The following is a 144,179-nucleotide window of genomic DNA, read 5'->3' on the forward strand; positions in this document are numbered from 1 at the left end:
TCAAAATATCATTTTTTGTGTTCAGCAGAGCAAAGAAACTCATACAGGTTTGGAACAACTTGAGGGTGAGTGAATGATGACAGAATTTTCATTTTTGGCTGAACTATCCCTTTAAGACCATTGTAAATATCTGATGTAAAAAATTTTCATTCATAACTCATCAGTCATCTAATCTCCAGAACTCCCCCCAACAATACTTCCTATTTTTGCTTTTCAAAGGATCTGGAAAGTAACAGATGATGTAAGATCTAAAGTAAACACAAAACCTGTAAAACAGAAACAACCAATTTAAAACTGTATGTCATGCTCTTTCTCTCATGTAGCCTATGAAATATTATTCTGTCATGTCCTCCACTACTGGATCAGGTGTTTATATAGAGATGTCTGTGGGATTCCTCTTTTTCCAGTGGTCACTAACTGCTTCTTCCCATATTTGAATATTTTTCTGTATGATATCTGCATATTTTCAATGAATACCATATTAGCAGAAGCAACGTGTGAATTCTTAATAAAACAATATATATTACAAAGAGTGATTAATACAAAAATGTAATTTAATAGAAAAAACAATAAGTAAATTTACACTGATAGTAAAAAGACGTGTATTATGCAGTGAGAAAAGGACATCAAAAAATAACTACATCATAGGATGAGAGCTTAAATTATAATTAAGATTACATTAAAGGGATAGTTCACCCAAAAATGAAATTCTGTCATTAATTACCCTCATGTCATTCCAAACCCGTAAGACCTTCAATTACACAAATTAAGACATTTTTGATGAAATCCGAGAGTGAATAAAGTCGTTATTTTTGTTTGTTTTTGCACACAAAAAGTATTCTCAACGCTTCATAAAATTAAGGTTGAACCACTGGAGTCCAATGGACTATTTTACCAACGTTTTTACTACCTTTCTGGGCCTTGAAAGTGTTAATAAAACAGCTGTCTATGGAGGAGCCTGAAAGCTCTCGGATTTCATCAAAAATATCTTAATTTGTGTTCCGAAGATGAACAAATGTCTTACAAGTTTGGAATGACATGAGACATGAGGGACATGAGATTTTCATTTTTGGGTGAACTATCCCTTTAATAGCTTCCTTGACTACTGGATTCAGCACAAAAGTATTAAAGAGTTTACAAGCTTCATGATTACAAGTTTTCAGGCTTAGGGCATGGTCTTGCAAGGTCCCTGGTCACTTGTCTCTGGAGGCCCCCATATCCCCTAGGGATAGACATTTTATACTACATTAAAGGACGGGCAATTTAGAAGTTTCTGTAGGCTAACAACAGATGATTAAATAGTAATTAGGGTCCCTGTATAGGTCTTCAGCATCCACAAGGCCCATGACAATCTGAGATGGGTCACTGGCCCCACTTGCCTGTTCCACAACCCAGCCCTGCAAGATCTACAACAGCCTCTGAAATACACAAGGACTTATATAAAACTCAGTAAATAGAAGTGTTTTATTACATGCTGGCAGACCTGATACTTTTGTTAACCCTTGAATAACAATTGGGTTCATTTTACACTGAAACATTTTAAAATTTAGTGTGGGCCGACTAATCTTATTAGAAATTATTATAAACAAAATCTGATAATAAAAAAAAAAATGTTGAGAATTTTAAAGGTAAATAGGCTAATTTCCTATTGTTATAAATTAAATTGACCCTTTATCTGTACATGTAGATCTTGTAAAGATGCATCAAAATCAGTAAAGACAGTGTTTATATGGCCATTTATATAAAATTTAAGAGCTTAAATGCTTATTTTTATAAGAGCACAATGATTATGAAAATATGTGCTGGTAAACATCAATATCAAAATAGTCACACTTAAAATCCATAAATTAAAAACAAATTATATAATGATTTTTTAGAGTCCAGTTTTCTGACAAATTGATAAATAATATGTTTTTAATTCTAAACAAAACAAAACCTGACAATACATAATTACAGTTAAATAAAACATAACTGCTCTCTATTTTATTATACATTCATAACCAATTTCAACTGTTTCATTCTGTTTCAGAGACCTAGCGAGTCAAGCAATATTCTGAATTAAAGGTGTTTTTTCTCCAGCACTTGGCCTATATTTCCTATTCTGGAATAAAACTCAAAGTTTCAGTCCAATATAAAAACAAGAAAGAGACAAGAAGAAAAAAAAGCATCTTAACAACAAATCAGTTACCCAACCCTGTCCCCTTTTAGCCCACAACTGTCCAAATCTATGTACAACTTATTTTCATTTAAATAATTGGATTTCTATTGTCCTTCAATACAGTATAGTTAGTCATTATACAGTTTAGTTTTGAAACATGTGTTGTCCTGGATCATGTTGACAATCATCTTCTCATACATACGGTGTATGGATGACACGCTAATAATCCGACTGATCCTCTTTAGAATTTTTAGAAGAGGACGGCGGGCGCCTTTCGAACGTAGTTTGCGAAGACTGTGAGATAAAGCCTTGGCCAGGTCCTGACCTATATTCTGTATCTTCCACAAGTGGAGGAGCTGTAGAATATAACGTTGTGAGGGACAGGAGTGGACCAGGGCCCGTACATCCTCGTTGCTCACTTTCTCACCAGGTAAACTGTCCATCAAGAGCAACAGGTCTTCCAGAGTGAGGTTTTTTACACTGGCACAGCGAGATACCTTCCTCTCACAGTGGTTTACACCTAGGAGAAAGAAGAAAGTCATATACACCTATACATATACACCTATAGGTAACTAAATCAATGGGGTAATTTTCATTTTAAAGTTAACTACTCCTTTAATGGGTTTCAATTACCTGTAAACCACATTACCACTACGTAAGTCAAAAATAGCCTTTAGGATTGTTAATGCTAGTACTTTCTCACTTGTATTCATGCTAACGAGGCAGGGGACCACTAATGGTCAAAGTTTGATAGGCACTAAATTCACTAAATCCAGTTGCTGTTTTTTTTTTTTTAATCTCCTAATGTCTGTTGAATCTAAGCCAAACTGAGATGATGACCTTGGATGATGCTGAGAAGTTTGTCTTGGTCCTTATTTTGTTCTCTCCAAAGATGGAGCAGATGTACTGCCTGCTGCTGAGGACTGCAGCTTTTCTTCAGCCTTTCAACACTCTTCCAGTCAACTTTGCGTCCTGGAAGGCTCTCAGAAAGACGCTCCACAGGGATAGACGCCAAAGAAGGTGATGCAAGGAACTGAAATATTGCTTCCTCACATAGTGTGATTTCTGGAAGGTGATAAAAGAGAGGAGCAGGAATGTTATGGATATGGAAGCCTGATAAGCACACAAAATAAATCACAAGGTTTAGCAGAAACAAAACAAAAAAGATACCAGTGTCAATAAACCATATCAGTACTGCAGCAACTCTGTACACTTTTAGCTCATAGATTCTTTTGTTTTAATACAGAAATAACATGTTCCCCCATGGTGAGAGCAGCTTTGACTATTCATATCTTTAAACTATACTCTACCCATGTCTTATGGTGGAATAGATCTGCTATATCCTGCTGCTGTTGATTATTGCTGCTGCAGAACAAGTACAGAGACTTGCTACTACCGATACATCCACAAATATGCTGCTGTGAGCATGCAAGACATGCTGCTGCACATATAGCATGAAATACATGAAATTACCCCCAAAAAAACAGGAGGCCAGAGAAATGGACAATACAGGACAATATATGCATGCTGCGGAGTGTAAGAAAATAAGCTGCTGCATTGGTAGACATGCATATCTCTGCATATATATGGATGAACATAGACAGGATGGGATAGGACATATGAGATAGACATACACTGATCGGGCATACCATTATGACCACCTTCCTAATACTGGAAAAGTGGGCAGAGCCCAGCGGAGACAGAGGGGATGAACCGAGGGCGGGACTGAGCGGAGGGCGTGCACCTGAGACCCGCAGTGACGGATTGATTGACAGCTGTCTGACTCGCGAATAGCAAAGATGGAGAATGACTTGAATGACGCCAGTAGCTTTGCAGCAGAGTGGTCATTCTCCCCCACCTTCATCTGAAGTGGAGGAGGGTGGATTGTCTGTAGACACAGACCCAAAGGCTTATCAATGCGAGCCGCTGGCTCAAACTGCGTTAACTCCTCATGCCGACAATGCTAGCGAGGCAGCCGCGCAAGAGAGAATGAGACACCTGACCTAATCTATGAACAGTCAAATCCTTATACTGAATGCCACTAAAAATAGATCAGATACCTGCTATACTGTAGCAACAATGAGTTTCGGGGAATAATTAATTCAAATGGGGTGAATATTCATGAGTCTATGAATATGATTTGCTTGTTGTACACAAAAATATTAACTTATAACGGAACCTTTAATCATGTTAAAGTAACCTTTACCCAAATTGATTTCAGTTATCCATAATTTCTTTTCGTCCTGCGAGTTGAAAATTAGATTTCTTCATCAAATATCTATCTTACAAACTTTAAGAAACATTAATCTGCTGATCAGGACAAATAAGATTTCCTATGTTTGTACAATTTGTATTTAACGCGCGGCCCTCAGGGCAGAAGCCCTCAATAGGTTTGTATCGCTGTGTTATTATTTGTGTTTTTAATGCGCTGCCCTCAGGGGAGAAGTACTCAATAAGTCCGTATCGCTGTGTTATTATTAGTGTTTAACGCACTGCCGTCAGGGCAGAAGCACTCAATAGGTTTGTATCGCTGTGTTATTATTAGTGTTTAACGTGCTGCCCTCAGGGCAGAAGTACTCAATAGGTTCGTATCACTGTGTTATTATTAGTGTTTAACACGCTGCCCTCAGGGCAGAAGTACTCAATTGGTCCGTAACGCTGTGTTATTATTAGTGTTTAACGCACTGCCGTCAGGGCAGAAGTACTCAATAGGTTCGTATCACTGTGTTATTATTAGTGTTTAACACGCTGCCCTCAGGGCAGAAGTACTCAATAGGTCCGTATCATTGTGTTATTATTAGGGTTTAATGCACTGCCGTCAGGGCAGAAGCACTCAATAGGTTTGTATCGCTTCCACTTCAGCACATACAGCCGTCTCGTAGAGGGGGCTCTGGCGGAAGTGATGGTGTCTACCACAGCCTGTGGTAAGTCACCTAGAACCTCCCCGTCCCGTCCAGGGACCAGACATGGAGTTTTCAGAGGTCCGGACGCGGGTGCCACAGGGTGCCCCGTCTCTGAGTCAGGAGGTCCTTCCTCAGAGGAATGGGCCAAGGAGGTGCTGTCGCGAGGAGCACTAGTTCTGGGAACCAAGTCCTGCTGGAGGCGGTCGCCGGACACAGTTGCATCGCGACGGCCCGCTTAACTGGTGGGATTTTCTCGTAACCCTTGGCCTGCCCACCGTCAAGGGTAGTGAGGAGGGAGGAGCCACCAGGTCTGTTTCTGGCACTGAAAGGTGTCGTCCACGACCTGGTAAGCTCCTCATGCACCTCCGGGAAGAATGGTACTGGGGCGGGACACTGAGAACCAGCGCGACCCCCCCCCCAGAAACCAATCATCCAACCTAGAAGGTTCGGAACGTGGTGGAGGGTTCCACACAAGCCCGACCTTTCCGGCGGCCCGGGAAAGCATAGCCGTCAACTCAGGGTCCGACTCGACCGTTGCCACTCTCCCAGAGGGAGGCAGTACAGCCGAGTCTTCATCCTCTGAGGACTGGAACTCCCCCTCCGATGCAGCGATCGACATCTGCTCGTCCGTGGGCGCCCGGAAGGTCACCGCCGGCCGCCCATGGGAGGGGCCAACCGTTTCCTCCGAAAGCACCACCAGCTGCGGCGCTTGTGAGGGTTCAGGGGCCTGTGGAGGTACGCTCAGCGGGTTTGCCCTGAACGTGATCCTCAGGTCACCCCGGCCATCCGTCGAAGTAGGTCTATCTTGGGAGATAGTTCTAGATGGAGGTATGGGGAGGGGGACTCCACCTTCCCGAAAGTAGGCGAGTCTCGACCTAAGCACCGAGATAGTCATGTTCCCGCAGTGAGAACATGAACTATCCACAAAAGCTGCCTCAGCGTGCTGAATGCCCAGGCACATGAGACAACAATTGTGACCGTCAGCGGGCAAGAGGGAACGACCGCATCCAGAAACGCACAGCAGAGGGCGCCCTTCAAGCCTTTGCAGTCAGCTGAGCTGAAAATCTTGTCTCTAAAGACAATACTCCTGATTGCATTGGCCTCTGTTAAGAGGATAGGGGACCTGCAGGCATTTTCGGTCGACGAATCGTGCCTGGAATTCGGCCCAGGCGACTCTCAGGTAACCTTGAGACCCCGGCCCGGATATGTGCCCAAGGTTCCCACTACTCCTTTTTGGGACCACATGGTGAGCCTGCAAGCGCTGCCCTCGGAGGAGGCAGACCCAGCCCTGGCTTTTCTCTGTCCAGTTCGCGCCCTGCGCATCTATGTTGACAGAACGCAAAGCTTTAGGACCTCAGAGCAGCTCTTCGTCTGTTACGTAGGCCAAGGGAAAGGCTGTCTCCAAGCAGAGGATGGCCCACTGGATAGTGGATGCCATCGTCTTGGCATATGAATCCCAAGACGTGCCCTGCCCGCTCGGGGTTAGAGCCCACTCCACCAGGGGTGTAGCTTCTTCCTGGGTGCTGGCTCGTGGCGCCTCGCTGACAAATATTTGTAGAGCTGCGGGCTGGACGACACCAAAACGTTCGCTAGGTTTTATAGCCTACGTGTAGAACCGGTTGCTTCTCGTGTGCTCGCTTCCCATAGTCAGCAACACTGAAGTGCCCATTCTAGTGTCGGCTTGCTGCGCCATTCCCTTACCCAGTCGAGTTCCCCAGGAAATGGAAAACCCTGTTGAGTCCTCCGCAACCCGCGGCAGTCGGATGTGGCGGAGCGTCCGACGCCAGGTCTGGCACTTGTATGCATTGGTGGAACTTGTGTCAGGCTGGGTTCCGTATGTTGCGGCCCCTACGGCGATCCCATACGTGTATTCTCCACGGTACAGCTCCCTACGGCGAGCTTGTGTCTTTCTCTCGGCAGACAACAGGCAACAGGCCGGGGCAACCCCTGGGACTTCCGAATGTTGTACTGCCCAAGGCCAGTCCATACGTGTATTCTCCACATGGTAACTCCGGGCATGATGTGGCTTCCACAGCGTCCCTCCTGGCACGCTTTCCCAGCGTTATCCAATAGTCTGCTGAGTGGGTCTTGCGGAACAGCAGTGTGACTCTCCCTGCGTGAATTTCCCCGCTCGCTTCAGAACGGGGTCTGGGGGGCTCTCGCTGGGCGCTGGAAGTGGTAGTAACTGTGGCGTTTTCCAAAGGGATCCAAATTCGTTGGTACAACCGACGTACATCAAACGTGACTTACTGAAAGGGAACGTCTCGGTTACGTATGGTAACCCTCGTTCCCTGAAGGAGGGAACGGAGACGTACGTCCTGTCGCCACAGTTCCTTACCATCACTGCATGGCCGAGTCACTAGTTCGGCTCCGCAGTGAAAAACGCCAGTTCGTTGCTCTCGCTTCCTGTTTATACCCATGGCGCGGGGCGGAGCGCGAGATGCAAATCTCGCACGCCAATGGCCCATTGGCCCGTTCTCTAAATCTCGAAGCTGATAGGGGCTCTCTGAAGTGATCCCAATTCGTCTGTACAACCGACGTATGTCTCCGTTCCCTCCTTCAGGGAACGAGGGTTACCATACATAACCGAGACGTTTTTGTGTGTCCCCCTTTAAATGCAAATGAGCTGGTGCTCCGGTGTTCTCTCTGGCACTGAAAATGTCAGAAACTGTCAGCAAGGAACGACGAAAATGTAGCAGATTGAGTTAAGGACCTATCATCTAGAGTTTCATGACAGAACGTCTAGGTTACAGTATGTACCCCTTGTTCCCTGAAGGTGGGAACGGAGACATTACGTCAGTGACTGACTGAGACTGGTCTCGCCAGAGAGCCCAATCACCTTTATAAAACTAGCCAATGGTATGGAAATACCATGGGTCTGCGGAATTTGCATCGCGAACTCCGCGCCCACCTGCGTATATATAAGGAGCTGCACGTGCAATCTCGCATTATGTTACCTGCTGAGGAGCTGAGACTGTGCATCCTGGCTGTTTCAGCAGTAGTGGCACGGGTTAAGTAGTGGCACATTAATAAAATAAATAAAATTATTTATTTTATTAATGTTCATTTTGTATAACAAACAAAATATATATAGTTCTTTACAATGACAAGGCTACAGGTTACAAAACCAAGATCATGTAGTTGTCAGACAGATGTTAAAAACATTTTTTTTTACATGGATCATTGTCAAGGTATTTCAGATCAACACATGGAAATGACCACTAGATGGCGCCGTAGAGACGGGTGTCAGATTGATTCGAAGCTTCGAAACAATATGGCACATTTGCTTCAACTGCTTCAGTGCTTCACGAAGCCTCGGTCTGCCCATCACTAGAATTCCAGAGTTTCAGAGCCACTGCACTGAATGATCTACCACCCATTGTTGAAAGATGAAAACGAGGTACAGTAAGCAGTTTTAAGTCAGATGATCGGAGAGAGCGAGGAGGAGAATAATAGTGCAGAAGTTCAGATAATATTACATTTTAAATTTGTCCTGAACATCTTCTACTGCTCTCTAGATCAGTGGTTTTCAAACTGTCCTGGAGGCACCCCAGCCCTGCCCATTTTGTGTCTCCCTCATTTATCACACCTGATTCAACTCAGCTCGTTAGTAGAGACCGAAAGAACTACAGTGGGTGTGTCTGATTATGCTGATAATCGTCGGATCACTGCTCTTTTCACACTGCATGTGTCACACGTTTGTTTGTTGTTAGGTCTTTCAGTTGTGTTTTGATTCTGTCATGTGTTCCTTTGTTTTAGTTGCCAGCCACTAGTTTTTTCCTATGGTTACCCTCATTAGTTAATTTGTCCCAGCTGTGTCTTGTTAATCATCTCGTTTCTGGGTCTACACCTGGAGCGAGCGGCCAAGCACCCTAAAAAAATGAAAGTAATCCTGTCTACATTAGATGCGGCGAGAGGCGACGCGACACAACAAATTCCCAAAATTAAACTGATCGCGCGTTATATTTCTGACGCCCTTCAAGTAGCTCGGCGGGGGAAATTGATGAGGCGGACCGGGAAGAGGCGGGGGACTTGGTTAAGTTTTTTGCGCTTTATTTGGTAATATTTCAAATTAATATTAATAAAATAGTATCAGTAATACATTTTGGCGCCCCTATGGATGAGTGCCGCCCCTAGCATTTGCCTATTCCGCCTATGCCACGGGCCGGCCCTGTTGCAATGTATACAAGACTCGGTGTGCATTGAAGAGACAAGTGATTTTGCATTGCAATTCATACAAAACACATTGTGCATTGATGAGACAAGTGATTTTGCATTGCATTGCATATAAGAACTTTTTGTGCATTGAAGAGACAAGTGATTTTGCATTGCATCGCATTAAAAAATACCGAGTGCATTGAACAGATTAGTGCTTTTGCATTGCATTGCATATAAGAACTTTTTGTGCATTGAAGAGACAAGTGATTTTCCATTGCATTGCATTCAATAACTTTTTGTGCATTGAAGAGATAAGTGATTTTGCATTGCATCGCATTAAAAAACACTTGTGCATTGACGAGATTAGTGCTTCTGCATTGCATTGCACATAAGAACTTTTTGTGCATTGAAGAGACAAGTGATTTTGCATTGCATCGCATTAAAAAACTGATTGTGCATTGACGAGATTAGTACTTCTGCATTGCAATGTATACAAGACTCGGTGTGCATTGAAGAGACAAGTGATTTTGCATTGCAATTCATACAAAACACATTGTGCATTGCTGAGACAAGTGATTTTGCAGTGCATCGCATTAAAAAATACTGAGTGCATTGAACAGATTAGTGCTTTTGCATTGCATTGCATATAAGAACTTTTTGTGCATTGAAGAGACAAGTGATTTTGCATTGCATTGCATAAGAACTTGGTGTGCATTGAAGAGACAAGTGATTTTGCATTGCATTGCATTCAATAACTCGTTGTGCATTGAAGAGACAAGTGATTTTGTATTGCATTGCATTCAAACACTCGGTGTGCATTGAAGAGAATAGTGGGTTTGCACATTGTGCATTGAAGAGACAAGTGATTTTACATTGCATCGCAATAAAAAAAACTTGTGCTTTGACCAGATTAGTGCTTTTGCATTGCAATGCATACAAGACTTTTTTTGCATTGAAGAGACAAGTGATTTTGCATTGCATTGCATATAAGAACTTTTTGTGCATTGAAGAGACAAGTGATTTTGCATTGCATCGCATTAAAAAACACTTGTGCATTGACGAGATTAGTACTTTTGCATTGCAATGCATACAAGACTCGGTGTGTATTGAACAGATTAGTGCTTTTGCATTGCATTGCATTAAAAAAAACTTGTGCATTGAGGAGATTACTGCTTTTGCATCGCATATAAGAACTTTTTTGCATTGAAGAGACAAGTGATTTTGCATTGCATTCAAGAACTCGGTGTGCATTTAAGAGAATAGTGCTTTTGCATTGCAATGCATACTTAACTCATTGTGCATTGAAGAGACAAGTGATTTTGCATTGCATTGCATATAAGAACTTTTTGTGCATTGAAGAGACAAGTGATTTTGCATTGCATCGCATTAAAAAACACTTGTGAATTGACGAGATTAGTACTTTTGCATTGCAATGCAGACAAGACTTTTTTTGCATTGAAGAGATAAGTGATTTTGCATTGCATCGCATTAAAAAACACTGTGCATTGACGAGATTAGTGCTTCTGCATTGCATTGCATATAAGAACTTTTTGTGCATTGAAGAGACAAGTGATTTTGGAATTCAAATGCACACAAAACACATTGTGCATTGACGAGATTAGTGCTTTTGCATTGCAATGCAGACAAGACTTTTTTTGCATTGAAGAGACATGTGATTTTGCATTGCATTGCATTCAAGAACTCGTGCATTGAAGAGACAAGTGATTTTGTATTGCATTCAAGAACTCATTGTGCATTGATGAGACAAGTGATTTTGCATTGCATTGCATATAAGAACTTTTTGTGCATTGAAGAGACAAGTGATTTTGCATTGCATCGCATTAAAAAACACAGAGTGCATTGAAATGATGTGCTTTTGCGTTGCACTACATACAAGACTCGTTGTGCTTTGAAGAGATAAGTGCTTGTTGCATTGCATATAAGAACTTTTTGTGCATTGAAGAGACAAGTGATTTAGCCTTTCTTTGCATTCAAGAACTTGGTGTGCATTGAAATGATTAGTGCTTTTGCGTTGCACTACATACAACACTCGTTGTGCTTTGAAGAGATAAGTGCTGTTGCATTGCATTAGATATAAGAACTTTTTGTGCATTGAAGAGACAAGTGATTTTGCATTGCATTGCATACAAGACTCGTACATTGAAGAGACAAGTGATTTTGCATTGCATTGCATACAAGACTCGTACATTGAAGAGACAAGTGCTGTTGCATTGCATTGAAGAGATTAGTGCTCTTGCAGTGCATAAAATAACTGATAAGTGCTTTTGCATTAGCAAGTGCATGGAAACATCTGTCTATTCAAAAGGTCTATCTCCTCAATGCACCTCGGAATGAGTTGTCTTGCCAGGAGTATTCCTTAATGCGGGGAAGCAGATAATTATGCCCTGTTGAACATCTTTCTCACCGACGAATCCTCAAACATAAAATGTCTTATAATTCCCTTTGACTCCTCATGTTAAATCAGCCGGAACGTAGTACACTATGACCTATGGTCGACGAGTCCTCAAATATTAAATTACTATAAATACTCATTGACTCCTTACGTTACATCAAGCCATTTATAGTATATATATGACCAACTGAACAAATTTCTGGCCTCGATCATGAATTTACTATACATACTCATTGACAAAGGGTCAAAAATTTACATATGGACTATGGACTACTTATGGACTGATGAATATTCAGACAGAAATATGTTCAGTAGGTCAGTAGGTGGACTACGGTATGGCTGATTTAACATAAGGAGTCTTTGAAAATATATAGTTAATATAAATATAAACTTTAAAATATTTTTGGGAATAGAAGGGAAGTCAATGAGTATATATATTAAGTTAGTGTTTGACGTCTCTTAGGCCAAAAATATGTTCAGTAGGTCGAATATGAATTTCTGTGCAGCCATAACATGAAAAAAAAAAAAAGGGGGGGGGGGGGCGTTTGGCTTGCAATTGGAATCAGAAGGAAAGTCAATGAATGTGTATAGTAAGTTAGTGTTTAAGGACTGTTGGGACGAAAATATGTTCAGTAGGTAAAATGTGGACTTCTGTACAGCCATAATATGTAAAAAAATTATTTAAAACAATAAAAAACAATAAAAAAATATGTTCAATAGGTCAAATATCTTCTGTACAGCCATAGCATCCCATACGGAAATGTAATATATGTACATATATGAAATATACATATATTAAATATATCCACATAGAAAGTGAAAACATATATGTACATATATATCTGCCCATAAACCTATTAGAAAATGGAACAATTTCATATATTGACATATAAAACTAGCCCATATATTTTATGTATGTATAATACAGTATTTTATATATATATGTCACATATATAATTATCAATATACATGACATATATTTATTTGTATATATGTTCAATATACAAACTACACATATATGCATAGCATATTGCTTGCATACATGTTACATATATGTCCCTAATATATGTTTTTATATAGTCTTATTATATATTTTACATTTAAAATGAAATATATAAAATATATTTTTGATAAATGTATGGAATATATAAATGACATATAAATATATATATATATATAAACAGTGTGCACATATATTTTAAATATATATTATGTTCTTCCATCCATCCATCCATCCATCATCTTCCGCTTATCCGGGGCCGGGTCGCGGGGGCAACAGTCTAAGCAGAGACGCCCAGACTTCCCTCTCTCTAGCCACTTCCTCCAGCTCTTCCGGGGGAACCCCGAGGCGTTCCCAGCCCATGCGCTGCGTGCGTCTCGGTCTCCTTGGCTGCATTTCCCGATAACGTTGTCTCTTAGCGCGCTACGAAGACTCTAAAGGTATAACTTAACTAAAGGTATCCCATTTCTAGGCGTGTTCCCCGAACTATACCTTAGGAGGTTGCTTAAGGTATACCTTCTTAAGTGCGACGTTTGCAGGTGCTGTCCGTGGCGGCGGTGCTGAATTTGTTTATCAATGGCTCAAAAATCGATTACACAGGGGCTGTTTAACTGCGTTATGTGAGACAGCGGTGTTCATTATAATAGAAGCACTTCAGAAGTTGAAATTGCATTTATCAGGACTCGTGAGATCTTATAAATATAATCCAAATTGCAAACTTAATTCAACACCGTGGATCATTTATAAAATTTTGAAATGATTGTGTGAACCTGCAACCTCGTATGCCATTTATATTATCATAATATACCTATTTTGCCATAGCCTTCATTTACTCCACAAGCAGAGTTGATTTCCCGCATCACATTATTGGTGTAAATCACTAATTTCTGTTACTGGATGACCTACTCAATAAAGGCGCAACACGTGAAACATAATCAACAGCTACTATAGCGGAGAAGAAAGAAAGAAAGAGAAGAGTGGCGGCAGCTGATTTTCGGGGCGCTCCGTCAAGTTGGTCTTGACAAAGTCGGACCAACAAGATCTAAAAGCTGCTGAATTTGCTGTCGTGGCAGGCGAAATTCATTTTGATTTGCAGCTTTGGACATGGTAGGCAGGGGACTAAAGTTTTCACGGATGAAATAGTGCACATAGAAATGGCTCCGCGGACGGCGGCGTCTTTGATTTAGCACAACTATTCACTGTATCGCTGCCATAGTTGAACGACGTAGTGTTAAGAAGGTTTCGGGAAATCCATCCCTTGAACATCTTCTGGCGCACACCATAACATTAACCAAAATACAACGAATACTTGACGAACCTACTTTTAAAAGTTTAGATTATTTTATGTTAAATGAATAAATCACTGCATGTTTCATGATATTCTATATTTTAATTGTTATTGCATACTCTGAATTGTACCACAATGTCTTATTTCTGTTTTGTACTTTGTAATTGAACTAATAAAAAAAATAAAATTTTAAAATAAAAAAAATAAAAAATTCTGAACGAAAAACGAAAAATAAAAGCTGAATTCTTGTTTTTCGTTTTGTTTGATCTAAATATTTGGGGGGGGGGGGGGTAAGAAAAGAAAATGGAAAAAATAGGGTATTTAATTGTGGTAGCAGTACAATATTTCTCCTTTCAGGAAAGCCAAATCCAGTTATACCTGTCCTGTAAGTCTTAAATAGCCTACAAAGCCTAAAAAGCCTATAAAGTATTGCATTAAATTAAACTCAGTTTAGAGCTAATCTAGGATTAGGATTTGTTGATCTAGGCTTTATTTTAAATCGAGTTGTGTTGCACCACTTAATTCATTTTAAACCCATATTAACAAATCGGGGATTAGAATTTAACCTGCGATTAAAACCTCCTTTTACGATTAATTTTCGCCGCCATGATGGATTCTCCATTGACAGCAACAATACTGTACTAATATTCAATTTCCTTATTTATTGACCACCAGCAACTCTTTAACTGACATAGGTACAGCTCTGGGGTGCGTTTCCCGAAAGCATCGTTGGCCAACTATGGTCGCAAGTTCCGTCGTTATCAGCATAGTTCAACGATTTGGTGTTTCCCGAAACCATCGTTCCAACGAACGTTCGCAAACTGCATCGCAAACTTATGTGGTTGGAACGACAGCTCTTGACCTGTGGTTAGAAGTAGGCTATAGTTCCTTGTTAGTTTGTCGTGTCGACGTCATTGATTTCGCAGCAGCTGGGATGTGTTCTATTTAGAGCTATCGACCCTATAGCCTATTTCTTTCGAAGGTTTCACCATCTACTTTAAGTAATTTGGATGACTTAAAGTCGAGGTGCCTAGGTTTAACACAATTTGCTTTCTTCATTACAAATTATTTCAAACGATATAATAGCGTGACGATCGCATTTATTCTCCCTTCGAAGTGCCCTCCGAAAGGATTATTTATGCTGGTTGGGACGCAGTCTTGGTTTCGTTTGTGCGAAGAAACGAGTGTTCAAGTGGCTTTGTTAAATTCCCAAAGACAAATTGTCATATAACAATATTTTACAAAAAGGGGTTTTCCCTTAAATATTAAATTGTATCTGTACTGTAGCATTACACATAGGCCTACGCAACACATGCAGTGCTTAGCGCTAAGGAAACGTAGGCAGATTCAGATTTATTTTATTCTGACATTTAAACATTTAACAAATGATGACATAAATCAACATAAAGTCTGAAAAGGAATAGGCAGAAGCATTTATTTTTTGGGTGATTTCTGCCCAGGATTTTTTTTTTTATCAGCATTTGTTACACAATTTTTCAGCTTTGAAAATAGCTGTTTTTTTATTCTCCACCTCCTCCAAAAGAACTGTAACTTAATTTTTTGAAAATGGTGGTTTTCGCGTCATTTTCATATAGGTCATATGAACACATAGCTGTATGGCAAGGGGACTTAAATAGCTGATGATCTTAAGCAAAATATGCAACAGGTGTACACAATAGTATAACAATCACAGTGATCATTGATCAACAGTAAAACCCATAATTTATTTTCATTTTAATTGTGCTGATCTATCAATATTCAATAAGAAATTAATAAATATGAAATTGTGAAATTAATAGTTATAGATTTTTGGGATCAGAGAAGACAACATTGTGTTTATATATGTTTATATTTCATTGTGCAAAGAATGAATGTTGAGTTGTTAACGTAATTACTCCACATCGTCACTAAGAAAGCGCAGTCGAAAAGAGAAAAAAAAACAAATTTACAGCAGGTGGCGATATGTGCTCAGCACCAGTCCGCCATTAGATCGAAGAAGAACGTCATAACGACAGCTCCAACCAATGTGGTTCAAACCATGGTTTTGCGACACAGGTACCATGGTTTCGGGAAACAGTAGTGACTAGCTAGTTGATTTCTTTAAAGATGCATCGTACTATGGTAGTTAAACCAGCGAGTTGCATCGTTGTACGGGAAACGCACCCCTGGCCGATAAAGTAGCCTAAATAAACTTGTAATGAAAACATTGCGGCATCGCATGCGGATTTCATAAGACTGGAACCATATTTATAGTATCAATTAACGGAGTAGCCTATATTATGGCAGCGTAATTTATGATGATAAACCACTGTCATGATTGGCGGAGTGACTATCTCCGCTCTTGACAGCGCAGCCTTGGTCGCTTGATCGCTGACCATTCCGTTTGATCGAGTGGAGCGGTCATTTCTGGTGCTCACCTCATCATCCACGCTGCCGTTAAATGCTAAATATAGGCTACTCCTGAGCTGGCTCAATTTGTTTTATTTTTCATTTTTATTAGTAACACCATGAGACCTGACGACACACACTGTTTCTATCTCCGTTCAATCATCTGCATAGTTTAATTATAGGTGCACTTATTTTATTTAAACCTCCTCACATTTTTAATCTTTTAAATGAATCCATAATTGAGATTTTTAAATCTGAGTTTAAAGTTATGGAGCAACATGATTAAAGTTAATCCATTTTAAATATAAATTAAATCCATGCTCAAAATGATGGTTTAAATGTAAACCTGCTTATTTTTAAACAAGGTTTAAAGTTTGGCACCCTATAAGTCTTTAAAAAAAATAATTTAAATGGATAATATGTGTACATCCTGTGTACCTACTGTTTGTCTGATGAGTGTCCAATCTCTAACTGATTTCCCCACACAAATGTTAATGCTTTGATGTTAAAGCTAGAATGTCACTGTGTTTATTCACAAAAAGGCATGGTTTTTATTTTTATATATATTATAGCAATTTTAATTTTTATATAGGCTACATTTTCCATACCAACAAAGAAACAAAAAAAAGGACAAAATAAATAAGCTAGTTAAGTGGTGGTAGCCTAGTCTATGAATGGGACACCCCTCTAAGCTCACAGAAATGGTTAGACCCAAGTCTTCAGCAGCCAATGACACTGACCCGTTCAAACTGAATTTTAACGCGTATTTTACGTGTATTTTACGCGTATTTCACGTGTTAAATACGCGTGAAATACACGTAAAATACGTGTTAAATACGTGTTAAAATTCATGTGTTTTTGGCCCTGTTGGCTTTCGATAGCTTGCGGTCCGCGTTGAATCGACGCGTTAATTGTTACAAGCAAGTCGCATTATAGAGGAACTCACGGGAACCTGAGGCTTCCTGTTTGTGTTTTTCTCGTTTTATTGTTGCACCGTGTCTGAAAATTGCATTAGGCTAGCTATTATGGCTTTCCTGTAGCTCAAACAGTAGAGCATGGCGCTAGCAACGCCAAGGTCATGGGTTCGATTCCCAGGGAAAGCAAGAACTGACAAAATGTAAAATGTGTATCTTGAATGCAATGTAAGTCGCTTTGGATAAAAGCGTCTGCCAAATGCATAAATGTAAAATGTAAATGTAAATATTAGTCTAATATAAGCTATCCACATTCACCAGAAAGAACAATTGGCTACAAGTAATAGTCCTAGTTGCTGGATAGGCCTACGTTACTTGTCTATTATGGCACATAGGCCTATTAGACAAGTGGAATATAGTTAACGGTGTTATGAAAACTACACAGAATAAACGCCCTAGGTTAGCCTATTTATGACAACCTTTTACGGTAGTAGCTAGGCTATATGGGGGCAACATCAATTTAATCTCAATAAAAGTTAGCCTGGAATGAATGCATATGCCTGGCATAACCAATGGATTTTGGAGCACCAACTTGTAAAAGTGCTTAACTGTATCAGTATAACTACAATGCGTTAATTGATTCCCTGTCTTATTCTGCCCTCTTGTGGCGGATATTGGAATGAAAACAACGCTTAACGTATTATGTTGAAATAACGACTTAATATCTTGAAATAACAATTTATTATGTTGAAATAACGAGTTATTATGTTGAAATAACGACTTAATATCTTGAACTAACTAGTTATTATGTTGAAATAATGACTTAATATCTTGAAATAACGAGTTATTATGTTGAAATAACGACTTAATATCTTGAAAGAACGAGTTATGTTGAAATAACGTGTTATTATGTTGAAATAACGACTTAATATCTTGAAATAACGAGTTATGTTGAAATAACGACTTAATATCTTGAAATTACGAGTTATTATGTTGAAATAACGACTTAATATCTTGAAATAACGACTTTATATCTTGAAATAACGAGTTATTATGTTGAAATAACGAGATAAGTTTTCTTTTTTTTTTCTCCCACCACAAGGAATTTTTTTTTTTCACCATGCGGTTCTATGGAAGCCCATTTCCGCCACTTAAAAAAAAAAATTGGAGCATAAAAAGTAAAAATTATGACATAAATTATAATTATGACATAAAAAGTCGAAATTATGATTTACTAAGTCGAAATTATGACTTTAAAAGTCACAATAATGACATAAAAAGTCGAAATTATGATTTACTAAATCTAAATTATGACATACCAAGTCGAAATTATGACATACCAAGTCGAAATTATGACTTTAAAAGTGAAAAAGTGACCCGACACATGATGAGTTCATGAGTATGGAAGCCCATTTCTATTCCATACTGAACCGGATGGAAGCCCATTTCCGCCACTTAAATTTTTTTTTTTTCAAAATTATGACATAGTTAAGTCATAATTATGACATAAAAAGTTGATATTATGATTTACCAAGTCGAAATTATGACTTTAAAAATCGAAATTATGATTTACTAAATCGAAATTATGACTTTAAAAGTCATAATTATGAGATACAAAAAAAATCGAAATTATGACTTTAAAAGTTGAAATTATGACTTTCTGCTCATTGATAACTGCTCATTGACACATGATGAGTTCATGAGAGCATGAATGAGTGTTTAACTGTAGTTTGAGCTGCTAATGATGGAATGATTGTCTTATTATCTGAACGGCATTAATATCTCTGAGCAAACGCTCTTCAGAGGATTTGAAATGCAAGCTTTAGCGCAGAAACAACAGAACGAATGTGAGGTGGCAGCTGAACATATTCTGATGTGTTATTATGGAAATATGATCCATAACACACACCATCAGAATCTGCTGTAATGCATGTAATGCATGGCGCTAGCAACGCCAAGGTCATGGGTTCGATTCCCAGGGAAAGCAAGAACTGACAAAATGTAAAATGTGTATCTTGAATGCAATGTAAGTCGCTTTGGATAAAAGCGTCTGCCAAATGCATAAATGTAAAATGTAAATGTAAATATTAGTCTAATATAAGCTATCCACATTCACCAGAAAGAACAATTGGCTACAAGTAGGCTAATAGTCCTAGTTGCTGGATAGGCCTACGTTACTTGTCTATTATGGCACATAGGCCTATTAGACAAGTGGAATATAGTTAACGGTGTTATGAAAACTACACAGAATAAACGCCCTAGGTTAGCCTATTTATGACAACCTTTTACGGTAGTAGCTAGGCTATATGGGGGCAACATCAATTTAATCTCAATAAAAGTTAGCCTGGAATGAATGCATATGCCTGGCATAACCAATGGATTTTGGAGCACCAACTTGTAAAAGTGCTTAACTGTATCAGTATAACTACAATGCGTTAATTGATTCCCTGTCTTATTCTGCCCTCTTGTGGCGGATATTGGAATGAAAACAACGCTTAACGTATTATGTTGAAATAACGACTTAATATCTTGAAATAACGATTTATTATGTTGAAATAACGAGTTATTATGTTGAAATAACGACTTAATATCTTGAACTAACTAGTTATTATGTTGAAATAATGACTTAATATCTTGAAATAACGAGTTATTATGTTGAAATAACGACTTAATATCTTGAAAGAACGAGTTATGTTGAAATAACGTGTTATTATGTTGAAATAACGACTTAATATCTTGAAATAACGAGTTATGTTGAAATAACGACTTAATATCTTGAAATTACGAGTTATTATGTTGAAATAACGACTTAATATCTTGAAATAACGACTTTATATCTTGAAATAACGAGTTATTATCTTGAAATAACGAGTTATTATGTTGAAATAACGACTTAATATCTTGAAATAACGACTTTATATCTTGAAATAACGAGTTATTATGTTGAAATAACGAGATAAGTTTTCTTTTTTTTTTCTCCCACCACAAGGAATTTTTTTTTTTCACCATGCGGTTCTATGGAAGTCCATTTCCGCCACTTAAAAAAAAAAAATTGGAGCATAAAAAGTCAAAATTATGACATAAATTATAATTATGACATAAAAAGTCGAAATTATGATTTACTAAGTCGAAATTATGACTTTAAAAGTCACAATAATGACATAAAAAGTCGAAATTATGATTTACTAAATCTAAATTATGACATACCAAGTCGAGATTATGACATACCAAGTCGAAATTATGACTTTAAAAGTGAAAAAGTGACCCGACACATGATGAGTTCATGAGTATGGAAGCCCATTTCTATTCCATACTGAACCGGATGGAAGCCCATTTCCGCCACTTAAATTTTTTTTTTTTCAAAATTATGACATAGTTAAGTCATAATTATGACATAAAAAGTTGATATTATGATTTACCAAGTCGAAATTATGACTTTAAAAATCGAAATTATGATTTACTAAATCGAAATTATGACTTTAAAAGTCATAATTATGAGATACAAAAAAAATCGAAATTATGACTTTAAAAGTTGAAATTATGACTTTCTGCTCATTGATAACTGCTCATTGACACATGATGAGTTCATGAGAGCATGAATGAGTGTTTAACTGTAGTTTGAGCTGCTAATGATGGAATGATTGTCTTATTATCTGAACGGCATTAATATCTCTGAGCAAACGCTCTTCAGAGGATTTGAAATGCAAGCTTTAGCGCAGAAACAACAGAACGAATGTGAGGTGGCAGCTGAACATATTCTGATGTGTTATTATGGAAATATGATCCATAACACACACCATCAGAATCTGCTGTAATGCAGGAGTGTGTCCAGTGGGATCTGATCTGTACAGTCACCTGAGGGTGGCGCTGTTCCCAGCTCATATTTCATTAATAACGCAGCAGAATCTGCTGTAATTTCCCTACAGAATTAATTTTATTGACCTCCACGTGCTCGGTTTTGATATATTGTATATTAGCCTATATTAAATAATACATTTATTTATGTATTTAATCTGTTACAAATTATAATAAAGTAATATAATTGCATATCATTAAATCTCAGCTGCAAACATTATGTAATGTCATCTTTCTCTGTGCTTTTAAACAGATATAGAGTAAGACATGAACAATGCCTCCAATGATAAATATGTACAATTTAACATTTGACAAGAACCTAGAACTATTACTTAGAACAAGAACTATTGTGTTCTGTTCTATAGCACACCTGTACATATTAGTCTATTTTTGTTTATTATTATGTGTATCATTCATTTATCTTTATTCTTTATTGTCTTTATTGTTTATTGTCTTTATTGTTTATTGTACTGTCTGTGTACTGTGGTCTCTGTGCACTGGAAACTTCTGTCACCAAAACACATTCCTTGTGTGTGCAAACATGGCAATGAAGCTTTTGATTCTGGTTCTAAAGAGCTACTCTGAATTTGTCACATGCGCCATTTTTTGAAACATATAAGATAATTTTTTACAGGAGTATTACTGTTTAATGAAAACTGCTCCATCTCAACCTCATATTTCTGTTGCATCTGTTGGGCAGCAGAACTAACTGTTACAACACCATCCAACCAACGTGTGTGTGTGTGTGTGTGTGTGTGTGTGTGTGTCACTATAACCATGACATTGTGGTTTGAGCTGAAGTTGTAACAGATTAACCATATATAGCCTAATTCATTTATTATTTCATATAATATATAGGCCTAATATTATCAAAACCAAGCATCAATAAAATTAATTCTGTAGGGAAATTACAGCAGATTCTGCTGCGTTATTAATGAAATATGAGCTGGGAACAGCGCCACCCTCAGGTGACTGTACAGATCAGATCCCACTGGACGGGTCATTACTGGACACACTCCTGCATTACAGCAGATTCTGAGGGTGTGTGTTCTGGATCATATTTCCATAATAACACATCAGAATATGTTCATCTGCCACCTCACATCCGTTCTGTTGTTTCTGCGCTAAAGCTTGCGCTTCAAATCCTCTGAAGAGCGTTTGCTCAGAGATATTAATGCCGTTCACAAGACAATCATATAATCATTAGCAGCTCAAACTACAGTTAAACACTCATTCATGCTCTCATGAACTCATCATGTGTCGGGTCACGGCACATCAATGAGCAGAAAGTCATAATTTCGAGTTTTTAATCTCATAATTATGACTTTTAAAGTCATAATTTCGACTTGGTATGCCATCATTTCGATTTAGTAAATCATAATTTCGACATTTTATCTCATAATTATGACTTTTAAAGTCATAATTTCGATTTAGTAAATCATAATTTTGATTTTTAAAGTCATAATTACGATTTAGTAAATCATAATTTCGACTTTTTATGTCATAATTATGACTTAACTATGTCATAATTTTGACTTTTTATGCTCAAATTTTTTTTTTAAGTGGCGGAAATGGGCTTCCATCGAAATGGGCTTCCATAGCCATAGCATGTAAAAAAAAAAAAAAAAAAAAGTTCTAAACTTTTTGGGAACTTTTGGCTAGTAATGGGAATCAGAAGGGAATTCAATGTTGTGTATAGTAAGTTAGTGTTTAAGGACTCTTGGGCCAAACATGTATTCAGTAGATCAAATATGGACTTCTGTAAAGCCATAACATGCATAAAACAAATTAATAATAGTTTTTTTTATTTTTTTAAACCTTTTGTGAAACTTTTGGCTTGTGATTGGAATCAGGCAGGAAGTCAATGATTGTGTATAGTAAGTTAGCATTTAAGGACTCTTGGGCCAAAAACATGTTCAGTAGATAAAAAAAGGACTTCTGTACAGCCATAGCATGTAAAAAAAAAAAGTTCTAAACTTTTTGGGAACTTTTGGCTAGTAATGGGAATCAGAAGGGAAGTCAATGCGTGTGTACACTGTAAAACCTAACAGTTGGATGTACTAAATAAAAATGAGTTCACTGCACTCAAACATTACCGAATGTTGTGTGGACACAATGACTGAAACAGAACTCAAAATGAATGAGTTATAGAACATTTCTAGTTCCCAGCATGATAATTGGATAATAATTGTATTGTTAAGTGATTAAATAAGTGATAATATCAAATTGGTGGTGACACCTGATGATAATGAGCAGAATCACTGAAGGAAATAGAAACACAAGAACTACAAATGACTTCAGCCACAGCTTTAGATGAAATCAACTGAAGGATAAAAGAAGACATTAAATCTCTGAAGATCTCAGCAGAGGAGGATTAAACAACTCCACATACAGCATTACCAGCTTCACACATTACTAACCAAACTAACTTTATTTCTGTCATTTCTGATATATTGAAAATAATAGTTTTGTTTGAATTCACCATGATGGTGTTCAGTGTTTGCGTTTGTTGGGATCTTGACCCTTGACAAAACATGTCTTGCTCTGGCTGCTTTAACGAAGCACATTTGTTATGATAAGACAAGCCAAGAGGAAATGTGATCAGCTGGGGTTGGTTGTTTTTTGCTGTTGATATCATCGTTATTTAATGACTAAATCACTTCTCTCATTCAGAGTCTAATGCACTGGTTGTATGTTTTTTTTTGTATTATTCATAAAAGAACCTATGTGATTCTACAGCACAAGATCCAGGATGGTTGCAGAACTCAAACAATGTGCAGGATATAAATGAATAAAATTAATGCACAGAAGGTTTTCATCTACAACAGTATTTGGACACACAGACATAAAGAATCAGCGTATGAATCTCAACAATGGTGACAATCAAAAAATATATTCAGATAAACAGATCAACCTTGAACATAAAACAAGCTACAAAAAAATCACAACAAACACAGCAAAAGTAAAAGCAAATAGTAAGAATCAAAGAAAATTTGTCACAATTCAGATGCATTATTTATTCATGCCGCAATGCATGCTGGGATCCATGAGGGAGTTTTGATTGGTGGTACCCAGCATGCACTGCAGCATGAAGCTTTTCATTGATTGTCACCATTGTTGAGATTCATACGCAGATTCTTGATATCTGTGTGTGTCTAAGTAATGCCATAGATTAAAACTGCATTACAACTTTTGAGAACTGCATGATTTTGAAATTTTGCATATTAATCAATTACAACAACAGTGCTGGATCTCGTGCTGCTTGATCACGTAGGCACCATTATGAATAATACAAATATTAAGAACACAATACTGCTATAACCAGAGCATAAGACTCTTAATGAGATCAGTGACTTAAGCCACCACATGATGATTGTACCAACATCACCTAATCACATTTTCTCTAGGCATATCTTACCATAACAAATGTGCTTTCTAAACACAAAATTAAAGCAGCCAGAGGAAAAAATTTTAAATGAAATGTTTAAGGGTCAAGAGCCCAACTAAAGAAAAGACTCATCTCCATCATGGTGACATGATGAAAGAATGATCAATTAAACTATTATTTTCATTAAAACAGAAATGACAGAAATAAAGTCAGTCTGGTTAGTAATGTGTGAAGCTGGTAGTGCTGTTTGTGGAGTTGTTTAATCCACCTCTGCTGAGATATTCAGAGATTTAATGTCATATTTTATCTTCTGTTATTTCATCTAAAGCTGTGGCTTAAATCAATTGTAGTTCTTGTGTTTCTCTTTCCTTCTACGATTCTGCTCATTATCATCAGGTGTTCATAATTAATGCTCAATCATCACTTAATTAATCACTTAATTGCTCAACTGCAACATATATTAAGAATCATTTAAAAAAAAAATATATTAGTGTACTCAACTGAAATGAGCTTAGAGTACTCATAACTGTTGGTTTTTAAACTCAAATTATTTGAGGTAATAAGTTTCCTCAAATGTAATGAGTTTGCTTAACTCATTGGGTTTGACTTTGTGTGTGCTATTGTGAGCCAGCAGTAACTAGCAAGCTCTCGTAGTTAATTTAAAGTTTGTTATTTCTGTTGTTTTACTCATTATAGTGAAGTTTTAGCTGTACAAATTATTTGAATGCAGTGTAAAGTTTAATTGGATATTAAGAAATATCCTTAGTATAGTGGACTCAATTAAAATAAGTTCAGAGTACTCATAACTACAGTTTTTCTTTACTTCAATTAAGTTTGTTAAACTCAATTTAATTGAGGTAATCAGTTTCCTCAAAATAAATGAGTTAGCTTAACTTGTTGGGTTTTACAGTGTATAGTAAGTTAGTGTTTAAGGACTCTTGGGCCAAAAATGTGTTCAGTAGGTCAAATATGGACTTCTGTAAAAACATAACATGTAAAAATAATAATAATAAAAAAATAATAATAATTGAAAAACTTTTGTGGAACTTTTGGCTAGTAATGAGAATCCGAAGGAAAGTCAATGAGTGTGTATAGTAAGTTAGTATTTAAGGACTCTTGGGCCAAAAACATGTTCAGTAGATAAAAAATTGACTTCTGTACAGCCATAACATGTAAAAAAAAAAAAAAAAAAAAAAAAGTTCTAAACTTTTTGGGAACTTTTGACTAGTAATGGGAATCAGAAGGGAAGTCAATGAGTGTGTATAGTAAGTTAGTATTTAAGGACTCTTAGGCAAAACATATTTCAGTAAATCAAATATGGACTTCTGTACAGCCATAGCATGTAAAAATAATAATAAAAAAAAAAATAATAATTGAAAAACTTTTGTGGAACTTTTGGCTAGTAATGGGAATCAGAAGGGAAGTCAATGAGTGTTAATATTTTAGGTTAATATTTTAGGTTAAAAGTTAATATTTAAGGACTCTTGGGCCAAAAATATGTTTAGTAAATCAAATATGGACTTCTGTACAGCCATAGCATGTGTGAAGGAAATTTTACATTTCGATATGTTTTTGACTCTTAGATGTGTTTTTTGACTATTAGAAGTGTTCATTTTACTTAGAAATATAATCATATAATCATTATTAAAGATATGTAACCAAGCTTTTAGAAATGCATAAGTTAGAGCAAGCTTGCGGGAACATATTGTTCTGAGTGATAGAGTGCTCAGTTGCAAGGAAGCTGGGTAGTGCAAGAGGTCAAGATGACATATCGTACTTTAAGTGTGACAAGTATGTGCGTAGCTGCAATTAGACTTGGAATAGACAGAATGTGTGAAAATGATGTAGCTTAAAAACAGGAACTTCTGCAGAAGTGGATATTGTGCTGACACATTAGAATTTACAACAGACAAGGGGTCTTGAATAAAGATGTTTCCTTTTAAGGCAAACAAAGATTGGGTGTAACCGACCCAGGATGTGTGAGAGGTATATAATGATGTCGAGGAGAGCTAACTTTGCCCTTCTCATGACAGACATTCTCTGTATGTGAACTGCCTATTTCTTGCAAGAAATAAAATCATGTTTGATACTTTGACTTTTCAAAGGTTTGAATTTGTATTCCTCCCTCCTCATTTTTCGAATAGAATTATTTCCACAACACATGTAAATGAATTAAAAACAAAAAAAAAGTTCTAAACTTTTTTGGGAACTTTTGGCTAGTAATGGGAATCAGAAGGGAAGTCAAAAAGTGTGTATAGTAAATTAGTGTTTAAGGACTCTTGGGCCAAAAATATGTTCAGAAGGTCAAATATGGACTTCTGTACAGCCATAACATGTAATAAAAATTAATCCATCTTTCTTTCTTTCTTTCTTTCTTTTTCTTTCTAACTAATTAATCCATCTTTCTTTCTCTCTACCTAATCCATCTTTCTTTCTTTCTAATTTATCCATCTTTTTTCTTTATAACTTATCTATCTTTCTTTCTAACTAATCTATCTTTCTTACTAATCCATCTTTCTTTCTTTCTAATCCATCTTTCTTTCTAACTAATCTTTCTTTCTTTTTAATATATCTTTCTTTCTTTCTTTCTTTCTTTCTTTCTTTCTTTCTTTCTTTCTTTCTTTCTTTCTTTCTAACTAACTAATCCATCTTTCTTTCTTTCTTTCTATCTTTCTTTCTTCCTTTCTTTCTTTCTTTCTTTCTTTCTTTCTTTCTTTCTTTCTTTCTTTCTTTCTTTCTTTCTTTCTTTCTTTCTTTCTTTCTTTCTTTCTAATATGTCTTTCTTTCTTTCTTTCTTTCTTTCTTTCTTTCTTTCTTTCTTTCTTTCTTTCTTTCTTTCTTTCTTTCTAACTAATCCATCTTTCTTTCTTTCTTTCTTTCTTTCTTTCTTTCTTTCTTTCTTTCTTTCTTTCTTTCTTTCTAACTAATCCATCTTTCTTTCTAACTAATCTTTGTTTTATTTTAATATATCTTTCTTTCTTTCTTTCTTTCTTTCTTTCTTTCTTTCTTTCTTTCTTTCTTTCTTTCTTTCTTTCTTTCTTTCTTTCTTTCTTTCTTTTTCGGGTAGAATTATGGTTCTTATAACAGAAGTTATATTACACATTTTCACAAGCACCCTATGTTAAATCAGTGGTACGTTAAATACAACTTGACAAACTTTATAGGATTCAAAGTCAGGAGGCAAGATCTGAAGGAGGGAGATGTTTTTGGTATTTTCATGGGAAATAATCTTAAAGGGATAGTTCAACCAAAAATGAAAATTCTTTCTTCATTTACTCACCCTCAAGTTATTCCAAACCTGTATGAGTTTCTTTGCTCTGCTGAACACAAAATAAGATAACAGATGATATTTTGAAGAGTGTTTGTAACCAAGCAGATAGAGCAGCCATTCACTACCATAGTATTTTTTCCCTACTACACTGTAAAACCCAACAAGTTAAGCAAACTCATTTAATTTGAGGAAACTGATGACCTCAATTAAATTGAGTTTAAAAACCAACAGTTATGAGTACTCTAAGCTCATTTCAGTTGAGTTCACTAATATGCATTTTTTTAAATGATTCTTAATATATGTTGCAGTTGAGTAATTAAGTGATTAATTAAGTGATGATTGGGCATTAATTATGATCACCTGATGATAATGAGCAGAATCACAGAAGGAAAGAGAAACACAAGGGGCCCTATTTTAACGATCTGAAACGCAAGTGTCAAAGCGCAAAGCGCAAGTAACTTTGTGGGCGGGTCTCGGCGCTGTTGCTATTTTCCCGGCGGGATAATGTAAAATGGGTTGGTCTGAAGTAGCTTCATTATTCATAGGTGTGGTTTGGGCGTAACGTGAATAAACCAATCAGAGCGTCATCCAACATTCCCTGTAAAAGCAGGTGCGCAAGTTCCATTATGGATTGCTATTATTATGGCGTATTTACCAGGCGCACGCCAGGAGCGGTTCACAGCCGAGGAGACTGATGTGCTTGTAAGAGCAGTGAAAGACAGAGAAGTTGTGTTGTATGGGGATGGGAGAAACCCACCCAAAATAGCGTCGGTTAAACAGGCGTGGGAGGAAATAGCCACAATTGTTTCATCAGCTGGCATCCCCAGGACGTCGCACCAGTGCCGCAAGCGCTACAATGACATCAGAAGACGGGGAAAGTCCAAGCTTGCCAGCATCAATCGGGCACGCCGTGTAACGGGAGGTGGATCTGCCTCTACTCAGGACCTGACGCCAGCAGAGGACATCGCTGCATCCACCCTCACCGATTTTTTTTCCTGGTTCTTGACGGACAAACCAATTTGTTAGATGTCCTTATATACATATATGTCTTGCCAGAAGTTGCCACTATTGGGCAAACAGGTCTCCTTAATTATTAGACTGCAATTAGCCTGAATAATTTGTAAGCTAGATTTATGCCTATTTTTTCACATCTTCGTGGCACACCACAATGATTTCCGTCATCTCATGTGTTAATATTTTTTAGTGTAACAATTTATAATTTTCAAAAATAACTGTTGCATCTGTGTAGATTACATGAGCAAAGTGAATGCGCGTTGTGCACGCTATACATTATGGTCAAGCATGCGCCCTTAAAATAGCATAATGAACAACGCGCAACGCGCCACTGACTTTAGACTAGGTTTTTTCTGGTCAGTGGCGCAATTGTTTAATGGAACAGCAAAATAGCACCAGGGATTGTTTGCGCCGGAACACGCCTCCTTTTTTGCGCTGAACCGCCCAGGTAGCGCAAGTTCATTCACTAGTTTAGCGACGTGCTTCTGTGGAGGGAAAAGCGCGCTTTGCGCGGGTGCAAAATAGGAATGACACATGCGTCGGTGTACAAAGTCAATTGCGCTGGGTGCAAGATAGGGCCCATGAACTACAACTGACTTAAGCCACAGCTTTAGATGAAATAACAGAAGATAAAAGAAGACATTACATCTCTGAAGATCTCAGCAGAGGAGGATTAAACAACTCCACAAACAGCACTACCAGTTTCACACATTACTAACCAGACTGACTTTATTTCTGTCATTCCTGTTTTAATGAAAATAATAGTTTAATTAAAGTCACCATGATGGTGATGAGTGTTTGCCTTAGTTGCTTTTGCTTTAACATTAGTTTTTTACTCTGGGTGCTTTAAATTTGTGTTTAGAAAGCACATTTGTTATGGTAAGGAATGCCAAGAGAAAACGTGATTAGGTGATGTTGGCTGTACAATGATGTTGGTATAATCATCATGTAGTGACATAAGTCACTGATCTCACTCAGAGTCTTATGCTCTGGTTATAACGGTATTGTGTTGTTAATTTTTTTTATTGTTAATAATAATGGCTACATGATTAAACAGCACAAAATCCAGCACTGTTGTGGTAATTGAATAATATGTAAGATTTCAAAACCATGTAGTGCTCAAAAGGTTTTAATCTATGGCATTTCTTAGACACACACAGACATCAAGAATCTGCGTATGCATCTCAACAATGGTGAAAATCAATGAAGAGCTTAATGCTGCAGTGCATGCTGGGTACCACCGATCAAAACTCCCTCATGGGTCCCAGCATGCATTGCGGCATGAATAAATGATGCATCTGAATTGTGATACATTTTCTTTGACTCTTACTATTTGCTTTTACTTTTGCTGTGTTTGTGATGTTTTTGTAGCTTGTTTTACGTTCAAAGTTGATCTTTATCTGAATATTTTTTTTGATTGTCACCATTGTTGAGATTCATACTCTGATTCTTGATGTCTGTGTGTGTCTAAGTATAGTTGTAGATTAAAACCTTTTGTGCATTCATTTTATTTATTTCAATCCTGCATATTGTTCTGGATCACCACCATCCTGGATTTTGTGCTGTAAAATCACATAGGTTCTATTATGAATAATACAAAAATGTTATAATACAAAACCTCTATAACCAGAGCATTAGACTCTGAATGAGGTCAGTGATTTAGTGACTACATGACGATAATATCATCAGCAACCAACACCAGCTGATCACATTTTCTTTTGGCTTTTCTTACCATAACAAATGTGCTTTGTAAACACAGTCAAAGAAGCCAGAGCAAGACATGTTATATCAGGGCCGGCCCTGACCAATTTGCTGCCCTAGGCAAGATTTTACTTGGTGCCCCTTGAAAAAAAAAAATCAATGCATTAAAAAAATAAAACAGTACCAGTGTTTCCGCAACTTAGACTGAAAACATGTAGTGCTAAACCTTTTTACAGGTTTTTTTTTTTTATTGTTGTTTTATATGATGTCCAGTCCATTCTACCCCGTCATTATGTTCATGATATTATTATTTTTATTTATTTTTTAAAGGCTGATGATAGTTAAACTATACAAAAATAGCACCTATGGCACATTACAGCCTAAACACAAATAACAAGTAATTGCATCCAGCATTCATGCACAAACAATTGAGAACTAGCAAAAGTGTTTGTTTTCCAGTAGATGGCAGCAAACTTTCACTAATATGCACATTCATGTTTTCACCATGAATTAAACTTTGGAGAAATTTAGATATTTAATGTGAAATTTACATAAAATTTAGCTATTTTATATAAACCTGTATATAAATATCATTATTAATTTCGGCAAATACATTTTAAAATGTCCATATGTCCCCTTAAAACTGCACAACTGTAGAGTAAAAACATTAGGCTATTAAAAAAGTGATATTACATGCGTAAAAAAAAAACAGATATGATTTTTTTTTTTTTTTTTTTTACAAAATACACTGTCTGTGGCCTCTGGAGAACCCAGAACAGCTGCTTGCATATAGTTTAAGGTAAAACTGGAATTAATTAGCGTACATTAGTATTTTACTACTATGCAATTAAATAAACTGTTCATTCATTACATCACTTTTACACTGCAAAAAATGCTCTTCTTATTTAGTATTTTTTTTCTTGTGTCCAGTCCAAACATCAAAAAATTCTTAAATCAAGATGTATTTACTAGTAAAATGACATTAGATATTTTTTCCTTGTTTTCTGGGGGAAAAAATCAAAATGAAGTGAGTTTTAGCTTAAAACTAGCACAATTATCTGCCAAATGGGATGAGAAAAATTTTCTTATTTCTGTTTGGGACAGAAACAAGAAACAAGATTTCAATCAGAAACAAGATTATTTTTCTCACCCCATTGGCAGATAATTTAGCTTGTTTTAAGCATAAACTCACTTAAGAAAAAATATTATTTTACTTATCTAGTAAATGCATCTTGGTTTAAGAATTTTTAGATATTTAGACTAGAAACAAGACACAAATACTAAATAAGAAGAGCATTTTTGCAGCGTTTCCCTTATCTTGCCTGCATCAGAGGGTTTCTGTTTTTTAAGACACTACAATTCAGCCATCCGTCATAAATTATCAGGCAACTTTCACCGGGTCTACACCTGGAGCGAGCGGCCAAGCACCCTAAAAAAATGAAAGTAATCCTGTCTACATTAGATGCGGCGAGAGGCGACGCGACACAACAAATTCCCAACATTAAACTGATCGCGCGTTATATTTCTGACGCCCTTCAAGTAGCTCGGCGGGGGAGATTGATGAGGCGGACCGGGAAGAGGCGGGGGACTTGGTTAAGTTTTTTGCGCTTTATTTGGTAATATTTCAAATTAATATTAATAAAATAGTATCAGTAATACATTTTGGCGCCCCTATGGATGAGTGCCGCCCCTAGCATTTGCCTATTCCGCCTATGCCACGGGCCGGCCCTGTGTTATATCAAGGGTCAAGATCCCAACAAAAGCAAACACTGAACACCATCATGGTGAATTCAAACAAAACTATTATTTTCAATATAACAGAAATGACAAATAAAGTTAGTCTGGTTAGTAATGTGTGAAGCTGGTAATGCTGTTTGTGGAGTTGTTTAATCCTCCTCCACTGAGATCTTCAGAGATTTAATGTCTTATTTTATCTTCAGTTGATTTCATCTAAAGCTGTAGTCAGTTGTAGTTCTTGTGTTTCTATTTCCTTCAATGATTCTGCTCATTATCATCAGGTGTCATCACCAATACGCAATTATCACTTATTTAATCACTTAACAATACAATTATTATCCAATTATCATGCTGGGAACTAGAAATGTTCTATAACTCATTCATTTTGAGTTCTGTTTCAGTCATTGTGTCCACACAACATTCAGTAATGTTTGAGTGCAGTGAACTCATTTTTATTTAGTACATACAACTGTTAGGTTTTACAGTGTATGGTGGTCAATGGTTGCTCTATCTGCTTGGTTACAAACACTCTTCAAAATATCATTTTTTGTGTTCAGCAGAGCAAAGAAACTCATACAGGTTTGGAACAACTTGAGGGTGAGTGAATGATGACAGAATTTTCATTTTTGGCTGAACTATCCCTTTAAGACCATTGTAAATATCTGATGTAAAAAATTTTCATTCATAACTCATCAGTCATCTAATCTCCAGAACTCCCCCCAACAATACTTCCTATTTTTGCTTTTCAAAGGATCTGGAAAGTAACAGATGATGTAAGATCTAAAGTAAACACAAAACCTGTAAAACAGAAACAACCAATTTAAAACTGTATGTCATGCTCTTTCTCTCATGTAGCCTATGAAATATTATTCTGTCATGTCCTCCACTACTGGATCAGGTGTTTATATAGAGATGTCTGTGGGATTCCTCTTTTTCCAGTGGTCACTAACTGCTTCTTCCCATATTTGAATATTTTTCTGTATGATATCTGCATATTTTCAATGAATACCATATTAGCAGAAGCAACGTGTGAATTCTTAATAAAACAATATATATTACAAAGAGTGATTAATACAAAAATGTAATTTAATAGAAAAAACAATAAGTAAATTTACACTGATAGTAAAAAGACGTGTATTATGCAGTGAGAAAAGGACATCAAAAAATAACTACATCATAGGATGAGAGCTTAAATTATAATTAAGATTACATTAAAGGGATAGTTCACCCAAAAATGAAATTCTGTCATTAATTACCCTCATGTCATTCCAAACCCGTAAGACCTTCAATTACACAAATTAAGACATTTTTGATGAAATCCGAGAGTGAATAAAGTCGTTATTTTTGTTTGTTTTTGCACACAAAAAGTATTCTCAACGCTTCATAAAATTAAGGTTGAACCACTGGAGTCCAATGGACTATTTTAACAACGTTTTTACTACCTTTCTGGGCCTTGAAAGTGTTAATAAAACAGCTGTCTATGGAGGAGCCTGAAAGCTCTCGGATTTCATCAAAAATATCTTAATTTGTGTTCCGAAGATGAACAAATGTCTTACAAGTTTGGAATGACATGAGACATGAGGGACATGAGATTTTCATTTTTGGGTGAACTATCCCTTTAATAGCTTCCTTGACTACTGGATTCAGCACAAAAGTATTAAAGAGTTTACAAGCTTCATGATTACAAGTTTTCAGGCTTAGGGCATGGTCTTGCAAGGTCCCTGGTCACTTGTCTCTGGAGGCCCCCATATCCCCTAGGGATAGACATTTTATACTACATTAAAGGACGGGCAATTTAGAAGTTTCTGTAGGCTAACAACAGATGATTAAATAGTAATTAGGGTCCCTGTATAGGTCTTCAGCATCCACAAGGCCCATGACAATCTGAGATGGGTCACTGGCCCCACTTGCCTGTTCCACAACCCAGCCCTGCAAGATCTACAACAGCCTCTGAAATACACAAGGACTTATATAAAACTCAGTAAATAGAAGTGTTTTATTACATGCTGGCAGACCTGATACTTTTGTTAACCCTTGAATAACAATTGGGTTCATTTTACACTGAAACATTTTAAAATTTAGTGTGGGCCGACTAATCTTATTAGAAATTATTATAAACAAAATCTGATAATAAAAAAAAAAATGTTGAGAATTTTAAAGGTAAATAGGCTAATTTCCTATTGTTATAAATTAAATTGACCCTTTATCTGTACATGTAGATCTTGTAAAGATGCATCAAAATCAGTAAAGACAGTGTTTATATGGCCATTTATATAAAATTTAAGAGCTTAAATGCTTATTTTTATAAGAGCACAATGATTATGAAAATATGTGCTGGTAAACATCAATATCAAAATAGTCACACTTAAAATCCATAAATTAAAAACAAATTATATAATGATTTTTTAGAGTCCAGTTTTCTGACAAATTGATAAATAATATGTTTTTAATTCTAAACAAAACAAAACCTGACAATACATAATTACAGTTAAATAAAACATAACTGCTCTCTATTTTATTATACATTCATAACCAATTTCAACTGTTTCATTCTGTTTCAGAGACCTAGCGAGTCAAGCAATATTCTGAATTAAAGGTGTTTTTTCTCCAGCACTTGGCCTATATTTCCTATTCTGGAATAAAACTCAAAGTTTCAGTCCAATATAAAAACAAGAAAGAGACAAGAAGAAAAAAAAGCATCTTAACAACAAATCAGTTACCCAACCCTGTCCCCTTTTAGCCCACAACTGTCCAAATCTATGTACAACTTATTTTCATTTAAATAATTGGATTTCTATTGTCCTTCAATACAGTATAGTTAGTCATTATACAGTTTAGTTTTGAAACATGTGTTGTCCTGGATCATGTTGACAATCATCTTCTCATACATACGGTGTATGGATGACACGCTAATAATCCGACTGATCCTCTTTAGAATTTTTAGAAGAGGACGGCGGGCGCCTTTCGAACGTAGTTTGCGAAGACTGTGAGATAAAGCCTTGGCCAGGTCCTGACCTATATTCTGTATCTTCCACAAGTGGAGGAGCTGTAGAATATAACGTTGTGAGGGACAGGAGTGGACCAGGGCCCGTACATCCTCGTTGCTCACTTTCTCACCAGGTAAACTGTCCATCAAGAGCAACAGGTCTTCCAGAGTGAGGTTTTTTACACTGGCACAGCGAGATACCTTCCTCTCACAGTGGTTTACACCTAGGAGAAAGAAGAAAGTCATATACACCTATACATATACACCTATAGGTAACTAAATCAATGGGGTAATTTTCATTTTAAAGTTAACTACTCCTTTAATGGGTTTCAATTACCTGTAAACCACATTACCACTACGTAAGTCAAAAATAGCCTTTAGGATTGTTAATGCTAGTACTTTCTCACTTGTATTCATGCTAACGAGGCAGGGGACCACTAATGGTCAAAGTTTGATAGGCACTAAATTCACTAAATCCAGTTGCTGTTTTTTTTTTTTTAATCTCCTAATGTCTGTTGAATCTAAGCCAAACTGAGATGATGACCTTGGATGATGCTGAGAAGTTTGTCTTGGTCCTTATTTTGTTCTCTCCAAAGATGGAGCAGATGTACTGCCTGCTGCTGAGGACTGCAGCTTTTCTTCAGCCTTTCAACACTCTTCCAGTCAACTTTGCGTCCTGGAAGGCTCTCAGAAAGACGCTCCACAGGGATAGACGCCAAAGAAGGTGATGCAAGGAACTGAAATATTGCTTCCTCACATAGTGTGATTTCTGGAAGGTGATAAAAGAGAGGAGCAGGAATGTTATGGATATGGAAGCCTGATAAGCACACAAAATAAATCACAAGGTTTAGCAGAAACAAAACAAAAAAGATACCAGTGTCAATAAACCATATCAGTACTGCAGCAACTCTGTACACTTTTAGCTCATAGATTCTTTTGTTTTAATACAGAAATAACATGTTCCCCCATGGTGAGAGCAGCTTTGACTATTCATATCTTTAAACTATACTCTACCCATGTCTTATGGTGGAATAGATCTGCTATATCCTGCTGCTGTTGATTATTGCTGCTGCAGAACAAGTACAGAGACTTGCTACTACCGATACATCCACAAATATGCTGCTGTGAGCATGCAAGACATGCTGCTGCACATATAGCATGAAATACATGAAATTACCCCCAAAAAAACAGGAGGCCAGAGAAATGGACAATACAGGACAATATATGCATGCTGCGGAGTGTAAGAAAATAAGCTGCTGCATTGGTAGACATGCATATCTCTGCATATATATGGATGAACATAGACAGGATGGGATAGGACATATGAGATAGACATACACTGATCGGGCATACCATTATGACCACCTTCCTAATACTGGAAAAGTGGGCAGAGCCCAGCGGAGACAGAGGGGATGAACCGAGGGCGGGACTGAGCGGAGGGCGTGCACCTGAGACCCGCAGTGACGGATTGATTGACAGCTGTCTGACTCGCGAATAGCAAAGATGGAGAATGACTTGAATGACGCCAGTAGCTTTGCAGCAGAGTGGTCATTCTCCCCCACCTTCATCTGAAGTGGAGGAGGGTGGATTGTCTGTAGACACAGACCCAAAGGCTTATCAATGCGAGCCGCTGGCTCAAACTGCGTTAACTCCTCATGCCGACAATGCTAGCGAGGCAGCCGCGCAAGAGAGAATGAGACACCTGACCTAATCTATGAACAGTCAAATCCTTATACTGAATGCCACTAAAAATAGATCAGATACCTGCTATACTGTAGCAACAATGAGTTTCGGGGAATAATTAATTCAAATGGGGTGAATATTCATGAGTCTATGAATATGATTTGCTTGTTGTACACAAAAATATTAACTTATAACGGAACCTTTAATCATGTTAAAGTAACCTTTACCCAAATTGATTTCAGTTATCCATAATTTCTTTTCGTCCTGCGAGTTGAAAATTAGATTTCTTCATCAAATATCTATCTTACAAACTTTAAGAAACATTAATCTGCTGATCAGGACAAATAAGATTTCCTATGTTTGTACAATTTGTATTTAACGCGCGGCCCTCAGGGCAGAAGCCCTCAATAGGTTTGTATCGCTGTGTTATTATTTGTGTTTTTAATGCGCTGCCCTCAGGGGAGAAGTACTCAATAAGTCCGTATCGCTGTGTTATTATTAGTGTTTAACGCACTGCCGTCAGGGCAGAAGCACTCAATAGGTTTGTATCGCTGTGTTATTATTAGTGTTTAACGTGCTGCCCTCAGGGCAGAAGTACTCAATAGGTTCGTATCACTGTGTTATTATTAGTGTTTAACACGCTGCCCTCAGGGCAGAAGTACTCAATTGGTCCGTAACGCTGTGTTATTATTAGTGTTTAACGCACTGCCGTCAGGGCAGAAGTACTCAATAGGTTCGTATCACTGTGTTATTATTAGTGTTTAACACGCTGCCCTCAGGGCAGAAGTACTCAATAGGTCCGTATCATTGTGTTATTATTAGGGTTTAATGCACTGCCGTCAGGGCAGAAGCACTCAATAGGTTTGTATCGCTTCCACTTCAGCACATACAGCCGTCTCGTAGAGGGGGCTCTGGCGGAAGTGATGGTGTCTACCACAGCCTGTGGTAAGTCACCTAGAACCTCCCCGTCCCGTCCAGGGACCAGACATGGAGTTTTCAGAGGTCCGGACGCGGGTGCCACAGGGTGCCCCGTCTCTGAGTCAGGAGGTCCTTCCTCAGAGGAATGGGCCAAGGAGGTGCTGTCGCGAGGAGCACTAGTTCTGGGAACCAAGTCCTGCTGGAGGCGGTCGCCGGACACAGTTGCATCGCGACGGCCCGCTTAACTGGTGGGATTTTCTCGTAACCCTTGGCCTGCCCACCGTCAAGGGTAGTGAGGAGGGAGGAGCCACCAGGTCTGTTTCTGGCACTGAAAGGTGTCGTCCACGACCTGGTAAGCTCCTCATGCACCTCCGGGAAGAATGGTACTGGGGCGGGACACTGAGAACCAGCGCGACCGCCCCCCCAGAAACCAATCATCCAACCTAGAAGGTTCGGAACGTGGTGGAGGGTTCCACACAAGCCCGACCTTTCCGGCGGCCCGGGAAAGCATAGCCGTCAACTCAGGGTCCGACTCGACCGTTGCCACTCTCCCAGAGGGAGGCAGTACAGCCGAGTCTTCATCCTCTGAGGACTGGAACTCCCCCTCCGATGCAGCGATCGACATCTGCTCGTCCGTGGGCGCCCGGAAGGTCACCGCCGGCCGCCCATGGGAGGGGCCAACCGTTTCCTCCGAAAGCACCACCAGCTGCGGCGCTTGTGAGGGTTCAGGGGCCTGTGGAGGTACGCTCAGCGGGTTTGCCCTGAACGTGATCCTCAGGTCACCCCGGCCATCCGTCGAAGTAGGTCTATCTTGGGAGATAGTTCTAGATGGAGGTATGGGGAGGGGGACTCCACCTTCCCGAAAGTAGGCGAGTCTCGACCTAAGCACCGAGATAGTCATGTTCCCGCAGTGAGAACATGAACTATCCACAAAAGCTGCCTCAGCGTGCTGAATGCCCAGGCACATGAGACAACAATTGTGACCGTCAGCGGGCAAGAGGGAACGACCGCATCCAGAAACGCACAGCAGAGGGCGCCCTTCAAGCCTTTGCAGTCAGCTGAGCTGAAAATCTTGTCTCTAAAGACAATACTCCTGATTGCATTGGCCTCTGTTAAGAGGATAGGGGACCTGCAGGCATTTTCGGTCGACGAATCGTGCCTGGAATTCGGCCCAGGCGACTCTCAGGTAACCTTGAGACCCCGGCCCGGATATGTGCCCAAGGTTCCCACTACTCCTTTTTGGGACCACATGGTGAGCCTGCAAGCGCTGCCCTCGGAGGAGGCAGACCCAGCCCTGGCTTTTCTCTGTCCAGTTCGCGCCCTGCGCATCTATGTTGACAGAACGCAAAGCTTTAGGACCTCAGAGCAGCTCTTCGTCTGTTACGTAGGCCAAGGGAAAGGCTGTCTCCAAGCAGAGGATGGCCCACTGGATAGTGGATGCCATCGTCTTGGCATATGAATCCCAAGACGTGCCCTGCCCGCTCGGGGTTAGAGCCCACTCCACCAGGGGTGTAGCTTCTTCCTGGGTGCTGGCTCGTGGCGCCTCGCTGACAAATATTTGTAGAGCTGCGGGCTGGACGACACCAAAACGTTCGCTAGGTTTTATAGCCTACGTGTAGAACCGGTTGCTTCTCGTGTGCTCGCTTCCCATAGTCAGCAACACTGAAGTGCCCATTCTAGTGTCGGCTTGCTGCGCCATTCCCTTACCCAGTCGAGTTCCCCAGGAAATGGAAAACCCTGTTGAGTCCTCCGCAACCCGCGGCAGTCGGATGTGGCGGAGCGTCCGACGCCAGGTCTGGCACTTGTATGCATTGGTGGAACTTGTGTCAGGCTGGGTTCCGTATGTTGCGGCCCCTACGGCGATCCCATACGTGTATTCTCCACGGTACAGCTCCCTACGGCGAGCTTGTGTCTTTCTCTCGGCAGACAACAGGCAACAGGCCGGGGCAACCCCTGGGACTTCCGAATGTTGTACTGCCCAAGGCCAGTCCATACGTGTATTCTCCACATGGTAACTCCGGGCATGATGTGGCTTCCACAGCGTCCCTCCTGGCACGCTTTCCCAGCGTTATCCAATAGTCTGCTGAGTGGGTCTTGCGGAACAGCAGTGTGACTCTCCCTGCGTGAATTTCCCCGCTCGCTTCAGAACGGGGTCTGGGGGGCTCTCGCTGGGCGCTGGAAGTGGTAGTAACTGTGGCGTTTTCCAAAGGGATCCAAATTCGTTGGTACAACCGACGTACATCAAACGTGACTTACTGAAAGGGAACGTCTCGGTTACGTATGGTAACCCTCGTTCCCTGAAGGAGGGAACGGAGACGTACGTCCTGTCGCCACAGTTCCTTACCATCACTGCATGGCCGAGTCACTAGTTCGGCTCCGCAGTGAAAAACGCCAGTTCGTTGCTCTCGCTTCCTGTTTATACCCATGGCGCGGGGCGGAGCGCGAGATGCAAATCTCGCACGCCAATGGCCCATTGGCCCGTTCTCTAAATCTCGAAGCTGATAGGGGCTCTCTGAAGTGATCCCAATTCGTCTGTACAACCGACGTATGTCTCCGTTCCCTCCTTCAGGGAACGAGGGTTACCATACATAACCGAGACGTTTTTGTGTGTCCCCCTTTAAATGCAAATGAGCTGGTGCTCCGGTGTTCTCTCTGGCACTGAAAATGTCAGAAACTGTCAGCAAGGAACGACGAAAATGTAGCAGATTGAGTTAAGGACCTATCATCTAGAGTTTCATGACAGAACGTCTAGGTTACAGTATGTACCCCTTGTTCCCTGAAGGTGGGAACGGAGACATTACGTCAGTGACTGACTGAGACTGGTCTCGCCAGAGAGCCCAATCACCTTTATAAAACTAGCCAATGGTATGGAAATACCATGGGTCTGCGGAATTTGCATCGCGAACTCCGCGCCCACCTGCGTATATATAAGGAGCTGCACGTGCAATCTCGCATTATGTTACCTGCTGAGGAGCTGAGACTGTGCATCCTGGCTGTTTCAGCAGTAGTGGCACGGGTTAAGTAGTGGCACATTAATAAAATAAATAAAATTATTTATTTTATTAATGTTCATTTTGTATAACAAACAAAATATATATAGTTCTTTACAATGACAAGGCTACAGGTTACAAAACCAAGATCATGTAGTTGTCAGACAGATGTTAAAAACATTTTTTTTTACATGGATCATTGTCAAGGTATTTCAGATCAACACATGGAAATGACCACTAGATGGCGCCGTAGAGACGGGTGTCAGATTGATTCGAAGCTTCGAAACAATATGGCACATTTGCTTCAACTGCTTCAGTGCTTCACGAAGCCTCGGTCTGCCCATCACTAGAATTCCAGAGTTTCAGAGCCACTGCACTGAATGATCTACCACCCATTGTTGAAAGATGAAAACGAGGTACAGTAAGCAGTTTTAAGTCAGATGATCGGAGAGAGCGAGGAGGAGAATAATAGTGCAGAAGTTCAGATAATATTACATTTTAAATTTGTCCTGAACATCTTCTACTGCTCTCTAGATCAGTGGTTTTCAAACTGTCCTGGAGGCACCCCAGCCCTGCCCATTTTGTGTCTCCCTCATTTATCACACCTGATTCAACTCAGCTCGTTAGTAGAGACCGAAAGAACTACAGTGGGTGTGTCTGATTATGCTGATAATCGTCGGATCACTGCTCTTTTCACACTGCATGTGTCACACGTTTGTTTGTTGTTAGGTCTTTCAGTTGTGTTTTGATTCTGTCATGTGTTCCTTTGTTTTAGTTGCCAGCCACTAGTTTTTTCCTATGGTTACCCTCATTAGTTAATTTGTCCCAGCTGTGTCTTGTTAATCATCTCGTTTCTGTTCTCTACTTACGTTACACCCTCACCTGCAGCTGTGTCCCAAAGTGAAGGGTGCGCACTTCGAAGACCGTGCACTTCGAAGGCCAGACCAGGCCACGCCTTCGAAGTGCACGAAGTGCATGAAGGGCGAACCGAGGGACGGGGTTGCCAGGTCTGCACAACAAAACCCCTCCAATTGCTAATCAAAAGTAGCGGAATCACGGCCAAAATGGGCCAGAATATGCCAGAATATGCCAAAACGCGGGGGGCGCCCAGTACAAATATTGCTAAAGTATAGACAACTTACACCTGTGGACTATAGGCTACAAACAAAACAAACCACATCAACAGTAAATGCCTCCCAATTCCAGACTTGGCAACACTGAACCGAGCGTCGTTGAATGGGCTGTAGCAGGTGTGTGACTGACAGCGGACGTTCGTGAGGAGATTTTAAAAAGAGAAATGGAGCAGAATTTATTTATTTATTTTTCGCTTTTTATGAGTTTCATTGGATTTTGACATGCTTCAAAGCCTGCGATGATGGGAGACCGGACCATAAGCACGTAAATCTGTACGGTTAAATATTTAATCGTTAAGTTGCAATTATTGTTTATTTATTATGTTAAATGTAACTGTTACAATATATTTTAAACATTTATATATTTATGTCCAAGTCTTTATTTAAGTAGCCTACTTATTTTTATTCAACTCACATCATCTCAGATGCAATTGTAGCTATACTTTTTATGACATGCCAGCCGTCGACCGATTCCGCTCCGCAAACCTGCGGACAGTGGAAATATGCGCTCATCCCAGATGAAGATGATGTCCCGCTGGCACAGGCCTTACCAGGGTTTCTATTGGGCATTATCATCCCAGTCCAGCTCCACCAGCGTCTCCCGCTCAGCTCAATGAAAGTGTAGAAATGTGTTCTTCTGTTTCAGCTGTTAATTTAAATTTCTGTTGTTTCTGATGTTTATTGTAGGCCTATGAATAGTTGTAAAAAGTACTTTAAGTAATGTATAGACCAATTTATTTTCATTTCCACATTTTAATTTAGCCTACATGACAAGAAAATATATGCATGAACATATGAATTTCTACAAATTATAACTTGCATTACAAAAATAAACAGAATGTAGGCTACAGAACAACCACTTCTCTTTTAATTAGCCTACACATTTCAAGTTAACGAAAATTAACAATAGACAGCAATTACTTGGTTTAATTTACAAATAACTTGCATAAAATAAAATAATAATAATATAGAGAAATTGTTCTGTGCATCCCGGCCACGACTTTACATTCAGCCTTTGGAGGAGACTTTCGGTATAATGGACCGTCGTCAGTGATCGACATTCATTTATTCATTCATTCATATAAAATACTTTATTTTGCAGTAAAGTCAGCAGTTTCCGTTTATTTGCATTTTGACTTATAGTTTTGAGTGACAGATGTCGTATTTGATTTAGCCTATTTTTGTCTGTGACATATTTTAGGTGTTGACAGTATGCCTATAAGAAAAAATAAATAAATGATTGCTTGGCCAACATAGCCTTTTACTTCTGTTATCCCCAGTCTCTCTCTCTTTCTGTAGAGGACATTTAAAAGAGAGATTCTGGAAACGAAATCTAAATTTAGCTGGATCGGTCGGGAATAAAATAATTTATAGAGTGAGCACGGAGTGAATTTGAAGCGCGAGCGGGAGGGTGCGGTGCAGAATAGATCCTATTGCGGGAGCGGGACGAAAAAACAGCCCCGCGCAGATCTAATTTGTATTTAAAGAAAGTGCAGAAATAAGAAAGATAAAAGAAAAAAAGAGCAAAAAAGCGAGAGAAGAGAGAAGGACTGATTCCTCTTCTTGAGAGAATGGTTGAGAAATAAATAACACTTATGCAAGTTAAAAATGGGAAATTATCTTGCCAGGTTGCTCTACCACGAATGCACTAAACATTTTGTTTACTTCAAGTTCAAGCGGTTGCGCCAGGCTACACTTGAGTTACCGACCGCTACCGTCTTTCACTGGGGAATTTAAACCCGCGCTGCAAGAAATCTGATCGAGTGCCGCGGGAATACGGACCAGTCAAATCCTGTAATCACCAGTGTGCTATGAATTCTGGGATAGGGTAGGATGCGAAGTTGTGGTAAGGTTCCATCTGCTGTACCCTTCCTTTGCCTGAGAAACGGAGGGCGCATTTTGAGTCGTAATCGCACTTCAAATGCGGCCTTCAGAGGTGCAGCTTTCACATTGGGACACCCTTCGTAGTGCCGCTGTGACGCAATCGCACTTCAAATGCAGCCTTCAGAGGGTGCAGCCTTCACATTGGGACAGCCTTCGTAGTGCCGCTATGACGCAATCGCACTTCAAATGCGCCTTCGAAGTGCGCGCCCTTCACTTTGGGACACAGCTTTTGTCTAGTCACTGTTATGTTTCCTGGTTATGTTGAAGTGTGTTTCCCTGGCTTTTTGTTTGTTCCTGAGTGACATTTTTAAAGGGGTGGTAAAACACAATTTCACTTTTCTAACTTTAGCTAGTGTGTAATGTTGCTGTTTGAGCATAAACAACATCTGCAAAGTTACAACTTTCAAAGTTTTTAAGCAAAGGGAGATATTTGCTTTTAAAGAAATCAATTTCTAAGGACTACAGTAAACGGTATGATTTATTTTGTCGTTGATGTGTTTTCCTGTAATAGTTCGTATTGTTAATTGTGCGTTGTAGCAAAGAAGTAAACAAATGACAACGCTGTTTGGCTCTGCAAACCAGTTTGTTAAATGCTCATTCATACTTAACATTATCTGACAAACAACTAACGTTACAAACTTTTTTAAATCTCAACAGCGAACTTGGAATTAGTGTAAATTATTCTTTGATTTGAGCTTTTATGTATTGTTTATCTACATGCTTGTTTATCTACAGGCATGCTAAACATGGTTCTGTGTTTGATTTGGCTACTATTGTAAAGTCAATGTTTAGTGTTCGTTTTGGGTTAATAGTTCTTGCGACAGATATTTGGCTATAATCGTTCAAAAAATACAAAAGTAACAATGCCATTCAGTAGCGATCACTATATATCCGCAGTCTTTACTCAAAAAAATCCCTTTGAGGACTGAACAGGTTCTGCTCGATCATCTTCACTAAAATTGTCTGGGTCCGATTCGGTCTCAAATTGGTATGGTTTTATTGATGCCATTGTTTCTAATACTACCAAAGCACAGTCTACCGGTAAAGGTAAGGGGCGTGACGTTTCCAACAAACGTGCACTGGGCGGTTAGCGAATCACAACACACTGGGCCAGCTAACCAATCTGAGCTCATTGCGTATTTTTGAGGGACCGGCTTCATAGAACCCAGAAACCATCAGACCGTTTTTACAAGGAGGGACAGAGCAGTGTAGAATAAAGGTAAAATATGTGAAAAATAATGCAATTTTTTAAAAACGAAGCATGAACACATGTTACAGTGCACCCAACAAACACAATCAGGCCGTCAAAAGAATGTGTTTTACCACCCCTTTAATGTTTAAGTTTATATATGGATCTTCTGAGTCTTCAGCCTGTTCCTTTGCACACCCAACTGTTACAGATGACTAGACCTCGCTGCAGCAGTTCAGATGCTCTGTTTAGAGCCGAAGACTATTTCCCTCGAGGCTCACACCCATGTGTTCATCGACCTGGCGTGCCTCACCAACTTCCCAGACCTTTCGCTGTGCACCTTCTACTTAGCCAGCTTGATTGCAGAGTTTGTTGAGTGGTCGACCAGTCCCACTGCGACTTCACCAACGCCAGAGCCAGCGATTAACGACTGGCTCATTGACTTCTGGACTGAACCAGCTCCTATCTCCGTCCAGAGCCCAGTGACGTCCCCTGTCTTCATTCAGAGCCCAGTGATGTCCCCTGTCTCCGTCCAGAGCCAAGTGGCATCCCCTGTCTCCGTACAGCGTCCAGAGATGGCTCCAGCCCCTGACCAGCATCCAGAGATGGCTCCAGCCCCTGACCAGCATCCGGAAATGGCTCCAACCCCTGACCAGAGTCCAGAGAGAGCTCCAGCCTGTGACCAGAGTCCAGTGAGGGCTCCAGCCCATGACCAGAGTCCAGAGAGGGTTCCAGCCCCTGACCAGCGTCCAAAAGTGGCTCCAACCCCTGACCAGAGTTCAGAGAGGGTTCCAGCCTGTGACCAGAGCTCAGAGAGGGTTCCAGCTTGTGACCAGAATCGAGAGAGGGCTCCAGCCTGTGACCAGGTCCTAGAGAGGACTCCTTCTTCTTCCATCCCGAGTCCAGAGTGGACTCCGCCTCCTGTCTCCAGTCCAGAGTGGACTCTGCCTCCGTGGTTTCCTGAGCTTCCGGCCCCTCCGTGGTCCCCTGAGCTTCCGGCACCGGCGTGGTCCCCTGAGCTTCCGGCACCTCCGTGGTCCCCTGGGCTTCCGGCGCCTCCGTGGTCCCCTGAGCTTCCGCCGCCTCCGTGGTCCCCTGAGCTTCCGGCGCCTCAGTGGTCCCCTGAGCGGGTGCCCAGGGTGCCCGCCCCTACCATGCCTACCGGGAGGGGGGAGTTGTTTCACATGTCTGTCTGTTTGTGAGGTCTTTCAGTTGTGTTTTGATTCTGTCACGTGTTCTTTTGTTTTAGTTTCCCGCCACTAGTTTGTTCCTATGGTTACCCTCATTAGTTAATTTGTCCCAGCTGTGTCTTGTTAATCATCTCGTTTCTGTTCTCTACTTAAGTTAAACACTCACCTGCAGTCTTGGTCTAGTCACTGTTACGTTTCCTGATTATGTTGGAGTGTGTTTCCCTGCCTTTTTGTTTGTTCCTGAGTGCCATTATTAAAGTTTAAGTTTATAAGGTGCTGGTCATTGTGGCGAAGGGGGCGTGGTTTCGCGAGGTCTGCACGGACGGTGAAGGCCGGGAGACGAGCGGTAAGAAAGTAGGTCAAGTGCATGATGATAAACACCTGTGTCTGATTGCAGTGATTGGCGCGGAGAGACCGCTTAAAAGCTAGGCCGGAAGCAGTGTGCGGGAGAGAGACGCTGAGGACTCGTGGGAGAGACGCTGGGACTGTGATCTGAGAGAAAGCTGTTGTTAACCGGAGGAGGATACAAGTTTTGAGTAATTGATAGGAGTGCGCAAGGCGCCAGTTTATGTTTATAACTGAGTTGAAAATAAAATCCCACGAGTTCCAGCATTTCGCCGACCCTGCCTTCTTCCTTTCCCACCCCACATCTGAACCTTGTTACAGTCATATAATTAGAATATCATCAAAAAGTTGATTTATTTCACTAATTCCATTCAAAAAGTGAAACTTGTATATTACATTCATTCATTACACACAGACTGATATATTTCAAATGTTTATTTATTTTAATTCTGATGATTATAACTGACAACTAAGGAAAATGCCAAATTCAGTATCTCAGAAAATTAGAATATTGTGAAAAGGTTCAATATTGAAGACACCTGGTGCCACACTCTAATCAGCTAATTAACTCAAAACACCTGCAAAGGCCTAAATGGTCTCTCAGTCTAGTTCTGTAGGCTACACAATCATGGGGAAGACTGCTCACTTGACGGTTGTCCAAAAGACGACCATTGACAACTTGCACATGGAGGGCAAGACACAAAAGGCTGGCTGTTCACAGAGCTCTGTGTCCAAGCACATTAATAGAGAGGCGAAGGGAAGGAAAAGATGTGGTAGAAAAAAGTGTACAAGCAATAGGGATAACCACACCCTGGAGAGGATTGTGAAACAAAACACAATCCACGTTGCTTGAGGTCCAGTGTAAAGTTTCCACAGTCAGTGATGGTTTGGGGTGCCATGTCATCTGCTGGTGTTGGTCCACTGTGTTTTCTGAGGTCCAAGGTCAACGCAACCATATACCAGGAAGTTTTAGAGCACTTCATGCTTCCTGCTGCTGACCAACTTTATGGAGATGCAGATTTCATTTTCCAACAGGACTTGGCACCTGCACACAGTGCCAAAGCAACCAGTACCTGGTTTAAGGACTATGGCTTCCCTGTTCTTAATTGGTCAGCAAACTCGCCTGACCTTAACCCCATAGAAAATCTATGGGGTATTGTGAAGAGGAAGATGCGATATGCCAGACCCAACAATGCAGAAGAGCTGAAGGCCACTATCAGAGCAACCTGGGCTCTCATAACACCTGAGCAGTGCCACAGACTGATCGACTCCATGCCACGCCGTATTGCTGCAGTAATTCAGGCAAAAGGAGCCCCAACTAAGTATTGAGTGCTGTACATGCTCATACTTTTCATGTTCATACTTTTCAGTTGGCCAAGATTTCAAAAAATCCGTTCTTTGTATTGGTCTTAAGTAATATTCAAATTTTCAGATATACTGAATTTGGGATTTTCCTGAGTTATCAGTTATAATCATCAAAATTAAAAGAAATAAACATTTGAAATATATCAGTCTGTGTGTAATGAATGAATATGATATACAAGTTTCACTTTTTGAATGGAATTAGTGAAATAAATCAACTTTTTCATGATATTCTAATTATATGACCCGCACCTGTAAATGGATCTTCTGAGTCTTCAGCCTGTTCCTGTGCACACCCAACCGTTACAGCATGACTATCTGAGGTAGCATTCAGTCAATATTAAATAAAGATGGCTGATATGAATGCTGAAGCAGTGAGCCAGGCCTTAAAGGGCGCTTCACTAATAAAGCTTCTTTCCAGCCTTGCACTAAATTGGCCTGTACAACAAAACCAAGCTACAGACAAAATATCCCTTGCCCAAGAACAGAATAAAGATTTGTTCCAGCAACTCAAAAATTAGATGGCTGATCTGCGTAGGTATAATTTGAGATTGAGAGCTAAAATATGTAGATTGTCATCAGAGACTAAAAGCTTACAGTCCATTACTGTGAGTCAGGAAGCAGAACTTAAAAGATTCACAACTGACATGGCCACTCTGCAGACAGATTTGGCCCATACACAAAATGCCCTGCTAGAACAGACAGAGAAGTTACATTTTCTGAGCTCTAGTGAGACAAGGACGAAAGCTGAGTTAAGTTCAGCATTGCTCAACATTTCTGAGCTGGAGAAGCAATTTGAGCATAAAGACAGGATAAGTCAACTGGATAGAGTCAAGTGCCTCCCGCAGCAGCAACCTGAACCACAAAGTCTGCACCCCTGCTCCCTTGGTTCAGCTGGTAGGGACCCCCTGTTGTTTAGCTTTGAACAGAGAAAGCATCATCAGGACAGTGATGTCACAGCCTCAAGCAGCCTAACTGCGAGTGACTCTCCTAAAACTTTCTGCTCCTTACCTAAGCTTCCAAGCATGCTACCATCTAGCAACAGACTGCATATTCTTAGAGAATTAGCACATGACATAGAGGTTTTTAACCCTGAGACAACTAAAAACAACATAGAGTTGTATTTAAAGGATATAGATGCAGCCTTGAAGTACTTTCCTGAGGCCAGCATGACTGACAAATTCTTTCTTCTGAGAAAGACCACATCACAGATTGTCCATGGCTTCATGGATAGGCAAAGCCCAGCTATTGCTAACAATTATGGCAAATTGTGTAAAGCTCTTCTGGCAGAGTATACTCTATATCAGAACCCGTCTGCCTCTCGTCTCTCAGCTTTCCGAATTAAACAAGGCCGCCATGAGTCTCCCAGAGAGTACTATGAGCGCTTAAGGAAAATGTATTTTGCTGGCAAAGATGACCCCAAGGCAGAGGAGGATGTTATGTTTAAGAGTTTGTTTGTAAGTAACCTTTACCCTACTGTTAGGAAACCACTCATACTCCTGGTAGATGTTTAAAATATGTCTGCAGGAGAACTGAGGCAGCTTACCATGCGAGCCTGGGACCGTGAGAAGGTAGGCACAGACAGGCAAGACAGACAGCCATGTGCATCTGTGCTTGAATCTAAACATGACTGTAAGATTCCCATTCATATGGTAAAGTCAGAACTTCCCCAAAACAGGTTGGTCCATTGTAGCAATTCCCAGCAGAGCACCCAGAGCCCTAAGCTCTCAGGTTACAGGGGACATAACAATCACAGGTATGCCCCCAGAAAGGAGAGCAGGCAGTGGCAGTGGGAGGACAGATGGCAAAGACAGAAGAATGGTAGAGATAACTCTGAGAATGGCCAAAAGCAGAGCAGTCAGAATAGGAAAACAAGAGGGACTGAAAGTAAGGATGCTGAGAACTTAGCAGAGATCCAGCACATACTTCTTAAAGCCCTCAAAGACCTCAAGTCAGAGGACTACACCTCCACTGACAGAAACCTGGTCTTCTCAGCATGATCAGGTCAGGGCCCTCCACCTGACATCTCAGACTTTAGACAAGTGTCAGGGGAGACAGGAGGTTGCCCATAACTGAACAGGGTCTTTCAGATTCAGCAGACATCAAGTCCCCGTAACGTCCCTGTATGATTTTGCATGCCCATGACAATCCCTTTGGATGTCATTAAAGGGGGGTCAAAGCCTCCTATGAAATTTCCGATCAACTAATTCACTGGCCACTCGTACAGTAAAATATTGCAGATCACAGACAGGGTTGGATAATTTGTTTCCCATTCTAGTCTTTCAAACTTCCTTATAGGAGACCTCCAAAAATAAGAGATAGTGGATTAGGCCTGGTGCAGCCTTCCAGAGGAAACTGCAGACGTTAGGCAGAGCAATCAAATTCCCAACCCCCAGTACTGGGCAACATACAGCCTCTTGAGCTGCACGAGCTAGCACAGCCAGGATAATGGATGTCATACAACTTGACTACTCCCATTAATTAGTCTGTATAATAATGCAATTATTACTTGTGAGCTTTGCTCCTGATAAGGTGATGATAGATACAATCTTGTCATTGGTGGTACCAGGTGAACTTGTTGTGGATTCGGTTAATCAGGCAATGCAAGTAAACAAAGCAGGTGCACTTAGCTTATAGCCTGGACAGTGCCATACCAAATTATGGCAATCCAGACATTTAAAGAATTGGTTTCCAGCTAAATCTGCTCAAACATTTAGTGTTTACTTTCACTACTAATACTCTTTTGAGATTCTATGGTAATTTAACTTTCATCCACACATAGGTACCTTCTCTAAAAAGCTACTAACCTGTTTAGAAATTATTCTAACAGACATTTAATTTAGCTCATTTAACTGTGTAAAAACATATTGAGTCAAATTTTATTTCCAATGCCATTGGTCAAAGGAGGAGGTGAGGTGTGTGTATTTTGTTCCTGCTGTTCCATTTCAGTGCATCGCCCAGATCAACGACTTCAGGTCCTCGATCAAGTCGATCAGGGGGGATGTAGTGGACAGCACATTCCAGGGCCCAATTTATGGCCAGGCCCCGCTCTGTCCATAACAGTGGACAAAGGTTTGCTACATTTTGATTGGATCTTGGTGGACTGACACAAACAAACTGTCCAACACTATCAGATAAAGATGTTAAGACAACAGCCAGACACCTCTTGGAGGGCCAAGAAGACCAGCTCTAGTACCAAGCCCAGGAAGGACAGGACATCTCATTGGTCCACATGCAGTTTCTGCCCTTCACCCAAATCCCTAGTGTCCAGGTCTATGACTGCCATTAAATTCCACAGGACCTTAGCAGTAGTGGGTGAAAGAAAGACCACATCCAAATCCGTTCATAACTATGTTTGGAAAACTTAAGACTGATGTAAACTACACACATACATTTCATACTTATTCAGAGAAATAAGTATTCCCAGTGACAGCTATTTGTAATCTTACACAGATTCAGCTGTTAATGAACAAATCAATGAATGCATGACATTTCAATCTTTTTCCATCATGTTTGGTTTCTATTTGTTTAGAATATTGCCAAGGGTATTCTGATGGTGGTTTGGAAAGTGAGAAATGCATTGGTAAACTTTAAAGACCCTTTAAAGACTTCTAACTGTGTACAGTATGCAAATGAGTTCCACAGGAGAAAGGGGGGTGGGCCACACTGTGTTCCCCCTCTGATGCCAGCAGCCAATCGCAACACTGGAATGGAGAAGCGCCAAATTGCAATCTCCTCCTATTCGGAAAAGGATAAAGGTACCCTTTCAACTGACACACCTTGTTCTGAGTCTCCCTTCAAGAGAGACATAACAGATACACTGTAATGTTCAGAGTTTCTCTTTGAGAGAGACAAACAGTTCGCCGAGTTCTGAGTCTCCCCGCGAGGATGAGATTGTGACAGAGCAACCAAGTTCTGAGCCTCTGGTTAATCCAGAGAGACAACAAAAGACCCAAGGATCTGAATCTACAGCTTGTGAGGCAGCAACAGATACGGCCACGTTCTGAGCCTCCAGCCTGTGAGGAAAGAGACATTAACAACCACTACGTTCAGAGATCTAGTCCAGCGAGACGACTACAGCACATCCCGAGTCTCCATGCCAGAGAAACCAAAGCGGATTGACCAAGTCCTGAGTGTCTGACCCACATAGTCAGAAGACACACAGAGACATTTGCAACAAGGTTAAGCTCAGGAGAGCTTCACTTCGAGGTTCCTTCGTCTGCGTGTTCCAGATTAAGGACCTTCTGCACCAACTTCAGGGCCTCATCTGCGTGTTCCAGATTTTAGGACCCTTTGGTGCTCCAGGAGATCAGCATCCCACAGATCTTCGTGTTCAAGACTGTTGAAACGGATTCCAGCTCCTTTCCCCACTGCATTGTCACCCAGCACAACCAGAGGAAGAATCACCGCCATCGGACTGCTTTCTCAACCAAGTGGAACGTAAATATCACTTAACCAAACCTCTTTCCAGAAACCATGGCATTGTTGTATATTATCAGTTAATGATTTTCTAATTTAGATTAGACGTAATTTAACTGATGCTAGTTTCAGAGAAACAACAGTTTATCTTTCCATAAGATAACGCAACTCTTCCATAGCCACACTCAACTTAATCACATGTATTTTATGTATCTTATGCACTTTATTCCTTTATCATTCATTGTATTCATTTAGTAGTTGTGTAAGTTATTCTTATTTATCTTTAGTTAATAAAATCTATTTGATTACAATTGTGTCTTACTTGTGCTGATAATACAGAAAAGGCTCTACAAGTTAGAAATCTCACCAATCTTTCAGATAAATCAGCTGACCAACTCTCCCCACTTTACATTCAAACTAAAATGATTGAACCGCCTCCTGTGTGGAGTGTTCTCATACAGTCAAGGTAAAAGACCTTGACTAGTGTCCCAAACGAAGAGAGGGGTGAAGGTGGTCATCTGATGTATTCATAACCACACCTTAAGTGACGTGTGATCCAAAAATCACGTCAGCGGTGACGTCCTTGGTTGGACGAAGGTAAAATCACTACATAATTGGCGTCCCTTGTTTGAGCCCAAAAGTGAAATTATTACAGGAAGAATCACGGACAACTCTCTCCGGTGTGCAAACTACGTTTCACAACCAAACACACGTGAGATGTGACAAGTAAACAATGCAAGATTGGAAATGTTGGAAAAGATTCTCGCGCGAGACTGGAATTGTTATTAAAAATTATAAACTGAAGAAAGTTTGTGATTCCAAATAGTCTGTGTGCTGATTTGCAGCGAAAAGAAGAAAAAGAAAAAAGATTATGGTGGAAGAAAATGGTTGGGGAGACACAGGGAGCAAGGATTGTGTTCTGCAAAGAGAGTTTGAGGTAAATAAATAATTTTGCAATGTGCTGCTGTTCTCGTTTTCCCATTAATGTATTCAATTATTATAATTATTATTATAATGATTATAAAGATTAGTATTAATATTAAAGGGTAGGTAGGATTTGGTTAAAAACTTTTTTTCCAAATTTGTTTAAACTTTCTTTATATATCAATACATAATTAAAATGTAAATACTCAGAAAAAGAAAGTATAAAAATTGAGTGTCTGTAGACCTCTCACGACTGTTTTAAAGACAGCTCATTATTTCCATTCACTCCACCTTCTCCCTTCTGGGCTCTTTCCAAAGCCACGCCTCCAAAACACATGAACGCGCTACGCCAACCGCGATCAGCTCAGCTGAAAGACGCATTATTTACCTGAGGCGAGCGGAGAAGTGCATGTAGTGACATCATGTCAGAATCACATGTAATAAATAATATAACTTTATCATTATGAATATAAACAAATAAGATGTCACTATCAAGCTAGAATAACGATACTGGTAAAGTTTAAAATACACACACAACACAGTGTCTACGACACACACAGATACAAGATAAAAACATCAACATAAACATTGGTAGAGAATATAAAAACAAACCAAGGGCCGAAATAAACGTGCAGGTAAAGTTCCCGGTGAACATGGTAAAAGAGTTTAGACAGAGGGTAGTAGCTAAAGCTAACTTAGTTCTAAAAAAAGTTCCTGGATGCGGTGTACTAGCTTTTACACATGCATTTTGTTATCTAAAGTTACATTTTGCGAAATTCAACACGACAGCGATATACTTGAGCTAAGCATATTGAGTATGTATCATCTCTACTAATAGTTCGCTAAGTGTATAACATTGTAACTTTATGCTAAGTAATGTTATGTTAGCTATATGCTATGTCCAGCAGAAATACAGCCTCTTGAACTCAAATCAAACGGGTGCGCCAGGGTTGCCAGGTTCTCACAACAAAATCCGCCCAATTGCTACTCAAAACTAGCCTAAAACAAGCCCAATCGTGTTTCTCCGGTAAAAATCGCGTTTGGGGGGTAAAATATGTGTCTTTTTGGTAGGGCTGCCTGCTAAAATGTGCACATCCCGGGGCAAAATATCACATGATTGGGGTCGCTTCAACCCGCGGACATGAAAAACAGCCCGCGGCAACAGTGTTTGAAGTAGCCCGACTTGGCAACACTGGGGTGCGCGCATGTGGGCAGATCCTGTAGCAAAAGCGGTGGTAGCCATGGTAGCGAGAGAGAGTGACAGTCGCCCAAGCCAATCACTTGTTTCGGCCCGAACGAAAATAATGAGCGGTGTTTATTGCAGATTAAAAAGTCTAGAGTCACTCGATTTTTATACTCTCTTTTTCAGAGTACTTAAATTTTAATTATGTATTGACATATAAAGAAAGTTTAAACAAATTTGGACAAAAGTGTTTTAGATCATTCTTACCGACCCTTCCTTTAAATTAACAACTATAATTAATTTCCCTTCAGTCTTTCAAAGGAAAACAAAAACAAAACTACTTCTTACATCAAAATTCAACTGCAAGGTGATCTATTTACAAATTGCCAAAACTGTCAGGAAGCGGCAAGGCAGGATTAATCGCAGGGGTTGTAGGCAGAGTAATGGTTGCTAAATTTGCCACAGGGATTTATCTGTAATAAAGAGGAAAATAAATGACTTTTCCTTGATGCTTGATACTTTGATCTCAGAGCTGTGAGTCTCAGTCAGGAGATATGTCCCTCCTTAGCGGTTCATGGGGTTTTGCCTTCATGGACCTGCATGATGGTGAGTGTGCTTATTGCCAGAGTGAAGTATTGTCCACAAATTTTTATTGTGGCTCTTCTACTCTAGGTATTTGAGCGCTGTATGGAAGTAAGCTTAGTACTAGTGTTAGCATTAAGTTGAATGGCTCTCTGTGAGCCTCCTTGATTGACTGATTTTTAGTAACTGAATGTGAAATGTTATGCTGAGTACTCTGCTCTCTAGAGCTTTGTTTAGCATTAGTAACAAGTTGAATGGCTCTCTGTGAGCCTCATTGATAGGAGCAGTTATGGCTGAGCGTACTCCCCGTGTTCTGGGCTGATATTTGGCTGAGCGTGCTTAGTGCTTCCCTCGTTTTAGAAGGTCGTCTTGCTGAGTACTTCACTCCCCAGAGCTTCGTTTAGCATTAAAATTCAAGTTGAATGGCTGTCTGTGAGCCTCCTTGACAAGCTTAGTTATGGGTCATCATGCTGAGTACTCCGCTCCCTAAGAGCTCAGTTTATTGTTAGAGTCAAGTTGAATGGCTTTCTGTGAGCCTCCTTGACAAGCTTAGTTATGGGTCATCATGCTGAGTACTCCGCTCCCTAAGAGCTCAGTTTATTGTTAGAGTCAAGTTGAATGGCTTTCTGTGAGCCTCCCTTACAAGCTTAGTTATGGTTGAGTGTTGTTAGTACTCCACTAATTTTAGAGGGTTGTCATGCAGAGTACCTTGCTCCCTAGAGCTCTTTTTAGCTTAGTGTCAGATTGAATGGCTCTCTGTGAGCCTCCTTGACTAGCTTAGTCAGTGTTGAGCATTGTTAGTACTCCCCTCGCTATAGAGGGTCATCATACAGAGTACTTTGCTCCTTAGAGCTTTGTTTATAGCTCCTCCTTCTAGACAGCGGCACTAGGTCGAGGATTCTTTATGAGCCTTCTTGTCACTAAGCCTCCTCTAGTTCTTGAGGATCTCTGCGGTGTCCACCAAAGCGTTTTTCATGTGCCTGGCATATTTTTCGAATTGTTTTCAATGGGAGTGGCGTGTTTTTAAAACAGCAGGAGCATAAGGTGCTGAGCGTCTTTTTCACGCTGAGTGCTCTACGTTTTTTACTGGTCGCCGAGAGTTTGAGTAAAATGCAGCACTCATCACTGTTACTGTGGACGGGACAAACACAACACGGATCTACCACCACATTCTGCTTATAAAATGTCAACAGATGACAACAACAAGCATAATAACGGAACAAAATCATTTAAAACAAGAGCCAGAGTAAATTGTTTGCATTTTTCAAAAATTTTATAAAGAAACATTACAGAAACAAACTATCTGTGAAATGAGATGCTAGTAAGACTTCCGCGGATATTCCGTATCCATTGCAAGCAAAGCATCTCAACTGAAAAAAAAAATGCTGCACTGCCAAAATGCTCTAAAGCGCTCACATCTGTCAAGTTGAATGGCTCTCTATGAGCCTCCTGGACAAGCTGTCTTCGTGGTCTTCTGTGTAGTACTCCCCTCGTTTGAAAGGGCCTGTATATAGAGTACTTTACTACCTGGGCTATGCACAGCAATACTGTCAAGTCGGTAGGCTTTCTTTGAGACTCCTTGATGAGCTCTTTCAGCTCAGATTAATATCGAGTTGAAGCTGTGAACCTTGAGCTGTGTTTTTTGATAAACTGACTTTTCAGGTTGAGTTTGGTTAGAACTGCCCTCATTTTAGAGGCTTGTTACTGTATGTACAGTACTTTGCTCCCCCAGAGCTACATTTGGGTCAATGGTACCATAACTTTGAGAGTAAAAAAAAAAACATATACAGGCAAAACAAAATTAAAACCTGTGGTTCCTGATGATTCATTGAGGTCTTATGAAGCAAATTGATCCGTCTGTGCAAGATACTGAACGTTATCTAAAACATTATTACCTGTAATCCACAGCCTTCCTGTCGCATAATGACATATACTGTATATGCAGGAGCAAACTCACACGTGAGTGATGCTGTGTTTGTTTACAACAGAGAGGGAAGACCTGTGTGTTGTATTGTTCATAAAAGTGGTCCTTAACCCCTAGGAGTCTGAACTGTTTTGGGGCCCTTTAGAAGTTTTGACATGCTCTGACATTTGTGCTTTTTTCAGTTCACTTCATTTTCAGTACATGCTTGTATTTTTGAGAGAAACTTGTTTATGCATGGTTTTTGATTTTTTTTTTAAATTAAATGAAGGCCTCAAAACACACAATAGATTTGTGTCCACAAGACTTTTGACTAATGGGTGTTGTTTCCTAGAGTTTTTGCTTCAAACTGATGTGAGAATCATTGAGCCTACTCATTCACATAAAACAATATATTAATTTACAATTTGTAAGACACTTTTTCTTTACAAAGCCAGTATGTGAGGAGGCGTGAACAACAATGAATAATGCAGGTTATCACACCTGAGATAACAAAAGAACGCATAATAACCTGCATAATGAATGAGCTTCAGGTATGTGACTGAGAGAGCAAAAAAATGTTCTTCTTATTTAGTTGAAATTGTACTTATCTAGTAAATGCATATTGATTTAAAGGTGAACTATGTAGGATTTTTGCAGTAAAATATCCAGAAACCACTAGGCCAGTGTTATATATTTTGTTCAGTTGAGTACTTAGAATATCCCAAATGTTTCCAACTATTTGTAAATCGTGAGAAATTGCTGTTTTAACCAAGGAACCGGGACGTGTGAGTTATGCGTGTGAGGGAGTCGCCTGTCGATTGCGTCATATCTGCGTCACCCTCGGTTTCCGGTTTTATTCAGTGAAACACTTTACTCTCACAGCAGTGTGAACAAATGTCATAGCAGCCGCCGAGCGAACGTCATAACTTCCTTTTCAACACACTCAGATATATCTAATACGATAAACAGAATTGCGTTACCTCATACTCATGACTGGAAAAGAGGAAGTGGCACCGGCAACCGTGTCATAATAAAAGTCCCGCCGGCGACTATGCCATAATAACAGTCCCGCTCTTCAATCGCTCCTGCGGCCTTGCTCAGCTCTACAACACTTGGTCCTGCTCTGCTTCAGACTACAGTAATGTTAATAATCGCATCCATGAACATGATTTCTGCCCGAGTCCTATCCTGACTGTTTTCCACCGGCTGTGAGGTGAAGACCACATGTCCCAAGATTCTGCGCTCAAACGTGGCGTCATCAAACTATGCCTTTGTTTTGAATAGGCGACCTCTAGTGGACGGAAAAGTTACATAGTGTAGCTTTAAGAATGTTTAAATATTTAGACTACAAACAAGACAAAAATTACTAAGAAGAGCATTTTTTAAAAATATTTTCTGTACTATTTTTAATGTTTTGGAAAGTAGTCTCATGCTAAAAAATTAAATAATAAATAATTCAAATTAAGATACAATTTCTACAAAACGAAATTCACTTTAAAGAAAGCAATTAACTTTCTACAAAACAAAAAAATCACTTTCTACAAAACAAAACTTCAGAATAATTTATTTAGAATGTAGTCAACAAAGGCCTATTATATTTTAAACGATCAAAAGATTTGACTACACTGCAAAAAATGCTCTTCCTATTTAGTTGAAATTGTACTTTTCTAGTAAATGCATCTTGATTGAAGAATGTTTAAATATTTAGACTAGAAACAAGACAAAAATTACTAAGAAGCACATTTTTTCTAAATTTTTATACTATATTTTTATGTTTTTAAAAGTAGTCTCATGATAAAACATTAAATAATAAATAATAAAAATTAAGATATACAAAACGAAATTCACTTTAAAGAAAGCAATTCACTTTCTACAAAACAAAACAAAAAATTCCCTTTCTACAAAACAAAACTCCTGAATAATTTCTGACAAACTTTGATATTAAATAAAAATAAATAACATTAGGCTATAATATTTAAACATCAATATGAAGCAAAATACGTTTGACTGGTACTATATTTATAGCATCTGAGCAGACATTTGCGAATAAAAGCTTTATTGATGTGACACTAGGCTCTTTTACAATAAACACGTTATAATTAGATTAGATTAGATTAGATTCAAGTTTATTGTCATTACACATGTACAAGTACAATGCAACGAAATGATTTTGGAGCAAGCCTCTGAGCCGCAGCTATTAAAAGCGCCGCCACACGCTCTCCAGAAAAAAAGAAATGCAGATTGCAAAACATACATGCAAAAAAACACAACATACATGACAAAGTACACGTGGTCACGTGATGGAATTTTTTGTTGGGACTGAGTAAGGGAGATAGGAAAGGAAGAAAGGGAGGGGCAGACGGGTGGACGGGGGCAGGGATGGGGGTGAGGTATGTATGATACGAGTAAGAGTCTAAAGAGTCACTTGTTTTGTGTGAGCTTGTGTTGTGTGAATGTGAATGTTAGCCATAACTTAAGATGTTTTCGAGTTCAGTTCTGTGGCTTGTCCTTGAAGGGAGATATGGCAGTGCACAGGGAACGATAGCAAGATAGCAGGACCCAGCTGTCAAGCTGACCTCCCAACCGAGAGAGATAGGGACAGGGTGGACGGTGAGGTGAGGGAAGAGGGAGTCAATATCTTAATCCATTTAGCTGATCTTCGGTAATTTTCCGGACCATAATCAATCAATCCGTTCTGATCCTCAGCGTCAGTGGCGAGCGTCCGGTTCATAAATTGACTTGGACATTTCATCCAATTTCATGGTCAGACCAGACATACTGCGTAGCAGTTCACTAGCCTGACCCCCGATGGAGCCCACTCTTCCCTGCGTCTCCACAGTCTGGGCTGAGATGTTACGATACAGTTCCTCAATCTGTGTCACTCTTTGATCTAATACCTTCAGTCGGTCACACACATTCCCGAGTCACTCTTTAATTTCCACAGACAGTGGCTGGGTGAATTTGCTGGCAGCTGTCTTACCAGCCAGCAGCCATATCACCCTGTATCCCAAGACTGGTTTCCCACTGAAGCTAAGCAGGGCTGAGCCTGGTCAGTACCTGGATGGGAGACCAAATGGGAAAACTAGGTTGCTGCTGGTAGAGGTGTTAGTGAGGCCAGCAGGGGGTTCTCACCCTGTGGTCTGTGTGGGACCTAAAGCCCCAATATAGAGATGGGGACACTATACTGTAACAAGCACCGTCCTTCGGATGAGATGTTAAACCGAGGTCCTGACTCTCTGTGGTCATTAAAAATCCCAGGATGTCCTTCGATAAAAGAGCATCCTGGCCAAATTTGCCAATTGGCCTCTGTCCATCATGGCCTCCTAATCATCCCCATATTGGCTTCATCACTCTGTCTCCTCTCCACCAATCAGCTTGTGTGTGGTGGGTGTTCTGGCGCAATATGGCAGCCGTCGCATCATCCAGGTGGATGCTGCACATTGGTGGTGGTTGAGGAGATAACCCCTTCTATGTAAAGCGCTTTGAGGGCATAGAAAAGCGCTATATAAATGTAACAAATTATTATTATTACCAATCCTCCGATAGGTCAGGGCAATCCCAAGGCAAAGAAATAGGAACCCCGCTATCAAAATGCCAATTATGAATAAATCCTCCACATCCTCCACAGACAGGACTTCCAGGCACAGGACTTGCCAGCTGTTCCAGGTGTCCCGCGTGTAGCCCGCAGCGAAGGTCCCGTCCGGGCAGGTGGGTTCTCCCGGTGCACCCTTCCTTAGTGAGAAAATCTTGTCAATCGTGGTGAGAGACCAGTTAATTAATTCCATTGCAGTATTTTCAGGAGTCCAGCATGCAGGGGGTCAAGAAAAAAAGACAAAAAGATCAGTGCTAAAGCAGAGCGGGGAGCAGATAGAAGGCACGTCTGCTCTGTATGAGATCTGTAATCTGTCCAAAACAGGCCATATAAATATTGTCTAAACAGTCTTGCATGTATGACATTTTATGTTGCAGCAGGATTCATATTTAAACTGTCTTTTTGCGTTTAATATTCACAGATGCTAACTGAATAAACTTAGCCTACCTTACAATCAGCCCTGAATCCGTTGCTCTAAGAAATGAACAGCTTTTCATGAGGAAAATGAATCCAGGATTATTTTCTCAACACGTCTCAAAATGATGTAGCTGAAGTAGGCTATAGCTCGAACGATTGCTCCTGTCTCCTGTCTGCCTGTTTGCCTGTCTGCCTGTTTGCCTCCTGCCGGTCTGTAGCTCTGTACAGCCTTGCTTGCGTTTGAATCTCTATTTTGATATATCTTCTTTGTTCTACTGCTAAATATAACTTACTCATCACCATACATTGTTTAAATATGGCCTATCACGTTAAATTTGACATCGCTAGCTTTTAATCTAAATCACCATCACACGTTAGCATTTCGCTAGCCTGTTAGCTTTTCATCTCTGCATCCGGGTCTCCTGTTTTCTGAGTTCATTAGTTGGATTAGTAAATAGTGTCCGGCAAACAATTGTGGTAAGTTTGATTAATCAACTAACACGGTAAGTCATGTCATCTCCTGTCATTGTTACTTGCACCACATGCTGTATGTTTAGTATAGGCTTCTCCGTTGGCAAACAGGGCTTCACATGTGATAAATGTAAGGAGATAGTATGGCTGATGGAGAAGATTTCAGAATTAGAAACACGCATCCATACTTTATCTGAGAGTAGTGAGGATGTAACAGCTTTAGATACTGATTTGGATGCGAATAGCTTAGTGAACTCTGTACATTCTTAGGTTCCGGCTGCAAGGCCCCCGCACTGTGAGACAATGAGAAGGCATAGTCGCTGATCAAAAAATCACTTTTCCGTTCTGGTTAGAACATCAAACAGGTTCTCCCCTCTCAGTGAAGCACCCACTGAGTATCCTGTTGAAAGTGCCCTAGTCATTGGTGATTCTATTACACGGAACGTGAAAATAGAGACACCAGCCACCATAGTCACATGTTTACAGGGAGCCAGAGCCCCTGACATCAAAGCAAATTTAAAGGTGCTGGCTAAAGCTAATCATAAATTCTCTAAGATTATTATTCACGTCAGCACTAATGATGTTCGACTTCGCCAGTCAGAGATCACCAAAATTAACATTAAAGAGGTGTGTGAACTCGCTAGTACGATGTCAGAGGCTGTTTATTGTTCTGGACCGCTCCCTGTAAAAAGGAGTGATGAGATAGTTAGCAGACTATCATCACTCAATGGCTGGTTGTCTAAGTGCACTGTAAAACCTAACAGTTGGATGTACTAAATAAAAATGAGTTCACTGCACTCAAACATTACCGAATGTTGTGTGGACACAATGACTGAAACAGAACTCAAAATGAATGAGTTATAGAACATTTCTAGTTCCCAACATGATAATTGGATAATAATTGTATTGTTAAGTGATTAAATAAGTAATAATATCAAATTGGTGGTGACACCTGATGATAATGAGCAGAATCACTGAAGGAAATAGAAACACAAGAACTACAACTGACTTCAGCCACAGCTTTAGATGAAATCAACTGAAGGATAAAAGAAGCCATTAAATCTCTGAAGATCTCAGCAGAGGAGGATTAAACAACTCCACAAACAGCATTACCAGCTTCACACATTACTAACCAAACTAACTTTATTTCTGTCATTTTTGATATATTGAAAATAATAGTTTTGTTTGAATTCACCATGATGGTGTTCAGTGTTTGCGTTTGTTGGGATCTTGACCCTTGACAAAACATGTCTTGCTCTGGCTGCGTTAACAAAGCACATTTGTTATGATAAGACAAGCCAAGAGGAAATGTGATCAGCTGATGTTGGTTATTTTTTGCTGATGATAATATCGTTATTTAATGACTAAATCACTTATCTCATTCAGAGTCTAATGCTCTGATTGTATGTTTTTTTTGTTGTTGTATTATTCATAAAAGAACCTATGTGATTCTACAGCACAAGATCCAGGATGGTTGCGGTACTCGAACAATATGCAGGATATAAAAGAATAAAATTAATGCACAGAAAGTTTTAATCTACAACAGTACTTGGACACACACAGACATCAAGAATCAGCGTATGAATCTCAACAATGGTGACAATCAAAAAATATATTCAGATAAACAGATCAACCTTGAACATAAAACAAGCTACAAAAACATCACAACAAACACAGCGAAAGTAAAAGCAAATAGTAAGAATCAAAGAAAATTAGTCACAATTCAGATGCATAATTTATTCATGCCGCAATGCATGCTGGAACCCATGAGGGAGTTTTGATTGGTGGTACCCAGCATGCACTGCAGCATGAAGCTTTTCATTGATTGTCACCATTGTTGAGATTCATACGCAGATTCTTGATATCTGTGTGTGTCTAAGTTACTTCCATAGATTAAAACTGCATTACAACTTTTGAGAACTGCATGATTTTGAAATTTTGCATATTAATCAATTACCACAACAGTGCTGGATCTCGTGCTGCTGGATCACGTAGGCACCATTATGAATAATACAAATATTAAGAACACAATACTGCTATAACCAGAGCATAGGACTCTTAGTGAGATCAGTGACTTAAGCCACCACATGATGATTGTACCAACATCACTGTATAGCCAACATCACCTAATCACATTTTCTCTAGGCATTTCTTACCATAACAAATGTGCTTTCTAAACACAAAGTTAAAGCAGCCAGAGGAAAAAAAATTTAATTGTTTAAGGGTCAAGAGCCCAACTAAAGAAAAGACTCATCTCCATCATGGTGACATGATGAATGAATGATCAATTAAACTATTATTTTCATTAAAACAGAAATGACAGAAATAAAGTCAGTCTGGTTAGTAATGTGTGAAGCTGGTAGTGCTGTTTGTGGAGTTGTTTAATCCTCCTCTGCTGAGATATTCAGAGATTTAATGTCATATTTTATCTTCTGTTATTTCATCTAAAGCTGTGGCTTAAATCAATTGTAGTTCTTGTGTTTCTCTTTCCTTCTGTGATTCTGCTCATTATCATCAGGTGTTCATAATTAATGCTCAATCATCACTTAATTAATCACTTAATTGCTCAACTGCAACATACATTAAGAATCATTAAAAAAAATTATATTAGTGTACTCAACTGAAATGAGCTTAGAGTACTCATAACTGTTGGTTTTTAAACTCAAATTATTTGAGGTAATAAGTTTCCTCAAATGTAATGAGTTTGCTTAACTCATTTGGTTTGACTTTGTATGTGCTATTGTGAGCTAGCAGTAACTAGCAAGCTCTCGGAGTTAATTTAAAGTTTGTTATTTCTGTTGTTTTACTCATTATAGTGAAGTTTTAGCTGTAAAAATTATTTGAATGCAGTGTAAAGTTTAATTGGATATTAAGAAATATCCTTAGTTTAGTGGACTCAATTAAAATAAGCTTTAGATTAAATAACAGAAGATAAAAGAAGACATTACATCTCTGAAGATCTCAGCAGAGGAGGATTAAACAACTCCACAAACAGCACTACCAGTTTCACACATTACTAACCAGACTGACTTTATTTCTGTCATTCCTGTTTTAATGAAAATAATAGTTTAATTAAAGTCACCATGATGGTGATGAGAGTTTGCCTTAGTTGCTTTTGCTTTAACATTAGTTTTTTACTCTGGCTGCTTTAAATTTGTGTTTAGAAAACACATTTGTTATGGTAAGGAATGCCAAGAGAAAATGTGATTAGGTGATGTTGGCTATACAATAATGTTGGTATAATCATCATGCAGTGGCTTAAGTCACTGATCTCACTCAGAGTCTTATGCTCTGGTTATAGCGGTATTGTGTTGTTAATTTTTTTTATTGTTAATAATAATGGCTACATGATTAAACAGCACAAAATCCAGCACTGTTGTGGTAATTGAATAATATGTAAGATTTCAAAACCATATAGTGCTCAAAAGGTTTTAATCTATGGCATTACTTAGACACACACAGACATCAAGAATCTGCGTATGCATCTCAACAATGGTGACAATCAATGAAGAGCTTCATGCTGCAGTGCATGCTGGGTACCACCGATCAAAACTCCCTCATGGGTCCCAGCATGCATTGCGGCATGAATAAATGATGCATCTGAATTGTGATACATTTTCTTTGATTCTTACAATTTGCTTTTACTTTTGCTGTGTTTGTGATGTTTTTGTAGCTTGTTTTATGTTCAAAGTTGATCTTTATCTGAATATTTTTTATGATTGTCACCATTGTTGAGATTCATACTCTGATTCTTGATGTCTGTGTGTGTCTAAGTATAGTTGTAGATTAAAACCTTTTGTGCATTCATTTTATTTATTTCAATCCTGCATATTGTTCAATTACACCACCATCCTGGATTTTGTGCTGTAAAATCACATTATGAATAATGGTTCTATTATGAATAATAAAAAAATGTTATAATACAAAACCTCTATAACCAGAGCATTAGACTCTGAATGAGGTCAGTGATATAGTGACTACATGACGATAATATTCAGCAACCAACACCAGCTGATCACATTTTCTTTTGGCTTTTCTTACCATAACAAATGTGCTTTGTAAACACAGTCAAAGAAGCCAGAGCAAGACATGTTATGTCAAGGGTCAAGATCCCAACAAAAGCAAACACTGAACACCATCATGGTGAATTCAAACAAAACTATTATTCTCAATATAACAGAAATGACAAATAAAGTTAGTCTGGTTAGTAATGTGTGAAGCTGGTAATGCTGTTTGTGGAGTTGTTTAATCCTCCTCTACTGAGATCTTCAGAGATTTAATGTCTTATTTTATCTTCAGTTGATTTCATCTAAAGCTGTAGTCAGTTGTAGTTCTTGTGTTTCTATTTCCTTCAGTGATTCTGCTCATTACATCAGGTGTCATCACCAATACGCAATTATCACTTATTTAATCACTTAACAATACAATTATTATCCAATTATCATGCTGGGAACTAGAAATGTTCTATAACTCATTCATTTTGAGTTCTGTTTCAGTCATTGTGTCCACACAACATTCAGTAATGTTTGAGTGCAGTGAACTCATTTTTATTTAGTACATACAACTGTTAGGTTTTACAGTGCAGGGCATAATACCGACTTTATCAAAGAATTTGCTGATTTTCTATCAGAGTTAGTACTGGCCGTAGATAAAGTACTAATTGTTGGTGATTTTAATATCCATGTAGACAAAGAAAAAGATGCATTGGGATTAGCATTTAAAGACATTCTAAACTCTATTGGAGTTAGGCAACACGTGTCAGGACCCACTCATCGTCATAATCATACTTTAGACCTAATATTGTCACATGGAATAAATGTTGATACCGTTGAAATTCTGCAGCAGAGCGATGATATCTCAGATCATTACCTAGTATCATGTATACTTAATTTAGCTAAGGCTGCAAAGCCGTCCCCTCGCTTCAAAAATGGCAGGACAATCACTGCCGCCTCTAAAGATTGCTTTTTAAATAATCTTCCTCATTCCACTTTCCCCTGGAGTACCACAGAGCTCAGTGCTAGGACCGCTGCTCTTCACCCTGTACATGCTACCACTAGGAGATATCATTAGGAAGCATGGCGTTAGTTTTCATTGTTATGCTGACGATACTCAGCTCTTTATTTCTTCAAGCCCTGAAGAAACTTATCAATTCACAAGATTAACGGAATGCATAGCTGATATAAAACATTGGATGACCAGTAATTTCCTGCAAATCAATTCAGAAAAAACTTAATTTTTAGTTATTGGACAAAAAAGCTCCACAAGTAGTAACCTAGAATACTGTCTAACACTTGATGGCTGCTCTGTCAAGTCCTCGTTGTCAGTGAGGAACCTGGGTGTGCTCTTTGATACCAATCTTTCTTTTGAAAGCCACGTTTCTAGCATCTGTAAAACTGCATTCTACCATCTTAAAAATATATCTAAATTACGGCACATGCTCTCAATGCAAAATGCTGAACAGTTAGTTCATGCGTTCATGACCTCAAGGTTAGAGTATTGTAATGCTCTACTGGGTGGTTGCCCTGCTCGCTTAATAAATAAACTCCAGCTGGTCCAAAACGCAGCAGCTCGAGTTCTTACTAGAACCAGGAAGTGCACTGGCTGCCTATTAAACATTGCGTACATTTTAAAATCTTGCTTATTACTTAACACATTATACTCCATCAGGTCTACTGCGGTCTCAAAATTCTGGCCAGTTGATAATACAGAGAATATCCAAATCAACTGCAGGCGGTCGATCCTTTTCCTATTTAGCACCTAAACTCTGGAACAGTCTTCCTAACATTGTACGGGAAGCAGACACACTCTGTCAGTTTAAATCTAGACTAAAAACACATCTCTTTACTATGGCATACACATAGAACACTTTTTAAATTAAATGATTGTTAGGCTGCATTAACTAGGTCAACTGGAACCGGGAACACTTCCCATAACACCTGATGTACTCGTTACATCATCGGAAGAATGGCATCTACGCTAATGATAGTCTCTCTGTTTTATCCCGAGGTTTACTGCAGTCAGCCGGATCCGGGCCGTATCCAGATCAGATGGTGGACCTGCGCCCAGACATGACCAACGCAGGACCCTGAAGTGTCTGCAGAGTCCGTGTCAATTAGACTCCCCTGAAATTGCATCGTCAACACGGCATCCTCAATAAACCCGTCTCCGGCGTGATGACTCCAATTGTTCGAATATTACAATTTAATAATACTTAAATCGATATGTCATCCTCAATAAACCCGTCTCCGGCGTGTTACCTCCGATCCTTCAAATATTCTGATCTATTATGACAGAATAATAATCATACGCTGTTTGTTAATTGGCCAGAGGAGAACTGGCACCCCGACTGAGCCTGGTTTCTCCCAAGGTTTATTTTTCTCCATTAGGTCACCTGATGGGGTTTTGGTTTCCTTGCCACTGTTGCCTCTGGCTTGGCGTGCTCAGTTGGGGACACAAAATTTTTCTAAATTTTTCAACTAAATATCGAAATAAATCTAATTATTAAACTAAATTAACCATATAAACTAAATTACTGCTCTAATTACTGATCTAAAGCCCACACTGTCACTGTATGATAATTGAAATGAACTGATGACATTTTTTTCTCCAGAATGGCTAGACGGCTGAATAAAATTATGCTGCATTATTTTCCTGTTTAACACTGTAAAGCTGCTTTGAAACAATCTGTATTGTTAAAAGCGCTATATAAATAAAGTTGACTTGACTGTAGCAGTACTTGATGTGTTTATTTGAGTTGATGTGTGGGTGTGGGCGTGGTCGCATTACCGGATAATGAAGAGGTTCGCGAGTTATTGACATCTATCTCTTTTCAAACAGATTACATAAACACAGAATATTTGTTTTCGATTTGGTTTACATTATTTAAAATCTGACATTTCAGCGTTTCTTTAGACATATGTCTCATGTTTGTGAGACAAGTATTCACTAATCTAGAGCTACCTTTTCTAAAGACTATCTACATGAACGTCTTTGACAGAGAGGCTGCAGATCGCGCATCATGTTTGTTTTCTTTATTTTGCAAAAAGCAAAATATTTAGTTTTTATTGTGACTGTACACAAAAACATAGAAACTTAACAGATTATAATGATGTATAACACTTGCCTGAATGATAAAAAATGAGTTCATAAAGTAATTATGAGTTCATACGAGTTATTTGAGTCTCTTTGGCATTGATAAGAAAAAAAGCGAGTCGATCGCGCCGGCACGACCGCCGACTCGAGGGGGTTAATTGTGTTTATCGTGGATGGCACAACCTATATAAAAAAATGCCGTTTGGGGGGTAAAATATGTTTTTTTAGGCAGGGTTGCCTGGGTTCCTGGGTCTAAATATCACATAATTGGGGTCGATTCAACCCGCGGACATGGAAAAACAGCCAGTGGCAAAACCGTGGACTTAGCAATAATGTGTGCAGTTGAGTTCTGTTGACATTTGACAACTAACGTTATGTGTTGCTCCGTTGCTCTGATTGGTTGTAGGTCTATCCAATTGAGGTCTTTCCTGGTTCGGTTGAAACACGCCCCATAATCACAGCCCAACGGAGCAGTATCAGACTCATATTCTGACTAGAATTGAGTTTGACAACGTCAGGCTACAGATTCCCATTATGCGCCAAGAAACTCGTGCTCCAGACTGCTGTGAACACACTCAGGACCATTTGCAGAGGCTGTGGATTACAGGTAATAATGTTGTAAACAATGTTCAGTTTTGTGCACAGACCGATCGTTTTGCTTCATAAGACCTCAAGGAATCATCAGGAGCCACGGGTATTCATTTTGTTTTGCCAGAATGTTTTTTTTTACTTTCAAAGTGATGGTAGCCATTGACATGCATGATATAAATCACCAATAACTACGGTTTCTGCTAAAAATCTTCTTTACATTTCTACTGAAGAAAAAGATCTCTAGATTCAGCACTTCTACAAAGAGGCCTCCATTTTACAGCTACAACAGTTAAATGGATTTGATTATTGTGAATGCCTTAGAGCTGAACGATTCAGGGTAAATTGAGAATCGAAATTAGATTAGATTAGATTAGATTAGATTAGATTCAACTTTATTGTCATTACACAAGTACAAGTACAAGGCAACGAAATGCAGTTTAGGTCTAACCAGAAGTGCAATAGCAGCAAGTGCAGGATATACAACGTTTGCATAAGTGCAGGACATGGATATGTACTGAGTATATATAAATATATCTATAAATAGAGAGATGGTTATTACTATAAACAGAATTTACAGGTGAATATGTACAGTGAATAATATACAGATGGTTATTACTATAAACAGAATTTACAGGTGGATATGTACTATGATTATAATATAATATACAGATGGCTATTACTATAAACAGAATTTTACAGATAGAGGTATACAATGATATGTTAGGCTAAAATGAGGAATATGGCAGTGGATTGAGGTAGTGCAATAAATTATGGACAGAAGCTATCCGAAAAAAAGTGTAAAAGTGCAGTGGAAAGTGATTGCATATTACAGTTAGAAGTACGGTGCAAAATGCAAATGTAAACAGTAGGTACTGTAAATAACAGTCGGCAGTGCAAATCAGCTTAATACAGTTAAGGTATGGTAGTGCAAAATGAATAAGTAAACAGTTGTGACTGTAATAAACAGTCGGTAGTGCAAATAACAAAGTGAAGGCGGATGTGAGGTAGGAGAGTTATCAGTATGTGAGGGAAGTGGATCAACGGGGGTTTGAGTTCAGTAAAGAGACAGCTCTGGGGAAACAACTGTTCTTTAGTCTGCTGGTCCTGGTCCGGTGGATCCTGAAACGCCTGCCGGAGGGCAGGAGAGAAAACAGTCTGTGGGCTGGGTGAGAGGAGTCCTTGAGGATGCTGCGAGCTCGATGCAGACAGCGTTTCCTCTGGATGTGCTCGATGGCAGGTAGTGGAGTCCCTGTGATGCGCTGGGCAGTTTTCACCACCCGCTGCAGTGCCTTGCGCTCCGCAACAGAGCTGCACCACCCGCTGCAGTGCCTTGTGCTCCGCAACAGAGCAGCTCCCATACCATACTGCCACACAGTTGGTCAGGATGCTTTCTATTGCGCAGCGATAGAAGTTCACCAGGATAGCCGAGGAGAGCTGATTCTTCCTCAGTGTCCTCAGGAAGAAGAGGCGCTGGTGAGCCTTCTTGACCAGGCTGGAGGTGTTGGTCGTCCACGACATGTCCGCCGAGATGTGGATCCCCAGGAACTTGAAACTGGAGACACGTTCAACAGCCATTCCATTGATGTGGATGGTGTCGTGTGTGCCTCTTGACTCCTTCCTGAAGTCCAAGATGAGCTCCTTCGTTTTGGTGGTGTTGAGGAGCAGGTTATTTTCGGTGCACCATGTGGCCAGGTGCTGGATCTCCTCCCTATAGGCAGTCTCATCGTTGTTGCTGATGAGACCAATCACCGTTGTGTCGTCCGCAAACTTGATGATGGAATTAGATCCATACACAGGCTTGCAGTCGGCGGTGAAGAGGGAGTAGAGAAACGGGCTTAGCACACTTTGTAAATGCACAATCCACCACCTCTGGTCTTACCGGAGCCATCTAATGTTCTATCCGCCCGGAGCGTGTAGCATCCCGCTAGCTCAATAGCGGTGTCCGGTATTCCGCCGTTTAGCCAGGTTTCCGTGAAGATTAGGACGTTACAGTTCAAAAGTTTCTTGCTGTGTGTGATGCTGAGTCGAATCTCCTCCATTTTGTTCACTAGCGACCGTACATTGGCAAGGAAAATACTGGGTAAAGAGAGCCGATGTGGGGTTAGCCTTAGCTTTAGCCTTAGCTTAGCTCTCAGTCCTCCGCGTATCCCCCGCCTTTGTTTACGATCTCGGCGCCGCCTGCGAGCACTTCCGCCCGGCCGGGTAGAGTGCATAGCCTCGGGTGTCCTAGCGATCTCAGGAAGGAGTCGAAGATTGTCCATAAAACTGTCGGAAATTCGCAAACCAATATCCAAAATCTCACCACGGGTGTACGATGTTAAGGCACAACTATTCTGAACGAACAGACCCGAGATGAGCAAGAAAAATACCGCAAAATTGCAGAATCTGGAGAGACCCAGAGCCTCGCGAACTACTCGCGCCACCATCTTGGGAAATACACAACAACACTTTTCCAGCAGCATTGTTCATGTGCGGGCAAATTCTCCAACTTCCCACCTGTTTCCACAGTATAAAATGCAGTTACTTATAAAATTGTGTGTTAGAGAATGAGTGAAATTACAGTTTCAGCTTCAATGCAAGTACAGAATGATACCAGCAGTTAACATTAGAGCAGCTGTTATGCTACAATCACTCCCAGTACTGTGAACAGCATAACAGAAGTGCTGAACTGCCTGCACCAAACACCGAGATGTGCACTGTTTGTTTTTAATGTTACGTACGTCACCGCTCATTTCTTGTTGCGGGGAGTTCGTGTCAGGCTACAGTTCATTATTCGAGAAAGCGAACCATTCAAGGGGAAAACCAGAAACTGTGATAATTCATATCAAACGGTTTTAGACGGCTGAATCTTTGTGAGCCCTCTGGGCCCTGAAGGTGTTTTGACATGCCCTGACATTTGTGCTTCTATCTAAAGTCTAAAGTCTGATTGCACTGTATTCAGCACAAAGTCTGCTACAATAATATGTGAGCAGCATAAAAGCTTCTGGCCGTTCGCCTTCCGTATTCAACATTGGGAAAAAGTGTAGCGCCCGCGCCTCTTGCAGTCCAAAATGCTTACGCTACGTCTGACGAGCGTAACTGGTGTGCAATGTCGTCAGACGTAGCTTAAGCATTTTGAACCACAAGAGGCGCTTAAATATGGTATGAATATAAGTTGAATATGGAAGACGATCGACTGGAAGCTAGATCATTTACTTTATAAGTTTTAAATATAGATATTTTTCTTACACAAACACATAGATTCGCTTCAGAAGGCCTTTATTAACCTGCCATGCCATCAGTGATGGAGCTTATTTTACCATGTTCATGTAGAACCTTTCTGATGTTGGTACAGCGCTCTCAGAAAAAAACAGTTTGAAGAGACTTGTGTGAAAGCCCAATTAATGACTTTCAAATAATTATCCCCATGCAAAAAGATGCACTGTACTAATCATAGCTTAAGGTCTTCACTCAAAATTAAAATAGTATCTTCACAGAACATATTTAATTGTGCTCTTTGAAGTCGAAGTGAAAAATCCATGTAGGATGAACAAGTCCTACGTCCGAAAAATGAATACACATGCGCAAAATGCGCTTGAGGAAAACCGTTCGTGTGGAGATTTCAAAGGCGGAGCGCGGGAGCGGGAGCGCGAGCAGACTGCAGAGCCAAACCAGCTGGTGCTGAAGACCGAAACAAACATTCCCAAGAGAATAGAGATATTCATCGTCCCAAGATGTTGGTGAGTATTGAGCACTGAAATTATTCTTCAGAGTTTTGCTTCATGACCCGGTATGAAGTTTAAAAGACATTTTGTATAATCACAAGTTCATGCATTCATTGGCTTCATGAGTGTGTTCTCGGTTACCACATAATTATCTAATAGTAGCCAATAGTTTTATTTTCCTCATGTCTTATATGTTTAAAATAATAGGTAATAAGTAAATTAAGTCATTTGTGTGATATGTGCGCCATGCGACTGTTGAAAACTGTGCCATTAGATTGCGTTTGGCGTCGGCCTCTTTCAGGGCTTGAGTTATTGCCTTTTAATATCAAACATGTCAAGCTCGGGATTTTCTTATTCGTCCATTCATTCGTCTCATCCTCATTATATAATGAAGTAACTTCTGTTCTGTCAATTGCCAGATGTGATGCAGGGGAGCTTTGTCATTAATGTTAGTTTTTATTTTTATTTGCAGGGTTTTAGCCTATGCAGTGCCGCGTTTTCTTCACCACATTAAGACCTCCTGTTATGCAGAAGACTTCTTGAATATTCAGAGTTTTTCCTTATTGGAAATAATGTATTTTCACCAAATATCCTGTGTTGGAATTGACTTGTTAATAAAGGGATGTGATAAAATGTCAACCCTGTTGTCTGTGTTCTGTATTTTGCTTCATATATTTATGTGTTTAGTCATTTTTTGTCTTTTGGGACAGTGAGAAATAAACAATTGTTACTACAATTTAAAATATATAATTGGACCAACCTCACAGTTTCACTGTAAAACATTTCTCCTATTAAAAAAATTCTAGTGACTGGTCACATCAAAATTTTTTAAGTTGGCCCAATTGAATTTCTGTGAATTAAATTGTATTAATTAACAGAAATTTAATTTGGCCAACTGAAAAATTGTTATGTGACCAGTCACTAGAAAATGTTAAATTGGAGAGGCTTTAATTTTTTTACAGTGTTGGTAAATTACATTTTTCCATTGGCTCAACATATTATTTATAATTGAGCCCATGTTAACAGACTGTTGCAACAATGGATACATTTCAATTCACACAAATTCAATTTGGCCAATTGAAAAATTTAGATGTGATCAGTCACTAGAAAATTGTACAATGACAATAAAGTCTACAGTCTAAAGTTAAATTTTTTAAACCCCAATAAAACAATTTTTACAAGTTGCCAGACTATAATGCTGTCCATTAAAAATGAAGAGACAATTGTTTTTAATTTTTACTATATTATGCAATTTCTATTAAGAAATTTCAACAACTACAGTTATCAACCAAGTAAAACAAACCAAATCTAGGTTTGACATGTGTGGGTTTTCACGATTCCTAATTACAATGAATAATTTTCGAACTGGACGCGCGAATGAGGCGGATTCACGTCCTTCGCGCCGCGCGAAATGCGCCTTCCGCGCCGCGGGACCTCCAGACGCGCGTCAACGCGCCTTTCCATTGACTTAACATTGAAATCACTCGCGCCTGACGCTCAATTCGCGTTTGGTGTGAACGCAGCATAACAAGCCAAATTCTGAGTAATTGGAGACAGAACCTTTTTCGCACTCCACGCAGATCATAAACCGTTCAAATCGGTTGAGAAATATAAATGTTATTGTGCTTTTTGTCCTGAAAAGCAGCAGCTCCCCATTACAGAACAGTCCCCCAGAACAGTATTGCCTGGATCAATATGGCAGACTTCGGTTGACGGTTCACAGCAGCGATACAAAGCGGCTAATGAAGCGTCTGTGTATTTATTATGTCTATGCAGCTATCGATGTAGCTGAATAAAAAGAAGATAGAAATGCTTTAACTTGAATTGTGTGTATAAAGTCAGAATTGTGTGTATAAAGTCAGAATTGCGTGTATAAAGTCAGAATTGTGTGATGGTCAGATTTAAATTGTCTGATAGTCAGATTTGTATTGTGTATATAAAGTCAGAATTGCGTGTACAAAGTCAGAATTGTGTGTATAAAGTCAGAATTGTGTGACAGTCAGATTTGAATTGTGTGTATAAAGTCAGAATTATGTGTATAAAGTCAGAATTGTGTATATAAAGTCAGAATTGTGTATATAAAGTCAGAATTGCATGTATAAAGTCAGAATTGTGTGTATAAAGTCAGAATTGTGTGATAGTCAGATTTGAACTGTGTATAAAGTCAGAATTGTGTGTATAAAGTCAGAATTGTGTGATAGTCAGATTTGAATTTAATAAAAAAAAACAATAGAAATGCTTTAACTTATTAAATATGAAGACAATATAAACACACGAATACGACAATATATGGTTTATCTGTTTTTCAAGCCATCTCGGATATTTTCATAAGAATAAAGTATATTTATGAAGCAATTCAAATAGACAGCATTATTTAATACTTTAAAAATTATATACTGTCTACCCTTATTCTGTGATAAGAAGCCACTTCAGATTCCCACTGCAAGCTATTTTTAAACACTTATGATGTTATCAGCGCTTGCAGAGACCATTTACTCTATGAAACATTGTTTTGGACATTATAAACATCTACGTTTGAGCAGATATTCACAAACATAGTGTTTCACAGTAAACACTAAGGCTGTGAACCTACACTGGTCTCACGGTTCGGTTCGATTACGATTATCATGCCATTGATTCAGTTCAATTCGATATCACAATGCATTGACGATGCACTGCATCCTCATATATACAATTTTCTCAATAAATAAAAGCAGTCAGATATATGAACTGAACCTTTAATTTTACCTGCACAGAGAAAACACGCTTCTTGTGTTTCAACATCAAACAAAACTCAAGTCTGGGCACAGAAGACAACAGGAGCATTTAGAACAAATACACAAAAGTAAATACTAAAAGCCACTTCAGGAGGTGGTCTAGGCCACATTCCAGATAAAAATGAACAAGTCTAAATGCATCTGGTTGTTGAAACCACATATGCAAATTTTACTCCTCCCAACAATGCTAATAAATAAACACGTGAGAGCATGTTATGGGCTATATGACATGTTATAGCCAGAAATGACAGCGCTACTGCAGCCCACATCACAGCAGATGAGCAGCTGAGTATCTCTTCATCAAGCCAGCGCACAAACTACCACAAATAAAACCGAAAGAAAGTCGCAGATGCTCAACACACAATGATATTCATTAAAAGTAACGAAACGAAATGATCTTACCAGTGCTGTTGCCGCACTCTCTCCTATTGCGGTCTTTGATTTTGAAATTAGCTGATGATCAATAAAATGCATATCTATTGTTTTCGGTGACGTGGACTTCGCTAAATCTGCATATAGTGCAGGAATTGAAGATCGGATTTATATCCATCCTCTCCTTGAACTGTCACCTTATCGTGGTCGAGGGGTTTGAGTACCCGAATGATCCTGGGAGCTATGTTGTCTGGGGCTATATGCCCCTGGTAGGGTCTCCCTTGGTGACGGGCCAGACTAAGAACAGTTCATAAACCCTCTATGAGCACAGTTATAACAAGGGCCGTGATGTCGCCCGGCATGGCGCAGCCGGGGCCCCACCCTGGAGGAGCCCGAAGGAGCGACATGGGGCCGCCCTCCTGTGGGCTCACCACCTGCAGGAGGAATCGTAAGGGGTCGGTGCTTAGTGGAGCGGGCGACAGTCGAAGGCGAGGCCCCCGACGACCCGATCTCTGGACAAGGAATCTGGCTTTAGTGTCTGTTGCTCTGTAGCTCAAGTCTGTAGCTCTGTAGAGCCTTGCTTACGTTTGAATCTTTATTTTGATATTTCCTCTTTCTTCTACTGCTAAATATAACTTACTCATCACCATACATTGTTTAAAAATTGCCTATCACGTTAAATTTGACATCTCTAGCTTTTAATCTAAATCACCATCACACGTTAGCATTTTGCTAGCCTGTTAGCTTGTTATCTCTGCACCCGGGCCTCCCTTTTTCTGAGTTCATAACTTGGATTAGTAAATTGTGTCCAGCAAACGATTGTGGTAAGTGGTAAATTGGATTAATCAACAAACACGGTAAGTCATGTCTTCTCCTGTCATTATCACCTGCAGTGCATGTCGCATGTTTAGTGTAGGCTTCTCCGCTGGCGAACAGGGCTTCACATGTGATAAATGTAAGGAGATAGTTAGGCTGACGGAGAAGATTTCAGAATTAGAAACACGCATCCATACTTTATCTGAGAGTAGTGAGGATGTAACAGCTTTAGACACTGATTTGGATGCGAATAGCTTAGTGAACTCTGTACATTCTTCGGTTCCGGCTGCAGGGCCCTCGCAGCAGGGAAACTGGGTAACAGTGAGGCAGCATAGTCGCAGACCAAAGAACCGCTTTTCCGTTCCGGTTAGAACATCAAACAGGTTCTCCCCTCTCAGTGAAGCACCCACTGAGTATCCTGTTGAAAGTGCCCTAGTCATTGGCGATTCTATTACACGGAACGTGAAGATAGAGACACCAGCCACCATAGTCACTTGTTTACCGGGAGCCAGAGCACCTGACATCAAAGCAAATTTAAAAGTGCTGGCTAAAGCTAATCGTAAATTCTCTAAGATTATTATTCACGTCGGCACTAATGATGTTCGACTTCGCCAGTCGGAGATCACCAAAATTAACATTAAAGAGGTGTGTGAACTCGCTAGTACGATGTCTGAGGCTGTTTTTTGTTCTGGACCGCTCCCGGTAAAAAGGAGTGATGAGATAGTTAGCAGACTATCATCACTCAATGGCTGGTTGTCTAAGTGGTGTCTGCAAAATAACATAGGGTTCATAGACAATTGGAAAAGTTTTTGGGGCAGACCTGACCTGTTGAAGAAGGATGGCATCCATCCCTCTTGGGGTGGTGCCGCTCTTCTCTCTAGTAATCTGGCACATAGTCTTAGAGCTAAACCTTGACTCACTAGGGCCCAGGTCAGGAAGCAGACAAACTGGCTAAACCGACCGTCTGCTAGCTGTCTCACGTTACCGGAGTCAGATAAATCCCAGCACATAGAGACTCTATCACCGAGATATTATCATATAGAGACTGTGTCTGTTCCCCGAATTAGTAAATACAAAAAAACATCAAAACCATTCAACAGTAAAAATGTAATTGACGTCCAACAAATAAACAAAATATATAATACAGATGAACAATTGATAAAGCTTGGGTTGCTGAATATTAGATCCCTTTCCCCAAAAGCGCTTATTGTTAATGATATTATTACAGATAATAATCTAGATGTGCTCTGTTTGACAGAAACCTGGCTAAAACCTGACGACTACATTACCTTAAATGAGTCCACCCCCCAAGATTATTGTTATAAACATGAGCCGCGTCTGAAAGGTAAAGGGGGAGGGGTTGCTGTAATTTATAATAATATCTTCAGTATTACTCAGAAGTCTAGTTTCAAATATAATTCCTTCGAAGTTTTGGTGCTTTATGTAACGCTATGTAGTGTACATGATAAAACCCGTTCAACATTTGTGTTAGCTACTGTATACAGACCACCAGGGCATAATACAGACTTTATCAAAGAATTTGCTGATTTTCTATCAGAGTTAGTACTGGCCGTAGATAAAGTACTAATTGTTGGTGATTTTAATATCCATGTTGACAACGGAAAAGACGTATTGGGATTAGCATTTAAAGACACACTAAACTCTATTGGAGTTAGGCAACACGTGTCAGGAGCCACTCATCGCCATAATCATACTTTAGACCTAATATTGTCACATGGAATAAATGTTGATACCATTGAAATTCTGCAGCAGAGCGATGACATCTCAGATCATTACTTAGTATCATGTATACTTAATTTAGCTAAGGTTGCAAAGCCGCCCCCTCGCTTTAAAAATGGCAGGACAATCACTGCCGCTACTAAAGATTGCTTTTTAAATAATCTCCCTCATCAGTATCATCTGCTCAGCATCCCAGATAGTATAGAAGAACTCGATGTTGCAACAGAAACTATTGACTCTCTCTTTTGCAGTACTTTAGACACAGTTGCTCCTCTGCGCTTAAAGAAGATTAAAGAAAATAGTCCAACGCCGTGGTACAACGAGCACACCCGGGCCCTTAAAACAGCAGCCAGAAAAATGGAGCGCAGCTGGAAGAAAACAAAATTAGAGGTATTTCGTAATTCGTGGAAAGAGCACATGATCACATACAGAAAGGCTGTAAAAACTGCTAGATCTGCTTATTTCTCAACTCTCTTGGAAGAAAACAAACACAACCCAAGGTATTTATTCGATACAGTGGCTAAATTAACCAAAAATAAAGCTTCAACTTCTGATGACTGTAAACAGCACAGCAGTAATGACTTTATGAACTTCTTCACATGTAAGATTGATAATATTAGGAAAAATTTTTTAACCATGCAGCCGTCTAATACAGCATCACATCAGACAGAGCATTGTAGTGTCACTGAGGAAAAATTACACTCATTCACTGCTATAGGAGAAGAAGAATTGGCTAAACTCGTTAAATCATCAAAATCGACAACATGTATGCTCGACCCTATACCAACTAGGCTATTAAAAGAGATGCTACCAGAGGTCATAGATCCTCTTCTTAATATCATTAATTCATCTTTGTCATTAGGATATGTACCGAAAACTTTTAAGTTGGCAATTATTAAACCACTTATTAAAAAACCGCAACTTGATCCTACAGATTTAGTCAATTATAGACCAATCTCAAATCTACCCTTTCTGTCAAAAATACTTGAAAAGGCAGTGTCTTCACAATTATGTTCCTTTTTAGAAAGAAATGGTATCTGTGAGGATTTCCAGTCAGGATTTAGACCGTATCATAGCACTGAGACTGCTCTCGTCAGAGTTACAAATGATTTGCTCTTATCATCCGATCGTGGCTGTATCTCTCTATTAGTGTTACTCGATCTTAGCGCTGCATTTGATACTATCGACCACAACATTCTTTTGAATAGACTCGAAAATTATGTAGGTATTAGTGGAATTGCATTATCATGGTTTAAATCATACCTATGCGACCGTTATCAGTTTGTAGTAGTAAATGAAGATATGTCACACCGATCGCAAGTTCAGTATGGAGTACCGCAAGGCTCAGTGCTAGGACCGCTACTCTTCACCCTGTACATGCTACCACTGGGAGATATCATTAGGAAGCATGGCGTTAGTTTTCATTGTTATGCTGACGATACTCAGCTCTATATTTCTTCACGCCCTAAAGAAACTTACCAATTCACAAGATTAACGGAATGCATAGCTGATATAAAACATTGGATGACTGGTAATTTCCTGCAACTCAATTCAGAAAAAACTGAATTTTTAATTATTGGACAAAAAAGCTCCACAAGTAGTAAGCTAGAATACTGTCTAACACTTGATGGCTGTTCTGTCAAGTCCTCGTCGTCAGTGAGGAACCTGGGTGTGCTCTTTGATACCAATCTTTCGTTTGAAAGCCACGTTTCTAGCATCTGTAAAACTGCTTTCTACCATCTTAAAAATATATCTAAATTACGGCACATGCTCTCAATGCAAAATGCTGAACAGTTAGTTCATGCGTTCATGACCTCAAGGTTAGATTATTGTAATGCTCTACTGGGTGGTTGCCCTGCTCGCTTAATAAATAAACTCCAGCTGGTCCAAAACGCAGCAGCTCGAGTTCTTACTAGAACCAGGAAGTATGACCATATTAGCCCAGTTCTGTCAACACTGCACTGGCTGCCTATTAAACATCGCATACATTTTAAAATCTTACTTATTACTTACAAAGCACTAAATGGTTTAGCTCCCCAATACTTGAGCGAGCTCTTAACATATTATACTCCATCACGTCTACTGCGGTCTCAAAATTCTGGCCAGTTGATAATACCGAGAATATCCAAATCAACTGCAGGCGGTCGATCGTTTTCCTATTTAGCACCTAAACTCTGGAACAGTCTTCCTAACATTGTTCGGGAAGCAGACACACTCTGTCAGTTTAAATCTAGACTAAAAACACATCTCTTTACTGTGGCATACACATAAAACACTTTTTCAATGAAATGATTGTTAGGCTGCATTAACTAGGTCAGCCGGAACCGGGAACACTTCCCATAACACCTGATGTACTCGTTACATCATCAGAAGAATGGCATCTACGCTAATGTTAGTCTCTCTGTTTTATCCCGAGGTTTACTGCAGTCAGCCGGATCCGGGCCGTATCCAGATCAGATGGTGGACCTGCGCCCAGAGAAGACCAACACAGGACCCCGAAGTGTCTGAGAGACCGTGATTAGACTCCCACCGGCAACTGCCTCATCGACACGGCATCTCAATAAACCCGTCTCCTGCGTGTTGCCTCCGATCATTCGAATATTGCACTTTAATAATTATTTAATCAACATCATCCTCAATAAACCCGTCTCCAGCATGTTGCCCCCGGTCCCTCGAATATTCTGATCTATTATGACCTCCGAGCTGTAAAACTGCCAGAATAATAATAATAATACGCTGTTTGTTAATTGGCCAGAGGAGAACTGGCACCCCGACTGAGCCTGGTTTCTCCCAAGGTTTATTTTTCTCCATTAGGTCACCTAATGGGGTTTTGGTTTCCTTGCCACTGTTGCCTCTGGCTTGGCGTGCTCAGTTGGGGACACTAAATTTTTCAACTAAACATCGAAATACATCTAAATAATAAACTAAATTAACCATTTAAACTAAATTACTGATCAAATTATTGATCTAAAGCCCACACTGTCACTGTATGATACTTGAAATTTTTCCAGAATGGCTATACAGCTGAATAAAATTATGCTGCATTATTTTCCTGTTTAACACTGTAAAGCTGCTTTGAAACAATCTACATTGTTAAAAGCGCTATATAAATAAAGTTGACTTGACTTGACTTTAGGGACGTGGGATGTCACCTCGTTGGCGGGGAAGGAGCCTGAGCTTGTGCGGGAGGTCGAGAGGTACAGACTAGAGATAGTCGGGTTCACCTCTACGCACAGCTTGGGCTATAGAACCACACTTCTTGAGAGAGGATGGACTCTCTACCACTCTGGAGTTGCCTATGGTGAGAGGCGGAGGGCTGGAGTGGGCTTGCTTATAGCCCCCCAGCTCAGCCGCCATGTGTTTGGAGTTCACCCCGGTGAACGAGAGGGTCGCTTCCCTGCGCCTTCGAGTCGGGGATAGGTCTATCACTGTTGTTTGTGCCTATGGGCCGAATGGCAGTGCGGAGTACCCGGCCCTCTTGGAGTCTCTGGGAGGGGTGCTGGAAAGCGCTCCGACTGGAGACTCCATTGTTCTACTGGGGGACTTCAACGCCCACGTGGGCAGTGACAGTGACACCTGGAGGGGCGTGATTGGGAGGAACGGCCCCCCTGATCTGAACCCGAGTGGTGTTCTGTTATTAGACTTCTGTGCTAGCCACGGCTTGTCCATAACGAACACCATGGCAGTGGGACGGCAGTGGCTCAGTGGTTCATGTAGGTTGTCTACAAACCGGAAGATTGGTGGTTCGATCCCCAGTTCCACCTGACCAAGTGTCGAGGTGTCCATGAGCAAGACACCTAACCCCAGCTGCTCCCGACGAGCTGGATGGCGCCTTGCATGGCTGACACCGCCGTCGGTGTGTGAATGGGTGAATGTGAGGCAATTTGTAAAGCGCTTTGGATGGCCATTGGTCTGTTAAAAGTGCTATATAAATGCAGTCGATTTACCATGTTCAAGCATAAGGGTGTCCATCAGTGCACGTGGCATCCTAGACCGGAGGTCGATGATCGACTTTGTGGTCGTCTCATCTGACCTTCGGCCGTGTCTTGGACACTCAGGTGAAGAGAGGGGCAGAGCTGTCAACTGATCACCACCTGGTGGTCAGTTGGATCCAATGGTGGGGGAGGAAGCTGGACAGACTCGGCAGACCCAAACGTACTGTGAAGGTCTGTTGGGAACGTTTGGCTGAGCCCCCTGTCAGAGAGATCTTCAACTCCCACCTCCGGTGGAGCTTCGACCGGATCCCGAGGGAGTCTGGAGATATTGAGTCCGAGTGGACCATGTTCTCCACCTCCATTGTCGGCTGTTTGGAGCTGTGGCCGTACGGTCTCCAGTGCCTGCCGAGGCGGTAATCCCCAAACCCGGTGGTGGACACCAGAAGTAAGGGATGTCGTCAAGCTGAAGAAGGAGTCCTATCGGGCCTGACTGGCTTGTGGGACTCCCGAGGCAGCTGACAGGTACCGGCAGGCCAAGCGGACTGCAGCCCCGGTAGTCATGGAGGCAAAAAATTGGGCCTGGGAGGAGTTCGGTGAGGCCATGGAGAAAGACTATCGGTTGGCCTCGAAGAGATTCTGGCAAACCGTTTCGACGCCTCTGGAGGGGGAAGCAGTGCCCTACCAACACTGTTTACAGTGGAGATGGGCAGCTGTTGACCTCAACTGGGGATATCGTCGGGCGGTGGAATACTTAGAGGATCTCCTCAATCCCACCGACATGTCTTCCACTGAGGAAGCAGGGGCTGAGGGGTCAGAGGTGGACTCGTCCATCACCCGGGCTGAAGTCATCGAGGTAGTTAATCCTCTCGATCGGCTCAATTTTTTTCTTATCAGTGCCAAAGAGACTCAAATAACTTTTATCATTCAGGCAAGTGTTATACATCATTATAATCTGTTAAATTTCTATTTTTTTTAGTACAGTCAAAATAAAAACAAATTGTTGTGCTTTTTGCAAAATGAAGAAATTAAACATGATGCGCGATCTGCAGCCTCTCTGTCAAAGACTTTCATTCAGATAGCTTCGGAAAATTACCTCTAGCTTAGTGAATACTTGTCTCACAAACATGAGACATATGTCTAAAGAAACGCTGAAATGTCAGGTTTTAAACACTGTACACCAAATCAAAAACAAATATTCTTTGTTTATGTAATCTGTTTGAAAGCAGAGAGATGTTAGTCGTTCCTGAGCGGCTCATTATACACTAATGCGACCATGCCCACGAAGCGCGCTCTCTATTGAGATTCAAATACTGAGGCTCCGGAGGAGACAGCGCCCACACACACATCAGCTCAAACAAACACATCTAGTACTGCATTCCGACTTCAACTACATTGTTTTGAGACGTGTTTAATAATCCTGGAATAATTCTCTATGAAAAGCTGTTCATTTCTGGAAGCAACGATCCCCCGCTGTGTGTAAATATAAGTTTACTCTGTAAGCATCTGTGAATATTAAACGCAAAAACCTGTGCGAGGACGCACTGAAGCTTTCTTTGTTTAAATTAGCTCAAAATTACTGTCAGATGTAAGTAATTACCTTGACAAACTATGCATCATTTAAAAGATCTAAGACTCAAGCTTCCATTTTTGACCTCTGTTTTATTCTCAAAGTCATATAGTGACCGTAATTTGTTAAAGGGGTGGTTCCGTGGTTTTTTTCTAGGCTTGGTTGTGTTTATGGGGCGCAGTATAACACGTCTTAATACTTCTTCTTTTTTAAAAACGCCGTATTTTTAGTATATTCTACCTTTATTCCACACCGCTGTCTCCACTGTCCTTTGAGCGGCTCGTTTGCTTCCTGCTTCTATGAAGCCCATCCCTCCGAAAAACTATATTAGTATAATTAGTATATTTTTAATGATTAAAAAATGCCATTATTTTATTTATAAAAGTTAATAAATGTTTTTTATTGACTAAATATTTAGTTTGTCTTGGATATTTTTATTATATCAGGTAACATTTTAAGCTGGTTTAAAACATTAAAATTTTTGTTCATGCTACAATGTGCCCCTCACATGTTACAATCTACCCCATATATGGGGCATGTTGTCACAGTTCACTTCCCTTCTTTCTGGGTAAATCAAAAGTGTATACTGCATTAATGAAACAAAACCACATAATTGTACTAGACATTTGAAATTAATGTGGAAAAAAATAAATACTCTGAACCCCAAGTGGATTTACACAAACTGAGAAAGTCAAAACGCATTAGGTTGTGCCCCGCTCTCCCTACTTATGACGTTCCAGGAAATACCTTATATAGACATCTGCTGAATACCATGCATATAAAGACGTTTCTGATGAAACATGAAGACAATAAACACACTATAGCAATGATATATTTGTGTTTATCTGTAATTTTCAAACCAAATTGAATATTTTCATAAGAATGAAGTATAGGCTATATGCAATGCTAATCAACATCAGCCTGTGTCATAGAATTTTATAAAATAATATATTTTCTGTCTCACATGGGACCACAATAGTTATTTCAGACTGACATATATATAGTGATTTGAGCAAAACATGATATTAATCTCATAAATTACCGTGTTTTGCTGAGCAAACAAGCAATTTTTAACATTTTAACATCAATTTTGAAAAGCAAGTCCACGTAAGACCATTTGACAATTTTTTAAGAAGGGCAAAAGGGGTAAGCGAGAAGTCCGATCAAAGAAATTATGGGGATTAAAAAACTATGAATAGAAAAGCGCCAGTAAAAAAATTAAGTGGGGTATGGGTTAACATGTTAAATAAAATGCTCTTTTTTTCGTTCTACCGAAAATGTGCCGGGAACCCACTGTTGCTATAATAACAAACTACACTTTTACGTGCATCTGATTGACAGATAAACAAAGCTCTCTTATTTCACTGTTGTTGCTAATGTTGAGTTTAGTTCAGTTACATACAAAGTTCGCTTCGTACAATTAGTTTAACCCTCTGGTGCTCTTCGTTTAGGGGTTGCATTGGTTGTCATAAGTGACCGGACACCTAAAAATTAAACTTCCTCCACCCCAGTAAAACCAATGCAATTTATTTTTCTTCAATAATATTTTATCTTTTTAATTTTGTATTTTGAGATGATTTGATGGTATTTTTTAATATTTATGCAATAATTATGGTCTATTCTCGCCATTGAAAAAAAAAAAAAAAAAAAAGTGTAATTAAAAAAAAAAATGTAAAAGTTAAAATAGAGACTAGCCCTTCAAAATAATTTTTTTTGAAGGCAGATTAGCGCCCTCTTTTGGAATTATTTAAGAAATCATGCAACCATGGGTCACTAGAGGTCTCAATTCCCTAGTTCCCTTTTGAACACATTTAATTTTTGATGGATTTGAATATATATTTAAAAAATCTCAAAGACTACTTATTATAAAGTTTTAGATATTTTTTTGTTGTTAGAAATATAGATTTTTTTCCAGTGAATTTGTGTTTTGCAGATTTCCCATTCATTTCTTATGGTGTCATTTTTGACCGAAGAGCACAAGTGGGAGTACTTTTTTTTACGACCACTTAGCATGCTCGAATCATGACCCCATCATGACCCCACATTTTTTTGTGTGTTTACATACCTAATGCTAGAAAAGTCACCGAGTTTCATATCATTCTGATGAAGCTGTGATTTAAAAAAATTCTAAATGTGGTTCATAGTCTCCGTTTTTCATAGGTGTGTGTGTGTATAAGTGTGCGTGTGTGTGTGAGTGGATGTGTCAATATCACACTGTGGATGTTTTAGAGTGTCACTTTACTGCTGTGTACTTTTTTCAGCATTGTGGCCGATTTGTAGATTGTACACACAAATATTCAGAGAATTTTTGTGTTTTTGCCGATTTCCCATTCATTTCGTATGGTCGGTCATTTATGACCAAAGACAATGAACTCAACTTTTTTTTTAATGACCAATTAGCATGCTCGAATCATGACTCCAATTTTTTGTGTGTTTACATACCTAATGCAAGAAAAGTCACCAAGTTTCATATCATTCCAATGAAGCTGTGATTTTTAACATTTCAAAACAGAACATTTTCCGGTCAGAAATGACCGAAGAGCACCAGAGGGTTAACTGCATTGTTAAAGAGGGCAAGCATTACCCTCTGCATTGCCCTCATTGTATGAGCTGAGTTTCCTATTTACTTCAGCTGCAGTGCTCTGGTAATATAAATTGTTTCAGAAGCTGCCAAAATTAAAATTTAAAATCATAGCTCTCACTTACATTCACTAACATATTGAAATGTTAGTGATACTGATTCAAAGCGAGAACGGCAGTGATTGAATGTCAAAATGTGGTTTGAACACTCCACCCCCCAGCTGTACTGGAAGTTTTGATTGGTTTGGCACCCGAGTCCGACCTGTCTGTTATTGCCTGAAGCGCAGGGCTCCACCGCAGTAGTTTGAAATGCCTGTCAAATGCCAGCTCGCCGTGTTTCTCCATCGGTACCTTTGTCAAAGTACTTTATACTTTTGGTGAAAAATAAATGTAGCGAAGTTGAATACTTTATTTTATTCAACTCAAGTAAGAGTAAAAGTACCACACTTTAATTATACAAAAAATTAAATAGATTATAGAAAAATGTACTCAAGTACTATAACAAAAGTATTTGTAATTAGTTAATTTCCACCTCTGATGATGACAAACAAAGGTAAGCTCCCCACAGATGTCCTTCTGGAGATGCTCCCATGGTTTGAATGGCCAGTCGACATGTTGCAGGACTGGAGTCACGTAAAAGAGATTCTAGCTCTCTGTCAATCCCTGGCCACCGAATCCCTGGTCTCTGCATCTTTTTTTCAGTTCGACCAACCCCACATGACCTTTGTGTACCATTGACAGAGGAATGACTGCTTGGTGCCTCCCCGCAAAGTATGACTCACCCCGACATGACAGTTTTATTTTAACTTAGTAAGTAGGGTGTCAGGCCAATTTCAACTGAGATAGCCAGCCTTTAAAAATGTTTTCATTGGTTTACCTGCTGGATCCATTGCCAAACTGCAATATATTTAAAACTCTGCTGCAAGAATACTCACCCAGACCAGGCGTTCTGCCCATATCACCCCTATTCTGTTTGATCTCCACTGGTTACCGGTGGCCTATCATATCAAATACAGAATACTACTGCTCACTTTCAAATAATTGCATGACTTGGCTCCTAGCTATCTGTCTGCTCCTTCCCTACGTCCCAAATTGATCACTTCGATCTTCTGAATCTGGCCTTTTCTCTGTCCCTTGGTGTTGCCTCTCTTCTATGGGAAGTAGATCATATAGCACAATTGCACCCAAACTATGGAATTCCCTCCCCCGGTCACACTGCTGCATTAATAATATTTCTGAATTCTGTCACAATCGCTCAGTTTTCAGTTAACACCATTTCCCTAAGTTTGTTGTCATGGTTACTCATTTGGTTCATCATTCAGTTCAGATGTGTGTGATTAATTATCCCTGTTTGCCTGTGTACTTAAGTTCCCTTGTTTCTGTTCATTCCTGTTCATGCTGCTGTATGTTACCCTTTCTATTTAATGCCTGTTTACTATCTTTGTATTATCTTTGCTTTAAAGGTCACATTTATAATGTTTCCTAAGGTGTACTTATATTGTTAGTATGATTTTTACATAAAAAAAATTCATAATTTTGAAATAAAAGGCATTTTTTCTATACTGTTATTACCCCCCTGGCTGAATGCCCTGTTTCAAGGGGCGTGTCTGCTGTGAGACTTCAGTGAAAACGCCCACTGTTGTGATTAGCTGACATCTTTGCATTTGAAATGAGTGTTCGAATATGTTGTGGAGGGGGCGTGGTTTAGCGAGGCACTGCACGCACTGCAGGAGATAGAGAGACTGACTGGGCACTCGTGAACCAGGGAATTGTTGAGAGCGCTGTGCTGTTAGCGCAAGCTTATTTTGTTTGTATCTGAGAGTTCTGAATAAACAGTCCCAGTCACGTTGACTCTGTCTTCTTCCACCTTATTCTACGAACTTTGTAACACATGTAATGTACCATTACAGCTGTCGAGATGAACGAATCGTCAAAGTGTGGATTATAGCATTATTTTTAGATCTTTTCTCATCACATGAACGGCTCCCCAGACAGTCTGTTGATCGCGTGAATGCAGCAGGGGCGCGGGAAGTGGGGGTGCTGAGGGTGCTGCAGCACCCCCTGGTTTCAAAGGATTGCAATGCACATTTTTGTTCATTTACATTTATTCATTTTTAGGATTTAATCATTTATTTGTAATAAACATTTTAAGTGGCCCATTAAAAAGTATTATTTATATGTTGAATTATGTTTTTAAAACATAGCCTAAATGAGGTCATATTGTGACCGTAGCGGTGTGTGCGTATAGAAAGAGCGGTAATATTTCCTCCAGTGGAGCGCGCCTTTCTGGAGATTCCGTTGATTTCTGAAGCTCATTCCGCTCAGCACCGCGCGCTCAACCCAGAACTCCCTTTGTGACATTCTTGATCAAATATAGGCCTATCTGAAATAGGGCTGCCCCAGACTAAGGTTTTTTTTGTTTTTTTTTCTAGTAGGCTAGTTGTTCATTTAAGCCGTTGTTCACGCAGCGCGCCGCCTCCATGTCATTGTCTGTTATAGGCTATTTGCTTATTATTTATTAAATCCGGGCAATTTGGTTGATCAAATATTTATTAAAATGAAGATACAATGTATACAAAACGAAATTCAATGTAAGGCTTTCAACAAAACAAAACTTATTGCAGTATTATTTAACTTATTGAAGACCCCCGTCTTCTGATAAAGGCTATGCATCTTATGTGTCCTGTTCACTTTTCAACGTAGCCTACATTTAATAAAAAAATAACATTATAATATTTAAACTGAAACTAAATACGTGTTTTAATGGCTACAAGCAGTGTTGGGTGTAACTAGTAACTAAGTAATTAGTTACTGTAATTTTCCCTTGAAAAAGTAAAGAAAAGGGATTATTTTTTCTGTAATTTAATTACAGTTAGGCTACTTCTGAAGTAATTGAACTAAATACTAAATACAATTATATATAATACAATAATGGAATTAACATCAACATTTAAAGTCTAACTTTAAAATGCATGTTTTTATGTATCCTTCTAACATTTGTAATACTTTGGTCAGAATAGCCTAATTGATGTAGTTTTATATTATTTATTTTAATGAATTAAAAGAACCATTTCAAGTCTATCCTTGAATCGCAGTCGAGGTTGATATAGATTTGGGAAGTAGCCTAATTAGTAATAAGTAATTAAATACATTTTGGAGAGAGTAATTTGTAGCTACAGTAGGCTAATCAAATTACACTATTGAAGATGTAATTATTAACTAGTAGGCCTAATTCATAACTTTTTTAGAGTAACTTACCCAACACTGGCTATAAGTAGGCCTATAGTATGCTACAGAGAAATGCCTTATCGGAGCGGGATTTGAGCGCACGTCATTTTACCGGTGGGCGGTTGCTTACATGCTCTGGTAAGGTAGGCAGTTTTTTTGCGTCAATTTGTATTTCCTGTAACACCCCCCCCCCCCCCCCCCCCCCATCAAAAAGTCACAGCACCCCCAACCTAAAACATCTTCCCGCGCCCCTGGAATGCAGTGATATGAATACAGTAAGAGCTTCGCTGTGCTGCATAACAGCGCCATTCATTATAACGGCAGTTTGGGCAAGTGTGCAGATACACTCGGGACGTGTGATTGACAGCTCCGGACATTATAAAGAGTGTTCTTTGATCGCTCTCTGTAGTTTAATCACTTAAATAACGGATTTGTTTCATGCTACTAACAGAACGATGATCGTTTTAGTCACTGGCTTGATTCACTGATGCATTACGCTTAGGGCATCAAGACGGCGATCATTAAACGATCTAGAAAGAAAGTCTGAGAGAACTTGAATGATTAGCTACACATCAGAAATCACTGATCACAGATCAGGCATTAATGAACACTGTTTCTCACTGTTTGTCGCGGTGCTGTCGAATCCATATCGTAAAGTCTGTTTGTAAAGCCTGTGCTGACATAAACTTAATCCATTTTCTCCGAATGCTCTGGGCGGGCAAACAGAGGAAGGGGAGGTAACCTTTCCTGGTATGACGACATAACAGGCAAGATTCCAGATCGGCTCGTCTGAGCTGTCATATTCTCAAAGGCAGAGAAAGACAGCCAGAACTCGATTTACACCCATCAAAATTTCTAGCCACTTGGGGACCATATACAGGCTAGGGGAACTCATATTAACCCTCTAGGCGCCACGGTCGAGTTTACTCGACAAGATGCGGCATTGAATAAAACGGCCGATTTTGTCAAATAGGGTGTCAAATTTCGTTCGACCTCCCCTCCACTAGATATCAGACATGTCATACTTCATCCCTGACTCAAAAAAACGTCATGCTTCTATAGAAAAAACTTCGAGCAAGAGCGCATTGCGTGAGCCATTTTATCAGAGCAATATTGTCAATGTCAGCGAGTATTTGCATTAGATTATTATTATTATTATTATTATTTTCTAATGGCATCAATAAAGCTTACCCACAATGAAGTGTTGGGTCTTCTATTCGCGGACCCTGATTCTGAAGGGGAATATCTGCCGTGATTCTGAAAGTGAAAGTATAGCCCTACACCAAGTACAAACGGTGAATCCTTTGCCCAATGTAGATGGTCCTTTGCCCAATGTCAGTGGTGGGAACACAGTGGTGTTTCCCAGCGTCGGAGTGTTCATCGTGAAGTTAGCAGGCGTGTTACGCCGGCTTCACACCGTACGCGCAAGCAGTGCGTTGGCAGGGCAGGAGTGGTGCGTATGGAGAGCGGGAGCCGCGCGCGCCCGTTGTGCATTCACACTGGCAGCGTTTGTCTCGCGTAACTGAACCGCGGCTCGTGTATTGCAAATACTGTTAGGGGGCAACGTGGAGGCAGGGTGGGGAGACGCAATGACAATGACAGTAGTCCGAACTGTGCACACTCGGCGCGCGTGCGCGTCTGTCTCTCGTCTTGCCTCGTCATCTCACTCATGATCTCTGCCTTGCCGTGGCGAGTGATCTTTTGAACTAAACAGGTCTTGTCTACTTGTGTTTGTGTGTCATATGAATAATGTGCCCCATACATGGAATCAGAGTGGCTACTGTATGTAGTAAATGGAAAGTCTCTACAGCAAAAGGCCAACCGTTACATGCATTTGGTTTGTTTCTACCATTTATTAGTAACAATTTACACAGTTTGTTTACTATTTACTATTTACCTGAGCATTCAGTATTGTGCAATATAGCATACAAAAGGTGAGGGACATTCTGGGGGGAAAGAAGTGCTGCATTTATCATTTAAACATGTGACTTTTCATGAAAATGCTATAATCCAAGGTGACCACCACCATATGACGTCATAAAATGCTAATTAGAGGGGGAAATGTAATCCCTACATAAACTTTGGGTCATCTTTAATATTTCTCTAATTTACAGAAAGTCTCTATCTTTTATCAATTTTAAGATATAGCCTTTTGAAATTAAGATGTCAAAATCGAACGTTTTAGGAAAAAACCTCTGGCGCCTAAAGGGTTAATGTTAAAAACCTCATAAAATGAAATTTTCATGCCATGGGACCTTTAATCTTTTATTTTGTATGCGTACTATTGTCTGTCATTATCTATTGTCTGTTATCAGAGGTGGAAAGTTACTAATTAAAAATACTTTCGTTACAGTAATTGAGTACATTCTTAATTTTTTCTACATAGTTGAGTATAATTAAATTGTGGTACTTGTACTCTTACTTGAGTTGAATAAAAATAAAGTATTCAACTTTGCTACATTTATTTTTCACCAAAAGTACAAAGTATTTTGGCAAATATGCCGATGGTGAAACATGGCGATCTGGCATTTGACAGGCACTTTTCAAACTACTGCGGGGGAGCCCTGCGCTTCAGGCAATAACAGACAGGTCTGACTCGGGTGCAAAACCAATCAAAACTTACAGTTCAGCTGGGGGTGGGGTATTCAAACCACATTTTGACATTCAATCACAGGCCCCCATAATTTCTTTGATCGAACCTCTCACTTACCTTTTTTTTTGCTTTTGCCCTTCAAAAAAACATTCAAATGATCTTACGTGGACTTGCTTTTCAAAATTTGTAATAAAACAATCACTCTGGGCAACAGGGATAGCTTGTATGTTTGCTCAGCATAGTGTAAAACACGGCAATTTATGAGATTAGTATTATGTTTTGTTCCAAAATCATTATATATATATATATATATATATATATATATATATATATATATATATATATATATATATATATATATATATATATATATATATATATATATATATATATATATAAAAAAACATAGCTTGTATGTTTGCTCAGCATAATGTAAAACACGGCAATTTGTGATTATTGGCCATATCTGATGTCCATAAGGGATTTCCTGGAACATCATACGTTTAATACTTCTATTAAAAGTGTCATGAACTGGCTTTTTGAAATTTTTTATACTGTTGCCTGAGGTCTACTTGTGATGTTCGCATGGTTTTTACATTCAAAAACATCATAATGAACAAGTAATAGGCTATTTTCTGCACTGGTTTTGAGCCTCTCGCAAGAAACGCTCGGTTTTTATGGGCGTGCCGCACTGAAGACTTGGAAGTAAGTGCCCACTGCTATGATTGGATAAGCTTTGCATATTTAGTGAGTTTTGGCTCCCCCATGAGTACACGTGAGGCATTGTTTTGAAAGCGTGTGGGGAAACGGCATCCGGAATGATTCGTCCCATAGGGATTCGCAAAATATCTTTATCAAACAAACACAATGATTTATCTCTCATCCACCTGCAATTAATATGAATGTTATTTTATATTACTTGGCCCGCCCGATCGGTGGATATAACCGTGAACTGTGCATCACACACACACACACACGCGCGTACGCGCCAAGTACGTTGCAGACAGCATGATCAAAACTTCCGCAATTGTATTTTTCCTTCAAATATCAAGTCAAGAGAGTGAACAACGCACATCAAGAAAGGAATGTTATTTCACTATTTAAGATGATACGTATTGGTAGCCCGTCTGGAAAACACATACCCTGGGACGTTGGTCTTTGAGAGCCCTGTGACAGACGTAAGTTATGTTTAGTTACACAATGTAACATTGTATTTGATCTGTAACAATGCAAAACTATCACATATAAAAACATGTTTTACTCACATAAGTGTGTTGCTTCATTCATTCATGTAATCTCATCCTGTCTGCAAATTCAGTCTCTTGTTTACAAACCAATCCATGGTGAAATTAACATACGTGCAATGTCTTCCCCACGTGAGCTGGATATTCATTAAAAATAAAGTTCAACCACACGTTTCCAATATTAGAATCCTAATGTGGCGTTCACACCGGACGCGATTGACGCGAATAAATCGCGCTATTCGCGCGATGGTGGATGCATTTACATTTTGAGTCTACTCGCTTCATTCGCACGTGAAATTCGCTTCATTTGCGTGTGACATTCACTGCACAACAGATGCGAATTCGCGTCATGGGAGGGGCTTCTGCCAGCCGGCTCGTCTCGTTGAGAAATGGCTGACATGGGCTGTGTTTACAGGTCTTTTTTTGTTAAAATCTACTGTTAATGTGTGACAAAACGTAGTTTTAAGACTTTTTCAGTCGATAATGTAGTTGTTTAAAGCTCAAATCTGCGGTTTATTTATATAAAGAGTGCCTATTTGAACATTTTATCTGGTGTTTTCGGAGTTGTGAGCTCCAGCGGATCAGCGGTGCTCAGCGCTCGTCAACTTCGGCGAGAGCAACCTTTCCTCGGCTAGTCCTTCTGACGTCTACCGCTGGCTCTGATGTCTCTGTGGTGTGTCTCGAGCTATAATTTGTCTTGTAACGGGCGATCTTTGGTCTCATGGATCTATAATTTGTTCCCTGGCAAATCGTTTAGGCTGAGGGCAAAGTGAAGTTTCATTACTTTTTTTTATTTTTAGGCTATAACTTTACGTTACAGTTGTAGCCTACTAGCACTGACTTTGAATGTTTGACTGAATTGTTTGCTTTATTTCATGTATAGCTTATTATACCTTTTACTTATACTTTTGTATTATTGATCATACATAAACTTGCATTTAACAAAAAGAGACTGGGTTGTGTTTCATGTCATTTAATGTTATCACAGTGATAATCATATTGTCTGAACCAGATATTAATATACAGATTTTCTCCTCATTGTTGTCACTACTAGAGCAAGCTCCTGATTAGTTAACGGCAGAATGCCATTTTGCCATCTCTGCATTGATTTAACATGTAAATCACTCGCGCGAATCGCGTCAATCGCGTCCGGTGTGAACGCACCGTAAGGAAGCTTATGCAGCGACTGTGTTCTTCCACAACCAGGCACAGCGCAACATCTTGCTATCTTCGGCATGTTTATTGTTCGGTAGCGCGATCAGTTTAGCTCCACGAGTCGGTGGGCGAGGCTACAGAATCAGGCGTACTATTGAGGCAGTGTTTCACCACACTCTGATGTCACAGCCTGGCACATTCTGAGATCTCTCGTTTGCTGGGCCTGGTGTCAATAAAAGCTTTTTTTTACTAACAAGGAAGTTTCCAGCTCTGAAACTTAACTTTTATATATCAAAGGCTGAATGAAAAGTTGATTTCTCAATTCATGACCCGTTTAAATATGATTAATACTTCTATTAAAATATTCAATGAATGAATGAATGAATCTCTCACTTGTGGACCTTCTGCCCAAGGGCTTCCAGTATGAATGAAACTATATTTTATGACGAAATTACATGAGACTGTTTAACGCTCCATATTGCTCACATCGCCTCATTTTGGGTAAAAATTTCAAAATAATACTAAAATACTTTGTAACCTGGTAACTTGAGTAGTTTTTAAGCAAACTACTTATTTACTCTAACTTGAGTTATATTATTTTTCAGTACTTCTACTTGTACTCAAGTAAATTATTTCTTAAGTAGCAATACATTTACTTAAGAACAATTTTTAGTACTCTTTCCACCACTGTTATTCTATTACCTAGCCTATTGCTGTTATGTTAATGTTATGTTATTGCTGTTATGCCAAGGAATGATGTGAGCTAGACACCCCAAGACCCACAGAGTTTATTGTTGCAAATACACACGTTTCTGTGTTCAATGTCAAATTGTGCCTTGACAGAGCTATGAATACCCGTCTCAGGCATTTATAGTGAGTGGCCTAAGTACACAGCTGTGCCCAGGAGCCAAGCCCACCTTTTCTAAAAAGCAGCTAGGGCCAACTCAGGCCAAAAGGGATCATCTTGAAAGGTAACATTCCCATGTGAGTCACAAATGCAGTCAGGTTTCTGCTGTCTTCGTGCAGGGGTATCTGCATGTAACCTTGCTTAAGAATACTGAAGAGCCTTGGACAAATTTTGTGAGCAACTCAATTGTTGGCAGTGGGCATTTGTCCAGCACCACTGCCTTATTAGGCCCCCGAAGGTCGACACAGAGATATATGCCCCCTAACCATTTGTCTACAATCACATTATTTAAGACACAAGGAGAAGCATCAATGAGCTCAATGATATATGCTGCTGTCAGCAAACTACTTATTTACTCAGTGGTGACCTTGTCACGCATGGTGTGAGGCACTCTGCATAGTGGCTGAATGATGGCCAGCACATCCGGTTTAAGCAAGGGTTTGTGGGTGAAAGCAAAAAGGCAACCTAAACCACTGCAGAGAGTGGGAAACGTCTTGGGTTACTTGACTCTAACCCTGTTCCCTGAAAAAGCGGGAGCGAGAAGCTGCACTGAGCGCTATGGGAAAACCTTTGTGTGACCAGCAGTGAACTATGTGTATAACACGTCAATTAAAATTGACTTTGAACTTGACAGCCTCAGATGGCGGTGTCACTGGAATGCATGCTTGTCAGAGGCTATAATTAGATGTGTCACAGGTGCATCCTCATATATCAATTTGTCTGAAGAGCGCTCCTGGGACATCTTCAGTGCGGCAATGAAGCACAGCATCTTGTTCCCACTTTTTAAGGGAACAGGGTTACAGTCAAGTAACCTGAGACGTTCCCTTTCAAAATACCAACGGAGGTGTCTGGGCCCCTTACGGTTGTGTAGTGGGTGCACACAAGAACTCGAAAAAGGTCTCAGACATGAGCTAGTGAAAAGAGCCCTAGCACCGAGAATGGTCTCAATAACTTCCCTCAGTTGGTAATGGAAGTGTCTGTAGTTAGCACCTTGCGACGTCAACACACCTAGAGTGGGACCCATAGAGAAAGGGAAACGAAGCCGCAATGTGTGTGCCCTTGGCCTTATTTGCCATCTGGGATTGCTTGGATGAAATCCCCTGAGCCATAACTGTAGCAGTCTCATGTGCAAAAGGCCCATAGGGACCACCGTGGCAAAAGCTGCCATGAGACGCAGGATTTTCTGAACAGTAACGTCCTGACCTAGCCTGATGTTGCTTAGGGTGTTTAAAAATGGTCTAGACACCAGTGGGAGACAGTTGTGCCAGGTGGTGACTGAGTCCCATTTAACCCCCAAGCATGTTGGTCTTTGTGCGGGAGAGATGAGGTGCTGCTGGTGATGACTGAAATGTGGTAAGCCAGCCAGAGCTGGACACTGATCTGCACAACCTTGCAAATTGGTTGAACTTACCGCACTGCCTAACATTTTTGACCAATAGCTGGGCAGTCTGGGAATCTGTTGGCATGGCGAGTGGGCCCACAGTTGCCTGAACTGTACAATTTCATCTGCAGGCTGGAGCAGCTCAGCAAAGTGTATTTGCAGGTACAGTGGTGAAATCAGTTTGAACTGTATTATTCTCCACTATTTTAGCTGCACACTGTGAGGCTTCTTACACTAGGAGCACCAGAGTGAGAGTCCTATCCAGAGTTAGTTTATCTTCAATAAGCAGTCACTCTTTGAATCGTGTACTGTTGTTTTTTTCAATAAGTTGGTCTCTAATTCGTTATGGACAGCACTGAATTTGCATGGGCCAGCAAGGGTTCATAAATCAGTGACAAACTGGCTGGCTGACTCACCTGAATGTTGGCATCTTTGTATAAAATTTAAATGTTTTACCAGAATGCTTTGAATCTTTTAAAAATGTCCCTTTAATCATGCAACAATGTCAGAGTATGTATTTGCGATTCCCAGCATCTGGTAGATCCGTAATCCTTCCACTATGAGACAATGGAGGAGAAGAGTGCTTAATTTGGGAAATCATCCAAGCCCACAGCATCAAGTACATCTTTAAATGATACATACCAGTGCTCCCACGGCACGGCAGTTTCACCAGCTTAGGGCAGAAATGGTTTAGGAGGAGGTAGAGATAAAGGTACTGAAAAATCTGAAACGATTCAAATACTCATTTTACGCAGTATCAATACACCATTTCCAGCTGCGCATTCTCGCTCTCTCTTCTTTCCAATGGCAAGTTGACACACACCTGCCTCCTCTCACTCACTCGTCTCACTGCCTCTGGTTGAATCGTGTTGTTATAGGGCCCGAATTTCAGTGTATGGTTACTGGTATTGCACATCATTTTACTCATTCCCACAGGTTTTGCGCTCACAGCAAAAGCACACTATATAAGTGGAGCACACATAAAGTCGCCTCTCAAACAGTTTGCGAGATCTTCATAGTTTTTCATGGATTATTGCGATTAAACGGTCAAATACACACAAAATTATGTCAAAATAGTCAGGTAAACACAGTCAGATTTGGTGCGTAAATCATTGAGAAAGAAAATACATTTTGTGTAACATTATATTGGATCTGTGCAGCTCTTAAAGTGACAGCAGCCTAATATACCTGCTGCTGTCTGTCATGTTAATCAAAGAACAAGACAAAGAGAAAATCACTCACTGCTCTTGAATAACTTTTGTAACTTTAATTGCAAGCATTAAACTGTATTTAATTTTTACAATGAAGACTGTAAAATAAATGTTATTTTACATTTGATTACTTTATTTAATTTCTTTGGTACTACTGTTAGACCCACCGGAAAAATATAAAAGCCATGTTTATTTCATTCGTCTCTTTATTCTGTTGTATTCACTAGGGGCATGGGCAACATTTGACTCTCGAGCAAGATTTATTTTAATTTTTTTGTAGGCCTACCTGCATCAGCAAAGTATTTACAGAAATAAAGCAAACCAGTTTAATAGGGGTGTAACGGTACGTACCTCGGTTTTGAAGTCACGGTTCGGTACGGGTTCGGTACAGCAGTTTTACAAAATTGCTTTTTATTTATTTTTATTAAATAGTGGTTTACTGAAATTTTTTTTGTCTGTCCTTAAATTAATTAAATTATAACTAAAAGTTTATTTAGTTATAATAGTTTATCATAGTTCGCAAATATGTAAACTTCACATAAGGCAGTTTTTGCAATAAATTCTAAATCTAATTATAAAAAAGTTTTTTCTCCAATTCGTTGTTGAAATAGCCTACACAGTGTCTGTCATTTTCATGACAGGTTTATTTAAATATGCATGAAATATTCAAGACATCACTAACAGGTTCAGTAGAATATAATGAATATATAGGCTAATATAATGAATATATAGGCTAATATAGTGCATATATTTAGTGAAAGAGTTGATTTCTCTAGTGAATAAAATTCTGTGGACACTGAATGACTGCCTGAGGTAAATGTGATGCTAACGTTACATGACATTGTTTAGTTTACAAGCAGTATGGTCTTTCCGCCGTTGAAACACTGATTGAGCGATTACACCACATATGATACGTGACAGTAAGTTGTAATGTATCCTCAACATACCTTCAGATGTTCATTCATGTTTATTCTTTAGGAAGAGATGATCGATCACGTTCACAGAGGATCACGTTCACGCGCGCGCACCGCCACTTGAACTGTGTTCAGTGATCAGTCACGCCACATTAAAGAGTGTCAAAACGTAATTTATCGTTTGAATTTCGTGATAAAATAGACTGAATACTTAATATGTTCGTATGGGAACTCGGATTGAAGTGTGTTCCGCGCTTAAAACAAGCCGCCTGTTAACTGTTAACTGATTGTATTCGGAAACCGTTCGGTACACACGTGCACCGAACCGATAGCCCTGTAGCGAAACGGTTCACTCGAGGCCCATTGTGGAAAAAATGCTATTTTCGTGAATCGCCTTATTGTTCCATGGTGATGCGTCGTGCTTCTCACATGACACAAAGCTGGCACAATAGCGCTGTATAAAAGCTCAGCTGTATCGGGTTCATTTCGTTTTTTCTTTTTTATTCAAAATATTCACAAAATTGCTAACTATGTCATGAACTATCTGATATTCTGATTTTCAAATATGTGTGAATGTGTGTTAATTGATTTATACTGCGCGATGGGCGGCGCCATGTTAGTATGCGCCTCAGAGAATCGGATCTGTCGGATTTACATCACGCAAATTCATTCGTTATATTCATTATATCGTCTCGTGAAATACATGAAAAAAAACACATGAAAATCCGTTCTCCAACAGTCAGGCGTCACAGCAAAGACTCTCAAGCTACTCTTTCCGCATAGGGGTGGCAACTTCAGGAGCTCTAAAAGGCCTCTCCCAACAGCAGATCCAAGCTCTCGGGAGATGGTCCTCAGATGCTTTCTCAAAGCTATATCAGGACCAACTGGTACCACATCATCAAGCCCTCCAAACCCTCCGATTAACCCCCCGCCCCACCCCCCTCCCCTCTACGGGGAGGTTTTGTCTCTGTCCAGCGAGCATTTATCTCCCAGTGGATGCAGTGAGAAATCTCCCGGTCAAGCACTCATGCTTCTCTTTTCTGTTTTTCAGCCTTTCAACAAGAAGTGGAAAGTTTCCACGCAGTGAGTCAGCGTAAAGTTTCCACACAATGAGAAAGTGGACAGTTTCCACGCAGTGAGTCAGTGTAAAGTTTCCACGCAATGAGTCAGCGGGAAGTTTCCACGCAGTGAGTCAGCTGGAAGTTTCCACGCAGAGAGTCAGCGGAAGTTTCCACGCAGAGAGTCAGCGGAAGTTTCCACGCAGAGAGTCAGCAGAAGTTTCCACACAGAGAGTCAGCGGAAGTTTCCACGCAGAGAGTCAGCGGAAGTTTCCTTGCAGCAAGAAAGTGGAAAGTTCCCCACAGCGAGAAAGTGGATAGTTTTTCACGCAGTGAGATGTGGATAGTTCTCCACGCAGTGAGAAAGCGGATAGTTTTTCCACGCAGTGAGAAAGCGGATAGTTTTTCCACGCAGTGAGAAAGTGGAAAGTTTCCACCCAGCGAGGAAGTGGAAAGTTTCCACCCAGCGAGGAAGTGGAAAGTTTCCACGCAGCGAGGAAGTGGAAAGTTTCCACACAGCGAGGAAGCGGAAAGTTCCGAGCAACAAGAAAAGCAGATAGTTCCAAGCAGTAATTCAGTGGATAGTAGGGCTGTACGATTAATCAAAAAATAACCGAAACCGACATTCAGAACCTCTAACCGACGATTATTTCGGTTTTCACGTGACTCCGCCCTGTCAGTCACATCAAGTGCAGTTTGCAGGCACACAGAGAGATGCAGGATATCTGTGTTTATAGATGCCCAGAATCACTATAGTAACTGCATGTTTTACACAGTTTATATACAGGTCAGTTAATCGCCGTTCTTATAGCCTATACGCGCTGCCACCGACACACACACACACACACACACACACACGCACACACACACACACACACACACACACACAGACGGCGCGCGCAAGCCCCGAAGCCAGATCGCTTTCACTTTCGTGCTCATAAAGTTTGTCAAGTAAATGCGTTTAAAGGCTTGCCAGTTTCAAAATTTAAAGCAATTGTGCACTATTCAAAATAACAATACGTATCCGTTCAGTGCTCATGAGCTTTTTTCTGTGACACAGAGAGCCGAGCCGTGTCGCGTCTCTGACAACGCGTGCGCGTGCCCTGAAGGCAGACCTCTTTCACCTGCGTCCTCACAAAGCTTTGTCATTTGTATGTGTTTTAAGCCCTGCCAGTTTGAACATTAATGCGAGTTTAGACCATCAGATGTGTATTATGTTGAACTAATGCCTGATATATTGTGACAAACGAACACTCAGACAGAGAGCAGCGCAGAAACGCAGTGTCAACGCTGTCATGTGACTAAAGTAAAGTCACTAAGTAGCTTAGAAACTCAACTGTTATAGCATATTTTAATACCTTTGAAGTAAGTACAAACCACAGCTTCATAGAGACGGTATGAGTAATTCACACACAATCACTCTCTCATTAGTGCATTCAAATAAATGTAATGTAGGCCAGCTGTGTCTGTATCTGTATCTGATGTAGCCGATGTGATGGGAGTAAAGTATTATAATGATTATTGAGATGAATGCAGACTTGATGTACATTTTAATGTTATTTTTGTTTGTTCCTTGTTCAAGTGCTGTGTATTGCCATGCTTGTTGTCTTGTAACTCATCTGTTAACAGACTAATCAGTAATCCAGCGTGATAGGCTGGTTAGAGAAAAGGTGGAGACTGTTCCCCTTTAAGACCGTGCTTGAGAGACAGAGGTGTGTGTTGTGGTGGCCGCGGACAGAGTAATCCCAACGCTGGAAATTGACCAGACTGGGTAGTGGGACTTGCTACCCGGTCATATTGTGAGTACAACTCAGTAACTAACATTGAAGACCATTGAAGGATATTGTTGTGACCAGTTTACATGCTGATTCATCACTACAAGTGACTATAGGAACTAATTGCCAGTACACTAGACATAGCTGTGGTTTCCTTGAAGTGTTGTGATTTATTTGGATTGCAGTGTATATTGGTTGGTGTGGGTATTTGTTGTGCACGAGTGAGTGGTAGTAGACTAGTTTTGTGCTTGGATCAGACGGGAGATACTGGCAGTTTGTTTCTTATGTTCCCTCAGTAACTACAGACCGGATCTGTGCGCTCCACGGCAGTGGAACCAACCAACCCAGGACATTCCTTACTGGCCATAAAAGACACCATACCGGACTGTGTTAAGGACTACACTTTTGAGAACTTGACTGTTTTTAATATTTAGTTATCTTGGGTTTTATGAGAATAAAAGATTTGATGTAATTCATTCTACTGTCTGAGTGTCAATAGTGTCCATCCCTCAGTAAAGAGAGTTAAAGCGGGTTAAATTGAGTCCTGGGTCTCAGCAATCAACCTAGGTGGCGTAGTCGGCTACTTTGATACTTTAGGTAAATCGCAACAATATTATTAGCATTTTGATTATTCTGTTGCCGCTCCTTACCATTCGCCACACCTACAACAAACAGAAATCTGCCCCATAGACAATAACTGCTGAAAGTGAACCGTTTCCTTCAAGTGTTTTAAAATCACAAAGAAATGCACTTTTTCATTAGAAAAAAAAATTCCACCTTTAATAGTAGAAAATATTTACAGCACAAACCTAATCAGGAACTTAATCAAAAACCTTACGAGGGCAAAAAAAAAAAGAAAAAAAAAAGCAAAATAATCGTTCATTAATCGGGGTAAAATTTTCAATAATCAAGGTTTTTATTTTTGGTCAAATCGTTACAGCCCTAGTGGATAGTTGTCCACGCAGTAAGATAGTGGATAGTCGCCCACGCAGTAAGACAGTGGATAGTCGTCCACACCGCAAGATAGTGGATAGTTGCCAACGCAGTAAGAGGGCGGATAGTGGTCCACGCAGTAAGATGGTGGATAGTTGCCCACGCAGCAAGATAATGGATAGGTGTCCACGCAGTAAGATGGCGGATAGTTGCCCACGCAGTAAGATGGTGGATAGTTGTCCATGCAGTAAGATGGTGGATAGTTGTCCACGCAATTATATAGTGGATAGTTGCCCACGCAGTAAGATGGAGGATAGTTGCCTATGCAGTAAGATGGTGGATAGTTGTCCAAGCAGTAAGATGGTGGATAGTTGTCCAAGTAGTAAGATGGTGGATAGTTGTCCACGCAGTAAGATACTGGATAGTTGTCCACGCAGTAAGATACTGGATAGTAGCCCACACAGTAAGATGGTGAATAGTCTCCTCAAGCAAATACGTTTTGACACAGCGAGAAAGTCGAAGATTCCAGTAAGGAAGTGGATCGTTTTCACACAGCAAGAAATAGAAGTTATTAAACACAGCAAGGAAACGGATAGTTTTTTCCCACAGCAAGAAAGCGGTTTAAAAAACTTACGCAGCGAGAAGTGGACAGTTTTTCACACAGTAAGGAAGCGGATAAAACCCTCTAGATTGATAGGTTCCACTAGTGGAAAGTTTCCACTTAGTAAAGAAGTGGATCGATTCATTGCAGCAAGAAAGTGGAAAGTTTCCATGCAGCAAGGAAGGGGTAAATCTCACAAAATCTCTAAATCAAGATCTCATATTTCTTTTTCCCATTTTTTCTTCAAGGCGGTCTCCCACGTACAAGACCACACCCTGCTCCCATCAAGAACCGTGCGATTCGTGAACTAACAGGGGCCGCCGACTGGCGACACAAGCCGCTCACGGGCCCTCCCGTTCAAACAACCAGGCCCCCTCTCTAATGCCAGCCGCCAAGCTCGGCACATCTTGGGGGGGTATTTAGCAGACGGCTGTCCTATGCTCTTTAGCTTTTGGGGGGTACTCTGGGTTCGGGCCTCCTCCCTCAAATCGAGTATGTCACACGCATACCATTCTACTGAACTTATTGAATTAATGCAGACCCTGGGTAAAGTGCTCAGTGTTGTGGGAATAATACATGGCCATAGCAGCTCTGAATCTTTCTAAGGGAATATTGTGAAACACCATCCCCATATACCGGTTGACTTCATCACAATGAGTGCGTTTACATGCACAACTGATAACTCACAAATATCAGCTTATTGAAATAACCAGTTTTCCCCGTTTACATGCACATCAGTAACCTGACAACGCAAGTAAACCGTGTTTACATGACTTTATTAATAAACCAGATTATTTCCCAGTAGTGACGTCAAAACAATCATATCAATATTCTGACTGAGTATTCCATATGTTATGTCAGTTGTAATGTTAAATAAAGCTTGCTTGTCAGCGGGAACTTCCAGCTCATATGTTATCTTCTTGTGCAGTTACAGATGCAGCGTTTTGTTACAAACAGCAGCCACCTTTTACACTTCCTCCTGAACCAAAACAATAAGCATTTTATCGTAATTATGAGATGAGAACTTGTGACATTCAACTGAGCTGTTAGCAGACTCGGAATTACGGATTTCTATGGCAACCCTATCAAAGCAGTTTAATATAACATCACACATATCAGCCAGCCCCAACCTCCTGGAATGACAGAGATTGTACACCCCTTCCCCTGGTCCAACTTAAATCAGTAAGGAGGCAGTGGCAATACACAATAACTGGACCCAGCAAGGGCAATTTCTAGGGATGCATCAGAAATCAGCAGAGCTATTCCTTCAAAAAGAATTTGTCCATTATTCACCAAAATTGGCACAAATTATCTTCAAAGCAAACAACGTTTTCAATGATAAAACAAGGACTGGAATTGTTTAATGAAGCTTACCAGTGTGACATTCTGTGTGCTGATGGGAGCAGTCAAAGGTGAACTCTTTATTCTCAGATTCACACAGCGTGTCCTGGGTGGTTGTGCCTAATCGGACAGTCTTCAGGCCCAGCTGAGTGCAATCCCTGTGGGGCATACATGGCTCAGTGGATGAAGATGTGCTGGAGAAATAACCCTGGGGACACTTCTCACACATTGTGTTCCTCTCTGGTGTGCCTGCAGGACATGTACATACACTCTCAATGCATAATTGCAATATGTAATTTTAGAATACAGAATACTTTGAATAGCAAAAACTAGGTCTACTTTTATGCAAAGCAGGCATATTCATGGCATTTATATGAAAAAATAGCATACAGTTTAAATAATCCTGCCCACTACATTATAGTACATTGTTTAAATTAAATTTTGTGCTACTTTATTATATTATATTAAAAGGATATTTATTATATTGTGGAATTAGGAAATGTTACTATTTTAAAACATGACTAAAGCTTTTTCAATGCTAAAACTCCCACATTTTTCTCCCATATTCTTTAAGAATGAATATGGATGTCCCTACTGTAAAACGATATATGTGAAATTGTTTTTAATTTTATTCATCCCATGAATTAATTTTATTCATACCCATATAGTCTGGTGTTTGAAACATAGGAAGTGAGAGTTTTATGACAAGAATTTGAGATGTTTAGGATTCATCACTTGGTCTTTCACATGTCACACATGACTAAATGAAACCAGCTACTCTCATGTTTAGGTCAAAAAATTGTCAGATCTGTACATGACTAAGATTAATTTGTTTCATTATGTGGATAAGGCTATTTTTTTGAGGAACTAGATTTTCACTTTTGGGTCTCATTGTTTAACTGCATAGAACTTTAAAACATAGAACATTACTTTGACACTTTTTATTAGAAATTAAAAAATGTGAAAATAAGCTGAATTTACAATAGTTTGTACTTATTTCAGAGTGTGCTTATCGGGCCAAGTAAAAACAATCCAAGTTTCTATAATATTCTGGCTTCTGGATAAGGCTTGAATATTTTATTGACTTATCCACCAGGCAAAAATTCAAATATGTTTGATTGGTTAGAAAAGTAATAAAACACATCTTTCCATTAAACTGCATAATTTGGGATTGCATTGTTGTTCATTTAACTTGTAAAGAGTATGCTCATCAAGAAAAACTCTTGAAATAAGCCAGAAGAGGACTTCACACAGGTCCCAAAAAAGTCAAATATTCAAGAACCTCTGTCACCATCTTATTGCGAAAGTAGAACTGCCCAACAAATACTTCTTTAGTTAACTTTTCATTTAAAATTACATATTGAAAACAAAAACCATAATAATACATATCCCTCAATGCATTTGCAACAAACTATTAGATTAGCTTAAGGAAAAATCTTTTATTCACATTATATTTTCATGAAAATCCCAATAATAATGGAATATTATTCATACTGCATTTGTAGATAAGTCAGAGCCAAAACCAAGTATTCTTACCTACAGTGGGGATAACAAGTATTTGGTACACTGCCGATTTGGCAGATTTTTCTACTTAAAAAAGCATGTTGAGGTCTGTAATTTTTTATCATTGGTACACTTCAACTGTGAGAGACGGAATCTAATACAAAAATCCAGAAAATCACATTGTATGATTTTTAAATAATTAATTTGCATTTTATTGCATGACATAAGTATTTGATCACCTACCAACCGGTAAGAATTCCGGCTCTCACAGACCTGTTAGTTCCCTTTCGAGGGAACTTGCACTGCGTCGGAACGACACTAGGGGACACTCTTGTAGCGTAGCTTATCTGAAGCATGAATGAAATCAACCTCCAATTCTGATTGGTGCTGCATCATGACGTAATATGTGACGGCATACATGGAAGCTACACAGGATTCGCCAGCTCATAGTAATATAGTTTTTTTGCTCTATAACGAAGGCACTCAGTGTTGAAAATTGTCTGTCTATTTGGTGTTGTTATGTCCCATATATTGTCACTTAGAAAATGGAAAGCGAGCAGTTTAGAAGGTGTGTGCACCCGTGTCCGCGCTTCATTACGGGCACGGACACACACCTATTGTGTGTGTATTGTTTGGGCGCGCAGCACGCTCAGACGGCTCTGGAGGGGGCTGCCTGCAGTGAATGTGAGAACATGGGGCTCACAAATGGACCTGTCAGCGGGGTGTGGGACTGCCGAGGCAGCGCGGCGACGGAGAACATGGGGCTCACAAATGGATCTGTCAGCGGGGTGTGGGAGGCATCTTCCCAGTCCTCGTCTGACGATCCCGATCCTCTCCCGCCCCGTGTTGAAGCCAGCGAGGTGGCTTCTTCCCGCGGGCGGAGGTTCCTGTGCTATTACTATCTGGCTCTGAGGAGTCAGATGTAATCAGTATGGAGGCGGGGGATGTGCAGGCTGATTTGCCTCTTCACTCTCCCGCTCAAGAGGAGCTTGTGGGTGTGCTGACCTGCGCTGTGGCCAAACTAAGCTTAGATTGGCCACAAAAAAGCATGAAGTCCAGCCAGAAAGCAAGCCTCGAGAGTTCCCTTAGCAGATTATCTTGGCGCATGGTCATGCCTCCCGAATATATCTGCGTGGGCCCTGCAGACTGTAGAAAAGGGCTGCAGTTCATCTCCCCACCGCCGAGGTTCAACGGGGTGGTCTGGACTGTGGTGTCCCCAGAGCAGGTGCGGGTTATGGAGCAGGAAGTACGCTCCTCCGCCAGACAGGGAGTCCGGGTTCTACAGCTGGTACTTCATTGTTCCCAAGAAGGATGGGGGGTTGCTTCCAATAATAGATCTGAGACACTTGAATCGTTCTCTGAGGAGATTCAGGTTCAAGATGCTCACAAGTCCAGCCATCGTGAGTCAGATCCAGTTCGAGGACTGTTTCGTCACGATAGATCTGAAGGACGCATACTTCCATGTTTCCATCCTTCCGTATCACAGGAAGTTCCTGAGGTTCGCTTTCGGGGGCGAAGCGTACCAATATCGGGTTCTTCCCTTCGGCCTAGCCCTTTCCCCTCGCACCTTCACCAAGTGTATGGATGCAGCTCTGGCTCCTCTCAAACTCCAGGGCATTCGTATACTGAATTACATTGACGACTGGCTCATACTGGCCGAGATGGCGGTTCGGCATCGAGATGTCATTCTGGCCCATATCAGGTGCTTGGGGTTGAGACTCAACACAAAGAAAAGCGTGTTGACACCTTCCCAGAGGACCACGTTCCTGGGAATCGTATGGGACTGGACCGTGATGCGGGCACAAATATCTCCCGCCCGTGTCGAGTCCATAGGGGGACGGTCTCCAGGATAAGGCTAGGCCTCAGCCTCACTGTGAAGCAGCTCCAGAGACCCCTACAGTGGTGGCTGAAGACCAAGGGGTTTTGCTTGAGGGGAAATCCGTTCTGTATGATCAGGGTAACGTGGCGAGGCCTTCGTTCCCTCACCATATTGAAGAAACCTTGGTTTCTGTCCTAGGGGCCAATGCTGGGAGCATCATGTTGCCGGAAGACTGTTTCAACAGACGCCTCCCTCACTGGTCATGGAAGGCCGCTTTGCGGAGACCCGGCATTCCTCCTGGCACATAAATTGCCTGGAAATGCTGGCAGTCTACAAAGCTCTGAGGATCTTTTTCCTGGACCTCCGCGGCCACCATGTCCTGATACGATCAGACAATATGTCTGCGGTTTCGTATCTGAATCATCAGGGGGGTCTGAGGTCGCGCCCTCTATGCAGACTGGCACACCAGATCCTCCTGTGGTCCCAGGGGAAACTGTTGTCTCTCAGAGCGATGTCCGTCCCAGGGGACCAGAACCAGGGAGCAGACGTCCTGTCGAGGCAGGGGCTGAGGCCCGGGGAGTGGCGACTCCACCCAGAGGCGGTGGAGGCCATGTGTGAGAGGTTTGGCCCAGTGGAAGTGGATCTGTTCGCTTCTCGAGAGACGTCCCACTGCCCACTGTGGTTTTCCCTCAGGCATCCGGCCCCGCTGGGGTTGGATGCCATGATGCAGACGTGGCCGAGGCTGCGTCTGTACGCATTTCTCCCGATCGTTCTGCTACCCGGAGTCTCAGAGCGGGTCCGCCGTGAGAGGATAAGCCTACTTCTAGTAGCACCCTGCTGGCCGACCCAGGTTTGGTTCTCTGACACTGCTAGAAGGTCTCCCATGGCAGGTCCCTCTGAGGAGGGATCTGCTGTCTCAGGCAGGGGGCACCATTTTCCACCCCCGGCCAGAGTTGTGGAACCTCTGGGTCTGGCCTCTGAGGAGGCCCGGTACCTAGACGCTGGCCTGTCAGCAGGTGTCATCGAGACCTTACTAAGCTCCAGGGCTCCTTCTACTCGGAAATTGTACAGCCTGAAGTGGAATGTGTTTTCCACTTTGTGTAGAGAGCGTGAGGTGGACCCAGTGAACTGCCAAGTGGCTTCAGTGCTGGAGTTCCTCCAAGATCGCTTCTCCGCCTGCCTTACCCCGTCCACACAAGGTGTATGTGGCTGCCATTGGGGCTTTCCACTAGGGTTGTGTCGATGGACGGTGATAGCTGACCGACATCAGGATGGAGCACGACGTTGCAAGTCTTGTTGTGAGTGCGACATGCACTAATCCTCTTCTTTAGTTAAACTAAAAACTCAACAGGGATTGCTCTGTAAATTAAATTGAGAATATAACTAATGCATATATGCTATTTTAAATACTGTAGTCTATGCCAGATATATATAGCCTACATTTTGAAATGATTTGAGGCTGAAACATCCATTTCATAAGCTTTATTTTAGCACTTCCGTCAGTGAAACAACACAGTACAGCCTATAAAACATCTAAACGATTATCAGTAAATAATGGTACCCTAAAGAATATAAGAGAATTAAATATTAGTTTAAAAATATTTGATTCATACTATTTCCCCGCAAAGATGCGTCATATACCGCTCTGCGGTTTGAGATGAATGTGGGACACGAGCTGGATAGACACCTTGTTTTCGAATATCTACATCTTCATGTGTTCTCCTGATGTTGCAAAGCAACACTTGTTGTAAAATGTCCTAAGAGCGAATTTTATCTTCCACAGGGTTAAGACATTTAGGCAATGTTTGATTATTCACTGCCAGAGAAAACGAAACTAAAATCACCGATGTGTGTGTGTGTGTGTGTGTGTGAAATGTGCTATTCAAATAAACGTGATGCGCCTTACCAAGTTTAATAACAAGAACGAACTGTGTTAAATAAAATTTGAAGGAAAAAGTTATTCGTCCTACAGTGTTTTTTATACTTTCCCACAGTAAAGGATGTGAATAGTTATAATAGATTTAATTATAAGCAAACGAAAGGAAGAAACGTTTATAATCCCCTGTGAAAATGGGTGCGACGCGAGTGAAGATTTGGGAAAGGAAACGAGATGTCCATGTCCATTGGGATAAAATGGGCTAGGCCTATTGTTAAAATTCATGGAAAATCGGGTGACCAGATCGCAAAACAGAATAAAGAAGTGCTAATTTATTTCCTTTGTAGGCTAAACAAAGCTTTGTGCTTCCCTCTTGTGGTAATATTCACGTGAAACAGCATTCACATACAAAACACTGGGTTAGTAAAATAACAAAATTATATATTTTTAAGTAGAAAATAGTATTTATGTAAAGAGATATATTAAAATAAAAAGAGCACAACTCTTCTTAAGTGGAAGGAAGCTACTTTTTTCCCTCACGTGCAACCTAGCGCGGATGAGTCATTATTTGGGTTAGTAAAATAACGAAATTATTGTTTTAAGTAGAAAATAGTATTTATGTAAAGAGATATAGTAAATTACCTACCTAAAAAAAACCCTACGATATCATCGACCATCGCAATGTTTTACTGTAAACATCGTTAACTGCCAATTTAGGGGACATCACCCAACCCTACTTTCCACTCGCCTATAAGTGATGGGCCCTTGGGAAGGCACCATCTGGTTGTACGTTTCCTCCACGGGGCTCGGAGGATGAGGCCTTTGACTCGTTCCAGAGTCCCAACCTGGGATCTGGCAGTGGTGCTCGAAGGGTTGGCTGAGGCCCCCTTTGAGCCACTGGAGTCGGCTGAGGCGAAGAACCTGACCCTTAAGATGGCTGTTCTCCTTGCCATCACCTCTCTGAGGAGAGTCGAGGACCTCCAGGCCTTGGCGGTCACGCCAACTTGCCTGGAGTTTGCCCCTGGCAGAGTTAAGGCCATCTTGCATCCTAGGCCGGGCTACGTGCCCAAGGTGCCATAGAGGGTGGCAGGGTCGGTGGTTCCACAGGCCTTCTATCCTCCACCTCACGTGACGGTGGAAGAGGGTAGGCTTCATCTGCTCTGCCCGGTCAGGGCATGGATGATTTATTTAGAGAAGTCTTCACAGTGGAGGAAGTCAGACCAATTGTCGGTGTGCTTTGACTGCCTGTTTCTAAACAGACGATCAGTAATTGGATTGTCCAGGCTATAGCCACGGCTTATCAGGTGCGCAATCTGCCTTAGCCTATGGCGGTGAGGGCTCATTCCACCAGGGGCATGGCCTCCTCGGTGGCTCTTCTTTCTGGAGTCTCGCTTCAGGAGATCTGCGAGGCGGCCAGGTGGGCCACCCCGCACACCTTCATACGTTTTTACGATCAACTCCCTGCAACGCCTGGTGCCAGGGTGCTCGCGTCCTAAGTGTGCCTGTGGTTCCAGCTTCACACTAGGACGTGCGTGATAACGGTGTGGCATAGTGGGTATTCGTTCCCCTAGTGTCGTTCTGACCCAGTGTGAGTTCTCTCGAAAGGGAACGTCTCAGGTTATGACTATAACCCTTGTTCCCTGAGAAGGGAACGAGACACTGCATCTCCCCGCCACATCTCATCTCGATGAGAGCACCCGCTTCAACGCAAAAAGCTATAGTACTATGAGCCGGTGAACCCTGTGTAGCTTCCGTGTATGCCGTCACATATTACGTCATGATGCAGCACCAATCAGAATTAGAGGTTGATTTCATTCAAGCTTTAGATGCGCTACGCTACAAGAGCGTCCCCTAGTGTCGTTCCGATGCAGTGTCTCGTTCCCTTCTCAGGGAACAAGGGTTATAGTCAGTTTTTCTTTAAGAAGCCCTCCTGTTCTCCACTCATTACCTGTATTAACTGCAACTGTTTGAACTTGTTACCTGTATAAAAGACATCTGTCCACACACTCAATCAAACAGACTCCAACCTCTTCACAATGGCCAAGACCAGAGAGCTGTGTAAGGACATTAGGGATAAAATTGTAGACCTGCACAAGGCTGGGATGGGCTACAGGACAATAGGCAAGCAGCTTGGTGAGAAGGCAACAATTGTTGGCGCAATTATTAGAAAATGGAAGAAGTTCAAGATGACTGTCAATCTCCCTCGGTTTGGGGCACCATGCAAGATCTCACCGCGTGGGGCATCAATGATCATTAGGAAGGTGAGGGATCAGCCCAAAACTACACGGCAGGACCTGGTCAATGAGCTGAAGACAGCTGGGACCACAGTCTCAAAGAACACACTAGTAACACACTACGTCATGGATTAAAATCCTGCAGCGCACGCAAGGTCCCCCTGCTCAAGCCAGCGCATGTCCAGGCCCATCTGAAGTTTGCCAATGACCGCCTGGATGATCCAGAGGAGGAATGGGAGAAGGTCATGTGGTCTGATGAGACAAAAATAGAGCTTTTTGGTCTAAACTCCACTCGCCGTGTTTGGAGGAAGAAGAAGGATGAGTACAACCCAGAGAACACCATCCCAGCCGTGAAGCATGGAGGTGGAAACATCATTCTTTGGGGATGCTTTTCTGCATAGGGGACAGGACGACTGCACCGTATTGAGGGGAGGATGGATGGGGCCATGTATCACGAGATCTTGGCCAACAACCTCCTTCCCTCAGTAAGAGCATTGAAGATGGGTCGTGGCTGGGTCTTCCAGCATGACAACGACCCAAAACACACAGCCAGAGTAACTAAGGAGTGGCTCCGTAAGAAGCATCTCAAGGTCCTGGAGTGGCCTAGCCAGTCTCCAGACCTGAACCCAATAGAAAATCTTTGGAGGGAGCTGAAAGTCTGTATTGCCCAGCGACAGCCCCGAAACCTGAAGGATCTAGAGAAGGTCTGTATGGAGGAGTGGTCCAAAATCCCTGCTGCAGTGTGTGAAAACCTGGTCAAGAACTACAGGAAACGTCTGATCTCTGTAACTGCAAACAAAGGTTTCTGTACCAAATATTAACTTCTGCTTTTCTGATGTATCAAATACTTATGTCATGCAATAAAATGCAAATGAATTACTTAAAAATCATACAATGTGATTTTCTGGATTTTTGTCTCAAATGCTTGTTCTCCCCAGTGTATATTTATTTAAGGTTTTAGCCAGTAAATCCTTTTTTAAGGAAATATAGTGATTCACAAAGGAACACTGAGGGATAATGTTGGACCAAATTAAAAAGTGACAAAAATAAATGACAAAATTAAAACATCTGGTATTGAACACAAATTCCGAGAATTAACCGATCATCCCGATTAGACTCAAGCTGGAGTCTGGGTGGGGTGGCCAATGTGATAACAACCAGAAGTGTTATTCTGCTAACATTGCTAACAGGGAAGTGATTACTTCCACTTTGCTCTGCTGGAATTCAGCCACTGTGAATCTCTCACTGATACAACAAACAGCATGTTTAAATGGAAAGATAAAACGAGGTACTGGCTGACTGCTAATGTATACTTCTTTCTAATGAATGTGCTTTCTTAACCTTGAAACCGGTAAGACACAAATAATACTGAATTAAAAATGGTAAAACAAGGAACATGGGTGAATTATAGGTATGATTCAGGGTCAGTTGACTGGCTGAGTGTGGAGATTTAAACCACAGAGGCTCCCCAATAATTATATTTAAAACGGCATTTAAAAACAATGACACACTGGCTAATTTAAACAAAAGTAGCTCTTTGCTGAAGAAGCTTTTCTAGAGGCCAGAAAGCCCTTACAAGCTACATTGTGTAGCATTTCTTCTTCATAATATTTTGGTGAATTAGATGTTTGAAACTTGATACACTTCTTGCATCTGGCAAGTCTAAATTGTTTAGACATGCTGGTTCGAACACTGATGGTCTTAAATTCATAAATATTGTTCTAGCACATTGTTGACAAACAATGAGTGTACTTACCCTGTACAGCAACTCCAGACCCAGGTAAGCAAGCAGTGTGACGAATACAAAATTCTACCACCAGGTGATAGCCAGGTATACACTCACAGAGCCTGTCATGAGTGCTGTTACATTCCCTTCGTACTATCTGCCTTTCTTTGCAGACAGATGTACAATGTTGACAGCTGTCTCCCCAATGAAACTGTTCTGCAAAACGTTTTTCTGAGCAGGGGACACAAACGGTGGGTTCCTCCATACTGCAGTGGCGTTCCACGGCTGTGCCAGGTGGACACTGGTCACAAAGCAGCACCTTAGAGGTCATTGGGTCTCGGTGCTGGTACTTGGGTATTTCTTGGTAGGCCCATGCAAAAGACATGGCGAACAGCTAAGGAAACAAATAGGAAATACAGTTTAGAGGTTGCATTTTGGTGTGTATATAAAGTGTTTTCTAAGTAATTTTGGGGATTTCCCCTTCACACTGCTGCCATGACAAACAATATGGTCTGGATATCACAGAGGCCGTTGTGTGACTGCTCTTGGCTCATGTGAAATGAGCAAGACTCACAAGCATTAAAAAATAGACAGAGACAGAGAGATGCCATAAATTTGGTTCTACACAACAGGTGGTGGATCTCAGTGAGGAAATCATTAAGTCCTAATTTTTTAGCATGGTGGTCGCAGATATAGAGACAAATTGTGGAAAACGGGGTGAACTTTTAGCCTTTTGGCGCTCTAAGCAAGGTTGCCATTTGACAAAGATGTGTACAGTACTCTAACCCAAATTACATACTACTATGGAGTCTTTGAGAGTTGTAATTACACAGTTCAAATGATCTAAAGGAAACTCACAAAGTAACCAGTGACCTTGAGTCAGTGCTGAATTCAAATGCTTAATTTCAAGGTAAGCTACATTTATCTTAAGCAGACATAAGTCTCTCAGAGAACTCTCATTGTTTTAAGAGTGGAAGCCTAAAACAGGACACTGAAATATAGACTTGAATCCAAAAAGATTCAAGTGTGATACAAGATGGCTAAGAAGACACACAGATGGAAGGCCATTCAATTTGCAGTTACATAGCTAATGTATAAGAAATTGTGTGTACAATGACAATGACACACAATGACTAATTCTCCAGCTATCCCCACGCCAAATATTCCGGATTAACAAGCTTGTTCAAATTTAAGCTGGGGAAATTAGAAGTGGGATGTTTCAGGATCTGCAGGGGGTCTTCTAGAATACCGCAAAGCTTTCTTAATTAAGTAACAAAGTTACATCATTCATACCTATATCAATCTTGAACTCTTCCTGAAAATCTCTCCAGCTCTTTCTCTCTCCATTCACTGTCTTGAGCCCTATTCGGACGGAATTAGTTTTACATGGAGAGGTGTGGTAAAGTAATTATTACCAGAGCTTTTCAGTGATTTTAGTCCCGTACGAATGTGCCATCTCGGTAATCATTACAGACAATGTCAGTACAGTGACTTTTACCTTCTGTAAAAAGGTCAGGGACAATTATCTCAGGTAATGCTAATCCCATGCCAATAGACCAGCTGTAAATATGTACGTAAATATTCCATCATTTCCTGCTTAAGTTGTCAAAAAAGTAGTTTTTCAAGTAGGCTTATACAGTAGAAGTGCTTGAAGAAGCATTCAGTTGCGTTCTATGCAAGCACCACTCACATTTGCTTAAGAAAATGTACAAATTACATTACTCTTTTATCTACCCTTGTAAAACGAATCCCATCCGAATAGGGACACCTGACATCAAACAAGGCTCTCCTTACATCCACATCACAAAGCCAGTGGTATGGAGCATAGAGGATGATTGCTTAATTTCTTCACTAATTTAATTATATTTTTATTTAATAGCTTTTTATCTGCTATAATAAAAGATACCCCTCTCCCTCTCTTTATATGTCATATACATATTTAGTTGTTGCATAAAGGACAAAGTAATCCAAAAGTAATAACCCAATGTCTGAAGGAATAGTTCAGACATCCATTCATTATCATAAAATTCATTGGATTATCACAAATTAACCAACTAACAGACCAAATAAATAAATATTAATTAATTAACATAATTCCTCAATTACAATCTTTATCTGGGAACGATGCGTATATAAATACATAAACGCAAGAAAGAAATCACAATTTAGTATTATAATGATGTCGCTGATTGTTTTATTTTGAAATGCCAACATTCTATCAATGTAAGTCAATGGGACGTTTTCACATTAAGTTTTTATTGAGTATAAAGTTTTAAAAAAGCGACATTTCTCCAAACTGATATAAAGTTGTAGTGAAGTTAAAGTGAAATGTCCAGTGAGTGGCGCTAGAAGCATGTTCATTGTTCCTACTGCAACAGATGAACATGAATGTGGCAACATTTTATGTTTTTGTACGTATCACTGCAGTTTTAAAATGAAGTGCCCAATGAGTTATGATAAAAGATTAAAGGTGCAGTAAGCAATTTCTGATAATCATTGTTGAACACTGTTGATATTTGAAATCAACCTAAACAAACACCCCCTTCCCTTTATTGCTTCTGCTCACAACAGACTTGGACTGAACTAGACTATCAAAAACTTACTTAATGGCTTTCTTTTTAGAGCTGCTGTACAGCCAAAACAATCTTTGTCGCATTAATTTCCTATTATCACTGTAAACCTGCTTTGAAACAATCTGTGTTGTAAAAAACTCTATATAAATGAAGGTGACTTGACTTGACTCAGTCCGATTTACTTTCAACAGCGTTTTTCAGAAACCGCTTAGGCTACTGCACCTTTAGGGTGTGTTCACACTTGGTAGTTTTGTTAGATTAAAATGAACCCTGGTGTGATTGCTCTGTTAGTGCGGTTCATTTGAGTGAGTTTGAACACTACCATACCATTTCAGCTACTGCTGAAAAGATGAATCTCGGTCTGCTTCCAAACAATCTCTGATGTGGTTCGGATGAAATATGAACTCAACATGGACCAAAGACATGTAAACTAAACAAAAACAGGTCATGGTGTCACAAGATGCGACCCTAAAACGACAGAATGCTCAAGCATACCTGTTTTTTTCTCATCATAGTAGCCATATTGCCCATTACAGTTCTTTACAGGCATAAGAACTTCATCTCCTCGCAACAGATCTTCCTTTGTGTGTGTTATGTAGGGATTCCTGATACTGTTTGACTCCTTCACACATTTTATAAGCTCTTCATGAATTGTCAGCTCCATCGTATACCATCAAATGTACGCACATACAGGGAGCGCATTTAGCCCAGCACAAAGGGTCTTCCCTAAGGGCCCCGGTCCTGGAACGAGATTTCTACTGGACCTCCGACCACCCACAACTGACCCCTCACTCGTCACCTCGGAATTCGCAATAATGCAATGACCAGTACAGGGAGTCCAGTTTACCTTGAAACACCATTCATTGTCAATGCTGTGGATAATCCTTTTTTTATACCCTAAACAGGCAAGGTGAACTGGGAGATACATACTTTTCAAAATGCTGTAAATAACAGCATGAGCAATATATAAATTAATTTTCTTTTTCAACATCTTAAGACAATGTTCACTATTAATATTAGCAGTTGTTTTACATTTTTTTCTGAAAAGTAAAATTAATATATATTTACTTATCACAAAATCTGAATGTCCTGCACCAATGGTGCCCATGTTGGGTTTAGGTCAGACTGACTAATTGATCACAGAAAACAAATAATGTGACTAGCATACTCAAGACAGACAGATAATAAATGATAAAAGGATATGATGAAAAAATATTTTTTAAGCCCCAATCAAGACACTAAAGAGTATGTATCTCATGGTACACGTTGCCTGTTCTAGGGTTAAATAAAAAGACTACAGATAAAACGCATGTGTTTGGGCAATTTTCATTATAGCATCATAGCTCATTTTAGGCAATCTCATGGAGTTTTATACGGCAGTATGATTCAAAGTTGGAAAAAAATGAGCAGGATCTTTGTTAATTTCCTCCGTGAAAAGGGGTGACATATGCGCACATCAACCCGATCGCTTTATTTTTTTGGTCATGTAAACATGTTTTCATTCCGATTGAAACAAAACATGTTCATGTAAATGTGGCTAATGTCTGCATGGAGCATATTGAAAGATTAGTTCATTTACTCACACCCATCTCATCCAAGATGTTCATGTCTTTCTTTCTTCAGTCAAAAAGAAATTAAGTTTTTTTTTTAGGAAAACATTCCAGGATTTTTCTCCATATAAAATATTCAATGGCAACCAACGGGTTGAAGGTCCAAATCAATGCAGTTTCAAAGGGCTTCAAAGACTAAATCAAACGCCCTTTACAAATTTAAAGGTAAAATAACGATGTCGGACAATTTTAACGTTAGAAGTGAACATGAAATGGGGTTTTTCAGCACTGCGTCGGAACTTCCAATGTGATGCCGTCATACATTGTGAAGAAGCACAATGCTGAAGTTGCGCATTTGAGGTTAAAAAGTATATAAATGTTTATTTTTTTAGAAAATGACAGATGGTTTTGCTGGATAAGACCCTATTCCTCGGCTGGGATCGTGCAGAGCCCTTTAAAGCCCTTCGAAGCCCTTTCGAAAATGCATTGATTTGGACCTTCAACCTTGAAATACATTATAGCCTATGGAGAAAAATCCTGGAATGTTTTCTTCAAAAAACTTAATTTATTTTCGACTGAAGAAAGAAAGACATGAACATCTTGGATGATATGGGGGTGAGCAAATTATCAGGAAATTTTCATTTTGAAGTGAACTATTCCTTTAAGCTGTATAAAAAAATTTAAAAAAATGAGGGGAAAAAATAAAACCCAATAGGTACTTCAATACAGTGCTGTCTAGCAAGCATTGCAATGGCCTTTAGCTTGATTGGATCTACTAGCTATGATTAGCTACACTATTATCTGTTTCTGACGTGTTCATAACTTATTTAATGTAGTCATGGCCTCTGCTATTGTACAGATGTGAACTGTGAAAACAAGCTTTATACCTCCTCAAGGAAATAGCAACAGCCAAACAGAGAGACACAATTTAGGGAAGTTCAGACTCTTTCACCCTTTCATGATAACAGATAACCTCTCCTTGACAACAACTTCACAGTTTCCATTCTAAAGCCCAGCTCAACCATGTTTCTAGTGTCTCATTATTCCACATGGCCTCATACAAAATTCTTTCTAAAAAAGGCACATGGAAAGTCCAATGATGTTTGATAATTTTGATATTTATCTCCAAATCATGGATCCATGCAAATAATGTTTCAGAACCACAAATAGCTGCACATGCAAAGCACACCTCTACAACGGTACAAAAACAAAACTCAGGCACAACGTGGACACAGAAACCATACAGATCAAACATTGTATCAGGTTCACCTACATTAAAATGTAAAGCATATGATCAATGTTCTCATTGTGTAGGCCTACATACCTGATGCTTTGCAAATCTATCAGGGGATTTATATTTTTGAGTATTTGTTATATGTCATACTTGTTATAGTTTTAAAAACCATACGTCTCTATTATAATATTATGCTATTACAGTAGGCTATGCATATACTGTATCCTATATACCATACTGTTATAATAATAATACTCTTAATGATAATAACAATATATGTAACTATTTACACTCCAAAGATGCATATTATCAGCATATTATCAATATTTTCAACTCTTTTATAACACCTTTAGGGAAAAAAATACAAAAAAGAATAAAAAATTATTCCACATTACAGGGTTCTTGATGCAAATACTTCAGGGACACTCCAATACACAATGTATTTGGCACACGAGAAGCCAAGGATTATTCTGCGCAAATAAACCAACATAAATTATATATGTCTCAAAACCAAGTAAGTAACCAAAACAGACAGCATTTTGGGGCATATCAAAAAATGTTACGACTCCTATCAAGCCGGTATGATTCACCAAATGCTAACGTTTTTGTAGATTTCGCGCGAAAAGACCAGTTGATTAGCTGGTTCATCACCTGCGCTTCTCGGCTGAATATAAAATGTCCATGTAGGTTAAGCATCAACGTATAACACGATTTAAATTTCTTCCAACATCATTTATAATCTTTTCATATTATGTAAAACAACATTATGTATTGAGAAAAAAAAAAAAACTAAGCAAAAGCTTTCCTGAAGTGTCGCAGGCTGATTATCATCATAGCCTACTCACCATCTGTAATTTCACTGCTGTCGGAGGAGGCATATTCGGCACACTCATAAGTCTCGCAGAAGTCAGCATGGATAAGACCGTTTCCACACTTATAGTTTATGCAAAGGGATAAGGTCAGAATGTGTCCACCCACTTTATGGCACTGCGGTCCATCCTCTGGCAGTTTCTCTGGCTTGAATGAATAATTTCTACCTGCGGAAAGCTTATACTTTTGATGAAGCAAGTATGAAAAAATGCGCATTTTTAGATTTTTCGGGAAATGTGGTGAAGGGCATGGATCAAACTATGACGTGGATATTTCAGGATATTTATAACATAGAAATGTTACTGACATAAATAGCCTGAAATATCCACGTCATAGTTTGATGCGCATAGTAGCCTATCATGCGCATGTGATGAAAGTTGTAATTACAACTTTCATCACATGCGCATGATACAACCAGAATAAAAATTGCTATTTGTAATGTCTGGATTTTTTCTTACTGTTTAGTTTTTTTATTAATAAGGATGGCCAAGGTTTTTTGTAACAGCATTGGAAAACACATTTTTATGAACTATAATGGCATTCACTGTCACTTCATCATCAAACTTAATTTGATCACCCACCCACCCACTTCATTTAAAACATTTAAGAAAAAAAGGGAACAGTTTCGTTCACATTAGTTAATGCATTAGGTACCAAGAACTAATAATGGACAACCTAGCTTTTACATAATTTATTAATCTAGGTTAATGTTAATCTATAAATATACTATATTTATACTATAGCCTACTATATGTCACTATTATGGACTTTTATTAATCACTATTATTTTTCTGTTCTGTTTCCTTTAGTTCTGTTCTGTTTCCTTTAGTTCATGTTTTCCTGCTCTGTTTCGGTTATTTCCCTGGCTATGTCAAAAATTGCCCCCTATATTTTCTGTTCTGGGCAAGAACTCCCTGCGCATCCATGCAGCCTAGCATGGATAAGAGCAGAGAGAGCAGCAATAACCCCCCTTAGGGTAAACAGAACAGAACCGACATAATGTATGCAGATATCGTTAATCATTCATCATTATGCAGATAATATCAAATGTACAAAATAATTCAGAAATTTAGTCTGATTCAAGGGGAATTAGAATAATAAATCCTGACTGGACAAGAGGAGGAGTTGGGGGTGGAGGAGGGTAAATGAGCTCTGGAGAAACGCGATAGCTGCTGATAGTACTGAAGTTGTGATAGACGTCGTATTCCTATAGGTAGACGTGATCAGCTGACAGTCAGCTGATGCAAGCTTGACTAATGTTACCTGCCAGAACTGACGCTCTACGCTTGATTTCATTTACTCAGATGTACGTCATTGCTTACGTCAAGCCATTGGCAGGCAAGCCTGCAATTTTTAGCCAAAAAAATGCAACAGCTAAAGCTAACATTCTGACTTCGGCGGTATGGAGGAAAGGAGACAAGAGGCCGTTTTTTATGGATATCAATGGATATCAACCATTCCAGTGAGTGTAATTCCCAAATCTATTCCTCAAAGTGTTACCTCCAGATCTGTTCCAAAGAATCATTTCCCCATGCTAGTTCCAGAAAGTGAAGTTTCAAAGTACGTAATTCCAGTGATTTCTGAGTCTGTCCCAGTGAAACCCGCTCCAGAGTCAGCATGATCCATCAAGCCTGTTCCAGACCCGAAGTTCAGTTTAGTCCATTCCTGTTTCAGAATCTGCTTCTGCCCATGAGACTGCTCCAGAGTCTGGGCCAAGTCCACAGACTATTTAAACAATGGTGCTTCTTTTCACCTTTGCCCACACTAGATGCGATTAGGACGCATGAATAATTTGCGCGATGGTTTTTAATTTTTTTGATCAGCTGTTTGTGTAATGAGTGCTTCCACAACAAACTCGAATTTCACGAGTTCACACTTACATGTAATTTATGGAGAGTAATTTAACTGCGTATTTGGCGTGCTGTCCGGGGGGAGGGCTTTGAGCTCGGAATTTGGCCCGAACCCAGAGTATCCCCCGTATATGTAAGTGGCTGATAAAATAAAAGTGTGGAGAAGGGGTGGTGGAGGGATGCTAGAAAACTGTCAATGAATGGAGGTAAGACTGCTGCGTGTATATATATACCTCTTACTGTTGATTAGCTGAGTGCTCTCCACCTGTGTCAATTATCTGAACGTGCTCCTCCCGAACTATGTTTATAAAACATCATGTGCTGCGGCGAAAAAACTATCTTTATTTTTTTAGCTTCAATGTCGATTTTTTAAACTCTCACAGCGACAGAAAAGGCTTCAACCAATCACATATAAGGAAACAAAGGTCACGAAATGTCCATTTGATGTCACTAGCTATTCAATCAACATTAACCTTTGCCAGGTATCGCATTTCTCACGAGATTACAGCTGTAGTTGTAGTTACAGCTGCCGCTGTGTTTGCCCACTGTAGGCTACAGACAACGATAACAACCTTTTGAGTTAAAACTCGTAGATTTTTTTTCTAAACCTTGTGTCCGCAACTATGGAAAGTGAATGTGTTTCCGTCAGTACATTGTGGCATTTAAATGTTTACATTGTGAAACAACTTGAAACATAGCAGCTCTGGATCGATTGGTTCGTGAAGTGTGTGGTTTGTCTCGTCAGTTGCGGTGCTACTGTCTCTGGAGGAGCTCCTCACATTGTCCCACGGACATTCGAAAGTAAGTGCGGAACCGGCCATGATAAAGTTTTAGGTCCTGTACAAGATTAGCATACTCCACTTCAGACTCTCTGTTCTTTAAGACTGGGTGCACCCAAAACCTTTTCGGTCTTTTAAAGAAAGATGAAAAGCTCGTCTTTACTGGATGATGAATGTCCATGTTTTCTCAGCTGTTGCTGCGAATGTTTTGGAATGTTGGAGCTCAGAAACTGATGTGAATGGTTTTGAAGCTAACTATTCGCACACAAAATATTCGCTTTTTTCCACTACGCGTCTGGTGTGAAAGGGCCTTTAGACTGTGAAGCTGCTTTGAAACAATCAGCATTGTATAAAGCGCTATATAAATAAAGGTGACTTGACTTGACTAATTTATTATATATTAATTCATAAACTGGAAAGGTATGGGATCAGGGGTGTAGTATTGCACGGGGTGAAAAGTTATTTAAAATAGAGGAAACAATTTATGATGTTGGGGGAATATTCATTGTCGTGCTTGGACATTGCTTGTGGCATCCCCCAGGGGTCAATATTGGGTCCAAAATTATTTTTGCTTTATATAAACAATATATGCAAAGTATCTAAAACAGTAAAATTTGTTCTATTCGCGGATGATACAAATATTTTTTTGTTCTAGGGGGAATTTACAGGAGCTTTTGGAGATTAAATTAAAAAGGTGGTTTGACAGAAATAAATTATCATTAAACATTAATAAAACCAAATTCATGTTATTTGGTAAAAGTGAAAAGAGTACACAAGGTCAGAAACAGGTTGATGGTTTGGACATAAAAAGGGTTAATGAAAATAAGTTACTTGGGGTGATAATAGATGATCAAATATACAGGAAATCTCACGTAAAACATAATAAATACATAATACATAATAAACTCTCAAGAAGCATTTCAGTACTGAATAAATCAAAGTATTTTCTGGACCATATTACTCCATAGTCTCTATTGTGCACTGCTATTATCATATTTAAATTACTATGCTGAGGTTTGGGGTAACACTTGCAGACCCTCATCAGTAACTATGTTGCAAAAAAGAGCCATAAGGATAGTTCATAATTCCAGTTATAGAGACCACACAAATCCATTATATTTAAAATCAAAGGTATGAAATTCACTGATCTGGTTCATTTTCAAACAGCACAAATAATGTATAAAACAAAAAACAACCTACTTCCTGGCAATATTCAAAAACTGTTGAGTGTGTCCAGATAAAGTAAGACTGTTATGTTTTAACGAGCAGTGAATGTTGAACAACAGTAATCTGGGGCCGTCTGCGATCCTTGACACTAAAGGAGTTAATAGAGAAGGGAGATATAATTTTAGGGGTGAGTGCAACTTTAAATATCTCTGTGTCCGTACAACACTAAAAAAGTTTTTGTATTTCTATATGTGGATTGAATCTGTGGAACAGATGAATTTCAGTGCTCAAACAATGTCCAAGCATTACTCAGTTCAAACAGCAGTACAAAAATGTGGTTTTCACAAGGTACAGGGAGGAAGAAGGGCTTTGACAAGGTGTTCTCACAGTTATTTATATATTTATTTATATATTTATGTTTTACACATTTTATTCTTTACGGTGGATATAAACATAGATAAATATATATGTTAATTTTGTATTTCTGGTGTGTGGTGAAAAAAAAAAAAGATAGGCCAACCGGAAGATTATTAACGAGAAGTGGAGAAGGTATAGGATTAAATAAGTTTATGCTTCCTCCTACTCCTTTTCGGATATATATATATATATATATATATATATATATATATATATATATATATATATATATATATATATATATATATATATATATATATATATAGCTTTTATTGGATTATTTTTACATGTTTGAAATAAAGCCTTTCATTCATTCTCCTCTGGCCAACGAACGAACAGTGTATGATTATGATTCAGGCAGCATTACAGGTCAGAAGTCCGATTGGATCGGAACATTACGAATATTTAATCCAGTTCCATCTGATTGAAGATCGGAGTCATCACGCCAGAGACAGATTTGTTGAGGATCTGATCAGGGCTGCGTTGTGGTCGTGTCTAGGTGTAGGTCCACCACTTAGTATGTGTTTTGTGGCCTTATTTCAGTTACTTTTTCCCCAATAACCATGCATAAACTTTACGGAGTGTCTATTTACACCAAATGCAAATAGCGTGCCTTTTTGGCAAGTGCTATTCGCACTAGCTCCGACTAACAATGCCTGGTTGGGCCAAACAAGATTACAGCTAGATCTGTCAAAATAAAGTATAAATAAAGCATGCAATTACTATTTACACATATTGCAAAGAACTGCTACTTTTACATGGTGTAAATAGAATATATATCTTAGTAAATAGCATCTACAGCTATTTGCACTTAGTGTAAATATCATCTATCGCTAAGAAAATATGTTATTTTCACGTAGTGTAAATAGAATCTATTTGCTATTTACACTTGGTGTAAATAGCATCCATCACTATTTGCACTTAGTGTAAATATCATCTATTGCTATTTGGAGTGCAAATAGCTGCTTCCTGAATATTATTCTCTCAAAAATACAAACATGTACATACATGTTGCTCACATATTATGGTAGCCCAGTTCGTGCTGAATACATTGTAATTAAACTTTTGCCATAAATATTTTTATAAGCAACTGAAAAAAGCACAAATGTCAGGGCATGTCAAAACTTCTCCAGGGCCCCAAAACACCCTCAGACCCCATAGGGTTAACAGTAGACTGTTTTTGTGGCTTGACTGAGTAAAATAAATAAACGAGTTGTAAATTTACTTTAACAAGCACTTTTTAATTATACACTTTTCTATTTTTTTAGGGTACTCTTGCCAGCATCCTCTTTTACTGTGGTCTTTGTACCCTTGCTAGTCAGCTCAGAGATTAAAGAGTCCTGCCAAGTGACATGCTTAAAGTCACAGGGTTAACAGAGACACCAGCTGCATGTAAAGTACTTTAACAGTTCTGATTTTATAGTAACAAAGTATGTTTAAATTTTGTGTGGTCATGTAATCGTTCCAGAGTGTGTCTTGAGAGATTCTACCCAGTGATAGCACACCCATGATGAGTTCACTGAAACATCCCCTTCCTAGTTTACGCCTTCAACTGAACTCTGAGCTTTTGAATCTTAACCTGATAATTTATGAGTTATTTTTTTTATATATTGAAGTGTTATTTGTTTCCTAAAAAGTTTTCAATCAAAAGTCAAATATTTTACTGTTTTTTTAATCAGTCTCAAAATATTTGAAACTGTTTTGAGAACCACAATGTCTAAGATTAGAGAATCATTCTAAATTCATATAATACTGTATATCTTATTGATCTTATTGTATTATCTGGAGACCATTTCCACAAAACTCTTATCATTGTGCTTTCGACAGACACTGTTTTATGCTATAAGCTCACAAAAGACACTAAGCATTTTTTATATTTTGTTTTTTATTGACGTACTGGGTGGTTCATTACTTCAACAGTTTGAGCAATACAGACCACACCTCATAAGGTTGTGGGAGAAGACACACCAAAGCATGTAGGCAGTCGAAGACAGACGTAGCTCTCAACGCCATCAGTGACGCGTTGAATGGCTGCCTGACCTGTGGTGAAGCATTGTGGAATTTTTTACCGATATATACCCAGACACGATGTGGGTGTTAAGAGGTCAACCATCAGTGCTTCCGTGTGGCCAGTGTATAAACCATTCCAAAGCCGTTACCCACAGACTCATCATAAAATGACAATGCTTTGGAATCATTGAAGGCTACTGTATTTTCTGTTTTTATACTACTGACCACACAAACTACAGTAAAAGGTCAGTAAAACAAACAAGCGACCAAGGGCTGTATAACAGAAACATCCTAACTCATAATCCTATCCTATCTGTTCAATAACCATGGTTATTTTTGTCAGGAAAAAGAACATTAATTACTGTTTGCAACTTATTTAAATTAAATTTATAACTACACATTTCACAGACACCTTTTTATATCAGAGGTGCATATGATAAAAAAAAAAAAAAAAAATTATATATATATATATATATATATATATATATATATATATATATATATATATATATATATATATATATATATATATATAAAATTGTAATTTTTTTCCTTCTTAATTTTACATTAGTGTGTGGGCATTGCTAGCACCACCACTAAAGGGAAGCACTTTTAGCACTATATATAAATGTCAGCTGAAAGTTAAAGGAAGACATTTTTATGAACATTCTAATGAAGAAATTTGTTTTTCTTTGGACTAGCATGCGTGAATGAATCGTTTACAATAATAAGCAGGAATATGTATTAAGAAAGTACATTTTGATTTCAAGTTGACTTTACCTAATGGGACAGTTATGACATAAACTGTTTCGAGTGTTAAGGTGTTGTTTGGTCACTTCTATAAAGAGCAAGATTTCTGCACACCTACAGCAAATAAGTTTGTTTTTACCAAAAAAATATTTCTGGAAGATTGACCTACCACTCTTTTTGGAGAACAGCATCTACTAAATGACTAATATGTGTGCCATTTGTGGTGGGGTTCAAAATGTTTAACTGTGTTCTGCCATTCACATGCAAAACTCTTGTCAGAGCTTTTTCAGTTGTCAGCACTCTGATTAATTCCCAAAGGATCCCCATTTTGAAAATAAGACACAAGTAAACCGATTTACCAGGGGCAGCTGTGAGTTCATAAAGCCAGTTAATTTACATACACTGTAGACTTATATAGAGATCTTCCTCTATTGAATGGGTCTACTGATAACATTGAGGCCCTCAAAACTCAATTGATTTCCATAACTGATTCCATGAAGAACAGGAACTGAAGATTGGCTGTCATCAGTACATATCTATGTGAAAAACAGACTTAATGAGATTATTCCCAACTGTAAATGTAATCCTCTGGGGTCGACAAACGCGGCGGTGCATTTTTTTTTTGTTTTGCTTGTGATTTATTTATAATTTTTTATGATACATTCAGGATCAAACAAAGTAAATAAACAGGTATACATAAGTAATAATAATAATTATTATTAGGATTAACGACAAAAATAAAAGACATGACAAAGAGTAAAAATGGAAGTTGTAAAATAAATATAGAAATACAAATTCATTCTCATCAGCAGATATAAATGAAAAAGTGAAAAATACTAAGACAGACAGACTAAGTAATAAGTGCACTTAAAAATGAATTCTAAATATCAATGTAAAATTAAAACTAAAACTATTAGCTGGAATGAAAAGGGTTAAATCAGACAAATTAAGACATTTTAGAGAATAATGTACTGGGCTGGTGAAGAGAAAATCACATTTTTTACAAGTTTGATGAAATACAAAGCATCTTTAGTTCACCCAAAAATGAAGATTCTGTCATTATTTACTCACCCTTGTGTCATTCAAAACCCGTAAGACCTTCATTCATCTCAGGAACACAAATAAATATATTTTTGATGAAATCTCAGCCCCCTCCATTGACAGCTATTTAATGAACACTTTCAAGGTCCAAAAATGTATTAAAAACATTGTTAAAATAGTCCATGTGACTCCAGTGGTTCAATCTTAAAGGATTAGTTCACTTCAAAATGAAAATGTCCTGATATTTTACTCACCCACATCTCATTCAAGATGTTCATGTCTTTCTTTCTTCAGTCATAAAGAAATTACGTTTTTTGAGGAAAACATTCCAGGATTTTTCTCCACATCATAGACTTCAATGGCAACCAAAATGTTGAAGGCCCAAATCAATGCAGTTTCAAAGGGCTTCGAAGGTCTTCAGAGGCTCTGCGCGATCCCAGACGAGGAATAGGGTCTTATCTAGCGAAACGATTGGTAAAAAAAAAACCTAAACTAAACCTAAACTGCTCATCTTGTGCTGCTCTGCGACATGTCAGTGATTACGTAATCATGTCGGAAAGGTCACGCTAGACGTAGGCAGACGTACCGCCCCAGCGGTTACGATGTCTGACGATTTTGAAGTTGAAAATGGAGTGTTTTTTGGTAAAGGGCATTTGTATTAGTCTTAGAACGTTTGCTTGGGGCGGTACTTTCACCTACGTCTTGTAGTGTTCTCAAAAATATCAATATTTCGATAAATATATAGATACTGAAATAGCGTTGGTGAATAGAAGGATGGCGTGTGCGGAGCCTCCGCGACCGCAGTTGGTTGATAAAGAACACAGCAGGAGCTGGAACTATTTTGGATTTGAGGCAAATGAACATGGAAAGGCGAAGGACATAAACAAGCCAATATTTAAACATTGCTACAGAGCAGTGCTAACAAAATGTGCTAACAGTACTAATTTAGCAAAGCACCTGAAAGACACCTGTTTTTCAATGTCAGACCATGGGGATGTTTGATTGGCACAAATATCGATTTCGATACTTTTCTTGGGTTAAATTATATTTGCTCACATTCATTAATATTCACTTGTGTGTGCTTATATAAGTATCATTAAAAATATTAGGAGGCAAGTTATTAAAGGGTTACTTCAGCGATTAGCATTAAGCTTTGTATCAATAGAAACCCAGTAGTATATTCAAATTATCGTACTTTCCCCCCACATGTCCCCCTGAGACGAGAGATTTATGCATTTTATTTCTGGAAAAAAATCCTCCGATTACGCAAATATCGTCATTTTGAGTCATCGGAGGATTTTTTGGCCAGAGGCTAGAGACTACAGCCAGTAGAAGGAGCTAGTTCCGCATGTTTTCAACCCGCCCATAGGGGTGGGATCTCACTCACAGAATGTAAATGTGCATGGCCGCTCAGCTCGGGCATTCATAACGGAGCAGTGCGGAGCAAAGTGAGTGTTTCAACTTTTCAATGAATTCCTATGAAAGTTAAGCTTCCATAAGCATTATCTGAAAACCGCCATGAATGACTGCCGCACTTACCTCAGCTCTGCTCAGCTCTGCGCTCTCATGATAAATTAAATATGACTCCTGCTGCGACTGTGCCATGACTTTCGTTCGGCTCACTCACACTTTATTGAAAAGACATGTTCAGTTTTTAATTGTAGTGTCAATTCTCTAACTGAACGAAATTATTTTATTACTATGAAAATCAAAACAACTGTGGGCCGGTGTCATGGTGGGCAAGTGATAACCAGTAGCCGTGGCTTTGGGAGTGGCCTCATTGAGCAGCGAAGCAAGTACATTCTGGGAGTTGTTGTCTTTCATCCACATGAGACAAAAATATATTTTCTGTCTTTTCTCAGTCTAGAAGGCACCAAATTCAAAAATAATTTCACATTTCTACTACATAAATGACCCAGTTTAAATACACAATACTCAGGTCTGTAGCAGAGTGCATGGCTCCTGGTATTCTTGGTATCCGGTGCATACTGTTGAGAAACCTCAATTTAACAACAGTTTATGCCCTTAAACAACTTTTAAACAACATTTATGCCCTTCCTTCACATAATTTTTTCATGCACACCTAAATCCAAGCTCTATACAACGAAACAAAGTGATTCTAATGAACAATCTTGGGAGGCCAACCTTTTTTTCATGCACCACGGATCTATGGATGAACAGGGCCACTTCTACATTCATGGCAGTAACTGTGCAATTTTTCACTGAATCCTGGGACATGCAGAGCTGGTGTTTGGGATGTGTTGGGCTGAACTCTGAACACAGCAGAATGCTTGAGGGAAGCATTAGAGGAGATCATACAAGAAGCATGGAAGCTGAACATGTCATACATGGCTGGTATCACCTCTGATAATGCTTCAGCAAACAAGAAAGCATTTCAGCAAGACTTCACATGAGTCCCCTGCTTTGGACATAACCTGCACTTAACTGCACTAGCCATTAACAAGGGCCTGGATATAGACGTGTGTCTGGTGCACTGTCGAGGTTGAGAAAGACAGTGTCTGCCTTCAGCAGGTCACTGAAGATGTTGCGACAGCTGAAGAAAAAGCAAATAGATTTGCAACTGTCCGAACACAGAATGATCCACGATGAGTCCACATGCTGGGACTCAGCTTATTAAATGGTGGAGAGATTTCTAGAATAGCAGCAGGCGGTCCTTGTTCAGTTCTAGCTGATGATCGAAAGAAATGACACCTCATGCCTAAAGATTCAGATATTACAGTTCTCTTTCGTTCTGTCACTCCGAGTTATGTCAGTGACTGACGAATGGGGGTTTCGCTTAGAAGCCTATCACCTTCGAGTTCTTACAAAACGAGTCAATGGCAATGAAATGCCATGGGTCTGCAGAATTTGCATAGCGTAGCTCCGCCCCACCCTGTGGGTATATAAGGAAGGACGCTGGCAATCTCGCATTATGTTTCTAGGCTCGCCAGCAGAGCCCTGAAAGAACTCATGTCCCCATCTCTGAGCTCCCAGAGGCCGCGGATGGTAGTGCTCAACGCTCGCCACTCTCGCCCCTTCTGGCGCCAGACCCCTGTCAGAGCAGACGCTAGTGGAACGCATGTCCTTCCCTGGTCTCTTCTGTCAGGACGTGGCAGGTGACCGTGCCCCCACACTGGGACGCTCCGCCTCCCACGTCTGGGCCGGTCACCCTGCTTCCCTGCCCCAACCCTGGGTACATCTGTGGTTCACATGACCCCGCTGGTTCAGTTCTTGGGAGCCTGGATAGAGCTTCCCAACCTGTCCCGCTGACTCGCGAGAACCATCAGGCTCGGCTATGCGATTCAGTCCGCATGGTCTGCTATACCATGGTAGGTAGCAATGCCCTGGTCATGCGTGCGAAGTCGCTACCTTGCTGGCGAAGGGTGCAATCGAGACTGTCCCTCCAGCAGAAATGAAGTCCGGCTTCTACAGCCCTTACTTCAATGTACCCAGGAAAACCGGTGGGTTACGACCAATTCTGGACCTGCGCGTTTTGAACCAAACCCTTCACAGGCTTCCATTCAAGATGTTGACAGCCAAGTGCATTTTCGAATGTGTTCGTCCATTGGATTGGTTTGCAGCGATCGACCTGAAGGACACGTACTTCCATGTCTCCATTCTTCCTCGACACAGACCGTTTCTACGGTTTGCCTTCGAGTGGCAGGCATATCAGACACGCTTCTCCCATTCGGATTAGTCCTGTCCCCTCGCGTCTTCACGAATGTCATCGAGGCAGCTCTTGTGCTACTCAGGCAACATGGGGTTCGCATCCTGAACTATCTCGACGCTTGGGCCTTCGGGTCAACTGGGAAAAGAGAAAATTCTCCTTCGTGCAGAGGATCTCTTTTCTCAGTATGGAAATCGACTCGGTCGCCATGTACACGCAGCTTACGAGCGAGCGCGTGGAGTCACTGCTGACTTGCATGAGACAAATCGAGGGCAAGAGTGCTGTTCCACTGAAACTATTTCAGAGGCTCCTGGGGCATATGGCATCCACAGCCACGGGCACGCCACTGCTCGGACTGCTTCAAATGAGACCGCTTCAGCACTGGCTTCGCGATCGAGTCCCGAGATGGGTATGGCAACCAGGCACGCTCCGGGTACCAGTGGCCTGCCGCCAGACCTTCACCCCGTGGTCGAACCTCTCCTTTCTAGTGGTGCCATATGCAATGGGCATGCTGCCGTGGGCTCCTGGACAGTATCCCAGCACCTCCTGCATGTCAATTGCCTTGAGTTGCTGGCAGTATGGTTCACCCTGCACCGCTTCCTGGCATTGCTCAAGGGCCAACATGTACTAGTCCGGTCAGACAACACGGCCACAGTAGCGTACATCAACTGACAAGGTGGTCTACGCTCCCGCCGTATGTCGCAACTCGCCCATCATCTCCTCATATGGAGTCTGAGGTCGCTTCATGCCATTCACATCCCGGGAGACCTGAACCGTGCAACCGACGAGCTCATGGTTTCAGCTCTCACGGTTTCAGAGACAGTTTGGCGACACACAGGTAGATCTGTTTGCCTCTCACGACTCTTCCCATTGCCGCTTGTTTTACTCCCTGACCAAGTGAACCCTCGGCATGGATGCACTAGCGCACAGCTGGCCGCAGGGCCTCCGCAAGTATGCGTTTCCCCCAGTGAGCCTTCTTGCACAGACACTGTGCAAGATCAAGGAGGACAAGGAGCAGGTCCTTTTGGTCGCCCCATATTGGCTCGGCCGGACCTTGTTCTCTGAACTCATACTCCTTGCAACAGCCCCTCCCTGGTCGATCCCTCTGAGGAAGGACCTCCTTTCTCAGAGACGGGGTACCCTCTGGCACCCACATCCCAATCTTTGGAACCTACACGTGTGGGTCCTGGACAGGACGCGGCATGTTTGAGTACCCTACCAACACAGGTGGTGGCTACCATCACTTCCGCTAGGGCTTTGTCCACGAGACAGGCCTGTGCATTGAATTGGAACCTCTTCATCATATGGTGTTTTTCTCGCAGAGAAGACCCCTTTGATCGATTGGTCCTGTCTCCTGTCTGCCTCCTGTCTTGCGGCAGCTAGTGTTTGTAGCTCTGTACAGTCTTGCTTTTAATCTCTATTTGATATATTTTCTTTGTTTTACTGCTAAATATAACTTACTCATCACCATATATTGTTTAAATATTGCCTATTACGTTAAATTTGACATCGCTAGCTTTTAATCTAAATCACTATCACACGTTAGCATTTCGCTAGCCTGTTAGCTTTCGTAATTCGTGGAAAGAGCACATGATCGCACACAGAAAGGCCGTAAAAACTGCTAGATCTGCTTATTTCTCGACTCTCTTGGAAGAAAACAAACACAACCCTAGGTATTTATTCGATACAGTAGCTAAATTAACCAAAAATAAAGCTTCAACTTCTGGTGTTTGTAAAAAGCACAGCAGTAATGACTTTATGAACTTCTTTACATGTAAGATTGATAATATTAGGAAGACAATTTTAACCATGCAGCCATCTACTACAGTATCACATCAGACAGAGCATTTTAGCATTTTAGAAAAATTACACTCATTCACTGCTATAGGAGAAGAAGAATTAGCTAAACTCGTTAAATCATCAAAATAAACAACATGTATGCTTGACCCTGTACCGACTAGGCTATTAAAAGAGATGCTACCAGAGGTCATAGATCCTCTTCTTAATATCATTAATTCATCTTTGTCATTAGGATATGTACCGAAAACTTTTAAGTTGGCTATTATTAAACCACTTATTAAAAAAACGCAACTTGATCCCACAGAATTAGTCAATTATAGGCCAATCTCAAATCTACCCTTTCTGCGAAAAATACTTGAAAAGGCAGTGTCTTCACAATTATATTATCGTGGCTGTATTTCTCTATTAGTGTTACTCTATCTTAGCGCTGCATTTTATACTATCGACCACAACATTCTTTTGAATAGACTCAAAAATTATGTAGGCATTAGTGGAATTGCTTTGTCATGGTTTAAATCATACATATGTGACCGTTATCAGTTTGTAGCAGTAAATTAAGAGATGTCCCACCGATCACAAGTTCAGTATGGAGTACTGCAAGGCTCAGTGCTAGGACCACTGCTCTTCACCCTGTACATGCTACCATTGGGAGATATCATTAGGAAGCATGGCATTAGTTTTCATTGTTATGCTGACGATACTCAGCTCTATATTTCTTCACGCCCTGACGAAACTTACCAATTCACAAGATTAACGGAATGCATAGCTGATATAAAACATTGGATGACCAGTAATTTCCTGCAACTCAATTCAGAATTTTTTTTTTTTTAATTATTGGACAAAAAAGCTCCACAAGTAGTAACCTAGAATACTGTCTAACACTTGATGGCTGCTCTGTCAAGTCCTCGTCGTCAGTAAGGAACCTGGGTGTGCTCTTTGATACCAATCTTTTGTTTGAAAGCCACGTTTCTAGCATCTGTAAAATTGCATTCTACCATCTTAAAAATATATCTAAATTACGGCACATGCTCTCAATGCAAAATGCTGAACAGTTAGTTAATGCGTTCATGACCTCAAGGTTAGATTATTGTAATGCTCTACCGGGTGGTTGCCCTGCTCACTTAATAAATAAACTCCAGCTGGTCCAAAACGCAGCAGCTCGAGTTCTTACTAGAACCAGGAAGTATGACCATTAGCCCAGTTCTGTCAACACTGCACTGGCTGCCTATTAAACATTACATACATTTTAAAATCTTGCTTATTACTTACAAAGCACTAAATGGTTTAGCTCCCCAATACTTGAGCGAGCTCTTAACATATTATACTCCATCACGTCTACTGCGGTCTCAAAATTCTGGCCAGTTGATAATACCGAGAATATCCAAATCAACTGCAGGCGGTCGATCCTTTTCCTATTTAGCACCTAAACTCTGGAACAGTCTTCCTAACATTGTACGGGAAGTAGACACACTCTGTCAGTTTAAATCTAGACTAAAAACACATCTCTTTACTGTGGCATTCACATAAAACACTTTTTCAATGAAATGATTGTTAGGCCGCATTAACTAGGTCAGCCGGAAACGGGAACACTTCCCATAACACCTGATGTACTCGCTACATCATCAAAAGAATGGCATCTACGCTAATGATAGTGTCACGAGGTGACAATTTCCAACTTTCGAGGCGGAACTAATGTTCGCCGCGATTGCCTCCCGCCGGACCCATAACAACGGGACACCGGGCTTGTTCCGGGTTAGCGGAAAATCCCCGCGAATGGGGTGATCAGCGGAAATTGCCGGCAGCTGTGCACGATGGGAGACGTTGCCCTTAGGGTAGGATAAGAGGAGAGAGGTTGCACAGAAGTGAGGTTGTTTTGGGGGCTGTGAATCGCTGAGGAAGTGTGAGCTTGGAGAAGAGGAAGTGGGGCTGGCAAAACGGGCATGGCATTGTGAGTTTGGGAGAGGAGCACGCCGACTCGACCGGAAGGAGGAAATTGTTGGACAAATAAGATCGTTTGTGAGAGACTGTGAGTAGGGCAATCGGTCTCATCCCCTCTCTCTCATCTATGGGACTCCCTGACGTGAATGCCAGGTCAGAAAATGGGCAACGGCCATTGATATATGTATTTCCCACTGAGTGTTGAATTGCAGTGATGAAGTGATGTGATGCACTGTGTTGTTGTGTGAAGTGTGAACTTAAACCCGCCGGATGTCTACTACTTACCTGAGTTTTTCTGTCATTTCTGAGGAAGAGGATTACGTACCTGTGTACTCACCTGTCTGCTTTGCAGTGAACTTCTCCATTACAAGCCCTGTGTCTGCCAGTCCCTCCAGAGGAAGTCATACCTGAGCGCTCATCTAACTGCTTTGCAGCGAAGTCCTCCAATCGTAAGTCCCCTGTCTGTCATTTCTGAGGAAGAGGATTACGTACCTGTGTACTCACCTGTCTGCGTTGCAGTGAACTTCTCCATTACAAGCCCTGTGTCTGCCACTCCTCCAGAGGAAGTCATACCTGATCGCTCGTCTAACTGCTTTGCAGCGAAGCCCTCTAACCGTAAGTCCCCTGTCTGTCAGTTCTGAGGAAGAGGAAGTCATACCTGAGCGCTCATCTAACTGCTTTGCAGTGAAGCCCTCCAGCCGTAAGTCCCCTGTCTGTCATTTCTGAGGAAGAGGATGACGTACCTGTGTATTCACCTGACTGCTTTGCAGTGAAGCCCTCCAGCCGTAAGTCCCCTGTCTGTCATTTCTGAGGAAGAGGATTACGTACCTGTGTATTCACCTGACTGCTTTGCAGTGAAGCCCTCCAGCCGTAAGTCCCCTGTCTGTCATTTCTGAGGAAGAGGATTACGTACCTGTGTATTAACCTGACTGCTTTGCAGTGAAGCCCTCCAGCCGTAAGTCCCCTGTCTGTCATTTCTGAGGAAGAGGATTACGTACCTGTGTATTCACCTGACTGCTTTGCAGTGAAGCCCTCCAGCCGTAAGTCCCCTGTCTGTCATTTCTGAGGAAGAGGATTATGTACCTGTGTATTTACCTGACTGCTTTGCAGTGAAGCCCTCCAGCCGTAAGTCCCCTGTCTGTCATTTCTGAGGAAGAGGATCACGTACCTGTGTATTCACCTGACTGCTTTGCAGTGAAGCCCTCCAGCCGTAAATCCCCTGTCTGTAATTTCTGAGGAAGAGGATCACGTACCTGTGTATTCACCTGACTGCTTTGCAGTGAAGCCCTCCAGCCGTAAGTCCCCTGTCTGTCATTTCTGAGGAAGAGGATTACGTACCTGTGTATTCACCTGACTGCTTTGCAGTGAAGCCCTCCAGCCGTAAGTCCCCTGTCTGTCATTTCTGAGGAAGAGGATTACGTACCTATGTATTCACCTGACTGCTTTGCAGTGAAGCCCTCCAGCCGTAAGTCCCCTGTCTGTCATTTCTGAGGAAGAGGATCACGTACCTGTGTATTCACCTGACTGCTTTGCAGTGAAGCCCTCCAGGCGTAAGTCCCCTGTCTGTCATTTCTGAGGAAGAGGATTATGTACCTGTGTATTCACCTGACTGCTTTGCAGCGAAGCCCTCCAGCCGTAAGTCCCCTGTCTGTCATTTCTGAGGAAGAGGATTACGTACCTGTGTATTCACCTGTCTGCGTTGCAGTGAACTTCTCCATTACAAGCTCTGTGTCTGCCAGTCCTTCAAGAGGAACTCATACCCGAATACTCACCTGATTGCTAGGCAGCGAAGCGGGTCCGCAGGACGGAACGACCCTGCCTAGAAGACTCACCATTTTAGATCCCCCTTTCCACTTTTATAGTTAATAAAAAGATTGTTACTTGAAACCTTGTCTGTCGTCCTTGCCGGGCCTCTGTCCGACTCCCCAAGGGTGGTACGGGTCTTGGGGGTGGGTGCAGCCAGGTTGGCCTACCGCGTGACATAATTTGGCGTCAGTCGGCAGGGTTCCACCTTGGGTTGAGTACACAGAGGCGGAGCAATGGCAGACGAAGATGTACCAGTGGGTCACCCACATGTTATGCCCATCTTTATGGGAGCCCCATGGGCCCAAAAGTATGGAGGACCAGGTTCAGAACTCAGCTTGTCGGCGTGGAAAACCCAAGTGGAGTACTTGGCGGGCCTCCAAGGGTTAAACGCTACACAGAAGACCCAGTTTATTTTAAATTCACTCGAAGGTGACGCCAGGAGAGAAGTACAAGCAGCACCGGAAGCAACCCGAGCCACAGCCCAAGCTATCCTTGACTTTCTAACGGGGCAGTACGGAGACGCAACTCCTGCAGCCGTCCTCCGGACGCAATTCTTTAGTTGCAAGCAGGGACCTCGGCAGACCACACGTGCCTTTGCTTTGCAGCAGCGAGAACAATTGTTTCGGCTGAAGAAGAGGCAGGATCATGGGCTTGGAGAAGGAGAGGCCCTCCTGAAGGACCAGTTTCTTCTGGGGTTGCGAGATGGCCCAATACGTCAGAGCCTCCGAATACAACTTCGTCGCAATCCTACTCTGACGTTTGACGAGCTACGCCAGGAAGCTCTGGCCCTTGAACAGGATCATGTAGATACCTCAGACCCTTCCCACTGTATGGTCACCAATGCTACCAGTAGCCTCCCGCCTCCTGCTCCGCCTGACTGGGAACAGGCCTTACGAGAGGAGTTGAGAAGAGATGTCCGTGACCAGATGACAGAGCTGTCTAAAACTATCCTAGAAGAATTACGCAGAGAACATTACCGGCCAACAACCCGCTGGTCCATCTCCAAACTGCAAAACTGGGGGCCGTCGAGCTGCGCCACCCATCGCTGCTGGCCAACTTTGACTATCATCTTCAGTATCGGCCAGGGAAGGAGCATACCAATGCCGACGTACTATCTCGGCTCCCCGAGGGTAAACCCTCGAGATCTACCTTGCCTCGGGATGCCACATCGGAGGAAGGTCTTATGGTGGGGATCGTAGAGGCCCCTGGGCTCCGAGGGGAAGGAATTCCCTTGAGTTGGGGTTGGGACCCCCAACGGTGGAGGGACCGACAGACAGAGGACCCGGTTTTGGCCCAGATGCGAGATTGGCTGAGGCGAGGGACTTGGCCAGAAGGGGGAGCACGACACGGGCAGCCCCGAGGGGTGAAGCAGCTCCTGGGACAACGGGAGAGGCTCTTTCTTAAGGAGGGAGTCGTCTGTCGAAGGTTACAAGACCCAGCACTGGGGGAGGAGGTATGTCAAATAGTGGTGCCTGAAGATCAATCCCAAGCTCTGCTCCAAGCTTACCACAACCACCTGGGACATCAAGGACAGGAGAGGACGACCTCATTGGTGCGGAGACACTTTTACTGGCTGGGGATGGAGAAGGCAGTAAGGATGTTCATTTTACAGTGCCCGCGCTGCATTCTCTTCAAGACTCGGAGAGAGGTACGAGCTCCACTGGTCCCCATTCAAGCTAAGGCCCCACTACATATGGTGGCGATGGACTACCTGACGTTAGGTCGGCCCACTGACCTCATCCAAAACATCCTCGTAGTAACAGATCTCTTTACGAAGTATGCATGGGCCATTCTGACTAGAGATCAGACCGCAACCACCACCGCCAGTGCTCTGTGGAAGAATGTGTTCCAGCCCTTTGGATGTCCAGAAGTCCTTCATTCGGATCAGGGTCCAAACTTTGAGTCCCGGGTCATCAGAGAGCTGTGCCAACTATACGGGTGTAAGAAGACCCACACCACGCCGTACCACCCCCAAGGGAACGGAGGGTGTGAACGATTCAATCAGACCCTGTTGGGTCTGTTAGGGATGCTGGAGGCGGAACAACAGGGTAATTGGACGGCTAGTCTCCCAGCCGTAATCCAGGCCTATAATAACAGCGTGCATAGCACTACTGGATACGCTCCGACGTACCTGATGTTCGGACGACACGTACGGTTACCCACGGATTTACTGTTGGGATCTAGCCCAGCAGAAGAAGGGACCAGCCTAACGGAATGGGTGAGCAACCACCACCAGCGCCTCCATCTTGCTTACGAGCAGGTTTCCTCCCGAATCGAACGAGCTGCACAGAAGAACAAAAGATTATACGATCGGACAGCTCGTGAGGCTCCCCTGCTGCCGGGAGAAAGGGTCCTGGTTAAAGACAGCCGGCGCCAGGGAAAGGGAAAGTTAAGTGACCGTTGGGAGCCCCGACCTTACGTGGTCCAACGACAACCCCGACCTGACCAGCCCGTGTACGTCCTTCGTCCTGAAGGGGGAATCGGCCCAGAACGGGTATTACATCGGAATCTGATCCGCCCTTGCCCTAACTACCCAAGGCCTGTAGACACCATCCTCCCCACCGACGAAAGAGCCCAACAAACCCCGATGATAGGTTGGGCAGTGGTTCCAAGGGGACCGGCCATTGAAGCTGAGCGAGCAAATTCCCCCTCGCCCCCAAGACGATCCCAGCGGGAAAACCGAGGCCGGCCTCCGACCCGGTACGGAGACTGGGCTGAGTCACCACGTTCTAGGGACTAGAACGGTTTGGTGGGGGGGTATGTCACGAGGTGACAATTTCCAACTTTCGAGGCGGAACTAATGTTCGCCGCGATTGCCTCCCGCCGGACCCATAACAACGGGACACCGGGCTAGTTCCGGGTTAGCGGAAAATCCCCGCGAATGGGGTGATCAGCGGAAATTGCCGGCAGCTGTGCACGATGGGAGACGTTGCCCTTAGGGTAGGATAAAAGGAGAGAGGTTGCACAGAAGTGAGGTTGTTTTGGGGGCTGTGAATCGCGGAGGAAGTGTGAGCTTGGAGAAGAGGAAGTGGGGCTGGCAAAACGGGCATGGCATTGTGAGTTTGGGAGAGGAGCACGCCGACTAGACCGAAAGGAGGAAATTGTTGGACAAATAAGATCGTTTGTGAGAGACTGTGAGTAGGGCAATCGGTCTCATCCCCTCTCTCTCGTCTATGGGACTCCCTGACGTGAATGCCAGGTCAGAAAATGGGCAACGGCCATTGATATATGTATTTCCCACTGAGTGTTGAATTGCAGTGATGAAGTGATGTGATGCACTGTGTTGTTGTGTGAACTTAAACCCGCCGGATGTCTACTACTTACCTGAGTTTTTCTGTCATTTCTGAGGAAGAGGATTACGTACCTGTGTACTCACCTGTCTGCGTTGCAGTGAACTTCTCCATTACAAGCCCTGTGTCTGCCAGTCCCTCCAGAGGAAGTCATACCTGAGCGCTCATCTAACTGCTTTGCAGCGAAGTCCTCCAATTGTAAGTCCCCGGTCTGTCATTTCTGAGGAAGAGGATTACGTACCTGTGTACTCACCTGTCTGCATTGCAGTGAACTTCTCCATTACAAGCCCTGTGTCTGCCAGTCCCTCCAGAGGAAGTCATACCTGATCGCTCGTCTAACTGCTTTGCAGCGAAGCCCTCTAACCGTAAGTCCCCTGTCTGTCAGTTCTGAGGAAGAGGAAGTCATACCTGAGCGCTCATCTAACTGCTTTGCAGCGAAGCCCTCCAACCGTAAGTCCCCTGTCTGTCAGTTCTGAGGAAGAGGATTACGTACCTGTGTACTCACCTGTCTGCGTTGCAGTGAACTTCTCCGTTACAAGCTCTGTGTCTGCCAGTCCCTCCAGAGGAATCCATACCTGAACACTCACCTGACTGCTTTGCAGTGAAGCCCTCCAGCCGTAAGTCCCCTGTCTGTCATTTCTGAGGAAGAGGATGACGTACCTGTGTATTCACCTGACTGCTTTGCAGTGAAGCCCTCCAGCCGTAAGTCCCCTGTCTGTCAGTTCTGAGGAAGAGGAAGTCATACCTGAGCGCTCATCTAACTGCTTTGCAGCGAAGTCCTCCAACCGTAAGTCCCCTGTCTGTCATTTCTGAGGAAGAGGATTATGTACCTGTGTACTCACCTGTCTGCGTTGCAGTGAACTTCTCCATTACAAGCCCTGTGTCTGCCAGTCCCTCCAGAGGAAGTCATACCTGATCGCTCGTCTAACTGCTTTGCAGCGAAGCCCTCTAACCGTAAGTCCCCTGTCTGTCAGTTCTGAGGAAGAGGAAGTCATACCTGAGCGCTCATCTAACTGCTTTGCAGCGAAGCCCTCCAACCGTAAGTCCCCTGTCTGTCAGTTCTGAGGAAGAGGATTACGTACCTGTGTACTCACCTGTCTGCGTTGCAGTGAACTTCTCCGTTACAAGCTCTGTGTCTGCCAGTCCCTCCAGAGGAATCCATACCTGAACACTCACCTGACTGCTTTGCAGTGAAGCCCTCCAGCCGTAAGTCCCCTGTCTGTCATTTCTGAGGAAGAGGATGACGTACCTGTGTATTCACCTGACTGCTTTGCAGTGAAGCCCTCCAGCCGTAAGTCCCCTGTCTGTCATTTCTGAGGAAGAGGATTACGTACCTGTGTATTCACCTGACTGCTTTGCAGTGAAGCCCTCCAGCCGTAAGTCCCCTGTCTGTCATTTCTGAGGAAGAGGATTACGTACCTGTGTATTCACCTGACTGCTTTGCAGTGAAGCCCTCCAGCCGTAAGTCCCCTGTCTGTCATTTCTGAGGAAGAGGATTACGTACCTGTGTATTCACCTGACTGCTTTGCAGTGAAGCCCTCCAGCCGTAAGTCCCCTGTCTGTCATTTCTGAGGAAGAGGATGACGTACCTGTGTATTCACCTGACTGCTTTGCAGTGAAGCCCTCCAGCCGTAAGTCCCCTGTCTGTCATTTCTGAGGAAGAGGATTACGTACCTGTGTATTCACCTGACTGCTTTGCAGTGAAGCCCTCCAGCCGTAAGTCCCCTGTCTGTCATTTCTGAGGAAGAGGATTACGTACCTGTGTATTCACCTGACTGCTTTGCAGTGAAGCCCTCCAGCCGTAAGTCCCCTGTCTGTCATTTCTGAGGAAGAGGATTACGTACCTGTGTATTCACCTGACTGCTTTGCAGTGAAGCCCTCCAGCCGTAAGTCCCCTGTCTGTCATTTCTGAGGAAGAGGATTACGTTCCTGTGTATTCACCTGACTGCTTTGCAGCAAAGCCCTCCAGCCGTAAGTCCCCTGTCTGTCATTTCTGAGGAAGAGGATCACGTACCTGTGTATTCACCTGACTGCTTTGCAGTGAAGCCCTCCAGCCGTAAGTCCCCTGTCTGTCATTTCTGAGGAAGAGGATTACGTACCTGTGTATTCACCTGACTGCTTTGCAGCGAAGCCCTCCAGCCGTAAGTCCCCTGTCTGTCATTTCGGAGGAAGAGGATTACGTACCTGTGTATTCACCTGTCTGTGTTGCAGTGAACTTCTCTGTTACAAGCTCTGTGTCTGCGAGTCCTTCAAGAGGAACTCATACCCGAATACTCACCTGATTGCTAGGCAGCGAAGCGGGTCCGCAGGACGGAACGACCCTGCCTAGAAGACTCACCATTTTAGATCCCCCTTTCCACTTTTATAGTTAATAAAAAGATTGTTACTTGAAACCTTGTCTGTCGTCCTTGCCGGGCCTCTGTCCGACTCCCCAAGGGTGGTACGGGTCTTGGGGGTGGGTGCAGCCAGGTTGGCCTACCCCGTGACAAAAGTGTCTCTGTTTTATCCCGAGGTTTACTGCAGTCAGCCGGATCCAGGCCGTATCCAGATCAGATGGTGGACCTGCGCCCAGAGAAGACCAACGCATGACCCTGAAGTGTCTGCAGAGACCGTGTCAATTAGACTCCCCTGAAATCGCATCGTCGACACGACATCCTCAATAAACCCGTTGCCGGCGTGATGACTCCGATTGTTCGAATATTACAATTTAATAATTCTTAAATCGATATGTCATCCTCAATAAACCCGTCTCCAGCGTGTTGCCTCCGATCTTTCGAATATTGCACTTTAATAATTATTTAATCTTTCTTTCTTTCTTTCTTTCTTTCTTTCTTTTTCTTTATTTATATAGCACAAGTAAACACAACCAATGTTGACCACTGTGCTTTACATAAGATACATAGAAAACATGAAAGAAAAACACAATGCAATATAAACCCCACATTAAAAATGTACAGAAATGCATGGTCCAGGATATATAACTTTACTTTGAGTTTGAACTCATGTAGAGAGGTCAAAGATCTCAGGGATATGGGAAGGCTATTCCACAGCCTAGGACCGATAACTGCAAAGGCACGATCCCCTCTCGACTTCAATCAAGAGTGAGGCTGGGACAGATTAGTACTGCTAGAGGACTGTAGACACCTACCGGGCATGTTCACAGTCAAGAGTTCGGATAAATAAGAAGGGGCAAGACCATTTAAGGCTTTGAAAACAAACAGCAATATTTTCAAATCTACCCTATAACGCACCGGCAACCAGTTAAGCGACAATAAGATTGGCGTGATGTGTTCATGTTTGCGGACCCCAGTTAAGAATCTGGCAGCAGCATTTTGGACCATTTGAAGCCTTCTAATAGAAAACTGGGGTTATCCTGCATATAGGGAATTACAGTAATCCAGGCGG

The 144,179-nt window shown here is 40.7% G+C and overlaps 1 protein-coding gene across 2 annotated transcripts; it reads right to left on the bottom strand.

Annotated features, from left to right (window-relative positions):
• Window positions 1–1,447: 1,447 nt before the first annotated feature.
• On the bottom strand, window positions 1,448–120,292 carry LOC307138818 (tumor necrosis factor receptor superfamily member 11B-like). Of its 2 annotated transcripts, XM_079837426.1 has the most exons (6): window positions 120,235–120,292; window positions 114,063–114,426; window positions 104,908–105,123; window positions 35,719–35,943; window positions 2,999–3,223; window positions 1,448–2,678 (listed from the first exon to the last, which is right to left on the bottom strand). In XM_079837426.1, exons 1-6 carry the CDS (start codon window positions 120,280–120,282, stop codon window positions 2,287–2,289), a joined length of 1,470 nt encoding a protein of 489 aa, XP_079693552.1. In that variant the 5' UTR covers window positions 120,283–120,292; the 3' UTR covers window positions 1,448–2,286. The 2 variants fall into 2 exon arrangements, with proteins under 2 accessions (XP_079693552.1, XP_079693553.1); XM_079837427.1 differs by lacking the exons at window positions 1,448–2,678; window positions 2,999–3,223 and adding an exon at window positions 32,615–35,398.
• Between the last annotated feature and the right edge of the window lie 23,887 nt (window positions 120,293–144,179).

Source organism: Gobio gobio (genome assembly GCF_949357685.1).
Source record: "Gobio gobio genome assembly, chromosome: 15".
Lineage (NCBI taxonomy): Eukaryota > Metazoa > Chordata > Actinopteri > Cypriniformes > Gobionidae > Gobio > Gobio gobio.

What these genes read in the sequence shown, in the direction of transcription:
- LOC307138818 (XM_079837426.1), bottom strand. Translation starts at nt 120,282, where the DNA reads ATGAGTGTGCCGAATATGCCTCCTCCGACAGCAGTGAAATTACAGATG. An exon ending in GTCTGGAGTTGCTGTACAGG is followed by an intron (nt 105,124 to 114,062) that starts GTAAGTACACTC and finishes CATGTCCTGCAG; the next exon opens with GCACACCAGAGAGGAACACA. An exon ending in GCACACAGAATGTCACACTG is followed by an intron (nt 35,944 to 104,907) that starts GTAAGCTTCATT and finishes ATCACCTTCCAG; the next exon opens with AAATCACACTATGTGAGGAA.